The 141,234-nt window shown below is 43.9% G+C and overlaps 9 protein-coding genes across 18 annotated transcripts in view; 5 read left to right on the plus strand and 4 right to left on the minus strand.

The window, feature by feature from the left end:
• The first annotated feature begins 1,286 nt into the window (after positions 1 to 1,286).
• Positions 1,287 to 14,799, plus strand: LOC121586206 (tumor necrosis factor receptor superfamily member 14). Of its 3 annotated transcripts, none has more exons than XM_041902727.2 (8): positions 1,287 to 1,791; positions 2,260 to 2,385; positions 5,026 to 5,172; positions 5,624 to 5,717; positions 5,904 to 5,977; positions 6,226 to 6,357; positions 10,538 to 10,675; positions 14,399 to 14,799. In XM_041902727.2, the coding sequence occupies exons 1-8, from the start codon at positions 1,710 to 1,712 to the stop codon at positions 14,578 to 14,580; spliced, it is 975 nt and encodes a 324-aa protein (XP_041758661.1). In that variant the 5' UTR covers positions 1,287 to 1,709; the 3' UTR covers positions 14,581 to 14,799. The 3 variants fall into 3 exon arrangements, with proteins under 3 accessions (XP_041758661.1, XP_041758664.1, XP_041758663.1); XM_041902730.2 differs by having other exon boundaries at positions 10,538 to 10,648; XM_041902729.2 differs by having other exon boundaries at positions 6,244 to 6,357.
• A 659-nt stretch (positions 14,800 to 15,458) lies between these two features.
• Positions 15,459 to 18,635, minus strand: LOC121586207 (retinol-binding protein 1). Its single transcript, XM_041902731.2, has 4 exons — positions 18,143 to 18,635; positions 17,428 to 17,612; positions 16,888 to 16,989; positions 15,459 to 15,858 (listed from the first exon to the last, which is right to left on the minus strand). Exons 1-4 carry the CDS (start codon positions 18,216 to 18,218, stop codon positions 15,805 to 15,807), a joined length of 417 nt encoding a protein of 138 aa, XP_041758665.1. The 5' UTR covers positions 18,219 to 18,635; the 3' UTR covers positions 15,459 to 15,804.
• Positions 18,636 to 19,282: 647 nt separating this feature from the next.
• Positions 19,283 to 62,974, minus strand: LOC121586205 (tyrosine-protein phosphatase non-receptor type 6-like). 3 transcript variants are annotated; one of them, XM_041902725.2, is made up of 17 exons: positions 58,702 to 58,731; positions 58,161 to 58,289; positions 57,710 to 57,734; positions 53,495 to 53,617; positions 49,849 to 50,043; positions 47,657 to 47,846; positions 42,157 to 42,273; positions 41,866 to 41,991; positions 28,617 to 28,713; positions 28,338 to 28,417; positions 26,430 to 26,576; positions 26,164 to 26,295; positions 25,456 to 25,610; positions 22,913 to 22,980; positions 22,592 to 22,746; positions 22,095 to 22,159; positions 19,283 to 19,623 (listed from the first exon to the last, which is right to left on the minus strand). In XM_041902725.2, exons 3-17 carry the CDS (start codon positions 57,715 to 57,717, stop codon positions 19,521 to 19,523), a joined length of 1,761 nt encoding a protein of 586 aa, XP_041758659.1. In that variant the 5' UTR covers positions 57,718 to 57,734; positions 58,161 to 58,289; positions 58,702 to 58,731; the 3' UTR covers positions 19,283 to 19,520. The 3 variants fall into 3 exon arrangements, with proteins under 3 accessions (XP_041758659.1, XP_041758660.1, XP_041758658.1); XM_041902726.2 differs by having other exon boundaries at positions 57,710 to 57,731; positions 58,702 to 58,730; XM_041902724.2 differs by lacking the exons at positions 57,710 to 57,734; positions 58,161 to 58,289; positions 58,702 to 58,731 and adding an exon at positions 62,809 to 62,974.
• A 416-nt stretch (positions 62,975 to 63,390) lies between these two features.
• Positions 63,391 to 90,566, minus strand: LOC121586203 (chromodomain-helicase-DNA-binding protein 4-like). 4 transcript variants are annotated; one of them, XM_045209230.1, is made up of 41 exons: positions 90,495 to 90,566; positions 89,685 to 89,875; positions 89,031 to 89,152; positions 88,508 to 88,798; positions 88,229 to 88,347; positions 87,747 to 87,846; positions 87,286 to 87,499; positions 87,051 to 87,172; positions 86,804 to 86,930; positions 86,273 to 86,442; positions 85,670 to 85,921; positions 82,663 to 82,866; positions 80,625 to 80,836; positions 79,446 to 79,577; positions 79,149 to 79,248; positions 78,837 to 79,028; positions 78,144 to 78,344; positions 77,858 to 77,995; positions 76,864 to 76,985; positions 76,525 to 76,698; positions 76,097 to 76,238; positions 75,741 to 75,872; positions 75,534 to 75,651; positions 75,224 to 75,348; positions 75,034 to 75,126; positions 74,765 to 74,906; positions 72,561 to 72,736; positions 72,221 to 72,410; positions 71,549 to 71,635; positions 67,723 to 67,814; positions 67,376 to 67,509; positions 67,138 to 67,282; positions 66,894 to 67,050; positions 66,675 to 66,778; positions 66,335 to 66,587; positions 66,190 to 66,243; positions 65,930 to 66,103; positions 65,704 to 65,812; positions 65,347 to 65,479; positions 64,872 to 65,067; positions 63,391 to 64,705 (listed from the first exon to the last, which is right to left on the minus strand). In XM_045209230.1, the coding sequence occupies exons 2-41, from the start codon at positions 89,737 to 89,739 to the stop codon at positions 64,500 to 64,502; spliced, it is 6,009 nt and encodes a 2,002-aa protein (XP_045065165.1). In that variant the 5' UTR covers positions 89,740 to 89,875; positions 90,495 to 90,566; the 3' UTR covers positions 63,391 to 64,499. The 4 variants fall into 4 exon arrangements, with proteins under 4 accessions (XP_045065165.1, XP_045065167.1, XP_045065166.1 ...); XM_045209232.1 differs by lacking the exon at positions 90,495 to 90,566 and adding an exon at positions 90,211 to 90,403 and having other exon boundaries at positions 72,233 to 72,410; XM_045209231.1 differs by lacking the exon at positions 90,495 to 90,566 and adding an exon at positions 90,211 to 90,403 and having other exon boundaries at positions 71,549 to 71,638; positions 72,233 to 72,410.
• A 5,844-nt stretch (positions 90,567 to 96,410) lies between these two features.
• Positions 96,411 to 100,180, plus strand: LOC121586202 (protein Wnt-4-like). The gene is made up of 9 exons (XM_041902719.2): positions 96,411 to 96,952; positions 97,166 to 97,408; positions 97,784 to 97,937; positions 98,379 to 98,463; positions 98,640 to 98,771; positions 98,887 to 99,029; positions 99,157 to 99,297; positions 99,388 to 99,550; positions 99,675 to 100,180. The coding sequence occupies exons 2-9, from the start codon at positions 97,320 to 97,322 to the stop codon at positions 99,842 to 99,844; spliced, it is 1,077 nt and encodes a 358-aa protein (XP_041758653.1). The 5' UTR covers positions 96,411 to 96,952; positions 97,166 to 97,319; the 3' UTR covers positions 99,845 to 100,180.
• A 1,482-nt stretch (positions 100,181 to 101,662) lies between these two features.
• On the minus strand, positions 101,663 to 107,215 carry LOC121586201 (cell division control protein 42 homolog). The gene is made up of 6 exons (XM_045209233.1): positions 107,126 to 107,215; positions 104,398 to 104,502; positions 104,083 to 104,155; positions 103,760 to 103,869; positions 102,779 to 102,976; positions 101,663 to 102,617 (listed from the first exon to the last, which is right to left on the minus strand). Exons 2-6 carry the CDS (start codon positions 104,500 to 104,502, stop codon positions 102,528 to 102,530), a joined length of 576 nt encoding a protein of 191 aa, XP_045065168.1. The 5' UTR covers positions 107,126 to 107,215; the 3' UTR covers positions 101,663 to 102,527.
• An 11,064-nt stretch (positions 107,216 to 118,279) lies between these two features.
• LOC121542990 (myeloid leukemia factor 2) lies at positions 118,280 to 122,611 on the plus strand. 2 transcript variants are annotated; one of them, XM_041852660.2, is made up of 8 exons: positions 118,280 to 118,964; positions 119,910 to 120,021; positions 120,367 to 120,402; positions 120,535 to 120,588; positions 120,841 to 120,969; positions 121,110 to 121,269; positions 121,441 to 121,655; positions 122,143 to 122,611. In XM_041852660.2, the coding sequence occupies exons 1-7, from the start codon at positions 118,921 to 118,923 to the stop codon at positions 121,650 to 121,652; spliced, it is 747 nt and encodes a 248-aa protein (XP_041708594.1). In that variant the 5' UTR covers positions 118,280 to 118,920; the 3' UTR covers positions 121,653 to 121,655; positions 122,143 to 122,611. The 2 variants fall into 2 exon arrangements, with proteins under 2 accessions (XP_041708594.1, XP_041708593.1); XM_041852659.2 differs by having other exon boundaries at positions 121,441 to 121,648.
• Positions 122,612 to 125,623: 3,012 nt separating this feature from the next.
• On the plus strand, positions 125,624 to 133,288 carry LOC121542977 (gamma-enolase-like). 2 transcript variants are annotated; one of them, XM_041852646.1, is made up of 11 exons: positions 125,624 to 125,701; positions 126,748 to 126,833; positions 127,061 to 127,156; positions 127,499 to 127,557; positions 127,704 to 127,773; positions 127,924 to 128,057; positions 128,385 to 128,607; positions 130,837 to 131,034; positions 132,001 to 132,202; positions 132,798 to 132,965; positions 133,099 to 133,288. In XM_041852646.1, the coding sequence occupies exons 2-11, from the start codon at positions 126,749 to 126,751 to the stop codon at positions 133,166 to 133,168; spliced, it is 1,305 nt and encodes a 434-aa protein (XP_041708580.1). In that variant the 5' UTR covers positions 125,624 to 125,701; position 126,748; the 3' UTR covers positions 133,169 to 133,288. The 2 variants fall into 2 exon arrangements, with proteins under 2 accessions (XP_041708580.1, XP_041708579.1); XM_041852645.1 differs by lacking the exon at positions 125,624 to 125,701 and adding an exon at positions 125,737 to 125,839.
• Positions 133,289 to 134,826: 1,538 nt separating this feature from the next.
• Positions 134,827 to 141,234, plus strand: part of LOC123482189 (atrophin-1-like) — a 7,163-nt gene continuing 755 nt past the window's right edge. The window contains exons 1-5 of the mRNA XM_045208981.1: positions 134,827 to 135,681; positions 138,624 to 138,767; positions 139,473 to 139,577; positions 140,109 to 140,228; positions 140,337 to 141,234. The exon at positions 140,337 to 141,234 is cut by the window's right edge and continues 755 nt beyond it. Coding sequence (XP_045064916.1) covers positions 138,741 to 138,767; positions 139,473 to 139,577; positions 140,109 to 140,228; positions 140,337 to 141,234 — 1,150 coding nt within the window. The 5' untranslated portion in view covers positions 134,827 to 135,681; positions 138,624 to 138,740. The remainder of the gene's footprint in view (positions 135,682 to 138,623; positions 138,768 to 139,472; positions 139,578 to 140,108; positions 140,229 to 140,336) is intronic.

Below are 141,234 nucleotides of genomic sequence, written 5' to 3' on the forward strand. Positions count from 1 at the left end.
ACTAATTTGCACGAGTAGCATGGGATAGATCCCGGACGAGCCCCCACTTTATGTTACGAACCCCGTGGCTCTAAACATCTAGGGTGGATGGACATGAGACCCGTAACATAAATTCATGTAAATTATAAGTGTGGCATGGAATAGTGAGAACAAATAAGACACAACTACCATGAACTACCGTCAAACACAAAGTGTTTATTGCTAAACACACGGTAAAGGTTTGGGAAAAAGGGCTGAGCAGGACCCAAGAAATGAAACAATAGTGTAAAACCCCCTAAACTGATCTAGCCTGCCTAAAGAACCGCTAGGCTACTGCTACCATACAAAAATACAGTGGGTGGTCCGCTCAGGTCTATCTGGTGTTTATAGACAGATTTCTTCCTACGGGTAATGTACGCCCAAGGGCAACTAGCTTAAACTCCCCTTTTCCCAAAAACACACAAAGCTACTAAACAGGGTAATCAGCAATTTAGTGCGTACACAACACACAGGACACCACCGTGTCCATACTCACATATGGCAAAAAGTCTCTCTCTCTTGCAACACACACAAGTTTGGTTTTTATAAAATGGGATGTGTGATTGAACAAACGAGTAACAGGTGGTGCAATTCACAGGAATGTTCACTGATTGGTCCAATCGTCAGACACCTCAACGACCACCAATCAGGAACATACATGACACCTGTGATTAGGGCAGAAGGAGAGAAAAACACAGGACACAGGATACCTGTATCCGTAACACTGCCTCAGCAAATAAACAAATTCACTGTTTTTCTCTTTTCTTGCTTTCATTTTGACTCTCTCCCTCTAACCCCTCCCACTGGGCACAGACGTCAATTCAACGTCTATTCCACATTGAGAGAACGAGAACTTTACTGTTCATTTCTGATTGTTTATTTCACTTTTGTTTATTATCTTTTCCACTTGCTTTGGCAATGTAAACATGTTTCCCATGCCAAAAAAGCCCTTTGAATTGAATTGAGAGAGAAAGAGAGAGTGCAGAGAGAGAGAGAGAGCGAGAGAGAGAGAGAGAGAGAGAGAGAAAGAGAGAGCGAGAGAGAGACAGACAGACAGACGGAGAGAGAAAGAGAGAGCGAGAGAGCAAGGGAGGAAGGAAGAGAGAGTCGGGGGTATATATTTCTGTCTTCATCTACTCATCTCATCGTCTAAACACATCTCTCAGCAGCTCCAGATCAGCAGCATTACAACACTATCAGTACAAAGGTTCAGTAAATAAATAAATGGAGAGAGAGTGACGGGAAGGGGTGGAGTGGTCAGGGGAAGTATCTTATTGTGTTGGTGTGTATTGTGTGCCATATCTGGACACACTGATCTGGAGACAGTGCCAAAAGCAGCCTCTAGAATCCACCTCTCTAAAGCTAGTTTACACAGTCCAGAACAGTGCACCTCGTGCCAGAGAGGGAGGGCAGGAAGGAAAGGGGGGGGAGAGAGAGAGAGAAGACAAAGAGTGAGTGATACTTCAGCAGAAGAAAGAAGTAAAATGCAGAAATAGTGATAGAGAGAGAGAGCGAGAGAGAGAGCTAGAGACTGAGAGGCGGAGTGTGAAAGGATATACATTAAACTGAGACCAATGGATCAACAACATTGATGGTGAAGAATAATATTTTACTTTAATAGTAACGATTTTACAGAGGAGAATTACTGAAAAACACAAACTTTATGATAGAGTCGACATTTTAGACTAGAGATGGCTAGATTGGAATGCAAAACTAAGGAATACCTTCATGATGCTTCTGGGGTGGAAAGGTGCTGTGAGCGTTGTCATAAAGGTGAGTGACTAATGGTGTGTTTCTGTTGTTCAGATGGCTGTTGGAGCAAGATGTCTGAAAGACCAGTGTTATACATGTGCCACATATACACATTATATTATGTGTATTAACTGTAAATTGCTTTGTCTGCAACATGACCATATTATCAAATGATGAACTGCAGTATAAAGGGAAAAACATCAGCCCCTTTATCTCCACAACACTACATGAACATAAGTGGAGGCTGCTGAGGGGAGGACGGCTCATAATAATGGCTGGAACGGTGCGAATGGAATGGAAACCATGTATTTAATACCATTCCACTCATTCTGCTCGAGCCATTACCACGAGCCCGTCCTCCCCAATTAAGATGCCACCAACCTCCTGTGATGAACACATTACTATGGACAGTATAATACTGTGGCCTATATATGGGTGTATGGATGATCACATTTCTCTGTCATTCTCTCATTCCTAACCCTACTCCAGGACAGTATGTTCGCACCGACTGTGGCAAGTCTACAAAAACAGAGTGTGAAACCTGTCAACATGAATACTACACTGCTGAATTAAACTCCTTGAAAAAATGTCTACCCTGTAGGGTCTGCCATTCCAGTAAGTTCCCCCCTCCTGTCCCTTCCTCCTACTTATTCTGACACTCATTGTTCTCCTGTCTGAGTAAAATCATCTTCTTATGAAAAATCCCAAAACTGTCACTTCTTTTTGATCTGACTCATTCTCTCTCTCTCTCTCTCTCTCTCTGTCTCTCTCTCAACTCAATTTCAATTTAAGGGCTTTATTGGCATGGGAAACGTATGTTAACATTGCCAAAGCAAGTGAAGTAGATAGTAAACAAAAGTGAAATAAACAATAAATATTAACAGTAAACATTACACTCAGAAGTTCCAAAAGAATAAAGACATTAAAAATGTCATATTATGTCTATATACAGTGTTGTAACAATGTGTAAATAGTTAAAGTACAAATGGGAAAATAAATCAACATAAATATGGGTTGTATTTACGATGGTGTTTGTTCTTCACTGGTTGCCCTTTTCTTGTGGCAACATGTCACAAATATTGCTGCTGTGATGGCACACTGTGGTATTTCACCAAGTAGATATGGGAGTTTATCAAAATTGGGTTTGTTTTCAAATTCTTTGTGGATCTGTGTAATCTGAGGGAAATACAGTGGGGGGGGAAGTATTTAGTCAGCCACCAATTGTGCAAGTTCTCCCACTTAAAAAGATGAGAGAGGCCTGTAATTTTCATCTTAGGTACACGTCAACTATGACAGAGAAATTGAGAAAAATAAATCCTGAAAATCACATTGTAGGATTTTTAATGAATTTATTTGCAAATTATGGTGGAAAATAAGTATTTGGTCACCTACAAACAAGCAAGATTTCTGGCTCTCACAGACCTGTAACTTCTTCTTTAAGAGGCTCCTCTGTCCTCCACTCGTTACCTGTATTAATGGCACCTGTTTGAACTTGTTATCAGTATAAAAGACACCTGTCCACAACCTCAAACAGTCAAACTCCACTATGGCCAAGACCAAAGAGCTGTCAAAGGACACCAGAAACAAAATTGTATACCTGCACCAGGCTGGGAAGACTGAATCTGCAATAGGTAAGCAGCTTGGTTTGAAGAAATCAACTGTGGGAGCAATTATTAGGGAAATGGAAGACATACAAGACCACTGATAATCTCCCTCGATCTGGGGCTCCACGCAAGATCTCACCCCGTGGGGTCAAAATGATCACAAGAACGGTGAGCAAAAATCCCAGAACCACACGGGGGGACCTAGTGAATTACCTGCAGAGAGCTGGGACCAAAGTAACAAAGCCTACCATCAGTAACACACTACGCCGCCAGGGACTCAAATCCTGCAGTGCCAGACGTGTCCCCCTGCTTAAGCCAGTACATGTCCAGGCCCATCTGAAGTTTGCTAGAGTGCATTTGGATGATCCAGAAGAGGATTGGGAGAATGTCATATGGTCAGATGAAACCAAAATAGAACTTTTTGGTAAAAACTCAACTCGTCGTGTTTGGAGGACAAAGTATGCTGAGTTGCATCCAAAGAACACCATACCTACTGTGAAGCATGGGGGTGGAAACATCATGCTTTGGGGCTGTTTTTCTGCAAAGGGACCAGGACGACTGATCCGTGTAAAGGAAAGAATGAATGGGGCCATGTATCGTGAGATTTTGAGTGAAAACCTCCTTCCATCAGCAAGGGCATTGAAGATGAAACGTGGCTGGGTCTTTCAGCATGACAATGATCCCAAACACACCGCCCGGGCAACGAAGGAGTGGCTTCGTAAGAAGCATTTCAAGGTCCTGGAGTGGCCTAGCCAGTCTCCAGATCTCAACCCCATAGAAAATCTTTGGAGGGAGTTGAAAGTCCGTGTTGCCCAGCGACAGCCCCAAAACATCACTGCTCTAGAGGAGATCTGCATGGAGGAATGGGCCAAAATACCAGCAACAGTGTGTGAAAACCTTGTGAAGACTTACAGAAAACGTTTGACCTGTGTCATTGCCAACAAAGGGTATATAACAAAGTATTGAGAAACTTTTTGTTATTGACCAAATACTTATTTTCCACCATAATTTGCAAATAAATTCATTAAAAATCCTACAATGTGATTTTCTGGATTTTTTTTCTCATTTTGTCTGTCATAGTTGACGTGTACCTATGATGAAAATTACAGGCCTCTCTCATCTTTTTAAGTGGGAGAACTTGCACAATTGGTGGCTGACTAAATACTTTTTTTCCCCACTGTATGTGTTTCTAATATGGTCATACATTTGGCAGGAAGTTAGGAAGTGCAGCTCAGTTTCCACCTCATTTCGTGGGCAGTGTGCACATAGCCTGTCTTCTCTTGAGAGCCAGGTCTTCCTACGGCGGCCTTTCTCAATAGTAAGGCTATGCTCACTGAGTCTGTACATAGTCAAAGCTTTCTCTCTCTCTCTCTCCGCCCTCCTCGCTCTCTCATGCTCCTTCTCTCTCTCTCTCTCTCTCTCTCTCTCTCTCTCTCTCTCTCTCTCTCTCTCTCTCCCCCCCGCCCCTGCTCTCTCTCTCTCGCTCCCCCCTGCCCCCTCCTCTCTTTCTCGCTCTCTATCCCCTCTCTCTTTTCACCTCACTTCATCATTTTTTGCCTTTCCCGCTCAATACCTCATCTCTCCCTCTACCGTCCTCTCTCCCACTCTTTCTCTCCCTTCTCTTCTCTCCATCTCTCTCTCCCTCTCTCAGGTAATAACCAGAGGGTATGGAGTGAGTGTGAAGCCAGTAGGGACAGGCAATGTGTGTGTGTGACTGGTTTCTACTGTACGGACGATGGATGTGAACACTGCCTACCCGTGACCCTGTGCCCTCTGGGGTCAGGGGTCGTGAATGAAGGTGAGAACTGCCTCCTCACCACAGGAGGTTGGTGGCACCTTAATTGTGGAGGACAGGCTTGTGATAATGGCTGTAGTGGAATAAGTGGAAAGGTATCCAATACATCAAACACATGGTTCGATGCCATCCTATTTGCTTCGTTCCAGACATTATTATGAGCCGTCCTCCCCTCAGCAGCCTCCTCACCTCTACACCCTGTTCTAATATGACACACCATTGCCTCTGATGAGCTGATCATGAGTTGGAGATACTAAGGCTGTCATTGAAAAGACACCTGACAAGAAATCAGAGACTGTAGTCTAATAAGATGCACTCAGGGTCAATGTTTAAACCACTGTGGGCCTTTGGCAGTACAAAACATCTTATTACTCTGTGCTTGTATATTCTGCCGGGTGTGTGTACTTTACTTTGAGCAGCTGACATGTCTGACATCTGTTCCTAAACCCCCCAGCCACCCCCCACAATGACACAGTCTGTGCCCCGTGCCTACCTGGGACCTACAACAACATCTCCGATGCCATCACACGCTGCCAAACACACACCAGGTCAGAACCCTTCACACAAAGTGGCTCTGATTTTTATCAAACGTCAACTCAGTAGGTGCATTTGTTTGACACAAAACGTTTGACATTTTTATAAAGTTGTGGGACAGTGGGGTTAACTGTGGGGTTAAACTCCTTTCTCTGTTTCACAATCACTTTCTTTCCTCTCTCTCTCGCTCTCTCTCTCAGGTGTGGGGACCTAGGGAGGGAGGTGAAAAGTGCTGGGACTGAGACGACCGATGCTGTGTGTGATGTCATATCTCGTAGGTCGAATAGCATCTCTTTTATTGCACAGTAGGTGGAAGTATATAGAAAACTAGATGGTATACATGGCATTTTACCAATATTTCTTCCACCTCCCCTCTTTCTCTCTCAGTAAAATTGAATTGATTGAATGATTTATTGACATAAGTAATGTACATCTAATAGTGTAAACAAGATTAAAGCACATTACATTCTCCCTCAGAAATGGTTCAGATAGAGCCTCATATATAGATTGGCTGTTTGTTAGGTTGTCCCTCTCTCTCAGGGTGTCCCTGGATACTGCCTACCAGTCTGTGGGCGGGACTAGTGGTGACCTCACTCCTCATCATAATCTTGATCTGCATATATTGGAGGGCCAAGCGTCAATCTTACATGCCAGGTGCGTATGTCATCACTGCCAACGCCACACTGAATAAGTGTGTGTTTGTGCACTCCTCATCATGGATTTAAAAAGATTGGATTGATGTAAGCATTAGCTAGAGGGAGTTCCCACCATATTCCTTCATATTACAGGGACTCTCTCTTTGTACTGTAGAAAAATGTGTAGGTATTTACTAAGACATTACAATGAAAAATTGTAATAACATTGAAAAATAGGGTTGTTGGTCAGGACCGATGTAGGCGTGGCAGGGTAGACCACTTGGGCAGGCTCAGGTGAGACCCCTTGAATGGGTACCTGGTAGGCCACCTCTTGGACAGGCGTAGGATGGTCCCTTGGACGAGTGCAGGTTGGCCCTTGGACAGGCGCGGCATGGTCCCTAGGTTGAGCGCTGGGTAGGCCGCCCCTTGACGGGCGCAGGTTGGCCCCTCGGACGGGCGCGGGGTCATGTTGAAAACCTGTGACATGGATTAGCCAAGTCCCAGGGCGTCAGGAAAGGTGGACACTCTTTACAGCACAGCAGGGTGTGGCTCCAAGGGGGAGCGGAAGGAGATGCCATGGCAACAGCGTCGCTGAGGCTCCATTTGGGAAGCGTTTGACAACTCCAAGGCAACTGCTAGCTGATGCTTTGTGTCCAGTGCAGTTGGGAGTTAGGCGAGAGTCTTGGCTGGTCCGCAATGGTGACATTACAGGTTCAGTAGATATATGGGTAGCCCGGGGGAAGGGGTGGTGTTGTGCTGCCGGAGCACTGGAGCATCGCTTCGCCATTTCCCACAATGGTGCTTGTTTATGTTGGTAGCCCAAAGAGGTGATGAATGGAGACAAAGTCATGCTGTTAGAGCCCTGTCCTGTTAATGGGTGACCAACCACTCCGCCACTCCCTACAGTGACCAACCACACAGTCCTTCAGGTGAGAAGGAAACTGGAAATCTGCTACGGTACACCTGGTAAACATCATCCAGCTTGAAGGACCATGAAAAATAGGCTAAGGAACCTAGATAGGTAATTTGTTGGATAGATGTCACCAGGAGTACTCGCCGATGACAGAGACAGTGCCAAAGTTCACATATTTATTGAGGACTTGTGGTTAGACATGGTAAAGTTGGATTTGTGTGGTTCTGCAACAAAGGAGAGACATCATGAGCAAGTTGCATAACATAAAAGGTGATAAGGATAAACCTATTAAACCAATACATCTGAAATAATGAAAATAAGGACAGGAAACAAACCTACTCTTAACTTGGACGCACACAACTGGAAAAAAACTGAGAAATGGCTTGACAGGCTTTAAATACAAACGAAGTGTGAATGCGCCTATCAGGGCAGTCCTGATAATTACTGACAGGTGTGTGATTGCATGAGTGAGTCAACAGGTGAAATCAACTTGCTTGAGCAAGTCTATCTCAGCTGTACGCTACTCCACTCTGAGGGCTTTTGTACATACATAGTTATAACCTATTAACAACTTGTTTGTTTCTTTGGGATTCTTTTTTTTTAAGCACCACCCCATTTGATAGTTAGGCCTACCAATTGTTAAGTAAATGCTATTTTTGTCTCTCTGTGTGATTCCCCAGCCAGCAGACTTCAGATCAGGTACAGTATATATTATTTGGTGACAGACGCAGAGGCAGTGAGAATTCTTAGTGTTTCTATTCTCTCCTACACAGTGACAATATGCATCACATTGTACAAATATTAGGTGTCAAGGTGCTAGACGTAATTTGGATTGAATGAAAGGAAACAAGGTCATTTCTTTTCACCGTCAGACGTAAGAACTCGCCACTTCCTCTAGAGATGAATCAGATCAAAGACAATATGAGTTAAAGTGAAACTTGACTGCATTGCTCATGTTTATGCTCGATCAGGAGATGAGTGCACAGCACATCAACCAATGTGAGTCCGAGTGCAGCTAAATGTCACAGGAGCATAAGAGGAGACCCTATAGACACCACTGCGATTGGCTTCTGGTTATAACATTTATGTTTCAGCCTAATATCTCAAACAAACAGATGTTTGTTGAGAGAATGACTGAGCATAAAATGGGGAGTTGAGAGAACATCGTAGGCACATATCCTCTTTTTGAAAAATGTCGTTTCAATGATATATATACAGTATTTAATTCAAATCAAGCTAAATACAGGTTCCACAGAATAAATAACCGCAGTTAGACTACCCTGTGAAGGTAGAAATAAAAAAAATACCTCCAGATTCCATGTACAGTGAGGGAAAAAAGTATTTGATCCCCTGCTGATTTTGTACGTTTGCCCACTGACAAAGAAATGATCAGTCTATAATTTTAATGGTAGGTTTATTTGAACAGTGAAAGACAGAATAACAACAAAAAAATCCAGAAAAACGCATGTAAAAAATGTTATAAATTGATTTGCATTTTAATGAGGGAAATAAGTATTTGACCCCTCTGCAAAACATGACTTAGTACTTGGTGGCAAAACCCTTGTTGGCAATCACAGAGGTCAGACGTTTCTTGTAGTTGGCCACCAGGTTTGCACACATCTCAGGAGGGATTTGGTCCCACTCCTCTTTGCAGATCTTCTCCAAGTCATTAAGGTTTCGAGGCTGACGTTTGGCAACTCAAACCTTCAGCTCCCTCCACAGATTTTCTATGGGATTAAGGTCTGGAGACTGGCTAGGCCACTCCAGGACCTTAATGTGCTTCTTCTTGAGCCACTCCTTTGTTGCCTTGGCCGTGTGTTTTGGGTCATTGTCATGCTGGAATACCCATCCACGACCCATTTTCAATGCCCTGACTGATGGAAGGAGGTTCTCACCCAAGATTTGACGGAACATGGCCCCGTCCATCGTCCCTTTGTTGCGGTGAAGTTGTCCTGTCCCCTTAGCAGAAAAACACCCCCAAAGCATAATGTTTCCACCTCCATGTTTGACGGTGGGGATGGTGTTCTTGGGGTCATAGGCAGCATTCCTCCTCCTCCAAACACGGCGAGTTGAGTTGATGCCAAAGAGCTCCATTTTGGTCTCATCTGACCACAACACTTTCACCCAGTTCTCCTCTGAATCATTCAGATGTTCATTGGCAAACTTCAGACGGGCATGTATATGTGCTTTCTTGAGCAGGGGGACCTTGCAGGCGCTGCAGGATTTCAGTCCTTCACGGCGTAGTGTGTTACCAATTGTTTTCTTGGTGACTATGGTCCCAGCTGCCTTGAGATCATTGACAAGATCCTCCCGTGTAGTTCTGGGCTGATTCCTCACCGTTCTCATGATCATTGCAACTCCACGAGGTGAGATCTTGCATGGAGCCCCAGGCCGAGGGAGAATGACAGTTATTTTGTGTTTCTTCCATTTGCGAATAATCGCACCAACTGTTGTCACCTTCTCACCAAGCTGCTTGGCGATGGTCTTGTAGCCCATTCCAGCCTTGTGTAGGTCTACAATCTTGTCCCTGACATCCTTGGAGAGCTCTTTGGTCTTGGCCATGGTGGAGAGTTTGGAATCTGATTGATTGATTGCTTCTGTGGAGAGGTGTCTTTTATAAAGGTAACAAACTGAGATTAGGAGCACTCCCTTTAAGAGTGTGCTCCTAATCTCAGCTCGTTACCTGTATAAAAGACACCTGAGAGCCAGAAATCTTTCTGATTGAGAGGGGGTCAAATACTTATTTCCCTCATTAAAATGCAAATCAATTTATAAAAAATTTTACATGCGTTTTTCTGGATTTTTTTTAGTTATTCTGTCTCTCACTGTTCAAATAAACCTACCATTAAAATTATAGACTGATCATTTCTTTGTCAGTGGGCAAACGTACAAAATCAGCAGGGGATCAAATACTTTTTTCCCTCACGGTAGATCTACTCATCATCAGTTATGAAACTATAGTAGGCATGAAGCAAGCTCCTATTATAGCTTCTTGAGTGTGAGAGACAAAACCACATCCTGTTTTATGTTGAGCTTGACACGGTTATTGGAAAACCACATGACACATGTATCACAGCCAGTTAACTCATAGCAAGAAAGCTTTGGGTAAAGTACAGTGGCGTCACTGGCTGAAACATTTCGTGACTGTCCTTTATATCAATGCTTCATCAGTAGCGGTTGGACTTACCCACAATAACAGTAAGTCAGATAAGATGCAACAAATACATGAATGTTGATAGTGCTACTCAGTGATCTCATGTCTGTCTGTCTGCCTGTCTGTCTGTAGCCAACTCCAGTGGTCCTGGTATTCCTGTAGAGCCTGCAACTCCTTCCTTCGCTTCAGCTGAGCTCAAGTTCCCCACAGAGTGCAACAGCCATTGGAGCCTGGACCAGAAAGGTACTGAGCCACTCTTCATCAACACAGGTGAAAGTCCATCAGTGGTAGTTGGAATAGTTCACCACAATTACAAATGTACCTCCTCTAATGCCACCGGTCAACCACCGGTCAAAAGTTTTAGAACACCTACTCATTCAAGGGTTTTACTTTATTTGTAGTATTTTCTACATTGTAGAATAACAGTGAAGACATCAAAACTATGAAATAACACATATGGAATCATGTAGTAACCAAAAAAGTGTTAAACATATCAAAACATATTTTATATTTGAGATTCTTCAAATAGCCACCCTTTGCCTTGATGACAGCTTTGCACACTCTTGGCATTCTCTCAACCAGCTTCACCTGGAATGCTTTTCCAACAGTCTTGAAGGAGTTCCCACATATGCTTAGCACTTGTTGGCTGCTTTTCCTTCACTCTGCGGTCCGACTCATCCCAAACCATCTCAATTTGGTTGAGGTCGGGGGATTGTGGAGGCCAGGTCATCTGATGGAGCACTCCATCAGTCTCCTTCTTGGTACAATAGCCCTTACACAGCCTGGAGGTGTGTTGGGTCATTGTCCTGTTGAAAAACAAATGATAGTCCCACTAAGCCCAAACCAGATGGGATGGCGTATCGCTGCAGAATGCTGTGGTAGCCATGCTGGTTAAGTGTGCCTTGAATTCTAAATCAATCACAGACAGTGTCACCAGCAAAGCACCCCCAAACCATAACACCTCCTCCTCCATGCTTTATGGTGGGAAATACACATGCGAAAATCATCCGTTCACCCACACCGCGTCTCACAAAGACACGGCGGTTGGAACAAAAATTCTCCAATTTGGACTCCAGACCAAAGGACAAATTTCCACCATTGCTCGTGTTTCTTGGCCCAAGCAAGTCTCTTATTATTATTGGTGTCCTTTAGTAGTGGTTTCTTTGCAGCAATTCGACCATGAAGGCCTGATTCAAAGTCTCCTCTGAACAGTTGATGTTGAGATGTGTCTGTTACTTGAACTCTGTGAAGCATTTATTTGGGCTGCAATTTCTGAGGCTGGTAACTCTAATGAACTTATCCTCTGCAGCAGAGTTAACTCTGGGTCTTCCATTCCTGTGGCGGTCCTCATGAGAGCCAGTTTCATCAGAGCGCTTGATGGTTTTTGCGACTGCACTTGAAGAAACGTCCAAAGTTCTTGAAATGTTCCGTATTGACTGACCTTCATGTCTTAAAGTAATGATGGACTGTAATTTCTCTTTGCTTATTTGAGCTGTTCTTGCCATAATATGGACTTGGTCTTTTACCAAATAGGGCTATCTTCTGTATACCCCCCCCCTACCTTGTCACAATACAACTGATTGGTTCAAACGCATTAAGAAGGAAAGAAATTCCACAAATTAACTTTTAAGAAGGCACAGCTGTTAATTTAAATGCATTCCAGGTGACTACCTCATGAAGCTGGTTGAGAGAATGCCAAGAGTGTGCAAAGCTGTCATCAAGACAAAGGGTGGCTATTTGAAGAATCTCTTTTATGAAATATATTTTGATTTGTTGAACACTTTTTTGGTTACTACATGACTCCATATGTGTTATTTCATAGTTTTGATATCTTCACTATTATTCTACAATGTAGAAAATAGTAAAAATAAAGAAAAACCCTTGAATGAGTAGGTGTTCTAAAACCTTTGACCGGTAGTGTATACCGCATAGAAAGGAGGTATTCAGTGGACCCAGAGAGTAAGTTGGGTTTGTTTACTGAGCTACAGGTTAGCATTAGCATCGTAGAGTACAGAACAATATGAGTGATCGGACCCTGGTTAGCATGGTTTCAGGGCTCGATTCAATCCGTATCGCCAAAGTTCAGCGCTATATGATTGAAACTTAAAGGCCATGTTCCCCTTCGTTCACAGTGACTGCATTCACGGTAAACACTGTATACAGTGGGGAAAAAAAATTAGTAGCTACCACTGTGCAAGATCTCACCCCGTGGGTCAAAATGATCACAAGAACGGTGAGCAAAAAATCCCAGAACCACACAGGGGGACCTAGTGAATGACCTGCAGAGAGCTGGGACCAAAGTAACAAAGCCAACCATCAGTAACACACTACGCCGCCAGGGGACTCAAATCCTGCAGTGCGAGACGTGTCCCCCTGCTTAAGCCAGTACATGTCCAGGCCCGTCTGAAGTGCATTTGGATGATCCAGAAGAGGATTGGGAGAATGTCATATGGTCAGATGAAACCAAAATATAACTTTTTGGTAAAAACTCAACTCGTCATGTTTGGAGGACAAAGAATGCTGAGTTGCATCCAAAGAACACCATACCTACTGTGAAGCATGGGGTTGGAAACATCATGCTTTGGGGCTGTTTTTTCTGCAAAGGGACCAGGACGACTGATCCGTGTAAAGGAAAGAATGAATGGGGCCATGTATCGTGAGATTTTGAGTGAAACCCTCCTTCCATCAGCAAGGGCATTGAAGATGAAACGTGGCTGGGTCTTTCAGCATGACAATGATCCCAAACACACCGCCGGGCAACGAAGGAGTGGCTTCGTAAGAAGCATTTCAAGGTCCTGGAGTGGCCTAGCCAGTCTCCAGATCTCAACCCCATAGAAAATCTTTGGAGGGAGGTGAAAGTCTGTGTTGCCCAGCGACAGCCCCAAAACATCACTGCTCTAGAGGAGATCTGCATGGAGGAATGGGCCAAAATACCAGCAACAGTGTGTGAAAACCTTGTGAAGACTTACAGAAAACGTTTGACCTGTGTCATTGCCAACAAAGGGTTTATAACAAAGTATTGAGAAACTTTTGTTATTGACCAAATACTTATTTTCCACCATCATATGCCAATAAATTCATTAAAAATCCTACAATGTGATTTTCTGGATTTTTTTTCCTCATTTTGTCTGTCATAGTTGACGTGTACCTATGATGAAAATTACAGGCCCCTCTGTGTATGTCAGCTCAATCGGAAATGACCTTTAAATTTCAAGCACGCTATAGAGCTGAACTTCGGCAATATGGATTGAATCGAGTGCAAGGTATCCACAAGATGAGGTACGTTTGAAACTTTAAATCATCTCCTGACAAATCTCATCACCAAAAACACATACTTTCCATGTGGAGTAGCTATATGTTATAAACCTGTTCATTCGGCTATATTAAACCATATCCATCATTCACCTCCCGAGTGGCGCAGTGGTCTAAGGCACTGCATCGCAGTGCTAGTTGTGCCACTAGAGATCCTGGTTCGAAGCCAGGCTCTGTCTTAGCCGGCCGCGACCGGGAGACCCATGGGGCGGCGCACAATTGGCCCAGCGTTGTCCAGGGTAGGGGAGGGAATGTCCGGCAGGGATGTAGCTCAGTTGGTAGAGCATGGCGTTTGCAACGCCAGGGTTGTGGGTTCGATTCCCACGGGTATGTATGAAAATAATGTATGCACTAACTGTAAATTGCTCTGGATAAGAGATTACTAAAATGTAAATGTAGTTCTGCAGCTTCCCAATTATCGATAATGTGATGGCTCTCATTTAGAATGGATCAGATGTAATCTAAACTGAGGCTGCCAATATAATCGACCATCAGGATGAGTTATTTCTCCATTTGCAAGCGCCTAAAATGAAATCATTAAAATACAGATGTATTGATACCTTGAGATGGGGCTTGTGTAGGCTTCATGAAGGATAAATACAGTACTTCTGTTTTCTTATTACGTGACGTTGGAGGAGGGTTATTGTTGTGTGCTCATAATATTTCCATTGTGCATCCCAGCTGTTATTCAGGTTAACGGCTGTACGTCAGACTGTGAAGTTGAGTCCAATAGCGCCACCATAACAATGACAGCGTCAGAGCGATTCAGCCAATCGGATCACAGTAATGGAATGAGAGGAAATTACATTAGACCCTCCCGCTACCTATCAGAGCCACAGGAAGATGAGTGGCCAGGGACATAATTCTGATTTTCAACAAAATCTTTTTTTGTATTACTTTTTACAACGAACAAGACCTACATGGAAGTTCTTGGATACAATACCTTTTTTGAAAGTCACTTATCTCTGCAATGTAAATATACTGAACTATAAACATTCTATTAACATTATTTGATTCTTAGGTCATTGAAAAAACTGTTGGGGAGGTTTTAAATAAAGTGTAACCACTGAGGTCAAATGTCATCATAGCTTCTCTATTTTAAGTTTTTCCAAGGAACTTTCAAAGCCCCGGGCGGCTGCACTTTCCCTAACGAAGACGTGTTGTCGTCTGTAGCATGAATTGAACATCACTGTGGTGGAAAACAGATTGATGAAGTAGATGTATATAGATAGATACAGCGTAGCTAGATAGATAAGATATTCATTTTAACATCATCACAGCATCTGTTCAATGTTGTTTTAACCACAGCATTGGAAATTCTATCAAAACAGTTGAAGATTTAGCAAAGTCCAGAATCTGGCAACACGAGTGGACACTGATTAATTAAGTGTTTGTCGCCCCCTGTAGGATAGGAGTAGCAGCGGCTACCATACTTCAAACTGCTTTACCCTGCCTTCTAGTGATATCATGTAGCATTTACAGCTAAATGCAGGCCAACTGAAATCAGTTGTGGGTAAAAGTTGCAGGCTGCATTCACACAGGCAGCCCAATTCTGATATTTTTTTCAACTAATTGGACTTTTGACCAATCATATCAGATCTTTCCACATCAGATCTTTTTCGGTGCTGATCTGATTGTTCAAAAGACCAATTAGTTTTAAAAAAGATCAGAATTGGGCTGCCTGTGTAAACACATCCCTTTAGGCACAGACCAAGGGTAAGCAATCAATTCCTAACCAATCGGAGGTAAAAGGTGGTATATTTGAACACAGAACAGCCACATACATCACAAAAGGGAACATTCAATGGCATTGTGAACTATCGTAGTGGGGAAACACATTGGGAATGTTTACACAGTTCACCCTGCACTGTACCATGACAACATTCAAAATAGACCATTGACAATCTTTCCCACAGTGAAATAGCACACTAATTAAATAATATCTTCAATTTTGTCCATTAAGTAATGGTTTTAAAACAATGATGATCATATTAAAAAAACTATGGCACTTATATACCAAGTCCTAGACTGTTTTCTAATGAGAATCATGAACGTTGAGTTGATGAACAAGATCCTTCCCAGTGGTTTCAGTCGGCCTTCTTGAAGAGTTGCCTGGCGACTACATCTCCAACTCTCATCTCCTAAAGAGGGCGAAAAAAGGACGGGTTGAGAAGAGGGTGGAGAAAGTGAGAGGAGTTTGGGTGGGTGAGTGAGTGTGGGAGTGTGTGTGTGAGAGTGAGTGCGTGTGTGGGGAAAGATAATCCATGGACTCAGTCATAAAATAAATGCTGTGCTCTTTTCTCTCCGGACTCCGTAATCCTATCTCCCCAACCCCCACCCCTCCTTTTTCACCATCTCATCTCCATCCCCCTACCTCCACCCCCCACACATGTACTTCCCTGCTCTCAATCCCACTCCCCCCCCGCGACCTCCCTCCCCCTCTTCTTGTGTTACTCACCAAATCCACCCTTTACTGCCTGATCCCCAGTGGCATTTATTTCCAAACTTCTCTTTCGGATTTGAACAAAATATCAATGAGGTATTGTTTTCTATTAGAAGCATTTGGGAGCTGTTTAATAAAACAATGCTTATTGTTTGAAATTGTATTCAGCATTTACATGTAATCACAAGCAAAGACAGATTGCCCAAATAAAGTCCATTTCAAGCGCAGGCTAAAACAGATACTGTGATTCTCTTCTCAATCCCTTCACTATGAGAGTCTTGTTGAAGTCTGTATTTAGCTCATTAAAATGGTAACAAACAATAACCTTTCCTTATTCTTCCTGTTCCTGCCCATTCCTTCACTCTGAAGACTCTTAACAGTGTTTTCCTCCGTTTCTTTCTCCTCCTTCTTCGGGCCCCACACATTTCTTTCCCATGTACAGGCAACAAATAAGGAGGATTGAGGGCCATACACCCCCTCTTTTTTAGAAGGATCTCATTTGTTCTCACACAAACACACGCACGGACACGTGCACCCATACAACTTCCATGACCAAATCTGATTTGCATATCCCCCACTTTCGAAATGGTATATCAATTCCAGCATCTCCTTTCCTCCCAAATCTTTCCTGCTCTCCTCCCTTTCTCTGGCCTTGAGTTCAGCTCTATTCCTATTCCCTCCCAGTCTTTATCCCTGTCTGTTAATCCATCCCTCCCTCCATTCTCACCAGGTGTAGCTTGTCTCCCTCCAGCCAGTGTGTCCATCCTCTTCCCTCTTTTTCTCCTCTCTGAACACACACCAGCTTATCACCCTCCCAGTCCACTGTGGTCTAAAAACAGAGAAAAACAGGATTAACACACACTGTGGTCTGCAAAAAACATCAAAGCGCACACAACCACACACAATCAGTGCCTTGTACCACTCTCAGTTTGGCCAGGTCTGAAAACAAGCAACAGGGGGTGTTTATGACAGAAAAACAACAGGAGGTACTCTCTCACAGACGGGCCAAAATAGCCACACACACAGCTGGCAAAAAGTATATTTTCACCCAAATAAAGCAAAGTAGTATGACAAGTACACCTATATGAAGCCAATTAGAGAGAATTTGTACACGTCTGAACAAGCCATTAAACAGACAAACATAATGGGGAAGACACCACCAGCTAACAAAAATACATTTAGCCACTGTCTCTACAAACAGCACATGATGAAGAACACACAGAGATCACCCACCCACCCATACATGTATAACTGTAAACACACACACCTGACAGACTCGTCCATCCACAGGTCCCAGGTCCTCAGTGAAGACCTGACCCAGTTTGAAATCCATATCAAAGTTCTTAAAGGTGGTGAGTGTGCGGATCTTCATACTGCCTGTGGCCGGGTCGTGGACTATCTGTTTACTGGGCTTCAACATACACACTATCTTCCGCAGGGCAAAATTAATATCTAATGGAGAGAGAGAGCGAGAGAGAATTAATCAACCAAACATAACACCTTGCCATTCTAGTAATGAGGTAGTGTATCTGGGGCAACATCTCTGACCTACAGCTGTGTCTGTCCTTTTACATCTCCTGTTAATGTCTCCAGATATCACACAGAGACACACATGCAGACACACACACACACCCCTGTCTGTGTCCAGGGTCATTTACAGGCTAAGGCGCCATGATGATCTATCACACTTGGCTCTGGGAATGGGGATGGCAAGCCTTTGGATGAGTCACTACCCCTAAAATGAATCTCAAAGCAGTAGGCAGAGGAAAACAAATATTTTAAAGTTCAGTAAAATAGAATGAATGAATCGTGTTAAATTAAAATGAAAGGAGGCAAGTTGCCGAGGTACAGTAAGCTCTTAACACGTGTCATATTACATGTATAAAAAAAAACTACACGTATTGGACACTTTTTAACAATGACGCATTTGTAGCTAGTATATGTGGTAACAGACAAAGACATTACGATTCCTATAATCTTACCCAGAGCTGCGAGGTAGTTTTCGAAGTTATCTTGAGACACCATGTGAAAGGTTCCTGTGTAATTTGGTTTAGACATCTTTAAGCCTTTAGTTTTGCAGAGGAACCCAACAAAGAAAACTGTAACCTACAGTATTGCCTCTTCTCTACAGATATTATCTTTCTTTGTTATTTTCACTGCTTTCACCACTACCGCATTGTTTGATATTAATAAGACGTATGCAACATGTGAGCTAACCCCCTGTCTGCTAGTGTCATTCAGAAGACGCAAAACTAACACGCGATAATGGAACGATTGAGCTGCTGGAATGTTTTTAACAGAACCACGGCAGTATCCACAATGACTGTCCCCTCCGCTCTCTTTACTCCTTCAATTCCCGGCTATCGATTCCCTGATGCAAACGTTGCACAACCCTTTTAAGTTCCCTATTCGCCCCCTGTCCTCTCCCACGGAAAGCGTAAATTATGTTAACTCCTCCCTACGGAGTGGGAACTGGATAGGTCTGTGGCCTTTCCGCGTTAATTAAACTGCATTTTTCTCTCTGGATAGGTCTGTGGCTCTCTCTCTCTCTCTCTCTCTCTCTCTCTCTCTCTCTCTCTCTCTCTCTCTCTCTCTCTCTCTCTCTCTCTCTCTTCAACTCAAATGTGCTTTATTGGCATTGGAAACATATGTTTACATTGCCAAAACATGTGAAAAAAATAAACAAAAGTGAAATAAGCAATCAGAAATTAACAGTAAACCTTACACACACAAACGTTTTCAAAGTTTCTCTCTCTAGCTCCTTCATTATCGCTGGAGGTTGGAGAACAAATTTGTTCTGTACCACATGCGGAGAAGAGGGAGAGGGAGGCGGGGGCAAAGTTCATAAATCTCACTCAATGTTTTCCTCTCGCTTAGGGCAGTCACTGGGGGTCGTCGGCGACTCTGGGGAGGCCAGTGATGTTGCCAATGTTATTCTATAAACATAATAGCTCATTATAGAGATATATCTTATCTAAAACTTTAATTGGAATGACAGAGTGACAGTGTGTCCCCGCTGTGCTAGATCCCGTGGTCATGGCATTTTATTATATTCATTGTAGAATATTCAGTAGGCTTTGCACCAATGGATACAATAAAATCGTGATGAAGAAAGAAATGAATGCATATTACTCTGAGCCTTTATTCTCAGCAAAAATTTCAATCCATTACCATTTGCATGGGTGCAGGGGGCCCAGGGCCCAAATCTAGTAGTACTTTGCTTTATAATCTTAGTTCTATCACAGGCATCAACTTTATCGCTTGATATAAAAAAACACTCTTTAAATCTTTAAAAATAAAAAGTTCATATCAAATTCTATATTAAATGATCAGGACACAGCTCTCTCATCCTCTCTTCCTTTATCTTTTTCTCACTGAGCCACTCTTCTTCTCCTCTGATTTCTGCTTCTTCACGTCTTTCCTTCCTTTGGCTTGGTTTTCATACAATTCCTGTTCCTTGTTTCTAAAAGAGAGACAATACAAGCGAGAGGACATAATGTTAGAAACCCGCAGGTTCAAATAGCTGAGAGATAATAATGTAGGCTTCTTTGTGTGTAAGGGAAGGAGCACTCTTTGGATCTTCAGTTAGTAGCAGCCCACCAAACAGTACCCTGACAGGTTAACAACACAAGGATAGTGCACAAACTTAATATTAAAACAGGTATTGCCTAGCTTAGGAAATAAACACTCAGAAGTAGCGACAGTGACACGTTTCCCTTCATACTGTACATAGCCAGCTCAGAGCTCTCCAGTGAACTATGGATTGTGAGCTTACCCACAAGTTTGAGTAGCTGTAGCCTTGGCCAGGCGGGCACCAGAGGCCCGCGGGGACCACAGTATACTGTGCAGGAATTAGATAAATGGATGAACCAATCAACAGCTTTCCTAACTTCATCAACAGCTTTCCTAACCAATCAACAGCTTTCCTAACACAACTCAGGGCGCTGAGCCACCTGTGTCAGGCCAGTGCCAGATTCACACTGTGGTGTATTATCCTGTACTAGAGACAGGGGTTACACTGTGGTGTATTATACTGTACTAGAGACAGGGGTTACACTGTGGTGTATTATACTGTACTAGAGACAGGGGTTACACTGTGGTGTATTATCCTGTACTAGAGACAGGGGTTACACTGTGGTGTATTATACTGTACTAGAGACAGGGTTTCCACTGGGGTGTATTATCCTGTACTAGAGACAGGGGTTACACTGGGGTGTATTATCCTGTACTAGAAACAGGGGTTACACTGGGGTGTATTATCCTGTACTAGAAACAGGGGTTACACTGTGGTGTATTATCCTGTACTAGAGACAGGGGTTACACTGTGGTGTATTATACTGTACTAGTAACGCCAAGGTAGTGGGTTCGATCCCCGGGACCACCCATACACAAAAATGTATGCACGCATGACTGTAAGTCGCTTTGGATAAAAGCGTCTGCTAAATGGCATATTTTTTTATTTATTTTAGAGACAGGGGTTACACTGTGGTGTATTATACTGTACTAGAGACAGAGGTTACACTGTGGTGTATTATACTGTACTAGAGATAGGGGTTACACTGTGGTGTATTATACTGTACTAGAGATAGGGGTTACACTGTGGTGTATTATACTGTACTAGAGATAGGGGTTACACTGTGGTGTATTATACTGTACTAGAGACAGGGGTTACACTGCGGTGTATTATACTGTACTAGAGACAGGGGTTACACTGTGGTGTATTATAATGTACTAGAGACAGGGGTTACACTGTGGTGTATTATCCTGTACTAGAGACAGGGGTTACACTGTGGTGTATTATCCTGTACTAGAGACAGGGAGTACACTGCAGTGTATTATCCTGTACTAGAGACAGCGGTTACACTGCGGTGTATTGTAGCTCAGCTGGTAGAGCACGGCGCTTGTAACGCCAAGGTAGTGGGTTCGATCCCCGGGACCACCCATACACAAAAAAAAATGTAGCACGCATGACTGTAAGTCGCTTTGGATAAAAGTGTCTGCTAAATGGCATATTAATTAATAATTAATTAATACAGTACTAGAGACAGGGGTTACACTGCGGTGTATTATCCTGTACTAGAGACAGGGGTTACACTGTGGTGTATTATCCTGTACTAGAGACAGAGGTTACACTGCGGTGTATTATCCTGTACTAGAGACAGGGGTTACACTGCAGTGTATTATCCTGTACTAGAGACAGGGGTTACACTGTTATCCTGTACTAGAGACAGGGGTTACACTGTGGTGTATTATACTGTACTAGAGACAGGGGTTACACTGTGGTGTATTATACTGTACTAGAGACAGGGGTTACACTGTGGTGTATTATCCTGTACTAGAGACAGGGGTTACACTGTGGTGTATTATACTGTACTAGAGATAGGGGTTACACTGTGGTGTATTATACTGTACTAGAGATAGGGGTTACACTGTGGTGTATTATACTGTACTAGAGATGGGGGTTACACTGTGGTGTATTATACTGTACTAGAGATAGGGGTTGGATTATACATGACGTGGGTGCCTCGGGGGCTCTTTCATTACTAGGGCCCAGAGACTTTCCTGACCAGGAAGAACTCTGATCCCTATAGCCAGCCGTATAACCAGGGTGATCCCTATAACCTGATTATACAGTCCAAAGTGTTTCCTGATCAAGAAGAACCCGTGTCCCTACATTCTCATATCAGTATCGCCTCCAAAGGTTACACAAATGTGCCCAATCAGCTAAATTGGACAACAGAAAGATGGAGAAACACCGGGGACGACGATGATAAACAATGGTCCCATTTTCAATATGGCTTATAGGAACTAAGTGTGTGGCGTGCGCCAGATAACTTTCACCCAATGTGGCATTGGAGTGTGGTTTTGAGGAGAGATGGGAATATGTACGGGACTCCAATGGCATGTGCACAGACACACACTGTACAAACTCACTTGGAGACCTTGCGGCTGGCAGGCTTGTGTTTGAACTGCAAATTCCCATACTCTGTCTCAGCTCCCTACAAAAGGGAGAACAGGAAAGCGAGTGTTAGACATGATGGGTGGTATAGGGTAAGTCAATGTGCAGAGTTAAGTCATAGTCTTCTTAACAATTTCCCAGAACATTAGCAATTTCCGTTAACAATTTCAACCTCTCTCTGTCAATGTTCATCTTTTACAATGCAGTCTCTGATAAGATATCTGTCTGGAGGACAAAAGAACATGCACAACAACAGTGATAAGTATGTATTGACACAGATCCTGCTGTGTTAGCTGATATCTGAGTCTCTCTCTGCTGTCTTGTTGGTGTTATTTTAGATATATATATACAGTAGCCAGGGCACTTGGGAGAGGAGAACAATATATGTTTGATTTCATATTACCCATATTCCTCTCTTCCTTCTATTGCTACCTCCCCCCCTCTCCCTTCCTCCTTCCTCCGTCTCCCTGACCTTGTTGTAGGCCATCATGGAGACCTTGGAGGCCTCTATGTACTGAGAGACGGCCAGGTAGATGAACTTGTACTGGGCTTCAGTCTGCACCATGCCTGACCGCTGGTCTCGCACCATCTGGATGCTCTTCTGGATGTCTATGTCACAGTCCTGACCTATGGACAACAAGGAAGTTAAAATCACAATCAGTAAAAACGTTGTAATTCTACAATATTGACAGGCATTACAAGGATCATGGGACGAAGGAACCATAATAAGAGACAGTATAATATCATGAAGATCTGAAGAAATTCGGGAACTTTGGTAATGAAAGAGACTCACCTTTAGTGTTGATGGTCTCGATGATCATGTCGATCACCACAATGGTGCCAGTTCGGCCTATTCCAGCACTACACAGAAACACAACACAAACAGGGTGGTTGTATGGAAAACTGTCAGTACAGTATGATGTGATTGGACTCAATGCAATTCACTGAAATGAATGAACTGTATTGAAACAGAATTTCTAGAGCAGTATTGATAATCTACGCAGTTCTGTGATCGGAGATGTAAAGTGATCATGGACAAATGGAGAGGGATTTGTCAAGTTGTCACACTAACAGATGTCTCAGCCAGGGGATGACCACTTTACACACACATGTGACTGTGACAGTTTGGTTACATTACAAAAACCAGTGTATTCAATAAGAACTTTGTCCCTATTGAAGTCTGTCAGTGTAAAGAAGCAAAGGAAATAGCTTTTGTCATTAAACTGTACTGCAACAGCCATGTAAACACTGTGTACTCTAGTATACTGTACTTATGACTGGGTACTGTACATAACAAATAGTAACGGGACCAACTACGTCCAAGAGTACAAGTACTCTCCCTATTCTTGATGTCACAAGGGGAAAATTCCTATAGAATAAACTGTCAGTTGACATAAAACGCTGAGAACGGCAACTAATCTTAACAACTAATCATGAGAACGGCAACTAATCTTAACAACTGTCACGCCCTGGCTCTGGGGACTCTAGTATGTTGAGCCAGGGTGTGAGTTTTCATGTGTGTTGGTTCTAGTTGTTGTATATCTATGTTGGCCAGGGTGGCTCCCAATCAGAGACGGCTGTAGCTCGTTGTCTCTGATTGGGAGTCATACTTAGGTAGCCGTTAGGCATTCATTCATTGTGGTTTCTTGTTCCGTGTTGGTTTGTGTATGTAACCAGGGACGTCACGTTTTCGTTTTTGTTCGTGTGATCATTATCTAAATAAATATGTTCGCATTCAACGCTGCGCCTTGGTCCTCCTCTCTTAACGACGATCGTGACAGAAGAAACCACCAAGACTGGACCAAGCAGCGTGTCCAGGAGCCATCGCCAGGGAGATCTCTAGCAGATCTCCTTCGCCTCCTCGACTGGGTCAAGCCGGGTGAGGAAGAGAAGGGCTTGACATGGAAGCAGAAGGGCGAAAGGCTGGCGAGGGACATGGAGACCTGGTCCACGGGTAGGAGAGACGCCCAGAAATTTTTTAGGGGGGGCTAACGCCGTGGACGACGGGCCAGCAGGAGACCGCGGCAGAGCGGCCCAGCGGGTTGGCAGAGGAGGCCGCCAGGTTACGGGGGCCACTGGTCGAAGAGGGGATGGAAGGTGTAGAGGCACGGCGAGAGGTACTGGGGTGTGTTACCAGTCCGGTCCGGCCCATTCCAGATCCCTGCGTAGGACCAGTGGTGTGTGTCCCCAGTACGGTCCGGCCTGTTCCTGCTCCCCGCACCAGGCCAATGGTGCGCGTCGTCAGCCCGGCTCGGCCCGTTCCTGCTCCCCGCACCAAGTCAGTGGTGCGCTTCGTCAGCCCGGCTCGGCCCGTTCCTGCTCCCCGCACCAAGTCAGTGGTGCGCTTCGTCAGCCCGGCTCGGCCCGTTCCTGCTCCCCCACACCAAGTCAGTGGTGCGCCCGTCAGCCCGGCTCGGCCCGTTCCTGCTCCCCGCACCAAGTCAGTGGTGCGCTTCGTCAGCCCGGCTCGGCCCGTTCCTGCTCCCCGCACCAAGTCAGTGGTGCGTTTCGTCAGCCCGGTTCGGCCCGCTCCTGCTCCCCGCACCAAGTCAGGGGTGCGTTTCGTCAGCCCGGCTCGGGCCGTTCCTGCTCCCCACACCAAGCCAGTGGTGTGCGTCGTCAGTCCGGCACAGCCCGTGCCTGTTCCACTGGTGCCTGGTTCAGCACGGGTCAGCTGCTTCACGCCGGAGCTAGAGCAATCCGCTCCACCAGTGTGCAGTCCAGCTCCGGTCAGCAGGGCCAGACCGGACCAGGGGTACCTTGGGGGGTTAGAGAGCGAGTGGGGATCATGCCCGAGCCGGATCCGCCGCCAAGGCGGAGTGCCCACCCGGTCCCTCCCCTGTGGTATTTGGTTGGCGCGGTCGGAGTCCGCGCCTTTAGGGGGGTACTGTCACGCCCTGGCTCTGGGGACTCTAGTATGTTGAGCCAGGGTGTGAGTTTTCATGTGTGTTGGTTCTAGTTGTTGTATATCTATGTTGGCCAGGGTGGCTCCCAATCAGAGACGGCTGTAGCTCGTTGTCTCTGATTGGGAGTCATACTTAGGTAGCCGTTAGGCATTCATTCATTGTGGTTTCTTGTTCCGTGTTGGTTTGTGTATGTAACCAGGGACGTCACGTTTTCGTTTTTGTTCGTGTGATCATTATCTAAATAAATATGTTCGCATTCAACGCTGCGCCTTGGTCCTCCTCTCTTAACGACGATCGTGACAACAACTAATCTTAATCCTGAAAAAAAACAATCTGACTGTATTCTAGACTACAGAGAATGGATAGAACTGACACTTATCTTCCTGAATACAGCTGGAATATAGCAAGAAGGATGATAGATAGAATATACCTGCAGTGGATGATCATAGGCCCGGCGTCGGGGAACTCTTCCTGTTTTGCGTTGACCTGAGTGAGGAAGCTGAGCACCCCTCCTGGCTCCTCGGGAACTCCATGGTCAGGCCAGCTCAGGTACTGGTAGTGCCAGATAGTACGGACCGAGTCCGACTGGGACAGACGAGGAGGAGAGGAAGAGAGAGGAAAGAGACAAAGAGGAGAGACATGAGTAATACTGTAAACTCAGCTAATCTGTGACTGCAGTGATGACCGAGATAACAGTGATGACAGTGATGATAACGGTAACAGTGATGACAGAGGTAACAGGGATGACAGAGACAACAGTGATGATAACGGTAACAGTGATGACAGAGGTAACAGGGACGACAGAGACGACAGTGATGATAACGGTAACAGTGATGCAGTGGTGACAATGGTAACAGTGGTGACAGTGATGATAAGGGTAACAGTGATACGCTGATGGTGATGATAGCGATAACAGTGTTAACAGTGAAACAGTATTAGAGATGACAGAGATAACATTGTTAACAGTTATGACAGTGATGGTAGTGATGAATAGTGTTGACAGAGGTAACAGTGTTAACAGCGATGACAGAGATGACAGAGGTAACAGTGATGACAGAGTTAACAGTGATGACAGTAGTGACAGTGATGACAGAGGTAAGAGTTGTGATGATGGGTGGAGCCAGCCGGTGGTACCTACCTGGTCCAGAGGGGAGATCTCCATTATCCTGATCTTGTAGTCAGTGGCATCTCTCTCAGACACATTGGTGACCACATACGGCCCCACGTCTTTGAAGTCCTGCATTTCTGGCCAGTATGGCACACATTTATTCTGCATCGAAAAACATGGAGAAATGGTTTGAGGAAAATTAGATGGGAAGTTTATACTATTTGTTATAATATTGAAATCATACAATGTAAAAGAAAATGCTTTTGAATTTTCAGAAACATTCTTAAGTCACTAACCCGTCCCTTCTCGACCTCCCTGGTTGTCATGACAATGACCCTTGTGTTCTCCTGCCACACCATCTGCCAGAAATCGTTGACAGTTGTTGCAAGGCAGCCCTGACAGGCAATGTACACCTTCTGGTCACAAGGCTCCTGCAGCTTATTCTACAAAGAGATGGAGAAAATTAGTAAAATATGTCAAATATTGTCTACAGTCGTGGTCAAAAGTTTTGAGAATGACACAAATATTAATTTTCACAAAGTCTGCTGCCTCAGTTGTTATGATGGCAATTTGCATATACTCCAGAATGTTATGAAGAGTGATCAGATTAATTGCAATTAATTGCAAAGTCCCTCTTTTCCATGAAAATGAACTTAATCCCCCAAAAACATTTCCACTGCATTTCAGCCCTGCCACAAAAGGACCAGCTGACATCATGTCAGTGATTCTCTCGTTAGCACAGGTGAGAGTGTTGACGAGAACAAGGCTGGAGATCACTCTGTCATGCTGATTGAGTTAGAACAACAGACTGGAAGCTTTAAAAGGAGGGTGATGCTTGAAATCATTGTTCTTCCTCTGTTAACCATGGTTACCTGCAAGGAAACACGTGCTGTCATCATTGCTTTGCACAAAAAGGGCTTCACAGGCAAGGATATTGCTGCTAGTAAGATTGCACCTAAATCAACCATTTATCGGATCAACAAGAACTTAAAGGAGAGAGGTTCAATTGTTGTGAAGAAGGCTTCAGGGCGCCCAAGAAAGTCCAGCAATCGCCAGGACCGTCTCCTAAAGTTGATTCAGCTGCGGGATCGGGGCACCACCAGTGCAGAGCTTGCTCAGGAATGGCAGCAGGCAGGTGTGAGTGCATCTGCACGCACAGTGAGGCGAAGACTTTTGGAGGATGGCCTGGTGTCAAGAAGGGCAGCAAAGAAGACACTTCTCTCCAGGAAAAATATCAGGGACAGACTGATATTCTGCAAAAGGTACAGGGATTGGACTGCTGAGGACTGGGGTAAAGTCATTTTCTCTGATCAATCCCCTTTCCGATTGTTTGGGGCATCTGGAAAACACCTTGTCCGGAGAAGACAAGGTGAGCGCTACCATCAGTCCTGTGTCATGCCAACAGTAAAGCATCCTGAGACCATTCATGTGTGGGGTTGCTTCTCAGCCAAGGGAGTGGGCTCACTCACAATTTTGCCTAAGAACACAGCCATGAATAAAGAATGGTACCAACACATCCTCAGAGAGCAACTTCTCCCAACCACCCAAGAACAGTTTGGTGACGAACAATGCCTTTTCCAGCATGATGGAGCACCTTGCCATAAGGCAAAAGTGATAACTAAGTGGCTCGGGGAACAAAACATTGACATTTTTGGTCCATGGCCAGGAAACTCCCCAGACCCTAATACCATTGAGAACTTGTGGTCAATCCTCAAGAGGCGGGTGGACAAACAAAACCCCACAAATTCTGAGAAACTCCAAGCATTGATTATCCAAGAATGGGCTGCCATCAGTCAGGATGTGGCCCAGAAGTTAATTGACAGCATGCCAGGGCGGATTGCAGAGGTCTTGAAAAAGAAGGGTCAACACTGCAAATATGGACTCTTTGCATAAACTTAATGTAATTGTCCATAAAAGCCTTTGACACTTTTGGAATGCTTGTAATTATACTTCAGTATACCATAGTAACATCTGACAAAAATATCTAAAAACACTGAAGCAGCAAACTTTGTGAAGACCAATACTTGTGTCATTCTCAAGACTTTTGACCACGACTGTACATGGATACAAAGCCCATTGCAATTATAGTCTTTGATCATATTAATTCAAACATATTCATGTTTAGACTTGTTATGGATTCATAACAATTGTTTATCATTTGGAGTGTGATGTTGAGACTACACGGTGACATAACATGTACTTACTGTCAGATAATTGCCATTGATGTAATCTGAGCCAATGATATTGGGGTCTCTAGATGACAGAATGACCCTGGTCTCATCAACTGGGAGGAGAATAGGATGAGTGTAGAGATGGAAGGATGAGAGAGAGAGAGAGAGAGAGAGAGAGAGAGAGAGAGAGAGAGAGAGAGAGATGGGGGGGGATATATCAGACAGAGAGAATATAAATGGTAGAGAAAATTGAAAGAAAATGGGTAAAAAGATAACGATATATCATTGCACTTTAGAAGGAGATGATCTTACAGGGAAGGATATTCTTATATCGGTTTTTGCTTTTGTTTTCTGGTCTCATCCCTTCTTCTCTGCTCTTCTTCACCTTCGTCTCCTGCTTTTGAAGGGCCTGGAGAGAACAAGAAAGAGAGAGAAGGAGAGAGAGAAGGAGAGAGAGAGAAAGATAGACACTGTAAGCTCAATGCAATTTTTAAAACATCAACAGCATTCAATAACTTAACCAACAGTATAGAGGGGCCTTTAAATGGGCCACTTCTTGAAAAGAAAAATACCCTCAATCAAACAGCCATTTCTCAACCATTTTTAAGGGACACCTTAAAGCTAATCTCTAATGACAAATGTTTCCCTTGTTCCACAGTACTGCCACAGACTAGAGCAGGGTTCCCAAACGTTTTCACTCTGGGCCTTCCAGCATTGGGGAACATCCCAGGCCCCCCCTCTGCGCGCACACCACGTCTATTTCTATGGGCACAAGCACTGTTCATGACACAAACTGTTCAAACCTATCTTGTTGGTGGAGATAATTTTGCAGGTTTAAAGCTTATTTCCTGCAATTCTACACATTTTGTCATGTGGTGCAAAGAAAATGTAGCAGTTTTAAAGCACATTTTCTTGCAATTCTATACATTTTGCCATGTCTACTGTGTATTTATGTGATATTTGAGTGACAAAAAAATTACAACAATATCTATGGGCTAAAAAACCTAAATAAAAAAAACATTAGCTGACATGGGCTAGTTGATCTGGACATTTCTGACAAGTTATAAATAGCTATCTAAGGTATGCAATGACTAACACGACAAGAGGAACTGTTGATGCGCTACTCAATTTCGAAATTGCAACTTGTACATTCTACTACTACAACTTTCAAGAGTACGTTTAAAGCCGGTCTGAGTTCCTTTAAAAAAAAAACTATGCCGAACCCACAGTTTGGGAAACACTGGACTAGAGGAAATCGTTTTTCCCCATGGAGCTCTTGAAACTACAGGGAATAAAGTCGGTAGAGCTCCCTCTGGTGGAGTACTAGAGGGTGTCTAATGCGGCTGAAATAATTCCATATAGACATCTGGGGACAGGGGCTATACAGTTTAGTGGATAAGCCCCATCTTGATCGGCGTGACTCTCAGGTGTTTTCACCTTGAGCCATTTCAGGTCATCAAAGTGAGAGTGATGAGCACAGGATGGGAGTTTGAGAATAATCCTGACTACAGGATAGGAGCTTGAGAGAAATCCTGACTACAGAATGGGAGCTTGAGAGTTATCCTGACTACATGATGGGAGCTTGGGTGTGATCCTAACTACAGGATAGGAGCTTGAGAGTAATCCTGACTACAGGATAGGAGCTTGAGAGTAATCCTGACTACAGAATGGGAGCTTGAGAGTAATCCTGACTACAGGATGGGAACTTGAAGTAATCCTGACTGATTATGAGAGGTCTAATTCTTGATGCCCTAGGGAGAACTACCAAACCAAGAGGTGATGTATATTCTTTAATAAATTAAAAGATTGAACTGGGTTAATCACGAACATTGAGTTAGAATTGTTTGTTACTGGGCTAGGAATTTTATTGGGGCATTTCACTGTGTGTGTGGGGGAGTAGAGAGAAACTGCCCTAGGGTCAAGGTGCTTGCTCTTACTTGAATCCATGGCTGCCTTTTGTCTCTCTTCAAACACAGTGAAGGGAGCGGCACCAGGGTTGAATAGAGTTTGGGCTAGACCTTTGTCTCCTTGGTATCTTCTTGATTGATTACAGCTTGAGGGGGTGAGGTACAGGGGAGCGGATGATTGGTTGGAGTAATAGTTCAGCCGTCCTCAGTGACAAAGGAAGTGGGCGGAGCAATAAAAGAGCGGGAAAACAGAAGAGGACTATATAAGATGAAGAGGGATCTTAAGAAGGGTGTGCCCCTCTGCAGATGGGTATCGGCTTTGTTGAGAACTTTAATAAAGTCATTTCTTGATGCAACAAAAACTCTGTAAGACCTTATTTGTAATAAAGTATGGTGGTTATTTTCCACAACATAATTGGTGACCCTGACGTGATTGGTTATAGAGATCCTTGAGTGCTTTGCCATCGGAGGAGGTTTTGAACGACTCACACAGACTCAGTGGCCGCTGTTTAAAAGGTACGCTATTTTCTTACTTAAACTGTGTGTTTCGATCAGGCTGAATCTGAGGGTGGGGTACACAGAAGGGTTCTCTCCAAAATAAGGACCAAATTTAGCATAAGTACATAGTTTTTGGTTGGAATGAGAAATAAGCATGCATGCAATGTGATTATAGATAAGGTAAATAAGACAAGCAGGCTAGTAGACAAGGTGTGTGTCCTGATTAAAAGGAAATCAGAAGGAGTGTGTGTGTCCTGATTAAAAGGAAATCAGAAGGTGTGTGTGTGTGTGTGTGTGTGTCTTTTCTCGGAGGGGTAGGACAAATCCAGTTGGAGGAACAGGTTATGTGTACGGGTGTCTAGGTTGTTAAAGTGATGTTCCGCTGGGACTGAATTAGGGGAAATTAACATGTGGCGATAAAGAATCATTAGAAATACGAATGCGGTGGATATTAATAATATTGACATATGATGTATGTTATGTGTGGGTAATTGATTAATGGAGAGTGGATAAAAGTGGAATAATATATAAGTGCTGGCTTGAGCGCCCAAACACGTAGACGTATGTGGGGGGTGAGAGACAGTGCATAGAGCGTGTGGGAGAAAAGGTTTGAAGCATTATAATAGTTATCTATCATTCCAGAAGCAGAGGTGATATAGTCAAGGAATGTTTGTATATTAGGGGGGAAATATAATTAATTTGGTTAAGTCGTTAGATCTGTTTTCAAATCAGTAAATGTGGGTTTGACTCGTTTGCTGCTAAGGTATTTACGTTGAGCGTGTGAGATCTGTGTCCTTCAAAGCTATTTTGTGATAAATGTGGTATGTGCAAGATACTACAAATACAGACCATTTAGAATTGGAATAACGGAGGATTTACTTGTCATTCAGATAAAGCATAGATTCTGCATTAGATTTTCAAATTACGTTTATGGGTTGCTTAGATTGATAGAACAGTCAATGTTCATTTTGTGTTATAAGACTGAACGATTTAGCAGCTGGCTGATTTCAAATTGAACGACTCCGGTACTCAACCGGAATAGGAGACGGATAACAAAGGAGAATAATTTATGGCTCTGGTTCGAGGGTAAAATAGAGACAGTCCAGCGAATTGGATTGAGCTGTAAGATTTCAAGTAGAGGTCTAAATACTTGACTGGAAGACAGTTCTTTGACAAATAAATTCTAATTGTTATTACTTTATTCGATAGGTTGCTTAACACAAGTGATGTATGCAAATAGTTGGTGAATTCTAGAACAATAATTTATTTTCGTTACGGGGACCAGGGGATGCAAGTAGCTTTGGCTAATGTGCTGAGGGAATAGCACCAACTTATAGTGGGTTGTAGATTTGTTAAATAAACAAACATATATTTTAAACTAAAGTAATGCAATAGGCTACAATTATAACATTATCAGAAAAAGGCACAATTTAATGCGAAATAGTTATTACAAGTGTCATTGATCCAGTAATGATAGAAGGATAGTAAAGGAAAGGCAACAGGACTGATTTACCTTACACCCTAATATAGACACTGAACCACACAATAAGTAGAGATGGTAGGAACACCAGTAGCAATCATGAAGAGAAGGTTCCCAAAAAATAGTAATATTGGTAATATCTCTGACAAATGGGAAAAAAGGACCAGGAAAATAGTAACTAAATGGCCAAAGGAGGGAACATTTTGGTGTAAGAATGGATAAGATAAGGGAACAAAGAATAACAAGAAAATTAGAAGAGAGAGAGAGGGAGTGAACCAAAAAAGGCTGTCTTAACTACACCACCACCATACACAGAAGGGGGGCAGTATTCACAGGCTACAGGTGTAGTCTCAATAACAGGGAATATAGAGATAGAAGAGGAAGAAAAGGGGAAACAACAGGTTTCCACGCCTAAAAGAGGAGATAAATCACATTTAGATATAGACTGCTATGGAGGACTGAGGGACATGTTAACAGAGCTAGAAAATTATGGGATAGATGAACAAGAGTATGATGGGCAAAGAGATGGGGGGAATACAAATGATGAGGAAGGTGAAGAACTTAGACAGTATGCTGACTCTGATCAAGAACAGAGTGAGACATAGGGACGACTATCAGAGCAAGGAGCCACGGGAGGCAAACCTAAAAAAATGTCAAAAATGTCTATAGTAACAGAATTAGGTAAGGCACTATACGCTCATCTGGAAAAAGCAAATTTAAGAAACAGAAGGACAATAAAAAAGCCAGAAAAATATGGAGCTCAATGTCCCATTTTGGTAAAGGGGACACAGGTTCATTATGTGCCTTGGGGAACGCAGGACCTGGAAGGTCTGGTGACTAGACTGCCTAACCTGCACGAAGGAGCAGGAAAATGGATTAGAACATTTGAAGAACAAACGATGGGGAAGCTACTGGCGGTGGGAGACTTGAAAGCATTGCTGGCCAGGGTGGTGGGAGTGGCCAAAATGGAGAACTTGATGCAGGCGGATGGCCTCATACTGGTGGTGCGGAGAACGATACTGGATAGAGTGGCCTTTGAAAATTATAGGCCAGGACTGTGGCACACTCTGAGAATTGAGTATCCAGCCAAAATAGACCCTAAAGCACTAAGAGGGGAGCCATTGAGGGATAAAGAAAACCCGGCAGGTTATCTGGAGGACCAGCTCAAGAGGTGGCGACAAGAAACAGAAAGGGATCCGGAGGGGGATCCACTGATGACAACACTGTTTAGGACATCACTGATGGAGGCAATGCCAACGCCTGTCAGAAGCAGACTAGGAGATGTGGTGGGACTAACGTCAAAGTCACACAAAGAGTTCTGCGACCATGTTATTCACGCAGTGGAGAAATACAGGAAGGACGAACATAAACTGACAGATCAAGGGAGAGACATTCAAAGAAAACTGACACAGATGCAGCTGGAAGAGCTGACAAGAAAGGACAAAAAGAGAACACAAGCTCCAATGATTACTCTGGTCCCGACGGAGGAGGGTGGCATGGCACCTGTCATCCAGGGAGGTCAAGAACCACTGCCTCAGCAGCAAGGCCAAAGAGCTCCTGCCTTACCAGTAGTGAATGTGTATACACACCAATCCCCTGGGCAGTGGCAAAACAAGAATAATGAAAATAGACCCAAGAATCAATGGTACCAACCACAGCATCAAACACACCAGAGTGGTGGACCAAGAAGACCAGGTGTCTGCTGGAGGTACAATCAATTAGGACATGTGAGAAGGGATTGTCCTACCAACCCATGGCTGCCTAGGCAACCACAACAGGAAAATTGGCAAAGAAATGGAACCAGCTAAGATGAATGGCAGCAGTCTTAGAACTCATGGGGAGGACCACAACAGGGTAGCTAGAGAAGCATTTATTTTGGACTAGGGGACAGGACTAACTTTTTGTAGGTTCTGGATTGATTACACAACAATTTATATTTATACTAAAATCAAGGCAGCAGATTGAAATGATTAGAATACTGGAAAGTGGTTATGGGTTTGTTATGATATAGGTGTATTCCACTTAATGAAACATTAAAATGTCTGAGGTGTCTTGATTGGGAGTCTTTTTTCACGGATTGATGGAAATCCCCTACAGTATGAATGATGAGGGAGATGTAGGAGACCACGTCTCAAACAACATTTTAATAGATACTTGGGATCAAATATCACTGATTCCTTACACTGAGGAATTGACTGTATTTGTGAGAAGGAGAAGTATTACATTCAGTGGGGTTAAAGAATCCTTCCGAGGGTCAAAGATAATGGATTCTGAAAGGTGAAATGTAAATTGACAGTATGTATGGGTGACAGCGCGAATGAGGGTTACAAATAGTCAAATGGTGTATCATGCTGCATTTAAACAATCACTAGAGGGGTTGAATTTGTGTGTTATGGATTGTAGTAAAGTGTTATGGGTGTCGAATGACGATGACGCTAATGGGAGAAACCATCATCACATTAGTAAATTATTTTATAAGAGGGGGGCCACAGGGCATGTGGGAAAGTGCAACCAACGAGGCAAGAGATAGCATATTTGAGTTTTCGACGTCACAAAGCATGTTGGGGGTGATTGAGTAGTAGCAGTGCGGCTAGGGAAAAGCCTAGGGGTTTAAATCTTATGGGATTTTATTTTGTTTTATGTGCGCTGGATTGTGGAATTCACCGGAGGAGGGAGCAGTCACAAGTGATGTTCTTGAGGGTTGTCTGAAAGGAGGGATCAGGAGATGTGGCAAGAGAGTGAGAATTTCGAATTTAGATTGTGTGGACTGATTAAGAGGTATCAAAATGGAAACTAACTAAATGTTTACTCCCCAGTGATTCTCTTTTCTTTGAAATATTTGCTGAGATTATAAATAAGGCCTGGCCATTTTTTGTTTGTTTATTGTTTTACTATATGGTGTTCAAATTACCACAAATAAACCACTTAGTATGAAATGTTAGCTGTATAGGATTTTTTATTTGGGTTTTGGGTTTTTTCACAGGATGGAAGTGAAATATCTTAAAGGGGCAAACACATGTAATTTGGGCTTTAATTTACTGACGGATAAGTAAATACGTGTGATTTATTTTGAAAAGAGCTGTACTAAAGACATACTGTACACTTGGGATACAACATTTATGAAATGTTTTGACGGTTGTTAATGAGTAGTATACTATTTGATGGAACAATTAATTGAATGATTTCAATGACCTCTGCAATCTATCCTGGCTTTATAGTGTGATCTGATCATCCACACTATAAATCTTGGAGGCATGCTTAATTAGGGGTTCATTAGAATAAGACATTGTAAAGAAGTATATCATTTGGCATTAATCCTATATATCATCCCAAACAGGACAAATATGAAGTGGGAGAGTTAGTCTTGAAGGAGAGATATCCTTGAATAACGAATGCAATTGGGTTAAGATATCATCAAGGGTTGTCATTTTAAGTTCAGTTATTATTTTTGGTTTAACAAGCAATGTTGTTGTTTTGTTTTTTGAACACATGAATCACGATGTGATGCATGTGTCCAAAGGGGGGAAGGTGTTAACGATTTTGATTTTGGGTTTACAGGGGTTTTAAAGGTGTTTTAATGATTTTTGGGCTTACAGGAGTTTTAATGGTTTTTAATGGTTTTAATATTTTTAATGTTTTTGTGGTAAGATATGCAAATTGTATTAAGGATATGAGCAGTAGTAATAATGTGTTATGGGTTAGGTTAAATATTTTTTGTTTTTGTGATAGGAGGCAGGGTGTAGAGGTCTGTCTATGAATTGAGGGGACTACAACGAGCTGGAAGGAGGTGCGCTTCATAATCTCAAGGCTTCTCCTGACGGTTGAGAGGACGTAAGTAGAATACTGTGTCTCATCTAACCCAACAATGTTCTTAAGATTTTTTTCCCATGGGTGAAGGGAACTCTGCCCTACAGAGTAGGAGAATCTGAGTGTTTTCTGCGCCCTGGAGACTATGTGATGGTAAAAGACTACGGAAGAAAGAGTTTGAAAGACCCTATGTGGAGGGGCCTGTACCAGGTGTTGTTGGCTACCTCAATGATGGTAAAAGTGGCGGAGACAGATACTTAGGTCCATGTTTCCCACTATAGGAGTGTTCCAACCCCAGCCATTGGGTAGCATTGTTGTCTTTTGTGTGTGTCTGTGCTTGTGTGTCCTTGCAGCAGTAACTCAGAGCTTCCTTATGGGTAGGCTGGTAGAAGGACACTCTTCGCAGACCGATGTCGATAGATTGAGAGGGACTCTGGCTTATCCGGAGACCCTAGTGACGGGAGAAGGTTAACAGCTAAAGTGACCATACATCATCGTCCCGGTTACACCAACGGCGGTACGGAAAGAGGGGAGCGCGATCGGGTATCATCTAAACCATTGTACCAGAGTGAGGGAACTGATGACTAAGAGACCGCTGAGAGATTCCAGACCTCCAAGAGATTCCAGACCTCCAAGACATTCCAGACCGCCGAGAGATTCCAGACCTCCAAGACATTCCAGACCGCCGAGAGATTCCAGACCTCCAAGACCTTCGAGACCACCGAGAGATTCCAGAACTCCAAGATGAACCAGATATCCCCATCATTGATTTCTCTGCCCTTGACTAATTTCCCTGAGGATGAGGGGAATGGCATACTGACAATAGTAAAGAGCAAAATAATAAGGCAGAGAAGGGAAGCAGATAAGATTCAAATGCATATTCCTGCACAGGCAGGAAGCATAACTAAAATACAGAAACATTGTAAAGTGGTTATCCCACTGGCTATAAGGTGAATGCACCTATTTGTAAGTCGCTCTGGATAAGAGCGTCTGCTAAATGATGTAAATGTAATTTAAATGGCTGGGCCACTCAAGGACATTCAGAGTCCCGAAGCCACTCAGGCGTTGTCTTGGCTGTGTGCTTAGGGTCATTGTCCTGTTGGAAGGTGAACCTTCGCCCCAGTCTGAGGTCCTGAGTGCTCTGGAGCAGGTTTTCATCAAAGATCTCTCTGTTTTTTGCTCTGTTCATCTTTCCCTCGATCCTGACTAGTCTCCCAGTCTCTGCCACTGAAAAACATCCCCACAGCATGATGCTGCCACCACCATGCTTCACCGTATGGATGGTGCCAGGTTTCCTCCAGACGTGACGCTTAGCATTCAGGCCAAAGAGTTCAATCTTGTTTTCATCAGACTAGAGAATCTTGTTTCTCATGGTCTGAGAGTCTTTAGGTGCCTTTTGGCAAACTTCAAGCGGGCTGTCATGTGCATTTTACTGAGGAGTGGCTTCCGTCTGGCCACTCTACCATAAAGGCCTGATTGGTGGAGTGCTGCAGAGATGGTTGTCCTTCTGGAAGGTTCTCATATCTCCACAGAGGAACTCTGGAGCTCTGTCAGTGTGACCATCGGGTTCTTGGTCACCTCCCTGACCAAGGCCCTTCACCCCCGATTGTTCAATTTGGCCAGGCGACCAGTTCTAAGAAGAGTCTTGGTGGTTCCAAACTACATCTATTTAAGAATGATGGAGGCCACTGTGTTCTTGGGGACCTTCAATGCTGCAGACATTTTTTGGTACCCTTCCCCAGATCTGTGCCTCGACACAATCCTGTCTCGGAGCTCTATGGACAATTACTTCAACCTCATGGCTTGATTTTTGCTTTGACATGCACTGTCAACTGTGGGACCTTATATAGACAGGTGTGTGCATTTCCAAATCATGTCCAATCAATTTAATTTACCACAGGTGGACTCCAATGAAGTTGTAGAAACATCTCAAGGATGATCAATGGAAACAGGATGCACCTTGAGCTCAATTTCGAGTCTCATAGCAAAGGCCTCCCACTCCTCTTTCTATTCTGGTTAGAGCCAGTTTGCGCTGTTCTGTTAAGGGAGTAGTACACAGCGTTGTATGAGACCTTCAGTTTCTTGGCAATTTCTCGCATGGAATAGCCTTCATTTCTCAGAACAAGAATAGACTGACGAGTTTCAGAAGAAAGTCATTTGTTTCTGGCCATTTTGATCCTGTAATCGAACCCACAATTGCTGATGCTCCAGATACTGTACTCAACTAGTCTCAAAAGGCCAGTTTTATTGCTTCTTTAATTAGCACAACAGTTTTCAGCTGTGCTAACATAATTGCAAAAGGGTTTTCTAATTATCAATTAGCCTTTTAAAACGATAAACTTGGATTAGCAAACACAACGTGCCATTGGAACACAGGACTGACGGTTGCTGATAATGGGCCTCTGTACGCCTTTGTAGATATTCCATTAAAAATCAGCTGTTTCCAGCCATTTACAACATTAACAATGTCTACACTGTATTTCTGATCAATTTGATGTTATTTTAATGGGAAAAAATATATATTTTCTTTCAAAACAAGGACATTTCTAAGTGACCCCAAACTTTTGAACGGTAGTTTATGTAAATAACGTATTTCTGTTATTTTATTTTTAATAAATTAGCAAACATTTCTAAAAACCTGTTTCGCTTTGTTGAGGAAAAAAATGAATTTAATCCATTTTAGAATAAGGCTGTAACGTAACAAAATGTGGAAAAAGTCAAGGGGTCTGAATACTTTTCGAATGCACTGTATATCTTGTGTTCATCTCAATGTACACATTAGGGGATAGACGTACTGCTTATAGCTAGTCCAGCTATACTGTAGCGCCTTACAACCTGTCCTGACCCCTGGTGGGAGCTGCTGCTAGTGCTAATCCAGTCCCCTGGTTATGAGGGGACTTTCAGTGAGGTTCCTAATCAGCAGCATCAGCCCCTCTCATCCTGCCTGTTAGCCTGTGTCAGCTCAGGTGAACTCTAATTGGTCTACAGGATTGGGGTTACACATACATCCAGTGTTTACTATTTCACTGGACTAGAACAAAGCCTGCATGTGCACACCAGGACCAGTGTAACCTAACCCCTGGCCTAACCTCACAGACTTGAGGGAAGGGGTTGACTGTAAAAATCCCAAACATAAAGACACTCAACCCAGCTGTGACAACTCAAACTCTTTTCAGCAATACCTTCAGGAGAATGAGTTAATGTTTAAAGACATGGAAACCCCCATTCCCAGTATTTGTGGAATACCGACATACTACATTACTATGAATACATTCATGAATGCTCTATAAATATGTCATGTTTATTATATGATCATGGATGTGTTATGTATGCTTAATGAACATACAGTTAGTGTAAAGTCGTTACCCATATTTGTTTTACCATTTGAAAAGTTATTTTTAATGTACTGTTAAAGCAGTTTGGAATTAGTGTTAGACAATATCTAATCTCTCGTGACCAGACTATGTGGCATCTGACGCAATTACGTAAAGTTATAGTTGTGGGTTTCTGAGATTAGAGAATAGGCACAAAGGCCTCATATAGCCGTACCACATGCTACCACATGGTGGTAGTAAAAAAGTAGTCTATGGTTGTTGCAGTCTACTTCCTATGGCTGTAGTAGTGAGACGTTTAACCATTTGATTATAGTTTTTCCTTGCAACACTCTCGCTTTGACTTGTCCAACGGAACATGTTTCAAAATATTTCACCATATTGCACAAGAGTAAAGGCACATTACATACACAGTTTATATGACCAATGTCGTAGTAAATATAAACTGTTATAGATTGATCTGAATATATGTTGTGTAAAATGTTGTGCAAAGACCCATTTGTATCAGGAGCTTGTTTTCAATAAATGCTGTTCCTATGCAAGAACAATGGACAGAGGACCATATCTTGTCACCAGGTGGCCAAGGACAACACCCACGCCACAGGCCACAATCACTTGTTGCTCCCCACGAGTTTCCCTTGAGACACACACACACACACACACACACATCTCACTGTGGACGCACACTCATTCTCAACTCCCCTTCTACTGGTCGGGTGCCAAGGGCAGAGGACTCTGCCGTGCACCAATGGGGCTTCTACTCTGGACAGAGCAGACCCGCCTCCTACGCCTCGGGAACCAATCAAGGGACTAGAAGAAGGACCCCTTCCTTTATGTTACATTGTATAAGTAATGCTGTAAACTCTGTTTATTCATCCTTTCTCAACTGTCTCCTTAAGAGGCAATTGGTTGGGTCCATGCATGTAGCTTGAGCAGTACCAGCTATCTCTGTTTTAATAAACTGCCTTTTTGCTTAAGCAAATTCCTCTCTGTCTAGCGTCGTTGGTTTTGTACTTCCTCTCCTAATTATGGTTTCACCAACACCAACTAAAGCATCAAACACAGACACACTTGTTGACTACACCCGGCGCGCGCGTGCACCATCGCACGCATGTTGATTTTTTCTGAGGCCTAATTTCTAACTTGCTACCCAGACCGCACGCGCATTTATTTTGCAACGCTCGCGCATGTAACGCCAGCGGAGACCACACCTTACGCGTCTTGTGCGCGATCGTGGCAAAATAAATGTACACATACATGCTATTCAATCATTGCACCCACACTGCTCGCGCGCGTCAACGAGCGTCTGCGTGGCCAGGCGCTAACATAGAACTCGGATCTATTCGTGATACTCAACGTGCTGCAAATCCTGCCTCTCCCATCTCCTCATTGGTTCTTAGGAGCATCTACCCACATTGGTGATTGAAAGATGAACTGAGGTCCACTCTCCAGTCCAGTTGGTTGTGGTAATGCACCATAAAGTTGGTTGACAACCGCCATATAAAGTCCAAAGAAGAAGAAGAAGCCTGAAGGAGGAGAGATTACTAGAAAACAAACGTTTACCGGTTTATCTGTGTATTCATTGTCGGAGTAGAGGACCTTGTGCATTTCAGGTAAAATAACAACCCAATGTTTATATCCCAGGACAAATTAGCTAGCAACCGCAAGCTAGCTAGCTAAATTCCCATAAATGTTGAATGCTTTTTGACCTGTCCCGAAATTAATATAATTGGTTAAGAGTTTGTTTTGATATTTCAACCTGCGTGTCCCTGATCATGTCTGGTGTGGGAGGACAAAATCAACTTGTGCAATCGCTAGTGCAGTCCGGGGAGCACATTAGAAATTAGGCCTCAGAAAACCTACAGTAGAGAAAAGCGGCCGGGTCTCATAGACTAGAGGTAACATAGTAAACAAATCCGGAACACTGCAATTAGAATGATATGTTACGTTTGGTATGGTTACATAAGATAGATGGTTACTTAAGCCAAAACGAAAGTAGGGTGGTTGGTCGGGGTGGATGCGTGGATGTATAACCCGAACGTCTAGCAACCCAAAGGTTACAAGTTTGAATCTCATCAAGAGCAACTTTAGCATTTTAGCAACTTTTCAACTACTTACTACTTTTTAGCTACTTTGCAACTACTTAGCATGTTAGCGAACCCTTCCCCTAACCTTAACCCTTTTAGCTAACCCTTAACCCTGACCCCTAGCTTAGCTAAAATTAGCTAGCTAGCTATTGTTAGACACCTAGCTAGAATTTGTACTTTTTGAAAATTCGTAACATATTGTACGTTTTTTGAAAATTCGTAACATATAATAAGAATTGTAATTCATAACATATCATATAAAATGGGTGATGGACATCCACAAATTAATACATACCATAAGAAACGTAACATATACACTAAATGAAGTGTCTCAAATTGACATACATAATAACATGAAATGCTCTGAGACCAGGTTGAGTAAAGAGAGGAAGAGGTGAAGGGTTGTTCAAACATCACATCTTCCCTCCATCATAAACTTAATCGACTTACATCAAACTCCTCCCAGAATCCTGCTTTGCTCTTCTTGTCTCCCTCGTTCTCTCTCTCCGCCGTCTGGTCCAGCAGCCTCACTCTGCTGTCAATGTCTGCTGCATTCACTCTGGTGGAGAAGTAGGGCTGAAGGAGAGAAGGATGGAGTGGACAGGAAAGAGAGGAGAAGTCAAGATTTGTTCAGATATGGCTCTATCTTGTCATTCAGGTGATCTTTAACCCATTATAAGATACAGTATCTCCAACCTGTGTAAGGTTGTAACTTGACTGTATGGCGTCCTAAGTCGTTACCTGTTTGAGGTGCACCCAGGTTCCAGACATCTCCTCGATGCCTTTGTGTTTGTAGTGCTCCACCAGGTCTGCCAGGGTGTCAAACATCTCCTTCCCTCCCACCGTGTACCGGTCATTCTATTTATATAAATATATGACGACATGGGTCCCTTTATGCCTGGCGAAAACCAAACCCTGCATTCCACAGTAAGAACCTTATACCAACGGTCAAGCATGGTGGTGCTAGTGTGATGGTTTGGGGATGTTTTGCTGCCTTAGGACCTGGACGACTTGCCTTAATAGAAGGAACCATAAATTCTGCTCTGTATCTGATAATTCTACTGGAGAATGTCAGGCCATCCGTCTGTGAGCTGAAGCTGAAGCGCAGCTGGGTCATGCAGCAAGACAATGATCCAAAACAAACAATCAAGTCATGAAAATGGCTAAAAAGCAACACATTTTGAAGTTTTGGAATGGCCTAGTCAAAGTCCAGACCTAATCTCAATTGGGATGTTGTGGCAGTTCCTGCTTGAAAACCCACAAATGTTGTTGAGTTAAAGTAGTTCTGCAAGCAAGAGTGGGCCAAAATTCCTCCACAGCGACGAGAGAGACTAATCAACTACTACAGGTAGCATTTGGTTGCTGTCATTGCAGCTAACGGTGGCACAACCAGTTAGTGTAAGGGGGCAATTACATTTTTACACAGAAGAATTGGGTGTTGCATAACTTTGTCAATTAAATAAATACAGTAAGTATCAATTTGTTTTGTTATTTGTAAACTATCTAATATTAGGTTTTGGTTGAATATCTGATAGCATTCAGTATCAAAAATATGTAAAAATAGAGAAAATCTGAAAGTGGGCAAATACATTTTCACGGCACTGTGTATATATATATACAGTGCCTTCGGAAAGTATTCAGACCCCTTGACTTTTTCCACAAACATTCTCAGCAATCTACACACAATACCCCATAATGACAAAGCGAAAACAGTTTTTTTGAAAAAAACAAAAACAGAAATACCTTATTTACATAATTATTCAGACCCTTTGCTATGAGACTCGAAATTGAGCTCAGGTGCATCTTGTTTCCATTGATCATCCTTGATATGTTTATACAACTTGATTGGAGTCCACCTTTGGTAAATTCAATTGATAGGACATGATTTGGAAAGGCACACACCTGTCTATATAAGGTCCCACAGTTGACAGTGCATGTCAGAGCAAAAACCAAGACATGAGGTCGAAGGAATTGTCTGTAGAGCTCCGAGACAGGATTGTGTCGAGGCACAGATCTGGGGAAGGGTACCAAAAAATGTCTGCAGCATTGAAGGTCCCCAAGAACAAAGTGGCCTCCATCGTTCTTAAATGGAAGAAGTTTGGAACCACCAAGACTCTTCCTAGAACTGGCCGAACTGGCCGCCTGGCCAAACTGAGCAATCAGTGGAGAAAGGCCTTGGTCAGGGAGGTGACCAAGAACTCTTTGGTCACTCTGACAGAGCTCTAGAGTTCCTCTGTGGAGATGTGAGAACCTTCCAGAAGGACAACCATCTCTGCAGCACTCCACCAATCAGGCCTTTATGGTAGAGTGGCCAGACGGAAGCCACTCCTCGGTAAAAGCCACATGACAGCCCGCTTGGAGTTTGCCAAAAGGCACCTAAAGACTCTCAGACCATGACAAGCAAGATTCTCTGGTCTGATGAAACCAAGAATGAACTCTTTGGCCTGAATGCCAAGCGTCACGTCTGGAGGAAACCTGGCACCATCCCTACGGTGAAGCATGGGGGTGGCAGCATCATGCTGTGGGTATGTTTTTCAGTGGCAGGGACTGGGAGACTAGTCAGGATCGAGGGAAAGATGAACGGAGCAAAGTACAGAGAGATCCTTGATGAAAACCTGCTCCAGAGCGCTCAGGACCTCAGACTGGGGCGAAGGTTCACCTTCCAACAGGACAACCACCCTAAGCACACAGCCAAGACAACGCAGGAGTGGCTTCAGGACAAGTCTCTGAATGTCCTTGAGTGGCCCAGCTAGAGCCTGGACTTGAACCCGATCAAACATCTCTGGAGACACCTGAAAATAGCTGTGCAGTAACGCTCCCCATCCAACCTGACAGAGCTTGAGAGGATCTGCAGAGAAGAATGGGAGAAACTCCCCAAATACAGTTGTGCCAAGCTTGTAGCGTCATACCCAAGAAGACTCAAGGCTGTAATCGCTGCCAAAGGTGCTTCAACAAAGTACTGAGTAAAGGGTCTGAATACTTAATTAAATGTGATATTTCTGTTTTATTTTATTTTTATAAATTAGCTACAATTTCTAAAAAACTGTTTTTGCTTTGTCATTATGGGGTATTGTGTGTAGATTGATTAGGGGGAAAAAAACGATTTAATGCATTTTAGAATAAGGCTGTAACGTAACAAAATGTGGAAAAAGTCAACGGGTCTGAATACTTTCCGAATGCACTGTGTGTGTGTATATGTATATATATATTAGTACCAGTCAAAGGTTTGGACACACCTACTCATTCCAGGGTTTTTCTTTATTTTTACTATGTTCTACATTGTAGAATAATAGTGAAGACATCAAAACTATGAAATAACACATATGGAATCATGTAGTAACCAAAAAAGTGTTAAACAAATCAAAATATATTTATATTTGAGATTCTTCAAATAGCCATCATTTGCCTTGATGACAGATTTGCCCACTCTTGGCATTCTCTCAACCAGCTTCACCTGGAATGCTTTTCCAACAGTCTTGAAGGAGTTCCCACATATGCTGAGCACTTGTTGGCTGCTTTTCCTTCACTCTGCGGTCCGACTCATCCCAAACCATCTCAATTTGGTTGAGGTCAGGGGATTGTGGAGGCCAGGTCATCTGATGCAGCACTCCATCACTCTCCTTCTTGGTAAAATAGTCCTTACACAGCCTGGAGGTGTGTTGGGTCATTGTCCTGTTAAAAAACAAATGATAGTCCCACTAAGCCCAAACCAGATGGGATGGTGTATCGCTGCAGAATACTGTGGTAGCCATGCTGGTTAAGTGTGCCTTGAATTCTAAATAAATCACAGACAGTGTCTACAGCAAAGCACCCCCACAACATAACACCTCCTCCTCCATGCTTTATGGTGGGAAATACACAGATGGAGATTATCCGTTCACCTACACCGCGTCTCACAAAGACACAGCGGTTGGAACCAAAAATCTCAAATTTGGACTCCAGACCAAAGGACACATTTCTACTGATCTAATGTCCGTTGCTCGTGTTTCTTGGCCCAAGCAAGTCTCTTCTTCTTATTGGTGTCCTTTAGTAGTGGTTTCTTTGCAGCAATTCGACCACGAAGGCCTGATTCACACAGTCCCCTCAGAACAGTTGATGTTGAGATGTGTCTGTTACTTGAACTCTGTGAAGCATTTATATGGGCTGCAATTTCTGAGGCTGGTAACTCTAATGAACTTATCCTCTGCAGCAGAGGTAACTCTGGGTCTTCCATTCCTGAGAGCCAGTTTCATCAGGTCGCTTGATGGTTTTTGCGACTGCACTTGAAGAAACGTTCAAAGTTCTTGAAATTTTCCGTATTGACTGACCTTCATATCTTAAGGTAATGATGGACTGTCATTTCTCTTTGCTTATTTGATCTGATCTTCCCATAATATGGACTTGGTCTTTTACCAAATAAGGCTATCTTCTGTATACCACCCCTACCTTGTAACAACACAACTGATTGGCTCAAACGCATTAAGAAGGAAAGAAATTCCACAAATGAACTTTTAAGAAGGCACACCTGTTAATTGAAATGCATTCCAGGTGACTGTCTCATGAAGCTGTTTGAGAGAATGCCAAGAGTGTGCAAACCTGTCATCAAGGCAAAGGGTGGCTATTTGAAGAATTTCAAATATAAAATATATTTTGATTTGTTTAACACCTTTTTTGTTACTACATGATTCCATATGTGTTATTTCATAGTTTTGATGTCTTCACTATTATTCTACAATGTAGAAAATAGTAAAAATAAAGAAAAACCCTTGAATGAGTAGGTGTGTCCAAACTTTTGACTGGTACTGTGTAAATATACACACACACACGGAACGATATAGAATATAGAAACGGTCAATAATACACATTAATAATGTTATTTTGGTAACTGTGGTTTTGGGTCTTTCGTTATGTGTAGCACATTTGGCCCCTTTTCAGTAAGCTGTATGCTGATGAAGCTGTGAAAACAAATTTCCACATGAGGGAAATAAATGTTATCTAATCTGATCTAATCATGCAGCTGGATGGCCGACTCACCAGACTTCATTTAGAAATGACAGCCAGTTTACTTCAGGTACTTGAAGGCATGCGTCGGTACTTTGGCCACTAGTAAGTATTTTTTAAACCTCCCGCTTTGGGCTGAATGTGTCAATCTGTAGTTCATACATGCATAATCTATGAGCAAAATTGCAGTTTTACCTCAGCTGTGCTGTGCCATTTTCCCTACATTTACCCCCACGTAGGCAAGCCCCCTAGCAATTCGAGTTTCAGTCCATGAGCTTCAGCCCCTCGCCATTTGAGTGACAGCTAGCAAGACGCACACACAGTAGAGAGAGAGAGAGAGAGAGCAATGACATGGTGCACATATCTGCCCATTTGTGACATAGTACGCAATTTTCGGGGACCACTTTTGGCTAAAAAGTATACAAAAGTACCATAAAATATCTTTAATGTACTTCCTATTAGGAAATGCACCTGATGCTTGCTCCTGGTAGGGCCTGTGCCAGGACTCAATGACCTCCGTGATAATCTTCTGACTCTGAATTCTCCAGACTCCAGCCCTACAATGCCTCTCATTCAAATCTGCCTCATGTCTGCAATGAGATGAACCACAGCTAAAAAAAAACTAACCCTGATGGTGCTGCTGACAACGTTTCATCTATGAAAATGAGGTTTGGGGATGAATGCAGTAAGTTAGTCTAGCTCTGAACTCTGAAATTACTATGCTATTTTTATTTCTAGTGGTAGTTACTGTACACACATTAATATATGTGAATACCAATTCTCATGTGTTTTATTGGAATCATATATGAATTTTCACACATCACCTAAGGGTCCAAATGAAATATGTAACTAACTAATTAAAACATAACCGCTTGGCAAAAGTAAACGTTTTGTAACCAGGATGTCGTCAGTGACATCTATCAACCTCAAACCTCCATGTTCATGTTGACTTGACTTTGCATAACTGTTTCTGTGCTGAGACAGTAGTGGTGGTGTGTTTGATGTTTGTCAGGTTTTCTCATAGATGTTGGAAGCAGGAAGGTCACTCATTGCATAAGAATGAACATTTTGGAGAAACTGAAAATTGGTCTGGTTTCATAAGATGTACTCAGATATGGGAAAAACTATAGCAAAGATTGCAATGTGAATTATAATAGTGAATGTGAGTTAGAGAGAGAAAAACACACAAACATTCTCACACGCTCGCACACACTCATGCACGCACGCACACACACACATACAAACACACATACACACACACCTGACACATGATCTTGATGTGTGAGACCCTCCTCCCTCTGTTGGATGCCTTGCTCTTCTCCTCAGTCAGAACAGACAGAACAAAGTCTCCAGGTTTGGACAGAGACTCACGCATCAGGAAGGTGCCCGGCTCATCCCGTTCCCATAGCAACTTCTCTGCGTTGGGGCCTGACATGTGTCCGTGATACCACCTGTATGGTGTATGATAGAGAAGGGGTCAATGAAGCTCTAATGGAGACATCACTATGCCCTACACCAGGGTTGGACAACCCTCCTCCTGGAGAACTGCTGTGTGTACAGGCTTTTGCTCCAGCCCTGCTCTAACACATGATTCAGCTAATCATAGTTATGATAAGCAGCACATAAAGCAGAAGCCGGTGTGTTAGAACAGGTCTGTATAGTACTATACTGTAAAAGTACGGTGTGCAGCCTGTTCAGTGCTACCGGACAGACGGTGAAAGCGAGCGTTAATGTACTGTAACTGTGTTGCAAAGTGGTAGAGGACTTTAATAAATGGTTGTGGACATTTTGGTTACTAATGTGTATTTACGGCCTGTACAGATGCACTGTATGTGGGTTTATGCAAGTATTTCTGTCCTGTGAGTATAGTGTGTGTGAATGTGTGTTTGCATGCATGTAACTGTGTCTGGGAGAGTTTACACTGTTAGTATGGAGATCGTCTCTGAGTGCTGCCTGCTGTTTAAATTTAGGCACAGTTCTCGATTTCTTCATCTGAACTTCCTGCTTTGCAGTCGGAAAATTCTGATGACAAGATTTCGTTGCTCAAGACAACAGGATATTTATAGCCTGAGCCTCACACAACCCCCCCTCTCCCTCCTCTTTATAACACTATGTTCTGTCATGTTCTTGGCCCTGGATGAATCTGTTTACCAGACAATTTATCACAGTATGAATAACTGTACATTCACAAAGTTATCTATCTCTGTAGAATGTACTAAAACTCTAACCCAGATAAGAATACTGCTATGTTGGGGGTGTCCTCCACTTGCATGAAATAATACTTCAGTTATCCTCCTTTCTAGGAATAGAGATAGACACAGTAGCGTGGATGCATCTGCCAAATTCGATATACAGTGAGGTCAAAGTATTTGGACAGCGACACTATATTTATTGATTTGCTCTGTACTCCAGCACTTTGGATTTGAAGTGATACAATGACTATGAGGTTAAAGTGCAGAATTTGAAGGTATTTTCATCCATATCGGGTGAACCGTTTAGAAATTGCAGCACTTTTTGTACATAGTCCCCCCTAATTCACTTATGTGTATTAAAGTAGTTAAGTTTAGGCCCCATATTCCTAGCATGCAATGACTACATCAAGCTTGTGACTACTTATTTGTTGGATGCATTTGCAGTTTGTTTTGGTTGTGTTTCAGATTATTTTGTGAACAATAGAAATTAATGGTAAATCATGTATTTTGTCTTTTTGGAGTCACTTTTATTGTAAATAAGAATATAATATGTTTCTAAACACTTCTACATTAATGTGGATGCTACCATGATTACGGATAATCATGAATGAATTGTGAATAATGATGAGTGAGAAAGTTACAGAGGCATAATTATCATAGCCTGACACATCTGCATTAACATTGAACTATAAAGCATACCATCACAGCAGAACCTGTGATATGGGTATCGAGAAAGAGATCAGAAAGACTAAAACAGAGCAAGACTGAGATGGAGGTTAGGAGAGGAAGGTAAGGTGGTTCTGGTCACTGTTTTCAAATGTGTCAAAACCTAAAGTTTCCAACCGCAGCAAGAAAGGGAAGTCAAACTGACAGAGGGAGAGAGAGAAAAGAGAGCGGCGAAAGGAGGGGCAGTGAGGGCAGAACATGTGGGATTTACACACGCACGCACGCATACGCCTCAAAGTAAAGGCCAAAGAATTACCTTTCCTTCTGAAAGCCTTATGATCCTCAACATAAACATTTAGCAAATTATTAATTGCAAAATGCCTGGATGTTAAATGTCTCAGGAGCATTTGATATGATCTGCTTCAGTTTGATAGACATGCAGTTTGAAAGAAGAGCACAGGCCTCTGAATGGTAAAGTTATGGGTTAGCGGTTTGAGGCAAGAGTACACAGACTTGACTGACTGACTCTGACTGACTCTGGTGGTATTAGGGGTAAAGGGTAAAGGGTAAAGGTTAGAGATGAGAGTGCACTGACCTCTCAGTGGTGGGGTCGGAGCAGTTGAGGGGGTATTTGAGCTCGATGATGGTGCCATCTTTGTCCTGCAGGATCCCGTTCTCTGCAGTGTAGTACTCCACCAGCTCGGACAACGTGGCAAACTTCTCCCCTCCATACAGGTCGTAGAAGTCCCCTGTGTTTTGGATACGGATGTGGGTCACCAGCTCACCCACCCTGGGGTCAAAGATCAGAGGACATTCATGGGCCAGTCAGTGACAGTAGACAATTCTTCCTAAGCTAGTTTTAAGTAAAAAAATATTTTTTAAAAAAAAGGAGAGAACGAGAGATGCAGTGTATCTGTACCTGACGGAGGGCAAGATAAGGAGAGAGGAAAGGACGAGTGAGTAGAGATGATATACTGTAAATCAAATTTGATCAAATCAATTTTTATTGGTCACATATTTAGCAGATGTTATTGCGGGTGTAGCGAAACGCTTTGGGTTAACATACAGTGCCTTCAGAAAGTATTCACACCCCTTGACTTTTTCCACATTTAGTTGTTAGATCCTGAAATTCAAATGTATTACATTTTATTAAATGTCGATTTTTTTTGGTCACTGGAATACACACAATACCCCATAATATCAAAGTGGAATTATGTTTTTCAAATGTTTGACAAATTATTTACAAATAAAAAGCTGAAATGTCTTGAGTCAATAAGTATTCAACCCCTTTGTTATGGCAAGCCTTAATAAGTTCAGGAGTAAAAATGTGCTTACCAAGTCACATAAGTTGCATGGACTTACTGTGTGCAATAATAGTGTTTAACATGATTTTTGAATGACTACCTCATTTCTGTACCCCACACATACAATTATCTGTATGGTCCCTCAGTAGAGCAGTGAATTTCAAACACAGATTCAACCACAAAGACCAGGGAGGTTTTCCAATGCCTCACAAAGAAGGGCACCTATTGGTAGATGGGTAAAAATGAAAAAAGCAGACGTTTAATATTCCTTTGAGCATGGTGAAGTTATTAATGACACTTTGGATGGTGTATCAATACACCCAGTAGCTACAAAGATACAAGCGTACTTCCTAACTCAGTTGCTGGAGAGGAAGGAAACCGCTCAGGGATTTCACCATGAGGCCAATGGTGACTTTAAAACAGTTACAGAGTTTAATGGCTGTGATACAGTGGGGAAAAAAAGTATTTAGTCAGCCACCAATTGTGCAAGTTCTCCCACTTAAAAAGATGAGAGGCCTGTAATTTTCATCATATGTACACGTCAACTATGACAGACAAAATGAGAAAAAAAAATCCAGAAAATCACATTGTAGGATTTTTAATTAATTTATTTGCAAATTATGGTGGAAAATAAGTATTTGGTCAATAACAAAAGTTTCTCAATACTTTGTTATATACCCTTTGTTGGCAATGACACAGTTCAAACGTTTTCTGTAAGTCTTCACACGGTTTTCACACACTGTTGCTGGTATTTTGGCCCATTCCTCCATGCAGATCTCCTCTAGAGCAGTGATGTTTTGGGGCTGTCGCTGGGCAACACAGACTTTCAACTCCCCTCCAAAGATTTTCTATGGGGTTGAGATCTGGAGACTGGCTAGGCCACTCCAGGACCTTGAAATGCTTCTTACGAAGCCACTCCTTCGTTGCCCGGGCGGTGTGTTTGGGATCATTGTCATGCTGAAAGACCCAGCCACGTTTCATCTTCAATGCCCTTGCTGATGGAAGGAGGTTTTCACTCAAAATCTCACGATACATGGCCCCATTCATTCTTTCCTTTACACGGATCAGTCGTCCTGGTCCCTTTGCAGAAAAAACAGCCCCAAAGCATGATGTTTCCACCCCCATGCTTCACAGTAGGTATGGTGTTCTTTGGATGCAACTCAGCATTCTTTGTCCTCCAAACACGACGAGTTGAGTTTTTACCAAAAAGTTATATTTTGGTTTCATCTGACCATATGACATTCTCCCAATCCTCTTCTGGATCATCCAAATGCACTCTAGCAATCTTCAGACAGGCCTGGACATGTACTGGCTTAAGCAGGGGGACACGTCTGGCACTGCAGGATTTGAGTCCCTGGCGGCGTAGTATGTTACTGATGGTAGGCTTTGTTACTTTGGTCCCAGCTCTCTGCAGGTCATTCACTATGTCCCCCCGTGTGGTTCTGGGATTTTTGCTCACCGTTCTTGTGATCATTTTGACCCCACGGGGTGAGATCTTGCGTGGAGCCCCAGATCGAGGGAGATTATCAGTGGTCTTGTATGTCTTCCATTTCCTAATAATTGCTCCCACAGTTGATTTCTTCAAACCAAGCTGCTTACCTATTGCAGATTCAGTCTTCCCAGCCTGGTGCAGGTCTACAATTTTGTTTCTGGTGTCCTTTGACAGCTCTTTGGTCTTGGCCATAGTGGAGTTTGGAGTGTGACTGTTTGAGGTTGTGGACAGGTGTCTTTTATACTGATAACAAGTTCAAACAGGTGCCATTAATACAGGTAACGAGTGGAGGACAGAGGAGCCTCTTAAAGAAGAAGTTACAGGTCTGTGAGAGCCAGAAATCTTGCTTGTTTGTAGGTGACCAAATACTTATTTTCCACCATAATTTGCAAATAAATTCATAAAAAATCCTACAATGTGATTTTCTGGATATTTTTTTCTCAATTTGTCTGTCATAGTTGACGTGTACCTATGATGAAAATTACAGGCCTCTCTCATCTTTTTAAGTGGGAGAACTTGCACAATTGGTGGCTGACTAAATACTTTTTTTCCCCACTGTATGAGAAAACGGAGGATGGATCAACAACATTGCAGTTACTCCACAATACTAAACTAATTGACAGAGTGAAAAGAAGGAAGCCTGTAAAGGAAAAAAAGTATTCCAAAACATGCATCTTGTTTGCAACAAGGTAATGTTATGTTTGGGGCAAATCCAATACAACACATTACTGAGTACCACTCTCCACATTTTCAAGCATAGTGGTGGCTGCATCATGTTATATGTATGCTTGTAATCGTTAAAGACTGGGGAGTTTTTCAGGATAAAAAAGAAAAGGAATGGAGCTAAGCACAAGCAAATTCCTAGAGGAATGCTTGGTTCAGTCTGCTTTCTACCAGACACTGAGAGAGGAATTTAGCTTTCAGAAGTACAATAACCTAAAATACAAGACCAAATCTTCACTGGAGTTGCTTACCAAAAGGACAGTGAATGTTCCTGAGTGGCCTAGTTACCGTTTTGACTTAAATCTGCTTGATAATCTATGGCAAGACCTGAAAATGGTTGTCTAGCAATGATTACATAAAATAACAATTAAATCTATTTGAATCCCTCTTTGTAACACAACAAAATGTGGAAAAAGTCTATGTGGAAAAGTTCAAGGGGTTTGAATACTTTCCGAAGACACTGTAGGTTGAGAGAAGGAGAGACAAAGAAGGAGAAAAAGAGATGGAGTGTACCTCTACCTGACAGAGAGAAAGGAGGAGAAAGAGAGAGATGGAGGATGTCCTAGCTAACGGAGAGAGAGAGAAGAAGAAAGAGAGAGATAGAAAGTGTTCCTATCCTACCTGACGGAGAGAGAAGGAGAAAGAGAGAGAGAGGATATCCTAGCTGACAGACAGAGAGAGAGAGAGATAAGGACAAAGAAAGATATGGAGTGTATTCCTACCTGACAGAGAGAGAGAAGTCTCCCTGGTTCTTCCTGCTGGGTCGGGCCAGGAAGCTGCCATGGACGCCTCGGGTCTTCAAAACAGACTCAGCCTCCACGCCAGAGATATCCCTGTGGAACCACCTGGATACACAGAGAGAAACACATTACACACATATACATACAGTCGTGGTCAAAAGTTTTGAGAATGACACACATACTAATTTTCACAAAGTCTGTTGCCTCAGTTTTGATGATGGCAATTTGCATATACTCCAGAATGTTATGAAGAGTGATTTGCCATGAAAATGAACTTAATCCCCAAAAAACATTTCCACTGCATTTCAGCCCTGCCACAAAAGGACCAGCTGCCATCATGTCAGTGATTCTCTCGTTAACACAGGTGAGAGTGTTGACGAGGACAAGGCTGGAGATCACTCTGTCATGCTGATTGAGTTAGAATAACAGACTGGAAGCTTTAAAAGGAGGGTGGTGCTTGAAATCATTGTTCTTCCTCTGTTAACCATGGTTACCTGCAAGGAAACACGTGCCGTCGTCATTGCTTTGCACAAAAAGGGCTTCACAGGCAAGGATATTGCTGCTAGTAAGATTCGACCTAAATCAACCATTTATCGGATCATCAAGAACTTCAAAGAGAGAGGTTCAAATGTTGTGAAGGAGGAGTCAGGGCGCCCAAGAAAGTCCAGCAAGCACCAGGACCCTCCTAAAGTTTATTCAGCTGTGGGATCGGGGCACCACTAGTGCAGAGCTTGCTCAGGAATGGCAGCAGGCAGGTGTGAGTGCATCTGCACGCACAGTGCGGCGAAGACTTTTGGAGGATGGCCTGGTGTCAAGAAGGGCAGCAAAGAAGACACTTCTCTCCAGGAAAAATATCAGGGACAGACTGATATTCTGCAAAAGGTACAGGGATTGGACTGCTGAGGACTGGGGTAAAGTCATTTTCTCTGATGAATCCCCTTTCCGATTGTTTGGGGCATCCGGAAAACACCTTGTCCGGAGAAGACAAGGTGAGCGCTACCATCAGTCCTGTGTCATGCCAACAGTAAAGCATCCTGAGACCATTCATGTGTGGGGTTGCTTCTCAGCCAAGGGAGTGGGCTCACTCACAATTTTGCCTAAGAACACAGCCATGAATAAAGAATGGTACCAACACATCCTTCGAGAGCAACTTCTCCCAACCATCCAAGAACAGTTTGGTGACGACCAATGCCTTTTCCAGCATGATGGAGCACCTTGCCATAAGGCAAAAGTGATAACTAAGTGGCTTGTGGAACAAAACATTGACATTTTGAGTCCATGGCCAGGAAACTCCCCAGACCATAATCCTATTGAAAACTTGTGGTCGATCCTCAAGAGGCGAGTGGACAAACAAAATCCCACAAATTCTGAGAAACTCCAAGCATTGATTATGCAAGAATGGGCTGCCATCAGTCAGGATGTGGCCCATAAGTTAATTGACAGCATGCCAGGGCGGATTGCAGAGGTCTTGAAAAAGAAGGGTCAACACTGCAAATATTGACTCTTTGCATAAACTTAATGTAATTGTCAATAAAAGCCTTTGACACTTATGGAATGCTTGTAATTATAATTCAGTATACCATAGTAACATCTGACAAAAATATCTCATAACACTGAAGCAGCGAACTTTGTGAAGACCAATACTTGTGTCATTCTCAAAATTTTTGACCATGACTGTACAGTATATACAAACCACACACACACCTGTCCACTGAGCCACATCATCTCTTTGATACTCAGTTTCTTCCCTCAGTGGGAAATTATATGAGACGTGGTAATAAAGATTAGTTAAATCACAGTGTGTCTGTTTAATCCCATTTCAAAACCCTGCATACCATTATCAGGTCATAGATTAACATAGTACTAGGTAGAGAGTAGTCTTCACAGCATTATTGCAACCTTTTTGAAGTTCACAAGTATACAATATTGTTTCAAGGCAAAGAACTAGCATAACATTTGAATGGTAAAGCCTGCATAAGGCCTAAGAGATGACAGACAGACCACCTACTTACAAACCCACAGAACACACCTCACCACAACGCACCAGCTTTTCATTCAGTGGCTACTATACTAGCTTATTCTACAGAACGACCTGTTACTAAGTACAGTGAGGGAAAAAAGTATTTGGTCCCATGCTGATTTTGTACGTTTGCCCACTGACAAAGAAATGATCAGTCTATAATTTTAATGGTAGGTTTATTTGAACAATGAGAGACAGAATAACAACAAAAAAATCCAGAAAAACACATGTCAAAAATGTTATAAATTGATTTCCATTTTAATTAGGTAAATAAGTATTTGACCCCTCTGCAAAACATGACTTAGTACTTGGTGGCAAAACCCTTGTTGGCAATCACAGAGGTCAGACGTTTCTTGTAGTTGGCCACCAGGTTTGCACACATCTCAGGAGGGATTTTGTCCCACTCCTTTTTGCAGATCTTCTCCAAGTCATTAAGGTTTCGAGGCTGACGTTTGGCAACTCGAACCTTCAGCTCCCTCCACAGATTTTCTATGGGATTAAGGTCTGGAGACTGGCTAGGCCACTCCAGGACCTTAATGTGCTTCTTCTTGAGCCACTCCTTTGTTGCCTTGGCCGTGTGTTTTGGGTCATTGTCATGCGGGAATACCCATCCACAACCCATTTTCAATGCCCTGGCTGAGGGAAGGAGGTTCTCACCCAAGATTTGACGGTACATGGCCCTGTCCATCGTCCCTTTCATGCGGTGAAGTTGTCCTGTCCCCTTAGCAGAAAAACACCCCCAAAGCATAATCTTTCCACCTCCATGTTTGACGGTGGGGATGGTGTTCTTGGGGTCATAGGCAGCATTCCTCCTCCTCCAAACACAGCGAGTTGAGTTGATGCCAAAGAGCTCCATTTTGGTCTCATCTGACCACAACACTTTCACCCAGTTCTCCTCTGAATCATTCAGATGTTCATTGGCAAACTTCAGACGGGCCTGTATATGTGCTTTCTTGAGCAGGGGGACCTTGCGGGCGCTGCAGGATTTCAGTCCTTCACGGCGTAGTGTGTTACCAATTGTTTTCTTGGTGACTATGGTCCCAGCTGCCTTGAGATCATTGACAAGATCCTCCCGTGTAGTTCTGGGCTGATTCCTCACCGTTCTCATGATCATTGCAACTCCACGAGGTGAGATCTTGCATGGAGCCCCAGGCCGAGGGAGATTGAAAGTTATTTTGTGTTTTTTCCATTTGCGAATAATCGCACCAACTGTTGTCACCTTCTCACCAAGCTGCTTGGCGATGGTCTTGTAGCCCATTCCAGCCTTGTGTAGGTCTACAATCTTGTCCCTGACATCCTTGGAGAGATCTTTGGTCTTGGCCATGGTGGAGAGTTTGGAATCTGATTGATTGATTGCTTCTGTGGACAGGTGTCTTTTATACAGGTAACAAACTGAGATTAGGAGCACTCCCTTTAAGAGTGTGCTTCTAATCTCAGCTCGTTACCTGTATAAAAGACACCTGGGAGCCAGAAATCTTTCTGATTGAGAGGGGGTCAAATACTTATTTCCCTCATTAAAATGCAAATCAATTTATAACATTTTTGACATGCGTTTTTCTGGATTTTGTTGTTGTTATTCTGTCTCTCACTGTTCAAATAAACCTACCATTAAAATGATAGACTGATCAATTCTTTGTCAGTGGACAAACGTACAAAATCAGCAGGGGATCAAATACTTTTATCCCTCACTGTATAGTATCACACGTCTGAGACGTAGGACTGATAATGCTTTCTAAATTAAAGGGAATGATTGATGATTGTAAATGTACAATCTATTATCTTTCTTTCGACAACCTCTCACTCGCAAGTGGACCATCACATTGATATCTGTTGCCAGGTTTCAGTGTAGATGTAGCTAGCAACACAAGACATGGTCAAGTTATTGATAGACTAACAGTAGGATGCAAATGTAGAATCAGTCAGAATTGGGCAACATTTCAAGAATTTGAAAAACTACTGCAAAATAGCTGGGAATTCTTAGAGTTTAAAAACAAAACGTTACGCATGAACACACAAGACAGCAGAAAAGACTAAAGGACAAAGTACTGATGGTAAAGGAACGGAGAGAACAAGGAAAAGAAAGAGAGAAGTTGACATCACGCGTTAGGCAAAGGCAGATCAAGACCAGGGTTGAGCAACTGAGTGTAAGAGTCTTGAGAGGGGGGAGTTCAACTCACCGAACCATTTTCACCTTCACTTCTTCTGGGCCCAAAGAGAAGGAGACAGGATAATGAGGGTACACTTACAGGTACAACCTCAAGGCTAGCAAATTGTAATGCATGGTCATGTAACAAATACTGTACATTGTAACTGAGACATCTTCATGCCCTTTCTAAATTTGCAACATCTTGCCAGTTATTAAGTAAATGCAAATGTACTCCTAAACAATCTTGTTTTACTTCCATTATCATCCCTTTCTCTCTCTCTAACTGCCTTCCTCCACACATTAGTTTGCTGTATTTCTCCCTTTATTTCTCTCATTCAACATCACATACGCAAAGACCACCCCTCCGATCAACCTGTCTTCCCTTCCTCTTTTACTCCCACACTCATCTGTTCATCAAACCTTTCCTCTCTTTCTCCTTCTCTATATATCTCACGTTAGGTAGAAAAGTAAACACATCTTACTGTTCTCAGCTCCTTCTGAAAACAAGCAACACTCTTGCTGACAGGTTCATATATGTCCCTCCCCTCTTTTCTCGTTTTCTCTCTCTGTCGTTCTGAGACACTCGCGCTCCTTCCTTCCTTTTTGTGGCTCTTTTCATAAAACAGTGAAAGCAAGAGACAGACAGGAACAATAATTGCTGACAGGCCGGAATCTCTTACAGATAGAGATACTTTATAAATGTTAACGCAATAAAAATACTTAGTATTCATCTTTTAAAATTGTACTATAACTCTCCTTGCCTCAATCTAATGTCACATCTCTATCCCCCCAGAATGATCATAGCAACACTAGTGTTTACTCTGAATATGTCATACCATACACTGTTCCTCAATTAGATAATGAACTAGAGAGAGAGAGAGCACCTTTAAAAGGTAAACTAAGGGTCTGCACACCACCACTAACAGGAATGAAAAACACACTAGCCCCTCAAGCATATACTGGTTAAACTATTCATAGATTTTTCTCTGTTCTTCTCATTCTCTCTCTTTCCTTCTAACCCACCTGTCCTCCACTCCTCCCCTCTTCTGTCTGTGTGTGTCTGTTCTCTTCTTCCCGCTGTGTGTGTGTGTATGTGTGCGCGCGTGTGTGTCTAACCATTTGTGTTTGATGCACAAAGGTCATGTTCGCATTACACTTCCTTATTTTCAGTAACAACTAGCAGCACACACACATAACTAGAGTCAGGATAGCAACTACACAACACTGTTAATGTGACAAGCAATACAACACGTGACCATGTTACAAAAAGAGGTTGGCTACATCTATACTAAAGTCTTGTCCACAGAAGTCTGTTAGAGCTTGAAACTGAAACTACTCTTCCCACAATGCAACAGCCAGCTCGTGTGGCTACGGAAGCAGCATAGCAACAAAGCAGGGCTGTATAACTTTACAGCTTGAACACGACTGCCTGTTCAAGTTAGTGTTACAAATTACAATATGACTAACATGCAAAGCAGCAGAGAGTAGCCGAGGGGTGGGATTTAAAGCTCCTGATCTGTAGTGGCTGGGGCCGAGAGCACCGTGTATCCTGCATGTCTGAATGCCTTTTTGTGTTTGGTGTGAGTTATATATAATATGTCAAATATTACCACATAAATGTTAAATACATTTGTTTTTTATACAGAGCCCCACCAAGGTGAGAAGACCGGAAGGAAGTGAGAGACAGAGACAGACCCACTTTTCTAATTAGGAGCTGAGAGAGGAACATCAGAACCCCATTGTGTTTTTCACACGGTAAAATCTACGATCTGAACACTAGAGGGGGAGGCTGATGAACCTGTGAAGTTTGTTACACGGGAAGACAGCCGTGAAATTCTCCATCTTTCTCTCTGCTTTTCAGGCTCTGGTGATACATGTACAGAGCTGAGAGCTGGTGGTGATAATGTATTTTCCCTGTTGAGTCATGTTGCTGTTGTATATCATTTCTAACACCCAAAAGTAATGACCACTTGCCACACAGATTCACACACACTGACTAATACACACATACCAAGTGATGACATACCTTCATCCAGTCACTCCTTCAGCATATGTACACACACTCACACACACTGACTAATACACATACATACACGTGTATTTCTCTCACCTAAAGTCCAAGTGATGATGACCTGCCTTCAATGAAAGGACACACACTCTCACACTGACTAGTAGTGATGGGGGAAAACATCGATACAGTTACATATTGGGCTATTATTTTTGACGATATATTGTATCACATCATTTTGACAATATCACAATATTATTTTTGCTTTAGTTGGCTGTACCTGCATCAAAACTCCAGTATTTTGTCCTTCATAGCTTTTTCTCCATCTTTTTTAAAATATGAAGTCAATATGGTTTCAGCACATTTATTTCCATGACTGATCAAAACTTGGGGAGCAATATGTTTGGAAAATCGAATCGCAATAAAATCCCAGTATCGAATCACAATACATATAGAATGGTGAGAATCGCAATACATATCGTATTGGCACCTAAGTATCATGATAATATCGTATCGTGAGGCCCCTGGCAATTCCCAGCCCTACAGGATAATACATACACCTTCCTAATATTGAGTTGCACCCCCTTTTGCCCTCAGAACAGCTTCAAATTCGTCGGGGCATGGACTCTACAAGGTGTCAAAAGCGTTCCACAGGGATGCTGGCTCATGTTGACTCCAATGCTTTCCACAGTTGTGTCAAGTTGGCTGGATGTCCTTTGGGAGGTGGACCATTCTTGATATACACGGGAAACTGTTGAGCGTGAAAAACCCAGCAGCGTTGCAGTTCTTGACACACTCAAACCGGTGCGCTTGGCACCTACTACCATCTCCCGTTCAAAGGCACTTCAATCTTTTTTCTTGCCCATTCACCCCTTGAATGGCACACATACACAATCCATGTCTCAATTGTCTCAAGGCTTAACAAATATTATTTAACCTGTCTCCTTCCCTTCATCTACACTGATTTGAAGTGGACATCAATAAGGGATCATAGCTTTCACCTGGATTCACCTTTTTGTCATGTAATACTGTGTGGAAAATTGGCATGTATGTAGAAAAAGATATGTTTAAAAAAAAGTGTCTAAAACAAGACTGCTTTTGTCCTCTGAAGGGAAGGGTGGGACACAGGAGGTTGGGTCACCTTAATTGGGGAGGACGGGCTTGTGGTAATGGCTGGAGCAGAATGGGTGAAATGGTATCAAATACATCAAACCCCCTTTTTTTATTTAACCTTTATTTAACTAGGCAAGTCAGTTAAGAACAAATTCTTATTTACAATGATGGCCTACCAAAAGGCAAAAGGCCTCCTGCGGGGACGGGGGCTGGGATTAAAAATCTAAAATCAAATAAAAATATCCTGTAGGTTCATGCTCTACAACATTCGGAGAGTACGACCCTGCCTTACACAGGAAGCGGCACAGGTCCTAATCCAGGCACTTGTCATCTCCCGTCTGGATTACTGCAACTCGCTGTTGGCTGGGCTCCCTGCCTGTGCCATTAAACCCCTACAACTCATCCAGAATGCCGCAGCCCGTCTGGTGTTCAACCTTCCCAAGTTCTCTCACGTCACCCCGCTCCTCCGCACACTCCACTGGCTTCCAGTTGAAGCTCGCATCCGCTACAAGTCCATGGTGCTTGCCTACGGAGCAGTGAGGGGAACGGCACCTCCGTACCTTCAGGCTCTGATCAGTCCCTACACCCAAACGAGGGCACTGCGTTCATCCACCTCTGGCCTGCTGGCTCCCCTACCTCTGCGGAAGCATAGTTCCCGCTCAGCCCAGTCAAAACTGTTCGCTGCTCTGGCACCCCAATGGTGGAACAAGCTCCCCCACCTCTTTAAGGAATACCTGGGATAGGATAAAGTAATCCTTCTACCCCCCCCTCCAAAAAAAAAACATTGTAAAGTGGTTATCCCACTGGCTATAAGGTGAATGCACCTATTTGTAAGTCGCTCTGGATAAGAGCGTCTGCTAAATGACGTAAATGTAAATGTAAATGTAAAACACACATGGTTTCCATGTGTTTGATGCCATTGCATTTACTCCGTTCCAGCCATTATTATGAGCCGTCCTCCCCTCAGCAGCCTCCACTGGTGAGGGATGGGTTTGAAATAAATAACAATCATTCTGTTTTATGTACAGTATGTGTGGAAATGGTCAAATGAAAAAAGAACAAAGAAAAAGACCCCAAGGTGAGAGCCATGTCTGACAGTAACTATTGTCAAAACAAAACTCTTCCAGGGCTATCACTTTGACTTGCAAATCATATTTCTCTTGCATGGACCTTTAACAGTGAGATTTAAATATATGTAAATACACTGAGTATACAAAATATTCTGTGACATAGACTGACCAGGTGAATCCAGGTGAAAGCTATGATCCCTTATTGATGTTACCTGTTAAATCCACTTCAATCAGTGTAGATGAAGGGGAGGAGACAGGATAAAGAAGGGGTTTTAAGCCTGGAGACATGGATTGAGCAAGTGTGCCATTCAGAGGGTGAATGGCAAGACAAAAGATTGAAGTGCCTTTGAACGCAGTATGGTCGTAGGTGTCAGGCGCACCGGTTTGTGTCAAGAACTGCAACGCTGCTGGGTTTTTCACATTCAACAGTTTCCTGTGTGTATCAAAAATGGTCCACCACCCAAAAGAAAATCCATCCAACTTGATACAACTGTGGGAAGCATTGAAGTCAACATGGGCCAGCATCCCTGTGGAATGCTTTTGACACCTTGTAGAGTGCAGGAGTCCAATTGAGGCTTTTCTGAGGACAAAAGCGGGTGCAACTCAATAATAGGAAGGTGTACACTCAGAATGATCAGCCAATGAGAACATAATGATTAGTACTCCCACATATTATTTGTAATATCTTTAAAATACATACATTACAGAAGGCTAGAGTATACATACACAAGCATGCGAGCGAGAACGCACGCGCACACACATGCAGACTAACAGACGTTTGTACTGCAGGTGTTAGAACAGTGGTTAACACCAGGAATTGCAGACACACAAACATACAGGTTATTGAAACAAAACACCTGCAGCAGTTTGAGTTGGGCTCTCTTCCCCTTTCACACCTGTGAGCTTCACATGCTAACTGTGTCTATAGATAGTACTTACCCACAAGACATTGAATGGACGTTTGCTCAGGTGTTCTAGACAGCAGTCCAGTCTCACCCTACTGAACCAGGGGAATAGATCCAGTCTCTACAACAGAGTGGAGATGAGCTAGTCTTCTGTCCCCCTCTACCTCTTCTTTCTCACTCATTTCCTCCCCGTCTCGCCCTGTTGTTCCCTCTCTCTGCATTTCCTTCTTGCTCTCTACAATTCCTCTGATTGCCCTCTCCCTCTTTCCCTCTCTCTCTCCCTCCCTCTCTCTCTCTATTCCTCCCTCTCTCTCTCTATCCTGATAAGTTATCAGCAGGCTCTATCACATCGCAGTCTTTTCTCCCGCCCTGTAATTTCCCCCAATTTTCTTAATTGCACCTCTGTCTGTCTGGGAAAACAAGTCTGTTCCTGTCTCCCTCTTCTTCTCTCACTCTCTCTCTCCGTCTTACTGTCCACCCGACTCTTTTATTCTCCTTCCCTCTCCTGCAAATCCACAGACCTTGTAGGTCAAATTATGACACGTACCATTGGTCATTACAATGTAATGTGCCCAGGTAATAATTCCCTCACATAATAAAGGACAAGGAAACAAGCTTCACAAACTGTTACCCTTTTTATTGTAGTTCTCAAAAGAAACTGTAACGATAAAAACAACAAGGTGGTAACCATAATAATATTCCAGAATGTAAAAGAAAACGTTAGACTAAGACATTTAATTAATTTAGAGATTGCCATCATTCTCAATGCCGTCCCGTGTGTCTAAACTTGTGGAGCTATTGCATGTCCTTATTTGGGCAAAAACGGGGCGAGGCCTTCGGGAACATGTGTGATGCAATTGTTCAAGAAGCCAATCAGGAATGTAGAGCTGCAGGATGGGGCGTGGCCGAGGAGAGGGGAGAGCCAATAACAGGCTAGTGTTATGGACCACCTGAGTGTACAGGTGAGGGGAGCAGTGAAGAGGGGGAAGGCGCAGTAACACAGAACCAATATTATTCTACTAAAGCATCCTCATCAGTTGATAGTTATTTACAGTCTCTCTGTGGGAAAGTATAGAGCTGTGTCAGGAGCAGTGTGCCCAGCTACACACACACACACACACACACACTCAGAAGAGGTACACACTCAGAAATGGAATGGGCAGAACAGACATAGTTCTAAATTCCACATGATTTCACATTTACCCACTGATGCACAATTGAATTGTACATGTTGATATCGAATTGAATTCTGCATACCCATAGAACCACGAGTCCACATATTATAGAATCTTTACTTGGAGTGGAAATGTTCAGTCTACCCATTCTAATTCTATGGGACAGAGCCAGGTACACAGCTGTCTATTTTAGAGACAGGGTTGGGGAAAGATACAGTGAAAACAACCTCTGTGTGAAGGTTAGACACATAACAGACAGACACAGAGACAGTGCTTCAGTTCATTAGGTTGATACTGTAGAGAAGGTGTGTGTTCCCAGTGGAGAATAGAGACTGTGTTCCTCCAGGTGTCTTTGGGTGAAGAGGAAGCAGTTGTAGTCTGCTGTGTGTCCAGAGAAGAGGTGTTGGGGGGTACAGACCTTACTCTACTGTCCAGAGTGTGAGTTTTGGTTTGGGAACAGGAGAGGTGCAGAGTGGAGGTGAGATGAGGGTCACTCTCTGATTCCTTAACACGGGAGGGAGGACGCCTAGGGGAGGACTGGCGGAATTGGTCAGCGTGGCACCTGCATCTGCTGCTGTGTGGTCTGTGATTGGCTCTGGCCAGTGACCTCTGACCCCCGGCTGGCCAATCGGCTGAGGATGTTCCTCTCCGACATCTGTAGCCTCACGGCGACGGGTGGTATCCGGGCGATGGTTGCCGGGAGACGGGTGACGTCAGCCTTCATGTCGCTGAGAAGCTCCTCAAGCTGTTTGAGAACTGAAGGAGAGAGGAAGAGTTACCACCACCACCACAGTCAAATAACCAAAGGGATGGAGAGAGGGAGAGAAATAAGAAAAAGAGAAAGATGATGAAATGGGTCAGAAAAGCAGAGACAGAAAAGTGAAAATGAGAAAGAAAGAGAGTGAGTCTGTGTGTAGCCTACCTTTGTGCAGTACTGCGTTGGCAGGCTTGTTCCCTGACATGGACTCCTTGCTGAGGTGTTGGTGGGACTCGGCCAGACACTCCACCTCACTGAAGCGGGTGTTGAGGGCCATGGAGGGGTGGGCTGGGTCCTCAGACATGTTCAGGTAGGCTGCCCTGCGAAGCTGCTCCTCAATCACCAACGCCTGCTCCAACAACTAGAGACGGAGAGAGAGATAGAGAGGGGTAAGAGGAGGAGAGAGAGAGACAGAGAGAGAAGTAAGGGATATGACAGGAGGAGAGAAGGAGAGGGAAGAGGTAGACAGAGCGATTAACAGAAAGGAAGAGAGAGTAGGAGAGAGGGATGGCTGAACAGACACTCAGAGAGAGAGAGAGAGAGAGAGAGAGAGAGAGAGAGAGAGCGAGAGAGATTAAAGAAGACAGAGAGTGGATCAATAGACAGAAGCAGCCATAAACATCAAGCCATCCCAGCGCACCTTAAACCTCCTAGCCAGGAACTTGTTCTTGATCTCCAGGAAGTTCCCTCGGCTCATCTCCCCCTTGAAGGGCTCGTTGAGGATAGCATACTTCACGTCGCTCTGCACGTCCTGCCAGCGAGCGTAACCGTGTCTGAGAGGCGCCACGTCAAAGGTCAATACATCACAATGATTCAGTCCTCCCACCAAACCTCTGACCTGCTGAGTAGTGCAGTGGTCTCCAGCCCTGGTCCTGGAGAGATACAGGAGTCTATAGGTTTTAGTTCCAGCCCAGCACTAACATACCTGATCCAATTAATAACATTCTCCTCGACACTTTGATTAGCAGAGTGATGTTGGTACAGAGTGAAAGGATACTGTATGATGCCAGCCAGCAGCCAGTAGTCATGGCGACGGTGCCAGATCTCAAATGTCTTTTTGGTGACGGTCGCTGCCCTCTCCTCGTTCTGCCACAGAGAGTGGAGCTCTGGGAGAGAGAGAGAGATTGAAAATGAACAAAGGTCAGTTTTGCATCCCCCTGCCCCCCAATGGTTAAAGTTAGGGAGTTGGGGAGGGTTAGCTGATCCTAGATATGTGTGTGCACCTGTGAATCCTCCGTCTGCAATGTTGAACATGAACCTCTGCTTGGTAGCCTTCTTCTTCTCCTCACTCACATTCACCGCCACCGCTGCTGCTGCCACTGATTCTTTAGCGTTCTCTCCATTCTGCAGCTTGCCAGACTCCTCCGTCTTCACACCATCTTTCTCCTCTTTTTGCTCTGAAGGGAGGAAGAATACTGGGTAAGCACCATATGTTTGTTTGTGTGTGTGCGCGTACATGTGTGTATGGAACGGAAGACCCTACCTTTCTTGTTCTCTGCAGGAGGACTGGTGTCCATCTCCTCTTTGCTCTCCTCCACTATAACCGATTGAACACAGGTCAGAGGTCACAACCACAGGAGACATGACCTTCATACAGTATCTGTATCACCCTGACTGTCCCGACTGACCTTTAGGTTTGGCCTCCTCTGACACTGCTGTGGCCTCTGACCCTTCACCCGTGACCTCTGTAGGGGAATCCTTCTCCTTCTCCTCCTCTGCCGTCTCTTTTGGGGTTTCCTTGGTTTCCTTTTCTTCAGTCTCTTTCTTCTTCTCCTCTTCTGTGTCTTTGTCCTTTTCTTTCTCGTTCTTTGTCGTGGAGGACTCTCCCTCCGCCTCTTTCCTTTCCGAGAGTTTTTCTGTCTCGTCTGGGATTTCAATAATCTGCGAGGAGGAAAAAGGGGTTAGGATTAGGGTTGTGATGGGATGACACTGATGATGGTGCAGTATAATCTAATAAAGACTGCTCACCTCTGGGTCTTCTGTCTTGCTGTGCGCCCTGCCGTCCTTTTCTGCCTCTCCCTCCTTCTTTACCTCCGTCTCCTTGCCAGTGTCTTCAGACTTAGTGAGGTCCTCTGTTAGCGACAGAGAGAAAGGCAGAGAAAAAGAGAGTGAGTGAGAGAATGATTGAGCATATTTTCATTTTACTGTGTGTTGGGCTGGTGTGTGTGTGTATGTGTATGTGTGTACCTGGGGCGGGGGTGTTGGGCTGTGTGTCAGCGGGGGTTCCAGTAGAAGGTGTTTTGACGTCCTCTCCAGCAGCGATGGCTGCCAGCCTCTTGTTCTCCTCCAGCTCCATCATCCAGGGCATGGACCACTGGCCGTTCACATGCTCAAACTCCTGCACCTGGACATCAATACAATCAATACATACATAAATTAAAACAAAACAATACCAAATGCTGTAAACAAACAAAGAAACGACATTGCTTACTTTCTTCCTGATCAATGACATCACACCGATGCGAGTAAGGACATGTTGCCGTGACAACCCCTCCCGTGGAACCCCATCAGCGAAAGTCTCCGCTCCGTCAGCCCCCGGCTCACAGAGATGACGCATGAAGAGAGAGACATACGCCCTGAGAGGGAAAGATGAAGGGAGAGAGAGAATACTGTTATACGGACCCCTGGGAACACACACACATACTTAGACTGCACACACACAGACTCACTTGAACTCTTTCTCAGACTTCCCCCTGAGGTCTCTGACCAGCCACTGGGTAGTGAAGGCATCCTGGGGAGGCATCCCATAGCGCATCACTGCATTCAGGAAGGCCTTCCTCTGGCGCGCATTGAAGCCCAACACCTGAGAGAGAGGGGGGGGGGGGGGGTTAGAGCAACATACACACTGAAAGAGTCAAAAGACAAGTGGTAAAGAGAGAGAGGGAAAATGTGCAGGCAGAAATGGACATGGAGAAAGAAAATACTGCTTGTAGAGGGAGATATGAAGAGAACAATGTGTCGATTTTTATTTTAAGAGTGACAGATGGAGGGAGACTGATAGAAGCTGCAGTCTGACCTCGATGTTGCCTCCCACTCTGGCCAACAGGGGGGGCAGTGGTTTGTCCCTTTCGTTCCTCAACCCCTTGCGGCTTGGCCTGCGGGAGTTGGCTGGTTGGAGGGAGAAACACAGGTCATGGTAGTCTCACACAGAAAATACACACATATAAATGTGTACTGACACACACACACAATTTGTCCTGCAATAGAGTTGGGGTAAACCCGCTACGTCACTATATGAGATTTTGATTTAATGATCCCTCAAAACAGCATGGAATTGTGTGCTATTTTACTCCTCTACCGGATGTTGTTTTAGCAAAGCCTTTGCAATTTATACAACCAATTGCAGATAAAAGTTGCAGACAGACCTATTTGAAATAGTGTACCATAAAATGTGACATGATAAGGGATTCAAACCCTGTATTGTCAGAAAGACATACATTGATACATTGTTGCTACATCATCAGTGAACTTGCTGGAAAAATTCAGAGCAAGGTGGCAAAGGTGTGTATCATTAGTTCACACCTTAGCAAACAGTCTCAAACAGTTGCGAACGGAAAACGGTTTGCTACGTAGCCTAAACAAGAGTTTCTATTGAAAAAATTCAGGAAGGTCCCTCTCCGTTTTGTTCCTAGTGAATACATCCCTGATATTAGCGAAGGTTAGCTGATAGCTAACTTTAACTATTTGCACATCGTTACAACACAGTATATAGCCATAATATGACATTTGAAATGTCTCTATTCCTTTGGAACTTTTGTGAGTGTAATGTTTACTGTTCATTTTGTATTGTTTATTTCACGTTTGTTTATTATCTATTTAACTTGCTTTGGCAATGTAAACATGGTTCCCATGCCAATAAAGCCCTTTGAATTGAATTAGTAGCTAGCATATTCACAGACGATGCTGCAACTCCTCGCTATGTCCGGTCTTGAAAGAGCACTCACTCACTGACCGTAGCTATCGAAACGGGCAGATGATCGAAAGGAACACCTCAAGAAAGAAAAATGTAACCGCCAGTAACTACTGTATCTGTCGCGCTGTAATAAAATCCGTTCTGAATGTTCTGTGCCGCGAACGTCAACTGAGACATCAGATTAAATTTCTGTCAACGCGTTTACTGTTTAGCATGGAAATATGTACGATTATGACAGGATTAAGAGTCGCTGATTCAGGCAGAAATCTGAGATCACTTATTTTATTTTATTTACTATGGTGGCGCAATCGGTAACTCATCTGCCGTTCAATTAATGGTTCAAACCCAGACCACATTTCTGACTAACATCGTATTAATTATTGTTTTGCAACCAAATCGCTTCTTTATATCGAATATATATTGTCTTTCTTACAGAATACATACACACATAAATGTCCTGGATTTGTGTGTGAATTTCATCAATGGAAATGTTGTTCCAACAATGTAAATAAAAAGGTATTCTACACCAGAATTTTTACCTGCAATCCTTCCATTTCAAAACACTTGTAGTTTAACCAAATGTCATGTTGACCACAATCACATATTAACTTAACAATTATTGGATATCCATAAACTCAATGAATGGATGTAATCATACGTGCATTCAACAGTTTCATCTAATTATATGTATGAGCGCTACACTATAAACTTCAAAATAACTACAAAAAGTGAAGAATTTTAACAGATCCTCAAAAAGAACATGGATGATTCACTGTACAGAATTGATACATTGTGTACATTTAGCTGCCCTCTCCTACTAGTCGATGCAGGAGTTAGTCTGTTTCTGTATAATATGTAGGTGCAGTTTGAAATACGTTAGCATGGGACATAGCTTCGTAACACTCCAGATAGAAACGTACCTTAACCACAGATCTATATTCGGATTATTCTATCCTCCAATCCTAAATTAACCATTAGGGGGATTAACAAATATCTAACCCTGTATCAGTAGTTGGGGTTTACCGCCCTTTCTAAAAGCCTTCGGCCATAAAGGATTGGGTTTGTGCTTCTGCTTACTTAGACTTGTTGTGTGGAATAGTCTCGTACTATTATTATAACTGAATTGGCCTGTTACAACTGCTTGACAGAATCAGTCGCTCTCTCTCGCGCTCATTCTCACACACAAATGCACACACTCTTTCACTTTCTGTCATTTGCACGAAAACACACAAGCAAGGACTAATCCGAACTGGCACACACACAGATTCATTTATTCGCACGGACACGGACACATACAGCCATTCAGAAAGTATTCAGACCCTTCACTTTTTCCAAATTGTGTTACATTTTCAGCTTTGTTCTAAATTTTATGAAATAGTTTTTTCCCCCTCATCAATCTACACACAATACCCCATAATGACAAAGCAAAAACAGGTTTTTAGAAAATGTTGCTAATTTATTAAATATAAAAAACGGAAATATCACATTTATGTAAGTATTCAGACCCTTTACTCAGTACTTTGTTGAAGCACCTTTGGCAGTGATTACAGCCTCGAGTTTTCTTGACGCTACAAGCTTGGCACACCTGTATTTGGAGCATTTCTCCCATGGTGAACCTTTGCCCCAGTCTGTGTTCCTGAGTGCATGTTAAAGCAAAAACCAAGACATGAGGTCGAAGGAATTGTCCGTAGAGCTCCGAGAAAGGATTGTGTCGAGGCACAGATCTGGGGAAGGGTAACTAAATATTTCTGCAGCATTGAAGGTCCCCAAGAACACAGTGGCCTCCATCATTCTTAAATGGAAGAAGTTTTGAACCACCAAGACTCTTCCTAGTGCTGGCCGCCTGGCCAAACTGAGCAATCGGGGGAGGAGGGCCTTGGTCAGGGAGGTGACCAAGAACCCGATGGTCTCTCTGACAGAGCTCCAGAGTTCCTCTGTGGAGATAGGAGAACCTTCCAGAAACACAACCATCACTGCAGCACTCCACCAATCAAGCCTTTATGGTAGAGTGGCCAGACGGAAGCCACTCCTCAGTAAAAGGCACATGACAGCCCGCTTGGAGTTTGCCAAAAGGCACCTAAAGGACTCTCAGACCATGAGAAACAAGATTCTCTGATCTGATGAAACCAAGATTGAACTCTTTGGCCTGATGCCAAGCATCACGTCTGGAGGAAACCAGGCACCGCTCATCACCTGGCCAATACCATCCCTACGGTGATGCATGGTGGTGGCAACATCATGCTGTGGGGATGTTTTTCAGCGGCAGGGACTGGGGGACTAGTCAGGATCGAGGGAAAGATGAACAGAGCAAAGTACAGAGAGATCCTTGATGAAAACCTGCTCCAGAGCGTTCAGGACCACAGACTGGGGCAAAGGTTCACCTTCCAACAGGACAACGACCCTAAGCACACAGCCAAGACAACGCAGGAGTGGCTTCGGGACAAGTCTCTGAATGTCTTTGAGTGGCCCAGCCAGAGCCCGGACTTTAACCCGATCGAACATCTCTAGAGAGACCTGAAAATAGCTGTGCAGCGATGCTCCCCATCCAACGTGACAGAGCTTGAGAGGATCTACAGAGAAGAATGGGAGAAACTCCCCAAATACAGGTTTGCCAAGCTTGTAGCGTCATACCCAAGAAGACTCAAGGCTGTAATCGCTGCCAAAGGTGCTTCAACAAAGTACTGAGTCTGAATACTTATGTAAATATAACATTTCAGATGTTTATTTTTAATAAATTTGCTAACATTTCTAAAAACCAGTTTTTGCTTTCTCATTATGGGGTATTGTGTGTAGATTGATGAGGGGGGGGGGAAACTATTTAATCCATTTTAGAATAAGGCTGTAACAAAATGTGGAAAAGGGGAAGGGGTCTGAATACATTCAGAATGCACTGTAATCAATATGAATTCATGACAATAGTGTTTGTTACCTTCTGATCGCTCATCAAAGTCCTCATCTCCCTCCTCGGAGGCCACAGAGTAATCTGAGTTGTTGTCAGACTGATCCTCCTGCCAATCTGCTTATAGAATGGAGAGAGAGGGGCGGGGAAGAGACAGGATTAGCCAATCAGAGAGTTTTAGGACACAGACCGCTCTGTTTTCAGGGGAGAAGGAAGAGAGAGTGAAGAATAGATACAATCACAGAAATTCACTTCAACCAACTTCACAAGAAAACTAAACTAGTCAATACCAAAGTCATTAACAGGGTTGGGGTCACATTCTTGTCAGTGGGCAATTTTCAAACATAAATTTAATTTTAATTCACTTCCTGAATTGAAACTGGAATTGACCCCAATCTTGTTAGAGACAGATAGGAGAGAGTACTGAGACAGCAGGAAGGAAACATCATGCCCACGCTTAATCCTAGAATACTACTAGAAACACCTAAAAAACACAGAGGACAGATGGGACATGGACAAACATGTAATACGAACACAAACCATTAACACACACACACAAAACACACTCACATGCTCCAATATAACACCAAAGATACACACTCCTATCCCACACACCTTACCTACCACACACATAAACACATGTCCACATCCACACACACAGAGTAGGTAAAAAAGGTTGCATTCTGCAGCGTTGTTCTGTACCCCGTCTACTACCTCGTTCCTCCTGAGAGCCGTCGTTGTAGTTGACAGGCTTGCGGGTCCTCTTGCCCTTCCCCAGGTTACGGGCCAGGTCCTCCTGCTGCTGCTCATAGTGGTGTCTCAGCAGCTTCTCCCAGTAGTCTGGGTCTACGGACTCCTCCTGTTTAATCACCTCACGCTGCACCTCCTCCTCCTGGACACACACACACAGGTTAGCAAGGATGGAAGAACTCGGTTTACAAACAAACACACAAATAAGAAGTGTAATAACACACACTCTCAGAAGTATGGGTCATCTCTCCTGTTCATCACCTTCCACAGTATCTCTCACACACACACACACCTCCTCCTCCTCATCCTTGACGACGTATTGGGCCACTTTGAAGGAACTGAGGTACTCGTTCATGCTCTGGATCTCTGTGTCCTCGGTTGACTCTGACTCCTGGTTCCTGTCCAGCAGTCTGTCTATGGCCTTGTCATCATAGTGGATGACCTGGCTGTCATCCTCCTTGTTGTCCCCTGAGACAGAGAGGGACAAGGAAAGAGAGAGGGACAAGGAAAGAGAGAGGGACAAGGAAAGAGAGAGGGACAAGGAAAGAGAGAGGGACAAGGAAAGAGAGAGGGACAAGGAAAGAGAGAGGGACAAGGAAAGAGAGAGGGACAAGGAAAGAGAGAGGGACAAGGAAAGAGAGAGGGACAAGGAAAGAGAGAGGGACAAGGAAAGAGAGAGGGACAAGGAAAGAGAGAGGGACAAGGAAAGAGAGAGGGACAAGGAAAGAGTGTGTAAGAAAGAAAGACTGGAGAGGCCACACCTAGTTTCCCAGGTCTAAATCAGTCGTTAGTTTGAAGGAAAAGCAGCAGATACAGTGGGGAAAAAAAGTATTTAGTCAGCCACCAATTGTGCAAGTTCTCCCATTTAAAAAGATGAGAGAGGCCTGTAATTTTCATCATAGGTACAAGTCAACTATGACAGACAAAATGAGAAAAAAAATTTCCAGAAAATCACATTGTAGGATTTTTTATGAATTTATTTGCAAATTATGGTGGAAAATAAGTATTTGGTCAATAACAAAAGTTTCTCAATACTTTGTTATATACCCTTTGTTGGCAATGACACAGGTCAAACGTTTTCTGTAAGTCTTCACAAGGTTTTCACACACTGTTGCTGGTATTTTGGCCCATTCCTCCATGCAGATCTCCTCTAGAGCAGTGATGTTTTGGGGCTGTAGCTGGGCAACACGGACTTTCAACTCCCTCCAAAGATTTTCTATGGGGTTGAGATCTGGAGACTGGCTAGGCCACTCCAGGACCTTGAAATGCTTCTTACGAAGCCACTCCTTCGTTGCCCGGGCGGTGTGTTTGGGATCATTGTCATGCTGAAAGACCCAGCCACGTTTCATCTTCAATGCCCTTGCTGATGGAAGGAGGTTTTCACTCAAAATCGCACGATACTTGGCCCCATTCATTCTTTCCTTTACACGGATCAGTCGTCCTGGTCCCTTTGCAGAAAAACAGCCCCAAAGCATGATGTTTCCACCCCCATGCTTCACAGTAGGTATGGTGTTCTTTGGATGCAACTCAGCATTCTTTGTCCTCCAAACACGACGAGTTGAGTTTTTACCAAAAAGTTCTATTTTGGTTTCATCTGACCATATGACATTCTCCCAATCCTCTTCTGGATCATCCAAATGCACTCTAGCAAACTTCAGACGGGCCTGGACATGTACTGGCTTAAGCAGGGGACACGTCTTGCACTGCAGGATTTGAGTCCCTGGCGGCGTAGTGTGTTACTGATGGTAGGCTTTGTTACTTTGGTCCCGGCTCTCTGCAGGTCATTCACTAGGTCCCCCCGTGTGGTTCTGGGATTTTTGCTCACCATTCTTGTGATCATTTTTACCCCACGGGGTGAGATCTTGCGTGGAGCCTCAGATCGAGGGAGATTATCAGTGGTCTTGTATGTCTTCCATTTCCTAATAATTGCTCCCACAGTTGATTTCTTCAAACCAAGCTGCTTACCTATTGCAGATTCAGTCTTCCCAGCCTGGTGCAGGTCTACAATTTTGTTTCTGGTGTCCTTTGACAGCTCTTTGGTCTTGGCCATAGTGGCGTTTGGAGTGTGACTGTTTGAGGTTGTGGACAGGTGTCTTTTATACTGATGACAAGATCAAACAGGTGCCATTAATACAGGTAACGAGTGGAGGACAGAGGAGCCTCTTAAAGAAGAAGTTACAGGTCTGTGAGAGCCAGAAATCTTGCTTGTTTGTAGGTGACCAAATACTTATTTTCCACCATAATTTGCAAATAAATTCATTAAAAATCCTACAATGTGATTTTCTGGATTTTTTTTTTCTCAATTTGTCTGTCATAGTTGACGTGTACCTATGATGAAAATTACAGGCCTCTCTCATCTTTTTAAGTGGGAGAACTTGCACAATTGGTGGCTGACTAAATACTTTTTTTCCCCACTGTACTACGGCCTCCGACAACAGGAATGGCTACCTGTTTGGAGTGGACTGATCTGGTTATGGTTAGTAGTTAGTGACTCACCCTCTCCCAGCTCGTACTTGAACAGCTCCTCTGTTCCAAACTTGAGGATGTCATCCAGCTCCTGTTTAGACATGGAGCCTGTCTTACTGCCCAGCCCAGGACGTACCACCAGGTGGGTCAACATCATCTTCTTCTTAGCCACCTGGAGGAGAGGAGGATGAGAGGGGAGGATGAGGAGAGGAGGAGAGGAGGAGGAGAGAAGAGGAGTTAGTGTGTCTTTTACCTACCACTATGTATGAGTCTGGTAGGCTTTGGTATACTGTGTTTACCTGAGTGATCCTCTCTTCCACAGACGCCTTGGTAACGAAGCGATAGATCATAACCTTCTTATTCTGACCAATCCTGTGAGCTCTGCTGAATGCCTGAGAGAGAGAGATGGGAAGAGATTGGAAGAGGAGAAGTGAGCAGGAGGAGAGCGTCAAGTGTGTGTGTGTGTGTGTGTGTGGTGTGTGTGTGTACCTGGATGTCGTTGTGGGGGTTCCAGTCAGAGTCGTAGATGACGACGGTGTCGGCGGTTGCCAGATTGATGCCCAAACCTCCCGCTCTGGTAGAGAGCAGGAAGGCAAACTGAGGGGCGCCAGGAGCTGAGGAGAGAGAGATAGAGGGAAGGGAGAGAGAGGGGAAGGGAGAGAAAGAGGGAGGGATACAAAGAGGGAGGGAGGAGACAAAAGACAAATAGTTACTTCCATTTCATATTTTCACAGTTAAAGTTAGTGTTCCAATTGTGCTGTCGTTAGTGTATCCATGAACCCATGTGTGTGTGTCTCACCATTGAAGCGGTCGATGGCCTCCTGTCTCATGCCCCCCGTTACACCTCCATCAATCCTCTCGTACTTATAACCCTCGTTCTCCAGGAAGTCCTCCAGCAGGTCCAACATCTTAGTCATCTACCAAGAGACAGAGACAGTTAGTGTGTGTGTGTGTGTGTGTGTGTGTGTGTGTGTGTGTGTGTGTATGTGTGTGTGTGTATGTGTACCTGAGAGAAAACGAGCACTCTATGTCCTCCCTCCTTGAGTTTAACCATCATCTTTTGCAGCAGAGTCAGTTTCCCAGAAGCCCTTGTGAGGGCACTGCCCTCGTACATTCCGTTTGGAATCTTTGGCGCCTCCTGCAGGAGATCAATCAATTAAACATCAGTCAATTAATGAATTAAAACTCATCAAGTAGACTGCATGCTGATCAAAGCCTCTTAACACATAATATAACCAACAAAATCATAAACATTCAAGACAACATTTACTCGTGTACAAACACACACACAAATTGATGCCCTCCATCAAGCATCAAATCAATGGTATGGCCCATGTCTCAGATAATGGGTTTGGATCGTACCATTGCAGCTCCGGGGAAGAGGTAGGGGTGGTTGCAACACTTCTTGAGGTCCATGACCACGTTGAGCAGGGACACTTGGTTTCCTCCTCCGCGGGTGTTCAGGGCGTCAAAGTTACGCGTCAAGATGAACTTGTAGTACTTCCTGCATCACACAATTAAATTAATACCAGAAAACAAGAAATAGAAGCCAACATGAGACTTCTGCAACACTACACTACTGACATTCAAACCTCTCTTATTTTCTATACTTCTCCACTCATTAGCATGTGCTAGCACTGATTGTACTGCACTGTTGAGGAAGCTATCAAGTAAGCATTTCACTGCACCTTTTATACCTGCTGTAAACTGTGTATGTGATGAATCCAATTTGATTTGATTCCTACAACCATCCTCCCCTCCACCCTCCCCTCTTCCTCCTCATCACTCACTTCTGCATGGGGCTAAGCTCCACTCGTACGATGAGCTCAGTCTTGGAGGGCATGTGTTTGAAGACGTCAGCCTTCAGTCTCCTGAGCATGTGTGGTCCCAGCATGTCATGCAACTTCTTGATCTGGTCTTCTTTGGCGATGTCAGCAAACTCCTCCAGGAACCCCTCTAGGTTACTGCAGAGCAGAGGGAGAGAAGCGGGGTCAGTTTGTACCTCATAGGGGTGACTTTTGTTATTGTTTCGGTTACTGGATTTGTTCAAAAAGAAACATCAGGACCACAAAACACTAAGCAATAGCAGCACTCACCCCCCACACACACAGTAGTGTAGGCATACTGACTTGAACCTCACTGGGGTGAGGAAGTTGAGCAGGTGGAAGAGTTCCTCCAGGTTGTTCTGTAGAGGTGTACCAGTCAGCAGCAGCTTGTGCTGGAGAGGGTAGTTATTCAGAATCCTAAAGAACTACACAGAGAGAGACAGACTTTTATACTTCAGCTGCCCTCTTCACAAAATGGGGTGATCTCTCATCTTTGAGTGGTTATAACCATAGCTATACTAATAACGCTGTGTTCAGTATGCAACGATATGTCATACTATAATGGTTATGGTACTGGTTATGACTATAATGGTTATGGTACTGGTTATGACTATAATGGTTATGGTACTGGTTATGACTATAATGGTTATGGTATTGGTTATGACTATAATGGTTATGGTACTGGTTATGACTATAATGGTTATGGTACTGGTTATGACTATAATGGTTATGGTACTGGTTATGGCTATAATGGTTATGGTACTGGTTATGACTATAATGGTTATGGTACTGGTTATGACTATAATGATTATGGTACTGGTTATGACTATAATGGTTATGGTACTGGTTATGACTATAATGGTTATGGTACTGGTTATGGCTATAATGGTTATGGTACTGGTTATGGCTATAATGGTTATGACTATAATGGTTATGGTACTGGTTATGGCTATAATGGTTATGGTACTGGTTATGGCTATAATGGTTATGACTATAATGGTTATGGTACTGGTTATGGCTATAATGGTTATGACTATAATGGTTATGGTACTGGTTATGGCTATAATGGTTATGACTATAATGGTTATGGTACTGGTTATGACTATAATGGTTATGGTACTGGTTATGGCTATAATGGTTATGGTACTGGTTATGGCTATAATGGTTATGGTACTGGTTATGGCTATAATGGTTATGGTACTGGTTATGGCTATAATGGTTATGGTACTGGTTATGGCTATAATGGTTATGGTACTGGTTATGGCTATAATGGTTATGGTACTGGTGTGTGTCTGACCTTTGACTGGTTGTTCTTCAGCCTGTGGGCCTCATCCACCACCAGACAGGCCCAGTCTATGGAGCCCAGCACAGCCTGGTCTATAGTGATCAGCTCATAGGACGTCAGCAGGACATGGAACTTCACCGATGAGTCTTTCTGCAGGGGGCAGACAGAGAGGGAGGGGGCAGAGGATTAGGGGGTAAAAATAAAGATAGAATGAGGGAGATAGAAAAAAATCAACAACAGAAAACATGACTGTACATTATCAGTCTTTCCCCATCCTCCCATCCCATTCGTCACTCACCTTCATCTTAGAGGCCTTCTTGCCCCCCCGGATGGCATTGCCCTCGAAGGAGAACTCGTTCTCTCTGATGACGGCTCTGCTGTCCTTATCTCCTACGTAGGTCACCACGTACATGTCCGGGGCCCACAACTCAAACTCTCTCTCCCAGTTAATGATGGTGGACAGGGGGGCGCTCACCAGGAACGGGCCCTTGGAGTGACCCTTGAGGGGTGGAAGGTCAGGGATTAATAGGCGAGTGAGTAAAACACTTCAGTTGAATCAGAAAAGGGAATTGCTTAAGTCCGATTGACATGTCCGGCCCTTATCCCCTAACACTCAACTGATAATTCACGTAGCTAGGTATTTAGCAGTAGGGTAATAACTCAACCTATCCTTCTGATAAGACTAGGTGGAGTTTTCCTTGTATTTGTCCCGCCCTGCCTTTAGGACAGAGTCCCTCTTTTTGGACTAGTCCCCTTTGATGGGCGGTTTTATTGTTCGTCCAGGGTTTGCCACTACCCCCACTGAATGAAATTATTGACAGGGGCAGGCAGACTGGACAAGAGACACAAACTTACATACACACAGGATCTCTCTCTCTCTCACATACACACTCAGAAACACATCGCTGTGGAATCAGATGACTACATCCTTTTGCCTATCCAGCACACACAGACCCCAACACAGACCCCAACACAGACCCTACCAACACACCTCTTTGTAGAGTGAGTAGAGGAAGACAGCGGTCTGGACAGTCTTGCCTAGACCCATCTCATCAGCCAGTATAGTGTCAGTGGCCTGAGCCCAGGAGAAGCGCAGCCAGTTGAGGCCCTCCAGCTGGTAGGGGTGCAGCGTTCCCCTTGTAGTGTCCAGGTAGTCTGGCTGATAGTCAAACTTGATGGTGGGCTGGAGGGGAAGTGGAAGATAAACATCTTAATTTACATCATAGAGCAGAATCATGAATCAATGTCAATGGGAGATTTGGAAGATTCACATGAAAAGGAACAAGGAAGTACCCGTACTTACATCCACCACAGGGTTAGCAGGGGGTTTCTCACTCTTCTTCACTTTAGCTATCTTCTTCAGCTTCTTAGCGGGCCTGCCCTCATCTCCCAACATCAACTCTCTGAAGGAGAGAGAGAGAGAGAGAGAGAGAAAGAGAGAGATGGAAGAGGGGGTAGGTAGAGAAAGATGCAAGACAGGAAGAGGATTAGATTACTGCTATAGGTTACTATTGGTTGCTATAGGCAGAGATGTCGGCGTTTGTGTGTGCATGCATGGGTGAGTGTGTGCATGTTCGTGTGTGTGTGTGTGTGTGTGTACCTGTGGTTCCAGTAGGTCTGCTTGTATTGGTCGTACTCTGGGATGTCCATCTCCTCACTCTCCCAGGAGGCCTGGTCATAGGCCAGATCCCTCCACTTGATCAGGTAGTGCATGTTGTTCTTCTTATCCACACTGGAGAGAGGAGGAGAGGGGAAGTAGAGAATTATGATATTATGGTGATGCACATTTTATCATTTACATCTGTAATGATACAAATAGGATACAGAGGTTTTTAAAAAAAACATTTGCTATTTTTACAACAAAAAAACTGCCTTTCCTTTACAGAACTGACTTTGACACGCCTGTGTTAGGAGGTAGTATGTTACCTATACTGTGGTGTGTTAGCGTGTGAATCCCAGGTGTGTGTGTTAGCGTGTGTATCCCAGGTGTGTGTGTTAGCGTGTGTATCCCAGGTGTGTGTGTTAGCGTGTGTATCCCAGGTGTGTGTGTGTTAGCGTGTGTATCCCAGGTGTGTGTGTATCCCAGGTGTGTGTGTGTGTGTTAGCGTGTGTATCCCAGGTGTGTGTGTGTGTTAGCATGTGTATCCCAGGTGTGTGTGTGTGTGTTTTTGTGTGTGTGTGTTAGCGTGTGTATCCCAGGTGTGTGTGTGTGTTAGCATGTGTATCCCAGGTGTGTGTGTGTGTGTGTGTGTGTGTGTGTGTTAGCGTGTGTATCCCAGGTGTGTGTGTGTGTGTGTGTGTTAGCATGTGTATCCCAGGTGTGTGTGTGTGTGTGCGTGTGTGTGTGTGTGTGTTAGCATGTGTATCCCAGGTGTGTGTGTGTGTGTGTGTGTGTTAGTGTATGTATCCCAGGTGTGTGTGTGTGTGTGTGTTAGCATGTGTATCCCAGGTGTGTGTGTGTGTGTGTGTGCGTGTGTGTTAGCATGTGTATCCCAGGTGTGTGTGTGTGTGTGTGTGTGTGTGTGTGTGTTAGTGTATGTATCCCAGGTGTGTGTGTGTGTGTGTGTGTTAGCATGTGTATCCCAGGTGTGTGTGTGTGTTAGCATGTGTATCCCAGGTGTGTGTGTGTTAGCATGTGTATCCCAGGTGTGTGTGTGTGTATCCCAGGTGTGTGTGTGTGTTAGTGTGTGTATCCCAGGTGTGTGTGTGTGTTATTGTGTGTATCCCAGGTGTGTGTGTGTGTGTGTTAGTGTGTGTATCCCAGGTGTGTGTGCTCTACCTGTGGTTGAGGATGCGGTGGATCATGAGCCACTCCATCTTGACTCCGTAGCGGTAGAACTCCTCCTCCATGTGGACGTACAGGGGGTCCTTGTTCTTCCTCTTAGTGCTCTTGTCATCGTCCCCCTCCCCTCCGAAGTCCACCAGCGGGGGCTCGTCCATGTCCGTCTTCCTCTGGTAGTTACGGAACATCACCTGGCAGTTCAGCTCCAACTGGAGGAAGGGAAAATAGTGAGAAGGGAAAAAGATGAGTCTACTCTCTATCTAGTACATAAGGCTGTTGTGGTGACCGTATTACCGCCACACCAGCAGTCTTGACCGCAGTAAAATTCCACGTGACCGTTGAGTCACGGTAATCTCCTTTTATGCACTCTGGACATGCTTTGGTAGTACCCAACTTGATAACTACCATCAGGTCCTAATGATCTGGTACTCAGGGCTCTATTGTCCCTCTACCCACTCTGACATCAATGCAAATGCATTCGAAAATCACATCAAACACTTATCATCAAAACAGTAAGCCTATCATACATTTAAAACTCACCTCACTGTGATGGTCAATTTGAAGAAAGAAGTTCAACAGCAGGTTGAAACAGTGTAAAACATGGTTGTTGTGGATGTTGTTTGAAATGGACAGCGCTTTCTCAGGTGATAATTTTTTCAAAACCCCATTCGCATATTAGAGTTTATGCATATGCATAGGCTTATGAGCCCAAGCTCGACAAAAAACCTGAATTAAAATGATGATGTACATAGCCAACCGCATATTACACATGGCAGAAAAACATAAAACTGATTTAAGATGTCTTTGGTACATAATTGGTCTAGCCTATAGTCCAAAATTAAACAAATTCGATTGTGCCTTTGAGTGTGGGCTGTATTATTATGCGTGGAGTGAAATAAGTGTTCTTGTATTTCTTTCTCAGCTGCTCATATTAAGCACATGCTCTGCTATAAAATCGAAGCAGTCTGATTTCTAAGATATTCTACGGTTTTATCATTCACAACTAAAGTTGCCAAATAACTATTGAATCTAGCATATAGCACCATTTTCAAGTAATCACTTTTACGCTCAACATATCCACTTCATATGCGCACTCGCTCCGTAATGAGAAAAATATTATTTCTATTTTATTCAGCTAATTTCAATGATATTCTTCTTACTATAAAATCATATAAAATAAAATAATGGCATGTCAAACCTACTGTCAAACCTACTCCTGTTCCCTCCCACCGGTGCTCGATGTCGCCGGTCTACTAACCACCGCCCCTGGCTCCTCTACTACGCACACCGGCTCATCATTTACTCCGTGATTAGTCCCCCTTTATTTAGCCCTCAGTTGTCATCAGTCATTAGGTGGTATTGTTTTCTCTCAGGTTCAGTACGCTTCTCATGTTTGTTATTTTGTATCTTTTCATTATTAAACTCACCTTCTGCACCTGTTTCCTGACTCCTGGCATATACGTTACACATATCTTGTCAGCTAAATGAACAAGCCTACACTCATAGAAAAAAGGGTTCCAAAAGTGTTCTTTGGCTGTCCCCATAGGGTAACCCTTTTTGGTTCCAGGTAGAACCCTTTTGGGTTCCAAGTAGAATCCTCTGTGGAAAGGATTTTACATGGAACCCAAAAGTGTTCTACCTGGAACCAAAAAGGGTTCTTCAAAGGGTACTACTATGTATGGCATGGAGCATAGACAGATAACATAGGCCTACAGTAGGCCAACTCATATTATGTTCACCTGAAATACATTTTCTTCATATCATAATGTTTCTTTAGACCTGACTAAAATAAATAATGGATTTATTGTGATGGTGTACATTAAATTGGTTTAGTATACTTTTTTTAATGTAGATGTTCCAAAGGTGCACATCAGCGGCTGTATGCGTGGAGGCCTGGAGATGCTAAATGTGTTTGTTAATTAACAGTCAATTACCGTGAGACCGCCAGTCTTTTGCATGACAATAACTGACTGACAAAATGTAATGGCCGCCACAGCCCTAATTGAGCCTGCATATTGCTGGTTGTGTGTGTCACCTGTAGCTCCTGGACCCAGGAGCAGTGCCAGTAAGACATGTTGCACCACTTGACAAAGAACTGCCTCTCTGGTCGGCCGGCCAATGGGACGGGGTCTGGGGCCTCGGCCGGGAGGTCCAGGGGGCGGGGCACAGGTGTAGGGGGTGGGGGTTCACCCCACTTCCAGGTCAGAACCTTCTGGACTTTACCCTTCATGCCCGGGCACTGAGGAGGGAAATTCAGGAACAATCAGATACACATTCACAAAGAAATACACTGCTCAAAAAAATAAATGGAACACAAAATAACACATCCTAGATCTGAATGAATGAAATAATCTTATTAAATACTTTTTTCTTTACATTTACATTTACATTTTAGTCATTTAGCAGACGCTCTTATCCAGAGCGACTTACAGTTAGTGAATACATACATATATATATTTTTTATTTAATTTTTTTATACTGGCCCCCCGTGGGAATCGAACCCACAACCCTGGCGTTGCTCTATCAACTGAGCTACATCCCTGCCAGCCATTCCCTCCCCTACCCTGGACGACGCTGGGCCAATTGTGCGCCGCCCATGAGTCTCCCGGTCGCGGCCGGCTGCGACAGAGCCTGGATTCGAACCAGGATCTCTAGTGGCACAGTTAGCACTGCGATGCAGTGCCTTAGACCACTGCGCCACTCAGGAGTGTATTTGCATATTTCCGTTAGGGAACGCCTACTCTGAAATAACCCAATGCACCCTTTCACTCCTTCTAAACAACGCACTTTTTGGAAACTTTGGCAAAGGGTAGCGTCTACAATACGCTGTCCACTCTGTTACCGATTCTAGTTTTGGAAAAAAGAAAACTGTATGGAGATCAAATGTTTTTCATAGATTAGAAAATTAGCAAAATGTCAGCCAACATTTTTTGAATTAGAGCAATTTGATGCTGAAGAGTGGCCCAAACTTCCACTAGAAGTTGCAGCAAGCTCATTGATGGCTACAATAATAATTTGTCTGCCGTTATTTTGGCCAAAGGCTGTTCAACCAAGTACTAGTGCAGTGGTGGCAAAAATAAAATTGGTTCTGAAATGTTGAAAATCCTAAAACTAAATTTTTTTTCCATTCAACTTATTTTAGAAGAAATAGGGAATTATCTGAGAAACGTGCAACAGTGCCAATTTATCTGTCCAGAACTGTACGGGACATATCACTCTCACTCTTTACATAGTTGAATGTGCTGACAACAAAATCACACAAATATTATCAATGGAAATCAAATTTATCAACCCATGGAGGTCTGGATTTGGAGTCACCCTCAAAATTAAAGTGGAAAACCACACTACAGGCTGATCCAACTTTGATGTAATGTCCTTAAAACAAGTCAAAATGAGGCTCAGTAGTGTGTGTGGCCTCCACGTGCCTGTATGACCTCCCTACAACGCCTGGGCATGCTCCTGATGAGGTGGCGGATGGTCTCCTGAGGGATCTCCTCCCAGACCTGGACTAAAGCATCCGCCAACTCCTGGACAGTCTGTGGTGCAACGTGGCGTTGGTGGATGGAGCGAGACATGATGTCCCAGATGTGCTCAATTGGATTCAGGTCTGGGGAACGGGCGGGCCAGTCCATAGCATCAGTGCCTTCCTCTTGCAGTAACTGCTGACACACTCCAGCCACATGAGGTTTAGCATTGTCTTGCATTAGTAGGAACCCAGGGCCAACCGCACCAGCATATGGTCTCACAAGGGGTCTGAGGATCTCATCTCGGTACCTAATGGCAGTCAGGCTACCTCTGGCGAGCACATGGAGGGCTGTGCGGCCCCCCAAAGAAATGCCACCCCACACCATGACTGACCCACCGCCAAACCGGTCATGCTGGAGGATGTTGTAGGCAGCAGAACGTTCTCCACGGCGTCTCCAGACTCTGTCACGTCTGTCACGTTCTCAGTGTGAACCTGCTTTCATCTGTGAAGAGCACAGGGCGCCAGTGGCGAATTTGCCAATCTTGGTGTTCTCTGGCAAATGCCAAACGTCCTGCACGGTGTTGGGCTGTAAGCACAACCCCCACCTGTGGACGTCGGGCCCTCATACCACCCTCATGGAGTCTGTTTCTGACTGTTTGAGCAGACACATGCACATTTGTGGCCTGCTGGATATCATTTTGCAGGGCTCTGGCAGTGCTCCTCCTGCTCCTCCTTGCACAAAGGCGGAGGTAGCAGTCCTGCTGCTGGGTTGTTGCCCTCCTACGGCCTCCTCCACGTCTCCTGATGTACTGGCCTGTCTCCTGGTAGCGCCTCCATGCTCTGGACACTACGCTGACAGACACAGCAAACCTTCTTGCCACAGCTCGCATTGATGTGCCATCCTGGATGAGCTGCACTACCTGAGCCACTTGTGTGGGTTGTAGACTCCGTCTCATGCTACCACTAGAGTGAAAGCACCGCCAGCATTCAAAAGTAACCAAAACATCAGCCAGGAAGCATAGGAACTGAGAAGTGGTCTGTGGTCACCACCTGCAAAACCAGTCCTTTATTGGGGGTGTCTTGCTAATTTCCACCTGTTGTCTATTCCATTTGCACAACAGCATGTGAAATTTATTGTCAATCAGTGTTGCTTCCTAAGTGGACAGTTTGATTTCACAGAAGTGTGAATGACTTGGAGTTACATTGTGTTGTTTAAGTGTTCCCTTTATTTTTTTTAGCAGTGTATATTGTGTAGAAAATACCTTCTTTGTCAATCGTGTCAACACTACATATTGCATTTCTATTTCTATCTGCAATCTTCCGTCATTATACATTTAAAAAACAATGGCAGCATTAAAGAGATCGGAAATTAGAGTTAAATGCCAGTTGTATAGCTGACTCAACTCAAATCAATAATTCCATATGATGTAGGTGTATCCACCCACACACATATGACAGAACATGTTCTCTTTAATAATAATGTACATCCAACACCCATACGTTGAGATTCTCTCTCTCTCTCTCTCTCGGTCTGTCTGTCTGTCTGTCTGTGTGTGTGTGTGGCAGCAGGGCTCACCATGCAGCGTGGGCAGATCCATTCCCCGTTGGGTATCTCAGGGAGGGGGGGGTTGAGACAGTGGATGTGGTAGGAGGAGGTACAGGTGTCACAGCACAGCAGCTCTCCTCCATCCTTACACACCCTGCAGAACTCTATGTGATGGTCATCCTCCTCCTCCTCCACCCATCCCTCATCCCTCCCCACCTCCTCGTCCTCCCCTTCTCCCTCAGACAGCTCCTCTCTGGCCTCCCACTGGATCCCCTCTTTCTCCTGCAGGGAGGGACAGAGGAACAAAAAGAGAGTGGGAGGGGAGAGCAGGAGGGTGAGGGGGGGACAAGAATGTGGGAGGGGTGTGGTGGAGGGGGTAGTGAGAGTGGGGGGGGTGTTGAGAAGAAATGGGAAGAGAGGGGAGTGGAACGATGAAGGGGAAGCGAGAGTGGAACCGGGGGAGTGAAAGATAGGAGGAGAGAAAAAGGTCAACATCAAAAATAGGATATCACACCCATCTTTAATCATTAAAGAGAAAATACATAGAGTATATACAAGCAATATGGTGTCAACTCTACCTAGCCATGGGTTGGACTATGGGCTGACTTCAGACTGGGTACATTGTGTACTTACACAGTGGGGGCAGCTCCACTTGCCCTCGGGGGCCTTCTCCATGTCAGGGTCCAGACAGACCATGTGGTAGGCCCTGGGACAGGTGTCACACAGGATGATCTCCCCTCCCTGCTGGCACACCTCACAGTAGTCCTGGTGGTCTGTCTCATAGCCGTCACCATCCTCCTCAACTGGAATGGGAAGAGGGGAAGTTAGGAGGGAGGGGGATGGTACATGATGATGGTCCTGTTAAAAACATCTAATATTATCAGATGATTGACTGAGAGCCAGATCCTTGGTTTCAGCCCAGAGCAACTACATCTGATTCCTCTAATCACACGATCATCAACAACATAATTAGTTGAACCAAGTGTACTAGTGCTAGACTGGAACAAAAGCCTGCACCCCCTATAGCTCTCCTGAACTAAGGTATGTAACTGACCACTGGTCTAAATGCTATAGCCCCAAGCACAGTAAAAGACACAGGTGTTCTAACACCTCCACTACATGGAATGAGAGGTCAAGAGATGACAGTTGCGTTTCCATGCCAACCTTTCTTCTTCTTCTTGGCGGACTTGGCCTTCTTCTTGGAGCGGCTGCTATGGCTGTTGGAGCCGTCCGACACTTCAAAGGTCCCGTCGTCAAAGTCACTCTCCACGTCAAGCTCATCCTCCTCGCTCTGCAACAACACAGGGAGAGAGAGAAACAGACACAAAGATACAATGATAGAATTGTGGGACAGAAGTATGGCAAGGCTTACTGCATATCAGTTGATTCTCAGACAAGTTAGTGTTCTTACTGAGGATCTCTTCCTCTTGCTGTTGAAGCCTCCCAGTTTGATCTTGAGCGGAGCCACCTTCTTGGCTTTGGGCTTGGGGGCAGGCTTAGGGTTGGGCTTGGACCTCCTGCGAGCATTGGGGCCTGCAGAGGGAGACGGACAGAGTTAAATGATCCCCTTATTCTACAACAACGAACCACCAACAATAATATTATACATGCTCCCTCCATCAGCATTCCTCTAACTTGTTCCTCACCTTTGCCCTCTTTGGTCTTGGCCTTGCGGAGTGGGGGTGCGGGCGGAGCGGGCACAGCTACAGGTATGGAAGCGGGTGCAGCTGGAGAGGAGTCTTTAGCGGCACTACCCCCCGCCCCAGTATCCCCTCCTGCCTCTGCCCCTGCCACCACCATGCTTTCCACGGCCGCAGCCACGTTGGCAGCTGCCAGGGCTGCGTTGGCACTGGCACAGCCCTACAGAGGGTTAGACAAGGCAGGATGGAAATCAGGACCGTTGCTATAAAGAACATGCAATCATAGTCAAAATAAATGTGTAATGTATTGTAATAGCAATGTAATGTCATGTAATAGCAATGTAATGTCATGTTATAGCAATGTAATGTCATGTAATAGCAATGTAATGTCATGTAATAGCAATGTAATGTAATGTTATAGCAATGTAATGTCATGTAATAGCAATGTCTTGTATTGGGTGTGTTACCTTCAGAGGGTTGTTGGTGCTGAACTCCCTCCACTTGGCCATCATCAGAGTCATCATCCTGGACACAGCGATCTTGGGGTTCTTGGCTGCGATGAGGGGTCTGGGGAAGTAAGGCCAGAGGAGAGACAGAGGTTAAGTTTGGGGCACTCTATGGGGGGGCCGGCAGAAAGCCGATGTTTGCGGTTTTCAAGGATACAGTATTTTCAACCTAACTTCCATTTCCTCTGAAAAAACGGATGTGGGGACTCTGCTCAAGTGTCTTTTTACGCCTGCTACGTTAGTTTAAGTTTGGGGTAGAAGTAGGGGCAGTTTCAGACTGGTCGTAGCTAGCTCAGTCACACAGATATGAAGTAACTTTCTCCCCCGATCCACAAATGCTGCGCTATCCAGATGAAGTGGTACTGAAACCTGCTGCAGTGGAAACAGAAGGAGAATAGCAAAAAGCAAGTAGAAAACATGAGACGTGAGAGAGGTGTGTTAACCTGACAAACTGGCTGAAGGCCTTGTAGTTGGTGATGGTGGTGTAGTCCTTCTGAGTGAAGACATGGTCTATGTCCTTCATGCCCCAGTCCTCCAGCAGCTGAGTCGAGCTCTTGGGCTCCTGGAGAGTGGGAGGAGTTAGGATATCATTACATTCAGGGTCACTTAGAAACTTAAGTGCATTGCAGGGGCTGCTTCAAAGTCTAAACAGGGAACAGCTCCAACGTCTCCCTTGTACAACCCACCCACACCACCTACATCCTCTTAGCCTTCATCCTCACCTGGCTATCTTCTTCTTCTTCATCTTCATCATCATCATCTTTCTCTAGTTCTGGTTCTTTGCGTTTACTCTTGGAGCTGGATGAGCCTCCTCCTCCTTTCTCCTTTTCTCCACTTGTCCCTCCTCCCTTCTTCTTGTCTTTGGAGGAGCTGGAGCGCTTCTTCTTCTTCCCCCTCGGGGCGTAATCACTTCCCTCGCTTTCTGACCTGGCCCTACCTCCTCCACCCTCTTCCTCCTCCCTCGCTACTTGCTCTACTGCTAAGAGGGGTTCTGGTGAGCTGACTGGCACCTCCTGAGATAGGAAACAAAATGAGTCAATTTAGATGCAAATACGAAGAAAAATAAATCTCACAAATGCTGAAAATTGATACTAAGGTCAGGTCAAAAGGTAAGGGTCAAAGGCTAGGGGCTATCCATATTATTATTATACTTCAAAATGCATTTTCCCTCCCAACTTCCTTGGAGCAATCCCTGATATCTGTGACTAGGCTACTTCATGTAAGGGAGGATCATGCCCATCCTACCTCTCTGACAGGTCTTGGTCTCTTGCTGATCCTGCTCTCACGGCTCTTCTTGGCTTTCTTCTTCTTCTTTGACTTGGTGGGGACCTCGATGTCAGACGCAGCCTCTTCTGGTTCCTCCTCATCTGCCGTTGGAAATGGTACAGGAATTGATTGAATAGAATGCATAATTGATTGAGATAATTATGAGATAATTCTATTCATTAAAAAAAATATTCATAGATTACCGAGGGATTTGTATAACATTTTGAAACTGTCAACTCCAGACAAGCTTTATTGACAGCGTTTTGGATACATTTTGATGGAAAGATATGCAGTGCACGCCAGTTGCCAGTACAGTACCGAACAGAGGCATGACTCGTGTGACTTTGCCAGCAAATGGTCGTGGACGCAACTTCTAACAACAACAAGCATGCATTGACAGCGCAAATCCTTACGCACTCTCTATAGGTAGCTAGCTAGCTTGCTATCAAGTTTGCCAGCTAGTGTAGAAGCAAAACATTCGGCTAGCTAGCAAACTGGGCTGCCTAACGTAAATTGTCACTACTAGTACAAGACTAGAGTAGCTAGCAAATTAGATAGCTAACTAGCTAACGTAACGTTAACTAACGTTACCAACCTGCATGCTTGTTCTGAAAAAATTGATCGCTGTCTTACCATGTGCAAGTGCCGTAGGTCCCAAGTCTTCCCTCTCGTCCTCGCTTCCCGACATATTTCAATAATAATTAATTTCAATTAAAAGCGAGCTAATCCCTCCGCCGAACCTTGCCCGATCTTGTGAGGGAGGAGGGCAAATGACGTGTGGGTGGTGGAGAATGGAACGGGGGTGTCCTGAGGAGGGGGGAGCGCTGTAAGAAGAAAACATTTTTTTGCTTGAATGAGCAATCCTATTGGTATTTTTCGCTTAATAATAAGTATTTATTATATTGACAGGTCAAGGGGTGACATGTTAACTATCTAATTACATCGAAAAACATTTGTTTTCAATTGGCATGCCTATGTCCACACCGCACAGGAAGCTGTAGCAATGGACACCCGTCAATCATCGTGTATTGAATAGATATATATATATTATAGCACTTCTCTGGAATACTGCCCCACTCGCGATACAAACTCAATTTAGGCTAATTTACAGTTACAGTCAGGGTTCAAGTGAAACCCCTAAGACTTGTGAGAAACTTACTGTAGTCCCTGTTAGAGATGGGTTTCCTTCGTGTAATAATTGTCTCTCAGAAATTGTATTAGTCTTTAATATAAATTAATGAGCAACAATATCCAGCGTAATACAATGTGTCGTTAATGACCCCGTAAAACACGTTGCACACTCTCGGTCCCCCTTCTCTCCCCCAGCCTCAGTGGCTAGCAGAGCTTAGCTAACATCTTCACAAACACACAAAGGGGGCAGACATCCCAGAATAATCCCCCCCTCCTCCGTTCTGTAACACTCACACAACTCTGCATAGTTACCTCGCAACGGCCAGACCATAATACTCATCCTGCACACACCTCCCCCCTCTACACACACACACACACACACACACACACACACACACACATGCTCATGCACGTACACTTCTACTGCACACACACCCTTCCCCTTCAGTCCCAGCCCCTTAGCAACCCCGTTGTCATGGTGACACTCCTCCTCCCGCCCGCTCTCTGACAGACCATAATACTCCAGCCACCAATATCCCATAATAAACACAACTCCTAAAAAGAGAGAAGAAAAAATACCAGTCACATGGTCTCCAGGGAAACTCCAGGCCACTGGTGACAGACCATCATATTCACAGACTGTCCACCTGGCATGTGTACCACTGCACCCAGAAGACCTATGGAAGCCCACACATAGGCTAGGCTACCACTGTGCCTATGCACTTACAGACTGCACTCACAGTATAGGACTGCTTTATAACACTTGTATGGGAATAACTATAGGCCCACTGTACTGAAGTACATGGTACACATGGCTTAGTCTTAAATACACACATCAACATAACACAACAGGTTTGCCACACACATGTGATTGTTCAGGACACACAGGGAAACCAGCAACATTTGCTGCTTGTGTCAATGATGGACTGCTGTGTCACATGTTAGGCACCTGTCTCTGGACTCAACAGAACAATTTATGAGATGGCACAGTACAGTTGGGGTCTATTGTCCCCATAGCCCTCACAGCCTACCTTATGCATGCAGTGCTGTGGACAGGTAGAGGAAACTAGAATGTGAAACAGGGTCAACATTGCATTGACCCCCACAGATAATTCAACCATATAGAAGAGCATCTAAAGCAGTGGTTCCCAACCAGGGGTACTAGGACCCCTGGGGGTACTTGGCCTATCCACAGGGGGTACTTAAGACTGAAGATTCATCAGACCATAGGCCTACTGGTAAAATGCACAAGAGGGGGTTACTTCAGGGGTACTCCGGGCAGAGCAAAATTCAGTTGGTGGTACAGTAGCTGAAACAGGTTAGGAACCACTGATCTAAAGTATACACAGATGCATTCAGTCTTGAATTGGGCAACAGATGGTCAATAGATTGCGTTGACCAGGGATGTTAATGTTTTGATGCCGTATGCAAACACTACCTGACAGCATCGGTATGTTCACGCAGACAGAAACATTTAAAACACCTTGTGACAACTGCTGATATAAAAAGGGCTTTATCAAATACATTTGATCGATTGATTAATTGACTTATACCCTAATCTGTTATGACTGAATCAGGGATAAGAATCAAGTCAGTATGATCTGCTAATTAGAGCATAACGAGGTAGTGGGTTCGATCCCGGCCATATGTAAAAATGTATGCACACAAAGTGGGTAATGTGCATTCATCTATCATTGTAAATACACATTGGTCACACACTGTCATGCATCACTCTGAATGGCTGGATTCTGTCCTTATTGGGTGGCATTTTCTAGATGACAGACAATAGAATGGTATCATGTTGTAGTGTGTGTGTGAATTTCTTACCTCCCTCTCTCACCATCACCATTAGGTCTCTGCAAGGTATTTCTTCCTGGCCCAGGGTTCCTGAAACCAAACACTGTTCATTTTGTAACTTTGTTACTGTATCGCTGATATTGATTTATCAATAGTACATTATGGGCATATCAACCAGGCTTTTGCACCAGTGTAAAGTTTACATCCTGCTTTTTTTAGAGCAGACAAAGAAAATAGAAGTGTAAATAGCAACAATTGTATCTTCTTGTTCTACCTTTTTTTATTCCCCTGATAATAACAGGTCAAAATGCTTAATAAATCAGTTCCTAAAAGCTACTGACACACACACACACAGGGACAGGTAAGCATTCAGACAGTCAGACAAGCAAACAGACAGACAGGCAGACACAGACAGACAGATCCTTATAAACGTAGAACAAACACCTGTCCAGCAGATATGTCTTCTTGTGCTTTGTACTAAATAGCCTGGGAGCCTACTCCCTCTACAGGTCAAGTGCACTGACTGTGCCCTGGATGCAAGAGGCCCTACACCAGAATAATCTCTGCCTTGGTGGTGTTTAATTAGCTTATGTTTCTACTGGGGTAATGGTCAATTGAAATTCAGATTGTTTTTATTGTTGAGCTGTAAAGTGTATGTCTTCCAGGTATGACTGTTATTGAATTCAAATGGAGTTGACACACCAACCCTGGAGGGAACTCAATGTCTCTCTACAGCTGTCTGCCAGTGTGTTCAGCCCAGGTGTAGTCAGCCATTACTCTCTCTGCCTTTCTGACTGCACACCTCATAACATTTCCCCTCGCCATGACCCCAAGCCCCCAATGTCAGACCATTGTCTGTTGTCTGCGATTGGATGCTCTGTTACCCCCCAACCCCATACAACCCACTTCCATTTCATAACACCTGAATCCCATAGTATTCATAGCACCCTACACACACACGCACGCGCACACACACATTCCACTCATATCCCCCCCATACCCGCACAACCCACACACTCTCCCCTAGCTTCCCCCTCTCAGGCCCCTGCCTGACAACCTCTCTATCCCATAATACTCACAATCCCCCTCCCTTCCTCTCACAGCCACCCCCCACCCACCGCCTAACAACGCATCTATCCCATAATATTCAGAGCCTCACACACTGCCCCCACACATCTGCTGCTCACCCCCCCACCCCTCTAACACATCCATCCCATAATATTCACAGCTCCCTCCACCACCGCCCATACACACAAACACACTATGAGTGCAAGCACATTTTCATACGGCAGTGCATTCAGCAGTACTAATTTACTATCCAGCGCCTGTCCTTACAATGGAAATGGGTAGCTTGAGAAGAAATCTCTCTCTCCGGTGGGTGTGCCTTCACAGTATATGGTAACGTCTAAGTCAGATATGACTGCTTTGTTCATACTCAGGCTGAGAACGCAGCTAGCATTTCCCCCTGGGAGAGAGAGAGAGACCACCAGAGAGAGAAAGAGAGAGAGAGAGAGAGAGAGACATGGAGAGAGAGTTACCACCAGAGAGGGTTGAAAATAGGAGGGATCAAATTTCCATCCCATAATAACCTAAGAGAAGGCTTTGCGATAGAGTTCATGGTTACCAAGGGCGATCACAGGAGAATGAGGTCAGCTGGCCATCCAGTAATAATCAGCACACTATGAGATAGCAGTACAGTAGAGATATCTGGATGGAGTCACAGTGCAGCCCTACCTGTTATACTAGCTACATCATCATACTGCTATAGGGTTTAATTTATATAGCACTTTTTCAATGCTCAAAGCACTGGAACTCAAGCCACTATTCACCACCAATATGTATTCGTGCCCCCTCAGTTGTATTTATTTGTAGGATAAATGTATCCAAGATATCGTTTTTTATACACAGAATTAATTCAAAGATATTGAATTTGGCCACCACTGCCGCTTTGAGGTTCACCGTCCATGACACCTCTGACTGCACCACCCACCTGGATGTTAGGAAAACTCTAAGAAATTACACAAACTACTATATAGGCACAGGTGTTGGGGTAGCTAGTTCACACCTGCAACGTGACTATAGACAATCAGAGCGTAAGTGAGGCCATCTACAGATGATAAAAAGGACTCCAACAGGGGGAAAGACAGATAAAAAAAGAGGGTATGTTATTTACGAGAGAGGGGTGAAGGGACGGAGGGATGAGCACAACGGAGGCGCCGGACGTGACAGTGGCGAGCCCATCGCCATGGCGTTGCTGGGGGATACAGCGGAAGACGTCACTGAGAGAAACGGACGGACACAAAGGAGGAATACGACATGGAGGAGAGTTAAAAAAGGAGGGAGGAGGGAAACAGAGAGAGGGACTGTTCAAATGGAGAGAGAGAGAGAGAGGTTTGGGGAGGTGGGAGGGGGGGGCAGTGGAGCCAACCCAGAATTAGGTTATTTATTTGCTTGTTTAGAGAGGGCCTCGTGTCACTGGGTTCAGGTAGACTATGGTACGCCATGCCATAAGATAGTGATATCATTATAGATTGTAGAGCAGGGGTCGGCTGGGCAACAAGGGTCTCATACACCTCTTTCAACTAATCAACCAAACACTGTTCAGCACGATTAGATAGGCCTATAAGAGATGGGCATACAGTAGGTCACCAATCCCAGCCCTGGACAGCCAAAGTGTGCAGGTTTTTGTTCCTACCTAGCGCTAAAACACCTAAATCAACTATTGGAGATCTAACACAAGTAGTAAATTAGTTCAGTCAGGCTTTCCAGCGCTGGGCTAGAACAAAATCCTGCACCTTATGGCTCTCCAGGACAAGGATTGGTTACTTTGGGACCTTAACATCTCCTTTCCTTGTGATCGTATCCTAACTAGTGGACACAACAGAAGTTCGAGGAAATGTATATGCATAGTAACCTAGTAACTACTCAATAAATACCTACTGTCATCCTACACGTTTCTGAGAAATCTGGTTCTGAGAAACCTGACGTATCTGTAGTAATGTTACATCACTGGGAGCTGGATCAACTCAGAGAACTAGAGACAAAGGACAGAAAACGTTTAGAGCTTTGGGATCATGAGAAGACAATTACTGTGCCACCGCGTCTGAGTTTACCTTTACCCCATACACACCCCAACAGCAGGGGTATCCCTAAGCACACACAAGCATACACACACATATACACACACACACACAGTCTTGTACAGCTAACCTTGTGGGGAAACACAATTCAGTCCCATTCAAAATCCTAACTTCCCTAGCCCCTAACCCTAACCCGTACTCTTACCCTAACCCTAATTCCTAACCCTAACTCTAAAACTAACCCTAGCTCCTAACCCTAAACCTAATTCTAACCCTAACACTAATTCTAACCTTAACCCTAAACCCCCTAGAAATAGCATTTGACCCTGTGGGGACAAAAAAAAATTCCCCAGTTGGTTACATTTTTGTTCGTTTACTATTCTTGTGGGGACTTCTGGTCCCCACAAGAATAGTTAAACACATCCACACACACACACACACATACACACAGTGGTCTACAGGAACCATAAGGGAGCACCAACCCCCCTCCCTGAACTCTAATATCAGTCTTTCCCTCTACTGTACATCCCTGAATGTTCCTTTCTGCCCCCTTTTCCCCTTAACCTCAGTTTAACACCCCAGCAGTTTCTCTCTCCATCCCCCCCTCCATCCCTCCCTCCCCTCCACTTTCGTGATTTATTTGCCTCAGTTCCAATATTTGTCGCCAGTGTGTTTTCTTCCCCTTGTCTAAATGTCACCCCTTCTTCTAAGACAATATATATAGAGAGAGAAGGAGAGAAGGAGAGGGCGAATGCGGGGGAGATAGAGGAGGGGAGGTGGGAACTCGTAAAAAGAGCAACAAAGTTTGGGAAGATTAAACATTAGGTAAGACACTTTCTCACATACCTATATACACAAAAAAGCTTAGTGACGAGGGTTGTGTACGGTCACGTCTATTTCATCTTCTGCTGGGTATTTCATACACGCCACTGTAACCGCTGCACGTTTCAGTCAAACACACAATGTGGCCTGAGAGAGAACCTGTAGCTAGGGCCACTGAATGAACAGGGACATATTCTGACAGACGCTCTTAAAGTTCTTGGAAACTGGTGAGTACGAACACACAACACACACACACACACACACACACACACACACAAACACTAAATGGGTCTCTAAATGAACCATTCAGCAGAATTCTGTTTAGCTCTCCCTATCTCCAGTGCGGGTCACACATTATGTCTTGTCCTTAACATGCACAATGGAGCCCATGCCATTCCTCCTGTTAATGGACTGTAGTGTAACCATTACACTGTGTCCCCTCCCTCTGACTGCCCCCCTACATCTCTTCTCTCTCTCCCTCCCTCACTCTCTCTCTCTCCCTCCTTTATAACCCATCACTCCCATCTCACCATTCTCACTCTTTCTTTCGGTCTTTTACGGGACTGGACACACATTCGTTTTCTTAACGAGGGGAAGCAACCAAGGGACAAACAGCAGAGAGGAAAAATGCTTTTTTACATATTCACCTACCGTAATTTTAGGGGATCTTTTGGATGTTAATTTTTGATGTTTCCACAACTGTCTCGCTCTCAAAAACATTTCTAGAGAGAGAGAGATAGAGAGATAGAGAGAAGGGAAACAGACAAATAAAAAGTGTCATCATTTTGATCACTGTCTGCAAAATCATTCTAAAAAGTAATTTTATTTGGTCAAAGAAACATCGGATACTATTTGGATATTTTAAAAAAATCTAATCTTGTTTCTTTTTACGTGTACCTGGATAACTTTACATGACAATAGCTTCCTATAGGCATGTTTCTGCTATCACAGAGGTGGAAATTGTTCAACTATAAGATTGATACCGTTCACTGAGAAATTGGATTTAATTTTAAATCTGGTCAGACACAATTCCAAAGAGAAAAACTACTGGACAGTGCTGGACATGAACTGGTAAGAAACCAAGTTTATTACTAAGCTGTACTCATCCAGAGAACTTGTTATGTATATACATAGTATTTTTCATAGAAAATGAAATAGCACCCTCATCTACAGTCTTGATCACAGACCTGATGGTTGTGAATAAGTTGTAAGAGGGAGAGATGAGCTTCTCCAACAGAAGGACACATTACTTAACTAACCAGGTGGACCTTCTCCTATCTGCAGATATGAGGGGATCATCCCCAAGCTCGGAACCAGAAACATAGACCCCATAATAGAACAAACTGACAGACTGACGGACAACACGGCATAACCGTGGAAACGGGCAGACTGCCGCCCAAGGACACTCACTGACGCACGAAGACGGACAGACAGTCTGATGCCAACTGTCTCCGCTGTCAATCTCACGGCACAACTCCTCCTGCTGTTGCTATGGGCAACCCACCCGACCATGGCAACCAACTGGCTGTAAGTCTGGCGTTCCAGGAGGGAGAGAAAGAGAGAGTTTGTTTGTCATACTATCACTTTTAAAAGATGGTGACGTGCCTCTAAATCTCTCTGTCTCTCCCTTGCTGACCTTTTCTCCCTTTCTCTCGCCCTCCTTCCCTCTCTCCCTCCCTTCACTGTGTCTCCTCTATCCCTTTTGTATGCTGGTCTTTCTCCTTTCCTCTCTTTCTCCGTCCTTCTCTTCCTCTCCCTCTATCCTTACCCTCTATCTCACCCCTTCTCTCCCTTTACCCTCTCAATCCCCATCTCCCCCACTTTCCCCTTCCTCTATCTCACCCTCTGCCCCTCCCCTCACTCCCCTGCATCTTCCCCTCTCCCTCTCTTTCTCTCTCTCAGCTCCCTGGCGAGAATGCCGCGCTCGCGGCCCGTGTCGGGTGCTGCCCCCTGTGGGCGGCTGAGGGGACTGTCCGTGGGGCAGGTGGGGGTGTGCAGGGCGCGGGGGGAGGTCATGGAGTCCGTGCGCAAGGCAGCCGAGATGGTCATAGAGGAGGTATGAGCCTGGGGCAGAAGTGTCATCGGTTGTGTCACAAAAGTAGTGAAATACATGGGGAAGAGTTTTTTTTCAGCTCATTCATTGTCTTTCTCAAGATCATCTTCAATCAGCATCTTCAGCGCTGTTGTTATAGTCATCTTCACCAAAATCATCTTCATCAACCGATATCCATATCAATCAGTGTGGAGGAGCGTCATCATTAACCTCCTCAATCATCTTCTTCTGCCTCTTTAACCAGCATCATTAACATCCCCTCATCTGTACTCAGTCAGTAAAGTACTAGACAATTGCACCAGTTTTACCAAAGTTCACTCCCCTCAGCACCTACGTAAAATGTGTGTCTTTATCTGTCCACCCGTATTAATGTCCGTCTGTCTGTCCGTCTATCTGCCTGCCTATAACCCTCGGTTCCATTGGCTTGGCTGTTGGTCTGATCAGTGCCAGCACCAGTTTCGTAATCGCCGTTGGAACTGCTCCACCACCCCGCGTGGAGTCAACGTGTTCGGTAGAGTTATGAGCCAAGGTGAGGACAGCAGGGCCACTCTAGTTACCACTGGAGATCTGTGGTTGTACCACAGTCATTAACAGGCTGGTAACAGAAAAGCCGTTGATTCCACATGGCTGAAATCAGAAGGACTAGGGACATGTGATGACATGGTAAATGACTCAATGGCTGTCTTGATCTCTTCTAAAAACCAGGCACGCGTGAGGCGGCCTTTGTGCATGCCCTGTCCTCAGCGGCGGTGGCGGTTGCAGTGACGCGAGGCTGCAGCCGAGGAGAGCTAGAGCGGTGTGGCTGCGACAGGAAGGTCAGAGGGGTCAGTCCCGAGGGTGAGTCTGGGGTGTGTCTATATGTCTGTCTCTCTTGCTGTCTGTCAGGTAAATTTTGAAAAACATAGTTGAAAAATGTGCAGATGCTATCAATGTCTTTCTGTCTATCCTGCAGGTTTCCAGTGGTCTGGGTGCAGTGATAACCTATCCTATGGAGTGGCCTTCTCCCAGACCTTTGTAGATGAGACGGAGCGTGCCAAGGGGATGTCAGCAGGGCGACCACTCATGAATGTCCATAACAACGAGGCTGGACGGAAGGTTGGTGGTGGTGGGGCACTCTGATGACATCATCAATTATTCTAACATGCCAATCTTCACTTCTATCATCTTTCTTCCTCGTTTCATTTGACCTCCTGATCGTTCTTTTACATTCCTTCATCCCCAGGCCATCCTCCATAACATGCAGGTAGAGTGTAAGTGTCATGGCGTCTCGGGATCCTGTGAGCTGAGGACCTGCTGGAAAGTCATGCCTCCATTTCGGCGCGTCGGCGCTGTGCTGAAGGAACGCTTTGATGGAGCCACAGAGGTACAGCCATATATTTGGAAATTAGTGATTTATGCTGCTTCCAGTCTTTTCACAATCTCTAACAATCAACAAATACCCCCACTCACCCAGGTGCGTCTGTCCCGTATCGGCTCCAGGACAGCCCTGCTGCCCCGGGACCCCCAGGTCAAACCCCCCGCCGCCAGGGACCTGGTGTACCTCGCTGCCTCGCCAGACTTCTGTCGTCTCGACCCCGACAATGGGATCCCCGGGACCGCCGGCCGACGCTGTAACGGTGAGATTCAGTCACATCACCAGCACTGGGATAAAGAATTTAAGTTTTATTAGGTGATCAGGCTGTTTTGGATGTTCACATCCTTATTTCCTTTCCTCTACCTGTCTCCATCCTCCCCTCCCAGGCACCTCCCGGCTGGCCCCAGATGGCTGCGAGCTGGTGTGTTGTGGGCCAGGGTACCGGGCGGGCCGGGCTGAGGTGGTGCAGCGCTGCTCCTGTAAGTTCTCATGGTGCTGCTCGGTCCGCTGCCAGCAGTGCAAGAACACAGTGATGATCCACACCTGCCGAGTGTGAACCCAGTCTATGCAGAACCCAGAGCAGACACGCAAGAACCTTACACCTGTCCAGACACTCCAGGACACAGCCCAGACACTCTAGAACACTACAACAACTAGACACTCTAGAACACTACAAAGACACAACACTGTCCAGACATTCTAGACTACTAAACAGACACTCTAGAACACAACACTGTCCTTTCCAGACATTCTAGAATATTACCCAGACACTCTAGAACACAACACTACTCAGACATTCTGGAACACTACAACGACCAGACCAGTGGAGGCTGCTGAGGGGAGGACGGCTCATAATAATGGCTGGAACGGAGTAAATGGAGGCCATGTGTTTGATGTATTTGATACCATTCCACTGATTCCGCTCCAGCCATTACCACGAGCCCGTCCTCCCCAATTAAGGTGCCACCAACCTCCTGTGGACCAGACACTCTAGAACCAGGGTTCCCAACCTAGGGGGCGGCAACATTGGACCTTCCTTGACTTCAGGGCTAAAACATTTTTTGATTATTTATACCTATATAAAACAACGCATAAATATGTGATGCTTTAGGCTAGAAAGAAGCGGTAAAATGCCAGAGGAAGGCGCAACTCTGGGAATATCTTTGGTTTGTCTCGATGACATTCAGAATCTGAGCTACGACCTAAGTCAAGGACTCAAAGAAATTGGACTTTGCTTGGGAAGTAATCTTATACAATGTGTGACTCTGTCGCTATCAATTGATCTATTCACTTTCTGTAAAAGATCATATGTATAATTAAATTGAGTTTCATATAAATTACAATAAAACATATTTGGTAGCGAAATAACATTTTGGGAAATCGGGTTTAGACTTTATTTTCCTTATCCATTATTATTATCAGCCTATAAGTTGTCATGAGTCATAGAATTGCAGGAAAATTCTAGGTCCTTGAAATTAAACAAAGTTTCATTTTTCAAATTTGAAAAGTGGGGCCCTGGGGGAAAAGGTTGGGAACCCCTGCTGTAGAACACTGTCCAGACATTGTAGAACGGCACTGATGACATATTCTACAAAACTGACCTGACATATACTTTAACACTCTGGTCAGAACTGTGTGGATAGTATAAACCAGTGCATTGCGAGAGTGAGGACCTATGCATGACAGAAACCTCTGCCAGGGAAAGCAGAAAGGGTGAAATGACCTCTCCCATGACCTCTAATGCCAGAAAATAGAGATATACTAACACGCATGGAGACAGGAAAGGATACTCACTGCATAGAGCAATATTAACTCTCCCATGGAACACATTACACTCATGATGATGTACTCTTTCAACCTAAAGGAACGTCAGCATCCTAAAGTGTAGGAAATACACAGTATACTTGTATATAGGTGATTGTCTAGTTCACAATGACACACAACTTACAGCACACACACAATTAACTTAAACTGACAAAGCTTTTAAAGCCAACATTAACCACAACTAACAGGGAAATTATGACAGCCCTTTTCTTAAATGCATTTGATTTCAGTGTAGTATGTAGTTGCAGTCTTTATACATTTACTGTATTTATGAGTCTTTTATTTATTTGTACATCAATCATCCTGTGGCCCCTCCTCCTACCCCTCAGATTCCACCAGTGAGAATACCTGTCCTCTCCCCCCAGTCCGTGTCTGCATCCATGTTGCTTTAGTCCAACGCTCTGTTGTGAAACAATTGTGATGCATGTTGCTAATGTTCTGCACAGTTGACTTGGTCAAATAAACTTGTTTTGACTACAGTTTCTTCTATGATGTGTGCTGTATACCGTCACATGAAACATATATAGAAAAATAAGAATTACACACCAACTCAAGGACCATTTTATTACAAACATTCTGTGATTATAAACATCCAGAAGTTGACTAGGAAAAGGTTATAATCTCACCATTATTGTTATTATCAAGATTAAGATCAGCTATTCAAAATACTACAGCTTAATTTGTTATACTATCAACCAATCACAATCAAGTTGGTAGTCAAACAAAAAATAAATCAAATGATTATTTTGTATTTTTTTAATTAAAAATAATAATAACCGCTAAGAATATCATAAAATTAATACATCATACATGAAACAAAAAGAGAGAAAAATAATATAAATTCAGTTCTTGGTGTCGCCTGCAGAAGGCAGTAAAATCTGAGGCGAAAATGCACTTGGTGTGTCCCAAAAGGAAAAGTGACCGTTCTAGCATGCTAGCCTGGTCGGGAGTGGAAATAAATCTTGTGTTCTCTCCCTCCCTCCTCAAAGTAGCAACAAAAGAAAACAATGTAAATTAACTGTTTCCCCAAGGTATATATTTCATTTAATCTAGGCACAAAGGCAACGTGACGGGCAGGTAGGAGAGCCCGCCCCACCAAAGTAATGTTAGGGGAAACACTGCAGATGTCTAAAGTGTATATGGAGAAGGAGACTAGATGAAAGTTCTGTTGATTCCTTCCCCTCTTGTATTCTTTACTTGAAAGACCAAAATCGCTTTCGCTCTCCTCTCCTTTTTTCAATACATATTAAGGCGGCACAGTGCATGAATGTATCGGATTCTTGATGCCATTTCATCTCCTTCCTTTTCACTCTTTTGTCCTTTTTCAAGCTGTTGATCTGCTTCTCTTATTTGTAACCAACTCGCCCATTCTTAACCCTGCCCCTCTACCGCTCTCTCGCTCTCCCCTCCTCCCTTTATAGCAGGACACAGCGTTTCTTGGGTTTAGTCTCAGGAGGTTCCAAAGCTGCCAGGATGGCCTCGTCAAACACGTTCTTCAGCCCCCTCTGAGAGAGAGAGAAGAGAGAGTTTGCATTGACTTTTCATGGTTTATAAAGGTATTCTAACCTATTTTGTGAAGCATAGCAATGTTTCAGCCGCCAGGGTTCCTCAACAGCCCTTTTTCCCCCCTAACCATGTAACATCATCATAATCCTTGGCCCCTTACCTGCGTGAGGGCGGAGCACTCCACATATTTGACGGCCCTAAGGTCCCGGGCCAGCTTGTCTCCGCTCTCAGGGGACAGGGGGCGCTGTTTGTTCTTGGCCAGCTTCTCCACAGTGTTGCTGTCGTCCCTCAGGTCCACTTGGGTGCCCACCAACAGGAAGGGTGTACGAGGACAGTGATGGGAGATCTCTGGAACCCACTACAGGGGTCGAAGGATACACAGAGGTCAGACTGTGTGTTAGGAACTCATTCGGAGTCTGAACTTACTGTTGAGAGTTAGAATAGTAGAATACAATGTGCAATTTTGAAATGTGGTTGTGCATCAGCAGTTTATCTTGTTAGTCACTGACAGTCACTGAATTAGCCATGTCAACTAAGAATTTTTAGATTGGTAAGTTAGTCTAGCCAGCCATCTAAACTTGTAGTAATCATGGTCGAATTACTGACCGGGGGGCCCCCATTAACTTTGCTAGTCACGCTGACTCAGATATCATATAAAAAACTGCAAACATTTCTCTCCACCCTACGGCAAAGTGTGTAGAATTGAAGAAATCTTCTCTCCGCCCCATGGCAAAATGTATAGAATTGCAGCAAAATTACTTTAAAACTGAAACATTTTCTCTATGCTCCATGGCAAAATGTGTAGAATTGCAGGAAATTAACTCTAAAACTTCACTGTTTTGCTCGCAAGAAAACTTAGGGCCCCTGAAAGGCTAAGGCCGGTTCTGACTGCATGTGTGGGAATGGATGTGGGTACACAGACCCGTGTGCCACTGCGGCCCCATCAAAGTTGCCCATCCCTGATGTAAGCAATATGAGGATGTCTTCACATAGCCTTCCAATGGGCTTTGAGGGATCTTCTGCAATAACAGAAGGTGAAGTGGCTAAGGAAAGGGTTCAGACCTATCATCTACAAGTTTCTCTATGGGTAATAATACAAGGGAAAAAGTTGAGGTGTGGCGACTCAGAGACCAACACTGACCTTCTCTCTGACGTTCTCAAAGGATGAGGGCGAGACACAGGAGAAACAGATGAGGAAGACGTCCGTCTGCGGGTAGCTGAGAGGTCGCAGCCTATCGTAATCCTCCTGACCTGAGACGACCAATCAGAGGGAGAGAATGCTGTGACACAATGAAACGAATGTGACATTGAATGATTCAACTGGTTGAGTTGCATTTACAAGACATATGTTCTCAAGAAAGAACAAAGGCAGACTAGGACTGAGTTGTAGCATAGCAACCACTTAACAAAAGGATGTACAGACATAAAAGCATAAATTGACACAGACAGACAGAGACAGATTACCTGCTGTGTCGAAAAGCCCAAGTGTGTAGGGTTCCCCTCCGATCATCACAGTCACTGCATAATTATCAAACACCTGCACACATGAGACACAAAAGAATGAGTAAAAAAGGTAAAGGGATGTTACCCATCTAAAATAAGATAAACGTTTTAAAAAAGGCTCATATCAAACATTACCCCAACTGGCAGGCTGGTTATGGTGTTACAGCCCATTCTCCCTTCCTACTCAGCTCTCTGGACATCACCCCATTGACCTCCACAGTGTTTAGGATGTGACTCATCTGCCCCTACTTACACCCTCCCCTGCCCACCTCTTACCGTAGGCACGTATTCTGAGGGGAACTTGTTGGTTGTGTAGGAGATCAGTAGACAGGTCTTTCCTACAGCTCCGTCCCCCACCACTACACACTTTATAGTCTGCATCTACACACAGAGAGAGACAGACAGACACAGACAGAGGACACACATACACCAGTCATAACATAGTAGAGTTACTATCTCACGAAGGACACATTTGAGACCTTGCTTGTGACTCCACAAATTAACAGTAACTGGGAAACCAAAAACAACAGAACCAGACAGAGTGGAGATGACAACAGCACCGCGATTAGCAATAACACAGTCTGCCTGGCCTGTAGTCTATTGATGTACAGACAGGTAATGTTCATTGTGTGTTTGGCTAATGTTCAAAACAAGGATCATCAAACCACAAACGATGCTTGACCGCATTTGAAACATGCTGATTGTCACAAATCGATCCTTTATGGGGAAAGGGGGGGGGGACTTCTAATAGTCAAAAGTATGACTGTAAGTCGCTTTGGATAAAAGCGTCTGCTAAATGGCATATTATTATAATAAAAGGAAGGAAGCCTGGACTTCCCCAAAAATATGTCTCCGTGACAAACTTGGTGCTATGTAATACAAAGTTACTTCCAGTTACAGCTACACTTGAATGTTGCGGACAACGTTAACTTCCGCATACTTGCATAGCAAAGACATGACAGGGAAAGGGAAGCGACATGATTTACAGTCATGACTACTTGTTGCGTTTTGCCTGATTTAAGATTCTAATGTCAAATCGTTACTTCTGCTGAATAAGTAGAAAGGGTAGTCTATGCCTAGCTGCTTTTAGCAACGCTAGTATTTCCACACTAGTGTTGCTCGGAATTACCATGAGAAAAAAAACGCGATAGTCCGCCGGAAGTCAGAGGTTAAATAAATGTATAGTTAGATTTACTCTGCCGATTGTCCTTAGGGTTAGTCCTTATGCAAGGGGAAATTGAGAAAAAAACCCAGGTCATATTACATACATTAAACAGACTTTCCAAACGTGGACCTCTGGGGTAGACCCACTTCCTCTCCGCTTTCTTCATGTCAAAATAAAAGTCATGCACGTGTGCCATACATGCACAAAAAAAAGCAAGAACCTCTGAGGGATTTTTATTTTTGACATGATGCAGAGAGGAACTGACCTCGCTGAGGAACTGCATGGGTCTACAACAGACCCACGTTTGGAAATTCTGTTTAATTATACGTTCCACTAGATGTGTTTTTTTTTTTTTACACAAATTCCCCCCTGCATAAGGACCAAGCCTACAGACAATCAACAGAGTAAATTGAAATTAAATGTTATTTAACTTCTGGCGGACTAGTCGGGATTTTTGCAAGCAAATTCCCAGCAACGCTAGTGTGTAAATTGTTGCGTTTCTAAAAGCAGCTAGTCTATACCTAAACACGTGAAAGGAAATGACATTTCTTATGAATAAACAATTGGCTCTACAGTTTTGCCTTAAGAGCGACTTATTTTTCTTTGGCAGACGCTCTTATCCAGCAAGCATGTTCTTAGTGGAGGGAAATCAGGCGTTGAACGCCACATAACTGAGACCTGCCGTTATTCTCTCTCCAGTGGAATTGGTGTTTTGATCAATCAGGGTGATCAGTGTACTCTGAGCACAACTAACTAACTTTGGCAGCCAGCAAATGTAGTGGACGGGCCCAATTCTGACCTTATTTTCTCTCCAGTAATTGGTGATTTGACCAATCAAACGACCAATTAGTGGAGAGAAAAAAACGTGTCTAAATCCACCAATATTTCCCAGGAAAATGCAGGGACAGCAAGCCGGCCATGACATAGCTACACAAGATAATGTGTTTTACCCAAAGATTTTGGCGATCTATTTCTGGGGGTTACAGGTTAGGTAGTGTTTGGTGTAACACAGAGAATTTTCGACCAACCTTAATTTGGCAACACTAAGCTGGCGCCGTACACATTGCTTGATTACTTCATGGAGCAAAACATTGATTTATTTTAATAACAGCATTTTCTAAATTCAAACGCACCACCTGCAACTGGACACATACATTTTAGAATCTACATGTTTCGCCGAATTGACAACGAAGACTATCATTAAGGTTGGTCAAATTCTGTGCTTACAGTACCTAACCTGTAACTCCCAGTAATGGATACCAAAAATATTTGGTTTCACACATTATCTGGTGTAACAATCTGTAACTAGCCATTAGCGCCTCAGTCAGTCTAAAAATGAATGTGAAAGCTAAACCTTACTTTGTATAGAGTAGAGCAAATTGTGTCAGGCAAAATTGAGCAATACTTTCATACCAAACGCGTTAGCAAGTACCGGCTATTCGGGAGACACTAACGTTAAACATATAGCTAGCCAGATCATTTTGGGTAAAGTTAGCTGACTAGCTAAGTTACTCACGGCAAAGTTAGATTGTCATAAAACATTGCTGATAGTTGGTTATTTTGTACAGTCCAAAACATTCGAGACTAGCCGCATATCATGCAAGTTTTCAAAGTTACGACAATTTGGGTTGGCTGGCAAGCACCGCTCCTCACTCAGTTAGCCTGTGATTGCTAACTAGCTACTTTCCTAAAAAGTCGCTTATGTTAGTTAACGACAATTCAACATTTCTTACGTATAGTAGGCACTAATATATAACTATGGACGAATCTACACTGACTGTCTTCACATTTATTCAACTAAAACAAATTAATTTCCCTCGTTGTCAGAAAAGTACTCACCGTTTTTCTCCGGCAATTAGGCGTTGGTTACATCCGGGTTTGACTAGACCACTTATGCGCAACTGCGAGCGAGGATTTGTTTTCTTATGCTTTTTTTCCACGTCCTTTTTATGTCAGTACTGCCACCTACCGACACACTAGAGTAATAAATAAAATAAAACGTTATTGGTCGCGTACACATATTTAGCAGATGTTATTGCGGGTGTAGCGAAATGCTTGTGTTCATAGCTCCAACAGTGCATTAGTATCTGACAATTAACAACAAGACACACGATCTAAAAGTAAAATAATGGAATTATATAAATATTAGGACAAGCAATCTCGGAGTGGCATTGACTAGAATACAGTATATACATATGAAATGAGTAAAACAGTATGTAAACATTATTAAAGTGACCAGTGATTCCATGTCTATGTACATAGGGCAGCAGCCTCTAAATTGCAGGATTGAGTGACTGGGTGGTAGCCGGCATCTAGCCAGTAGTATGTATGACAGTGACTTGTAAACATAATATCAACAACAAATAAATCAACTTCATAAACGTGACTTAATCCAACGGGTAGAATGGACTGGAGTGAAAACTGAACAACACGAGGATAGTGGAAATGGAAATGCATCTACAATCCTAATTCAACCACTGACCAAATCCTCAGAAAGTACTATACCTGCACCACAGAGCATCTTGACTGGCTGCATCACTGCTTGGTATGGCAGATTTGATTTGATTTGATTTGAACAGCACAACCCTAGATCGCATGGCGCTACAGGGGATGGTGCGGACAGCCCAGTACATCACTGGGGCCGAGCTTCCTGCCATACAGGACCTCTATATCAGGTGGTGTGAAAGGAAGGCCCGGGCAATCGTTAGACTCAAGCCATAGACTTTTCTCTCTGCTTCCGCACGGCAATCGGTACCAGTGCATCACGTCTGACACCAACAGGCTCCTGACCAGCTTCTATCTCCAAGCCATAAGACTGCTAAATAGCTAACAGAATGGCTACACGGACTATCTGAGTTGACCCTTGTATTTTTTATTTATTTTTTGCACAGTCTCTATGCACAGTCACAGTATTCTACAAACTCACTGACACTCCAACACACATAACATGCACACACATTTATACTGACTTTACACAGTCTTGATGCCTAGTCACAGTGTATTTGGAAAGTATTCAGACCCCTTCACTTTTTCCACATTTTGTTACGTTACAACCTTATTCTAAATTTGATTAAATAAATAAAAATCCTACACACTACCTCATTGACAAAGCGAAAACCGGTTTAGAGACATTTTTGCAAATGTATAAAAAAATAAAAAAACATAAGCCTTATTTACATAAGTATTCAGACCCTTTGCTATGAGACTCAAAATTGAGCTCAGGTGCATCCTGTTTCCATTGATCATCTTTGATATGTTTCTACAACTTTTTTGGAGTCCACCTGTGGTAAATTCAGTTGATTGGACATGATTTGGAAAGGCACACACCTGTCTATATAAGGTCCCACAGTTGACAGTGCATGTCAGAGCAAAAACTAGCCATGAGGTCGAAGGAATTGTCTGTAGAGCTCTAAGACAGGATTGTGTCGAGGCACAGATGTGGGGAACGGTACCAAAACATTTCTGCAGCATTGAAGATCTCCAAGAACACAGTGGACTTCATCATTCTTAAATGGAAGAAGTTTGGAACCACCAAGACTCTTCCTAGAGCTGGCTGCCCGGCCAAACTGAGCAATCGGGGCGAAGGGCCTTGGGCAGGGAGGTGACCAAGAACCCGATGGTCACTCTGACAGAGCTCCAGAATTCCTATGTGGAGATGGGAGAACCTTCCAGAAGGACAACCATCTCTACATCACTCCACCAATCAGGCCTTTATGGTAGAGTGGCACATGACAGCCTGCTTGGAGTTTGCCAAAAGGCACGTAAAGGACTGTCAGACCATGAGAAACAAGATTCTCTGGTCTGATGAAACCAAGATTTAACTCTTTGGCCTGAATGCCAAGCGTCACGTCTGGAGGAAACCTGGCACCATCCCTACGGTGAAGCATGGGGGTGGCAGCATCATGCTGTGGGGATGTTTTTCAGCGGCAGAGACTGGGAGACTAGTCAGGATTGAGGGAAAAATGAACGGAGCAAAGTACAGAGATCCTTGATGAAAACCTGCTCCAGAGCGCTCCGGACCTCAGACTGGGGCGAAGGTTCACCTTCCAACAGGACAATGACCCAAAGCACACAGCCAAGACAACACAGGAGTGGCTTCAGGACAAGTCTCTGAATGTCCTTGAGTGACCCAGCCAGAGCCTGGACTTTAACCCGATCGAACATCTCTGGAGAGAACTGAAAATAGCTGTGCAGCAACGCTCCCCATCCAACCTGACAGATTTTAAGAGGATCTGCAGAGAAGAATGGGAGAAAGTCCCAGAGATCTGGTTGAATCAGGCTCTGTGTAACGGTACAGGGAGACCCATGGCGGCGCACAATTGGCCCAAAGGGCCCAGGGTAAGGGAATGGCGGTAGGGGTGTAGCTCAGTGTAGAGCATGGCTTGGCAACGCCAGTGTGGTTTACTCTAACGGGCCAGTATAAAAATAATGTATGCACCACTAACTGTAAGTGCTTCTGGATAAGAGCGTTACAAATGATAAAATGTAAAATGTAAATACAGGTGTGCCAAGCTTGTAGTGTCATACCCAAGAAGACTCAAGGCTGTAATCACTGCCAAAGGTGGTTAAACAAAGTACTGAGTAAAGGGTCTGAATACTGATATCAGTTTATTAGGAATTTTTAATTCTTTAAAACCTTTATGCTTGAGTATTACCAGAGGTTGTAAGGCTCTAGTTTTAACTAATAAATGATCCAAAGTCCACAACCCACAAGTCTTATCTGTATTTTTATTCATGGAGAGAGCTCTCCCACCAATGAGACACAAACAGACGGTGGGAGCAATTTTTGACTCCTCCCACCTTTAGGTGACATTTTCTAAACAGTTTCCGCCTTCCCCCTTGAATGGTTAAATTACTCTGTTAGTGGGTTGACACTACATGATAATTCTAACATTTATACTGTGTTTGGGGGTGAAACCTTTAGTATTATTCTTAAAATCCAAATTAATCTTAACAATCCAACCCTTTGACTAAATATTCCCACATCGTATTAAAGCATGATTAATCTCAGAGATCACATCAGAACTAATAAACATTTCATCCAATTGCGGTTTTCAGGGTCAAAGCCATCCACCAAGCCTGGAGGAACGTTTTTCACATTTCCCTGGTCAGAGTCCGGAGTCAGTCCATTCCCTAATCATTGTTTAGATACTGCATTTCACTAACGTGACTCACTCAATCCTGGGACAGGGGAACAAGACAACAAACTACATAATACAAGAATACAATAAACAGACGCTCCAAGTGTGGCTGCTAGGATTTCCATTTACCAAATATTTCATCAAACCATCTATCCACAATGTAATTAACTTCTGAGTTAAGTTCATCCTTCACTTAGTGCAGTTAATTGTGAGCTTGAGACTGTCCTATCCAGGGTGGTACATAGGGATAAATATGCACAATGGCTTATCTTTCTATAGACACCGGCCCTTTCTGCCTGATCTAGAACCAACCCTACTATGCTATGAGCGGATGGCGGATAATGCTCAGAGATACCCTTTACTGCATCTCTAGTCTGGTAATAAATCGTTGTTGGCTGTAATGGATACATTTACAAAAACCTGTTTTTGTTTATTGTCACCCACCAGAAAAAAAAAAAATGTTGTGGTAAAACTCTCTCTACATTTGGATTCATGGGCTTTGTATTCGTCTGGAACACCCCTGGGGATGCCTATACCATCTATCCAAATTGGGCTATTTTCTTCCTATTATATTTTTTTCCAATTATTCTTCCTTAAGTCACTGGTTTTTTTGATGGATTCACCCTACAGGCTGGACCAACAATATTGGTGTATTACTACCCACCTATCCCTCTTGGTAATGTCTGTCGAATGCCTCCCTTTGTTAGTGCATGCCTACACAAATCAGTCAGAGGGATGGTTAGGCTCCTAAATTTTTTTCCTTTCCTATCTAAATCAGTACATTCTCATCTCCTTACAGCCATCAAAATCACCCAAGTTACGGGGTGCCATTTCTATGTCTGTAATACTGGTATCTGCCAGGAGTTAAAGTGAATCTAGGTGCAATTTGGCTCTTTGATTGGACCCCAGGTTAAGATAGGGGAAACATTACTTGGTCATATGGGGCGGTCAACATTGTGGTGCCCAATGAGCATGCATAACAATTGGTCTCCCCTAAGGCCCTAATGGTGTATTTAATCCATTTTAACCAGAGATTCTCATCAGGGAACCCTCCACTTCCCCATTGTTCCATTCGTGGAGGAGAAAATCTTTCATAGTGGATGGGTTAGTCAAATTGACTGCGTATCCCTGGACTGATTTTACTCGGTCTATTGCCATTAATGGATTAATGACAGTACCTGCTCCCTCTATATCTTTTGACTCCATTAAATGTGATCTTAGACATGTATCCTGTCTCGTATATCAGCCCGCGCAAGCCCAGTAAGTTATTTTCATGTCCTCTTTAGTGACTTTTACTATCGCTACTACCATTCTCGTGATGTCGCTATACCTTTCTTATCCTCCATCTGGACGCCCAGACCCCCTTCATCTCCGTCCCCCAGTATGCTCTAAATACCTGAGCCCAGGAACAATCTGCCGAGGGAGCTGAACATAAATAACGGGATCTTATAATCCCATGTTGCTTGCTTATCCGCTCTGATAAGATCCCTAATCCTAATTTTGAATCTTACTCCCCACCCCTCCTGACTCCTATTTCATAGGATCACTCGCCCCTATTGACGGTCCAGTATGTCGCGGGTCGCTTCCCTTTTATTTCAATAATGGTAAGGCCTAAGCGTAGATTGATGGGAGGGGGTGGTGGATCTTGCATACCACGACTATTAGCGAGACTACTGATGCAGCTCCAGGGTCACCCATATTCCAAACCAACCTCTCCCTGTCTTGAGTCCTTCCTGTCCAGTACCACCCCATACTCACACCCTATGGAACACACTACAGTGATGATAGGTCTGGGTAGGAGATCTTCGTTGACAGAGGTGACCCCGGACCCTGTGGCCCCAGTCTCGACAACTCTCGCGTGTGCTAAGCTGTGTGTGCTTGTATGTGGTCTTACCTTCTTGCAGTGGGTAACATGGACCCAGGTTCCTCTCTCTCTGCTATTCTAATGGCCAAGGTGGTTACCAACATAACCTGATAGGGCCCTTCCCAACAGGCCTGCTTCCAGTTTTCCTTCCTAGTGACTGGATGCTCACCAGTCACCTGGTTAGATAGTGATCACCTTCTCCTTTAGTTCACCTGTGGGGCACAAAACCTCTGACATTGGGGTGTGGTTAACAAACTATCTTCACACATGTTCAGATTTAATGTAATAATTTCTGATGCATTGTCTTTTTTAGACTATCTAAAAAAAACCTGTTTGTTTTTTTTAAAAGTATTTTGTCACTCTCCTTCGTATATTATTTAATCTCTGTTCAATTAGTCTCTTCCCCCCTCTTGACACATAGTTCTGCTTATGTGTCAAATTTTTTCCACCTTCCTGAAACATTCTTAGGCAATTTATCAACCAATTCCATGCCTTTCATTTTGAGATTGTCTTTTTTTGCTTCTTTATTGCTCCCTCCACTTCCTTTGTCTTTATGGCGGCTAAATTCGACTTTCATTGAGTTCAGAATCAATTAGTAATCCAATCAAACAATCTCTTATCTTGTAAAAACACTTATGTTTAATTCAACCTCTGTTCTACCTGGCTCTCCCGAATGGCTTGCCGAAGACGAGTTGTTGGACACCCAGACAAGTCCATATTTAGGTCACCTAAGTGTTCTGCCTAGCAACAAAAGAATAAAAACCTCTATGTTCGTGATTAACTCAGTTATCTCTAATAGTTCAAAAAAACCCTCATCTTTAAATCACGACCAATGTCATATCCCTCCATCTACCATTTTAAAATACCCTGATATATGTATGAAAAAGCTAAGACTGTTTTGGGAAGAGAGCAACAACACATGACACAATTTGTTCCTCCTCAGAGATTCCAAATGATTTTATCATGGGCTGCCATTGCCTTCCATAGATAAGATCACTTTAATTTTACCTGTATGCAGGTACATAATGGAGTACCCAAGCTTTACAGCAGTCTATCCTTACCAAAAAGCTCATCATTCTTCATCTAATTTTTTTTTCTTTCCTAGTCCATCTACCTGATCCTATTGCTAAATCAATGATCTAGGCAATAGTTGTTCTGCCTTCTTAGATTGTACATTCCTTCCGATTACTGCAGCTTATTTCATTAATTTAGTTTCAAATATCACCCAATAAACCGTTCCATCCCACAGCATAGTAAACCCCACCTATGAACTGTTGAAAAAATTCCCTAAATTCAAATAACAACCCTTTATAAACATCATGCTGGGTGTGTTTTTTATTTATTTGAAAACCCAATTGAAAAATAACAATCAAAGAGAGTTAGGCTCAACTTAATTTGTTGTCCCTCTTATGACCTAAATACTGCCCTAACTTCACTACATCCTTGCTCCTGAGCAATATTCCAATGGTGAGGTAAGCTAATCTCTTTCTCCTGGTTATACATTTTGTTAACCTTCAATTACCATCCGTAATCTAAAGATGGTAGTACACACAAAACATGATACAGATATCCCCAGTCCTAACCCACTGAATAATGATTGTATCACAATTCCTTATAACTAATCCATAAAGTCCCTTAAAATTCCTCGAGTATACAATGATTATTTAATTGATTACCCTAAATCTGCTACATGTGATCTCATTTCAAATGATCCATTATCAATTATTTGATCCACCCCCTAAGAAAATCTCTCCCTTCATTTTGGGAGTTCTACCTCTACCAGCTATTTCCCCTAGTGGCCATTAAATACTCAGCTCCCGTATGTTATTTTTCTTACTCTATCCTGTCTACATATTCCGCTCATGATGGATTGCATATCTCTTGACCTCGGCTAACGAAGTAGTTCCCCATCCCACTAAAGTCCCTCCTTAAATATTCCAGCTTATTTCTGGTCTCATTCCACTAAGGGAATGCTATTTTAGCTAAGATGATATTTAGTATCATTTCCCTGTATCCTGGGGAGGCTCGGTATTTCACTCTGACTGATGGTCTCACTGTTTTCCTGTTTACATTCATGTACTTTGGAGAAGTCAGCATGTCGATGGTAAGGTGCCCTTAAATTATTACACAACTCCAGTTATTTTTCCCAACATTTTATCCAGCCTTGTTGGATTGCTCCATTGGCATCCCCTGAAACCCACTACCCCCCAACAGCTGCCCAATCTTTCCCAACTAGGGTTCTGACTGTCTCAATTTCCCCTGTGTGTTTGCTTAAAGCTTGCTGCTAAACTCTCCAAATCCCTCCTGAACCCCTCTGTTCTGTGTTAGGTGCACTACACCTCTATAGCCTCTTACTACCTCTTTCTCTATCTAATTCTACCCTAAACCTGCCTCCCTGGCTTATTAGTTTTCTAATCTTCTCTAACTCCCTGTTTTTAAACTCTCTGTGTTTACTCTCTCTAGCTTTTCCTGCCTCTTCCCTCTCTATCCTCCCTATCATTACTGAATCAATGATAATACATTTACATCTAGTCACCCAGCAGACGCTCTCTCTACCAGAGCTTTGACCTACAGTCAGTGAATACATGTATTTATTTATTTTATTTTTATTTTTCTTATGGGTGGGAATCGAACCCACAACCCTGAGCGTTGCAAACACCATGCTCTATCAACTGAGCTACATCCCTGCCGGCCATACCCCCTTCCCTGGATGACGCCACAAGTGTCGCCGCCCATGAGTTCTCCCGGTCACTGCCGGCTGAAGGCGACAGAGCCTGGATCCGAACCCAGGATCTCTAGTGGCACAAAGTTAGCCCTGCGATGCAGTGCCTTAGACCACCCTGCGCCACTCAGGATAAATGTGCGCAACTGCAACTATCAATAATAATTATAACTTAATCTTTTGAATTATTGTCTTTTTCTGATGTTATAATTGTAGTCTATTCCATCACTTTAGTTTAAAATATAAAGTTATTTATAACAAATCCAGAACCCACCACAGGCTGGTGCTATTCCCAGCACAACAGCCAATGCCACTTTGCTTCCCTGCTTAGAAAATAAATTATACAGTTTTAAAATGTTCCAACTATTTGTATTTTCCCCGCTTAATCCATTTCAGTTCGCTATTCAATATCTTTAACAGTTCTCTCTGAATTCGGCCCCAATCAATAAAACAAATGCTTGATATCGTTTGATCAGCATACATGACATTCCTACCATCTCTGAACTTATTTAATGTCTCTCCCCCTCTCCTGCTCCTTCCTACATTATGGGGGAGCGCGCGGGGAACTTCCCCACAATCTTCCTTATTAGGAAATAATGTCCTTCGGACTTGTAACATATTTTTTCCTTAGACCTACTATCTAAGCAACTTTTAATACACGTAAAAAAAACTCTCTCCCTTTATTAATCCCATTCCCCCATTGAGTAAGTACGTCTTCCTAGTTACCCCATAACCACGCCTTCAAATCTTTATTCAGCATCTAACCAACCAAATACTGAAGTAAGTATCCGGTTATCATTCATACCCGCGAATGAATTCCCTCATACACACATATTTCACCTTATGCCATTCAAATGCCCAACACAACAGAATAGTTTCCCTTCAAACCTCTATTGGCTCTTCAAGTCGCTCCTTCCGACCCAGAGCGTCTGCTAAAATGACCAAAAATGCAAATGTATTGTTCTCTTACTTTCTCACTCATTCACTTCACGTCCACGTTTGAGTATGAGTCATACATATGCATCGGACTTTATAGCTACCTCTCAAATAATCGCTTTGTGGTGTTTTTAGCCAATTCTTAATTGACACGAATCATTTTTTCAAATATTTTTCTTTGTTACTGTTGAAGCACTTTCGCAAAAAACACTTCACTGTCTAGCCCCCTCCTTTCGCTTTTTTTTTTCAAAAATTCATTTGATATGCATCTGCCTAATAACTTTTTTTTCTTCGAGATGTATAATTCATACCTCTTCCTCACAAATGGATCCATAAACCATATTTCTTCGATCTCACCGAAGTTTTATTTCCCATGGCGGAAAAATAAAAATCCCCCCTTTAGTAATAATTCCCAGAATTATTGTTATAGGAGCTATTATTTTAGTAGCGTCTTTTGAGCCAATGATTTGCTTTTGCAATTTAACCATTTAAAATTATTTAACTTTCTTGGAACCCAGAGCTTTTATTTAAAAACTACGGTTTCCTTGAAGAAAGGGGTCGTATAACCATTTTTTTCTCACCATTTTTTTAGCTCCTTCCTAGAAATAATTATCACGATACTGATGGATCTTCTTAAGTCTCCTACACGTACACAACATTATACAATCATTTGCTAAACCTATTTTGAAACCTTATAGAGGTCGTAACTGCTCTAGTTTCATGAAACACACAGAGTTCATGCAATCTCACAGTCGTATACGCGACTTTTGACCACGTTTATCCATAGCACACGTACTGGAAATCATCCCCTGTTTTATTCGTAAAACTGTACCCAGTACAGTCTCAATAAAAAAACTAGTTTACATTGTGGTGATGGCCTTAAATTCCCTTGTCATTTCGACTAGATTATTCTGGTAATAGGCTATTTACCTAGGGTCAATTCATGGACCCTCCCTGTTTCAGGGAATAAGTTATTACTTCCTTTGACTTTGGTAACTATTCTCTGCCCTCATACAAGAATCACTTATTCTCAAAGTTCAAAATCATTTTTACCAAAATCCATGAATAAAAATTACCCCAAACGTGACCTCTTGCGCAGTCTGAAAAGCGTTTTTTCAAACTTGTTAACGTTCTTTATCGTTCATAAAGAGTATTAATCACCGGCCTGTTTATAACCTTAACGTCGAAGGCCAGGACTCTTTTTACGGATGCTATCACCCGCCCGTGCAACGCGGTTCGGTGTCTTTAGAACGATAAAGATGTATTAAGCTCCGCTGAGAAGGACCAATCTGTCATGTGAATTTATATCTCTAATTCAACCTAAGCTTGAATCATTACCAGAGGTTGTAAGGCTCTGGTTTTAATCATCAATGATTCAAAGTCCACAACCCACAAGTCTTATCTGTATTTTTATTCATGGAGAGAGCTCTCCACCAATGACACAAACAGACGATTTTATACCTCTTGGACTTGACTCCTCCCACCTTTAGGTGACTTTTCCTAAACAGTTTCGCCTTCCCCCTTGAATGGTTAGTACCGCCCCCTCTGTTAGTGGGTTGACACTACATGATAATTCTAACATTTATACTGTGTTTGGGGTGAAATCCTTTAGTCATTATTCTTAAAATCCAAATTAATCGAACAGTTTATTATTTTTAATCCATTTCTAGAATACTTGTAAACGTAACAATGTGGAAAAAGTCAAGAGGTCTGAATACTTTCTGAATGCACAAGAAAGCTTCTTACTTTCTTGTGTTCTTCTTATTTGTATGTGTTTTTGTTCTAGCTTATGTTATTTGTAGTGCTATATTGATGACTGAATTGTTGGGTTTGGAGATTGCAAGAAGGCATTTCACTGTACTTGTGCACGTGACATTAAGTTGAAACTTCAAAAACATGTTTGACAGTTGCCACAACTTTTGAGCATGCATGCAACAGTAGTTTGATCCTCAAAAGCAAGGCCTGTAGAGCGCAATGTTCTCACATTTCTGTAACTTTTGGCAATATTTTGATTCCTAAAGTTGTTTTTGAGCCTTGTTTTAAAATGTTATGTTTTTACAGTCAGATCAAGACTATGCTTTAGAAAAAAAAGATAGTTGATGATGATTTGAAGCTCTAGATCACTTATGTCAACCAGTGACATAATGACACCCCTGTCACCTGCTCTTTTTAGTGACATTCAATACAAATACAATAAAATAAAAAAATCTAAATAGATGCCAAAGAAGTGACATTCGTTGACAGATATTACACATTAGCAAGGGCAAGGCATGTTGCCCTTCTTGCATTCTATCCTCATTGTCGACTAGGCTGCGTCATTTCCGGATGTTGCCTCCCCCCTTTTTTTTTTATTGACATTTCGCTTAATTCTAGCTTGCGGGCTACTGGCGTTTTGCAGGGTCATTTGTTTTTTATTCGGTGACATTTAGCGTCACGGCTTCTGAACGGATAGGTGCATGTTTTGCACAAAAGAGAGGCGTTTGTAACGGTCAGGTTGTTGAAAAATTGTGGAGACAACATCTTTCTTCCTTTGGATTCCTGACGTTTTGGCTTCCTTTGTCAGCTTGACTTCCGTTTTCATGTGCAATCAACAGTGGAAAAATAGCTAGCTAGCTATCTCTTGCTAGGAAAAACCTAGCCAATGTTTTAAGTTGTACTTAGGCGTGAGCAATATAAGACTTTCTATCGGCAAATAAGTCTGCTTTAAGGGGCTCATTTCCAACGTTTGATTTGTAAGCTAGTTTTCAGGCTAGTTTCCTAACACGAATGCTAGGTGGCTAGCTAGCTTGCTAACAATACTGCTGCACATTTCTCACTATTGTCCGTCGGTACGCAGTGCTAGAGAAGTGTCGAAATATCTGAATGAGAGGTCGAACATTTACTGTCCTCTTACATTATTTTTTGTACTGAGGCCCGAAGAAACGACGTTTTTAGCTAGCCCCAGCTAGCTTAATTAGCAAACCAAAACACCATGTTTCGATATTTAAATGACGTGGATGACAACCCTTACATGATGTGAGTATCGTATTGTCTTTTATCCAAGCGAACTGCATGTCTTGGTTTTATACTCACTTTAATGATTCAAGTTATTGTCGTTGTTTGTTCTGAGATTTAAAGGCCTAATCTCCTGCCACCATGTGTAGCCAGGCAGCCAGAATATATTAGGTAACTACATACATCATATAGCTAAATAAATAATATGCATGCCTGTCTCTCTTGGCTAAGAGTTGAGGAGAGACTGATTGCATCACTTCTTTTTATAAGAAACATGAATGTGTTGAAAATTCCAAATTGTTTGCATAGTCAACTTAAACACAGCTCTGACACACACACTTACCCCACCAGACATGCCACCAGGGATCTTTTCACAGTCCCCAAATTCAAGAAAGCATACAGTATTATATAGAGCCATTATTGCATGGAACTCCGTTCCATCTCATATTGCTCAAATAAACAGCAAACCTGGTTTCAAAAAACAGATAAAGCAACACCTCACGGCACAACGCCTCTCCCCTATTTGACCTAGATAGTTTGTGTGTATGTATTGATATGTAGGCTACGTGTGCCTTTAAAAAAAAAAAAAGTATTTAGTTCTGTCCTTGAGCTGTTCTTGTCTATTAATGTAATGTATTATGTCATGTTTTGTGTGGACCCCAGGAAGAATAGCTGCTGCTTTTGCATCAGCTAATGGGGATCCGAAAATACCAATTACCAAACTATATCACGGCTTGGATCATGGTTATGTCTAGCTTATTATTTTTTACATAAGTACATGTGTTTACCCCTTATATTCTCATTTTATGATGAGTAATCATGGTCAAAAATACACCTGGAAACCAGTGGATTTCTCACCTGAGTGTTCACGATAATGTCAGCAACCCCTTTCCTTATTCACTACTGTGTGTGTGTGTGTGTTTTCATGGTCTGTACCCTCAGTGAGAAGTTGTTTCTGTTTTATAGGGATCCATTCGCAGCCCACAGGCAACAGATGAGGAGTCTGTTTGGGTCGTTTGGCTACGAACCTTTCCCCCTCAGCCCGCAGATTCAGCCTCCCCGTGCACCCCACCTTCAGGTGTGTGTGCATGTGAGAGAGAGAGCGAGTCAGTCACTATTCTGTGTGTATCTCTAGTAAGTGTGTGATGTTGGGGTCAATTCCATTTCAAATTCAGGAAGTACACTACAATTCAAATGTTCTTCAATGAGTAAACATTAGAATTTGAATTGGAGTTAGGTTTACTTTTTGAATTGAATGGAATTAAAATGGAATTGACCCAACCCTGGTAGGTATAAAACACACCATAGCTATTTCCCCTTTGATTATATATAGTGTAGACTAATTTTATAGTACTTCATGCCACACTGCGTTGTTACTGCATATTTGTTGGCTGCTGTTAAATAACCTCCTACTGCTTTTCAGGCTGGAGCCCTGCAGCCGTTTGGAATGATGGGAATGGTGAGTCCTTGTCCCTGCGTGTCAAGATGTTCTCTCTGCTTCTTAGCACCCAAGGCCCTGTTCCAATATGTTTAAAACTAATTCTCAATTTCAGAATCAGATAACTGACTTCCTCATGTGTTCCTTCCCCAGGGAGGAGGCTTCATGGACATGTTTGGGATGATGGGAGGAATGATGGAGAACATGGTGAGTATGTCCAGAAAGACTCCTGGTATTCCCTCACCTTGCTGCTTTCCCAGATCCAGATCAAACCTGTGCCTGGGCTTAAAAACACCCTCAATGGAGATTCTCTGCATCCACAAAAAAAAACATTTTATAGTTAATGTTTTGTGACCCAGCAACAACTCAGCCTAAAGCAAAGACCCAACAGGAGTTCACAGTGGTTGAAACTTAACACATCTTGTCTAGCTGGATTATGTTTATCTTCTTTCCCTTTAGGACAGAATGTCGGGTTCGCCAAACTGTCAGACGTTCTCTTCCTCCACAGTCATCTCTTACTCCTCCTCAGACATGGGAGCCCCTAAAGTCTACCAGCAGACCAGCGAACTAAGGACTGCACCTGGAGGGGTAAGAGAGAGTGGGCCAAATTGCATCTACTGCTGTGATTGCATGTACATTTTTCATTAGGGGTTTACAACCCCAGTCCTCCAGAGCTACTGTCCTCTACTACCAGCTCCCTGCTGAACACTACTTCCTCCTCCCCTCAGATTCGCGAGACGCGCCAATCAATGCGTGACAGCGAGAGCGGCTTGGAGCGCCTGGCCATCGGCCACCACATCTGGGACCGCGGTCACGTGATGGAACGCTCCCGAAACCGCCACACGGGCGACCGCGAAGAACGGCAGGACTTCATCAACCTGGAGGAGAGTAAGTCATGGAGCTACCTGTGCTACTCACTACGGTTCCTTTGGTGAAAAAATGCACATGGAGGCTTAGTGGCTGTATTTACAACTGTTTGTTTCCATTGCTAGACTTGCCTGGTTAGAGGTACGTCTGGCCAGGTTTCTGACCCCCCCCCCTCCCCTGTCCCTCTCTCAGGTGAGGCTGCTGCCTTCAATGAAGAGTGGAGGAGCACGGCCGGAAGGTACCCTCCCCCAAACGCGCGGGGGATAGACTACGGCCGGGACAGGAGGGCAGGGGGGCAACAGCTGGCCCTCGCCGCCCCACCCAGCTCCTCGTCTCCGCCCACCCCTCGCCACGAGTCCCCCAGACACCCCCCACCTGCAACTCGCCCCCGCTACGACTGGTGAGAGGTAGGAGGAGCATGACCTGTGTGTGCATGTCTGTCTTTGTGTGTGTTTTGTAAAAGTGTGTGTGTACGGTGGACAGCACAGTCCCAAATCAATTCCTGTACCCTTTGTTGATCTAAAAGTAGTGGATAGGCATCAACTTGATATATGGTCTTTGCTTATGGCAATCCCGATCCAGTCCTTTCAAATAATCCACTAGGGGAGTCAATAAAGTCCAGGGAACAGATGAGATCAGTCTGGAACTGATCCTGTCCCAGTTGTTAGCCTGTCTGGGGTCAATGGGTGTATCTCAATAGTATACAGTGGTTTATGTTACACCACTCCTCCATCTGCTCTGACTTTAAACAACTGGACAGGCAAAAGCTCATTCCCAGTAAGAATCCTCCATACATCTTGCTTTTGTGGTCTGATGGACATAGCCAGTGTTTTCAGATCAGTGGAGGAGACGAGTGACAAGAAGCCACTGATGTCATGTGTTCTCTCCTGCCAGGGGTCAGGGGTGAAAGGTGAGCAGAAGGATGGAGAGGAGACCGAGGGGGATCTGCCTGATGCTGTGAACGAAGAAGGGAGAAGAGGGTCACGACTGACCGTCAAGATGTTTGATATGATGGGACTGTCTATATAAAAACTATACATTTAACACACACACACACACATCAGAACCCAACACACTCAATACCTGTAATTATGGTTCAACCTCTGCTGTTACCGTTCACATACACATGCACACACATGATTACTCACACTCAAGTTGTATATAGAGCCACCCTCCAACTTTACATGCGTTAATTGCCCACCTCACTATATAAATATATATACATTGCCACACTACATACTACACACGTGCTGTACAGTCCATATATGTTTGTGTAGACACTAGTGTGTCTGTGAATTGAATTGTATACTGTTGACTAAACTAATTAATGAAAACAAACATTAAACATTGTTAGATAATTGCACACTGTGTTGTGGTTTGTCATGGAATAGTGAGTGGATGGGTTATGTTTTTAGAACAGGTTTTGACCTGGCGAAGACTGATATTACTAAAGGTGGTATTGGAGCAGTGGAGTTTGCTGCTGTTTTTCTAGCTTTATACAGTCTCTTGTCTGAAATTCCATTTCGAGGTAGGAAGTAAACTGACATTCCAATACACATTTTCGTTGTTGAAAAGCCATGGGAATTGGAATTTCAGTTTACTTCCTGAATTGGTAGAATTGAAGTGGAGTTGATCCCAACCCTGGTGCATATGAAAATGTTACTTTGTTGTATTTTTCTTTTGCTGTTGAATCTGTTCATTATTCAGCATGCCTTTCCATCCGGACAGTTTGTTTCTATTATAAATGCCACAGTAAATCGTATTAGTCTTATGGCACAGTCCATCCCTTCATACATACTCGCATCCCCACACACTCACTCTCTTGCGTGTGTAAACTCGTGCTCTCACTACCTAGTGTCAGAATAGCTGCAGATGGTCATATGACATCCAGATGGAACGCACCAGAGAAGAAGCCAATCAAAATCTTCCCTGCCCTCCGCCCATTCCTTTGGCACATTCCCTCTGGATATCTACCCCCCCCCCCTCTCTTCCATAATTGTCACCTCCATCCCTGAGGTCCTGTATCCCGCTGCCTTGTGTGATTTATTGTTTGTTCTCCATCTTTCATCTCTGTATCCTGTTAAGTGACATCACTAGATAGCTGGCCCTGGTCCTCTATTTCCTGCCTTCATTCACATACAGTGCCTTGCAAAATTATTCAGACCTCTTGGATTGCTTCACATTTTATTGTTACAAAGTGGGTTTAAAATTGATTGATTTAATTGTCTTTTTTTGTCAATCTACTCAAAATACTCTGTAATGTCAAAGTGGAAGATTTTTTTTTTTTTTAAGATGAATAAAGATGTGATAACTAAAATATGTTCGTTGCGTAAGTATTCAACCCATTTGTTTAGGCAACTGTAAATTAGTTCAGGAGTAACATTTTGCTTAATAAATCACATAAGTTACAAGGACTCACTGTGTGAAATAATAGGGGTTGACATGATTTTTTAATGACTAACCCTTCCTCTGTCCCCCATGCATACAACAACTGTAAGGTCCCTCAGTCAAATATTGAATTACAAGCACAGATTCAACTACAAAGACCAGGGATCTTTTTGAAAGCCTCAAAGAAGGGTAGGGATTGGTTGATGGGTAACAATAACAAATCAGACATTAAATATCTCTTTAAGCATAGTCAAGTTAATAATTATGCTGTGGATTATGTATTAAACCACCCAGACACATCAAAGATAGTCATCCTTCTGAACTGAGCTGCAGGACAGGAATGAAACTGCTCAGGGATGTTACCATGAGGCCATTGGTGATTTTAAAACAGTTCAATAGATGTGATGGGAGAAAACTGAGGATGGATCAACAACATTGTAGTGACTCCACAATAATTACTTTAAATGACAGAGTGAAAAGAAGAATACAAATATACAGAATGAAAATATTCCTAAACATCCAAATTACATTTTAGCAGACGCTCTTATCCAGAGCGACTTATAGTTAGTGAGTGCATACATTTTCATACTGGCCCCCTGTAGGAATCGAACCCACAACCTTGGCGTTGCAAGCGCCATGCTCTACCAACTGAGCTACACGGGGCCTACATATTGTACGCAACAAGGCACTAAAGTAATACACTTTTTGGCCTAAATGCAGAGCCAACACAACACATCACTGAGTAACTGCCTCCTTATTTTCAAGCATGGTGGTGGCTGCATCATGGTATGGGTATGCTTGACATCGGCAAATACTGTGGAGTTTTTCAGGATAAAAAGAAACAGGATGGAGCTAAGCACAGGCAAAATCCTAGAGGAAAACTTGCTTTAGTCTGCTTTACACCAGACACTGAGAGAGGAATTCACCTTTCAGCAGGACAATAACCTACAACACAAGGCCAAATCTACACTGGAGTTGCTTACCAATAAGACAGTGAATGTTTCTGAGTGGCCAAGTTACAGTTTTGACTTAAATATGCATGAAAATGTATGGCAAAACTTGAAAATTGCTGTCTAGCCATGACCCCCAACATCTTGACAGAGCTTGAAGAATTATGAAAAGAATAATAGGCTAATATTGCACAATCCAGGTGTGCAAAGCTCTTAGACTTACCCAAGAAGGCTCACAGCTATAATCACTGCCAAATGTGTTTCTTTTGCAAGGCACTGTATCTATTTCATATGGCCATCTATCCTGGACTACAGGGAGTTCAATGTCTCCCCTCCTATACTGTGCATGCTAAGGCTAATCCAAATACAACCTACAGTTTGGTCACTACAGTCTATTCAAGGCCAATCCACATATCTATACAAAGCTGATAGCCATACTAACAGATTTCTGCAGCCTGCAGCATGTCTTGGAAGATGAATGCTAATGCTAACTAAGTGAATGCATCCTCCAGTATGTTCTTGCTAGCAGATACACACAGCAAGCTAAGCCCATGCATCCCACAGTATGTCCCAACATGCACTCCTGCCAACCCTGCCGTCTGTTTCTGCCTGTTCTCTGTGTATGTGAGCTTATCAGGGCTTACATCACTGCTGACTAGTACTCATGACATCTGCGGAAAATATTGTTCCAGCAAATGTATGCATAAATGAATGTGTAATTTTTGTGTTTGCCAATATACTGAGCATCAGTGCCTAGGGCTGTAGCTGTGTTGCTGTGGTGCAGTGTGTTGACTGTGTCATAACGGGATGGGACAGGGGGGTTGTGGGGGATTGTGTTTTGTATCACATGCCAAAAACATAACACACACAACCCCTCTTTTTCGGTGCCTACTGCTGCTATGCTGAATCCTTCTCTCCTCTCCTCTTTTTGTCTCCTTGATCCAGTCTCACTCCCTCCCCTTTCCTCTGCATCTTCCAATAACTTGCGCGTTCCCCCTCCCCCGTCTGTCGCACGTTCTCACCCCCCTCCCCTTTCCTACCTCCTCCCTGCGCCCCTTCTCTCTCATTCGCTCACATTCTCTCACTTTCCCTACCAGGCTTCACACAGACTGCAGGTAATGGAAAACAAGATACATTTATTCCTTCCTTCCTCTCCATCCTTCTCAGTCTCTTCTCCTCTGTCTCTCTGCTCTCTTCATTTCATCCCTCCACCGGCCCATATCCTCTGATTAGTCCTTGCCTACACAGCACAGGTACCATTCTAAATTGCATCAGCTTATGTGTGTGAACTCACTGACCGTGTGTGTGTGTGTGTCAAGGAATGACGGGGCATTGTGTGTGTGTCCTACTAGTCCATGGTTCGGTGTTGAATGTGTTTGATAGTTGGCCTGTCAATTGCGGTGTGGTGTGTGTCACTGTATATGCTTAGAGTGCATCTGTTTCACAACATTTACTTCCTGACTATGCGTCAGTGTGTGCCAGTTGGGTGTGTGTGTGTGTGTGTGTGTGTGAGAGAGAGAGAGAGAGAGAGAGAGAGAGAGAGAGCGAGAGTAAAAGTCTTCTCTATATTGTCTATTTAAGCCTGTCCTCATGTTTATGTCTCCGGCAAATACATTTTAGAGGTCATTTTAATCTCTCATTCTGTCTGTGTCTTCCTCTGTCTGTCCCACTCTCTATTCCCCATCTCAGAATATTCATCATTCTGGCCAAAGGGGGGTTTAATAATTTAATCATCTCTACCACCGTTCCCTTGCTCCTCTCATCTTTCTCCCCCTTATTCTCAAGCTTGTTTTGGTAATGCAGAAATCCCTCTGCTGTGTTAGAACAAGGCCGTGTTAGAACAAGGCCGTGTTAGAACATGGCTGTGTTAGAACAAGGCTGTGTTAGAACATGGCTGTGTTAGAACAAGGCTGTGTTAGAACATGGCTGTGTTAGAACATGGCTGTGTTAGAACATGGCTGGAGGGGTGGTGCGTGTACTGTATGTGCTACAAGAGAGGATGAAAGGTGCTGTGTGTGTGTGTGTGTGTGTGTACGTGTGTGTGTGTACGTGTGTGCGTGTCTGTTAGAGGTGAGAATGAATTGTATGTGTATTATATTTGCCTCTGACTGTGTGTGTGTGTGTGTGTGTGTGTGTGTGTCTGTGTGTGTGTTCCCCACAGGATGTCGATAGTGAACATTGTTGCCAGGGAGATCCTGGACTCCAGGGGGAACCCCACAGTGGAAGTGGACCTGCACACTGACAAAGGTGAGACACTGGCAATTTTCATTATCGCTACATGGTGTGATTATTTGTGATATTCCATTATCAACTGGCTAATGTGTTTTTTCCTCACCTCTCTATCCTTCACCCCTCCATTCCCTCGTTTCCTCATCCCTTCCATTCCCTCCCCCCTCTGTCTTCCCCTCCCTCACCCTCCATTCGCTCGTTCCCTCACCCCTCCATTCCCTCAAATCTCTCCCTCCTCCTTCTAGGTGTCTTCAGGGCAGCTGTGCCTAGCGGAGCGTCTACTGGCATCTATGAAGCCCTGGAGCTGAGAGATGGAGACAAGAGCCGCTACAAGGGCAAAGGTGAGGGCTGAGGAAGCTGTGTGTGTGGTGTGTGTGTGTGTGTGTGTGTGTATGTTGTGTGTGTGTGTGTGTGTGTGTGTGTGTGTGTGTGAGTGAGGGGAGGGGGGGTAGATAAATGTGCTAGGAGATGGATGGGCACTAGGAGAGGTATGGGCAGTAAGCCATATTGACTTATGAGAGCACAGTGAGGAGGAAAATGAACATGACTAGACTGAGTGACATGCAGAATGAGCTACTTTTCTGTGGCCTTTTCTTCATTCTAATGTCCTGTCTCTGTATCCTCCTCCTCCTCCTCTTCATCCTGTTTCTTCTCATCCTTCACTATATCCCTCCTTCTCCTAGGTGTGCTCAAGGCTGTTGGTCACATCAATGACACCATTGGTCCTTCCCTCATCCAGTCGGTGAGTACGGTAGTGAGCGTGTGTGTGTGCCCGCGCGTGTGTGTGGGTTGTGTCCTGTGTTGCAGTGTGTTTGTTTGGGCGTATTTGTAACTGAGAGAAAGAGAGAAAGATGTCTCATCAGCTCTCTAAGATGTGTTGTGTTGCAGGGGGTCAGTGTGGTGGAACAGGAGAAACTGGACAAGATCATGATAGAGATGGACGGCACTGAGAACAAGTGTAAGTAACAACCTGTATGAACCACGTATGAGACACCAGCTTAGACCAGTCCTGGTCTCAAGAGCTGGCGTGTGAATGTTTTATTCTAACCAGTGCTTTTTCAATTTGAGCTTTCCCTTAATTCATACCTATTCGTTCTGCTCCCTTCAGCTCAGTTCGGGGCCAATGCTATTCTGGGTGTGTCCTTGGCCATATGCAAAGCTGGTGCCGCAGAGAAAGGTGTCCCACTGTACCGTCACATTGCTGACCTGGCAGGAAACACAGAGCTAGTGCTTCCAGTTCCTGTGAGTTCATTACCGTTACATTTTCACTTGTATTCAGTTGACTGTCATAGAATACATTTGACCAAAAACCATAGCCTACTCTGTAAAAAAGATAAGATGAAGGCTTCAGACAGTTGTCTCTGTCATTGAATGAATGAATAAAGGAATGAAGAAACAACTCGATGAAGGAATGATTGGATAAAGGAATGATGGAACGACTGGATAAAGGAATGAAGGAACAACTGGATAAAGGAATGAAGGAACAACTGGATAAAGGAATAAATGCTGTAAATGGACAAATACTGATGTCTCCCTCTCCTCTCCTCCCCTGGTCCCCCTCTCCCTCAGGCCTTTAACGTCATCAACGGGGGCTCTCATGCGGGCAACAAGCTGGCCATGCAGGAGTTCATGGTACTTCCTGTAGGGGCGGAGTCTTTCAGGGACGCTGTGCGTGTGGGGGCGGAGCTGTACCAGACACTGCGGGAAGTGATCAAGGAGAAGTATGGCCAGGACGCCACCAACGTGGGGGACGAGGGGGGATTCGCCCCAAACATACTGGAGAACACTGAAGGTGAGATAGACAGGAGGAAAGACATATCAAAGACACTACTGCATGGTCCGAAAACAACCTTTGTAGACCCTCAGCTTTCAGTGTTTTCAGATGGGAAGGAAACAGCCTTCCAATTGGCTTACAGTGCCTTCAAAAAGTATTCACACCCCTTGACTTTTTCCACATTTTATTGTGTTACAGCCTTTGGCCTATACACAAATTTACCCCAAATGTCAAAATGTTAACATGTCTTGAGTCAATAAGTATTCAACCCCTTTGTTATGGCAAGTCGAAATGAGTTCAGGTGTAAAAATTTGCTTAACAAGTCACATAATAAGCTGCATGGACTCTGTGTGCAATAATAGTGTTTAACATGATTTTTGAATGACTACCTCGTCTCTGTACCCCACACATACAATTATCTGTAAGTTCCCTCAGTCGAGCAGTGCATTTCAAACACAGATTCAACCACAAAGACCAGGGAGGTTTTCCAATGCCTCGCAAAGAAGGGCACCTATTGGTAGATGGGTACAAATATAAAAAGCAGACATTGAATATCACTTTGAGCATGGTGGAGTTATTAATTACACTTTGGATGGTGTATCAATACACCCAGTCACTACAAAGATACAGGCATCCTTCCTAACTCAGTTACTGGAGAGGAAGGAAACTTTAAAACAGTTACAGAGTTTAATGGCTGTGATAGGAGAAAACTGAGGATGGATCAACAACATTGTAGTTACTCCACAATACTAACCTAAATGACAGAGTGAAAAGAAGGAAGCCTGTACAGAATACAAATATTCCAAAACATGCATCCTGTTTGCAATAAGGCACTTAAGTAAAATGGCAAAAAATGTGGCAAAGAAATTAACTTAATGTCCTGAATACAAAGCGTTATGTTTGGGGCAAATCCAACACAACACATCACTGAGTATCACTCTTCATATTTTCAAGCATGGTGGTGGCTGCATCATGTTATGGTTATGATTGTTGTCTTCAAGGTCTAGGGAGTTTTTTTTATATAAAAAGAAACTAAATAGAGCTATGCACAGGCAAAATCCTAGAGGAAAACCTGGTTCAGTCTGCTTTCAGACCTTCCAGCAGGACAATAACCTAAAACACAAGGCCAAATATACACTGGAGTTGCTTACCAAGACGACATTGAAGTTACAGTTTTGACTTAAATCGTCTTGAAAATCTATGGCAAGACTTGAAAATGGCTGTCTAGCAATGATCAACAACCAACTTGATAGAGCTTGAAGAATTGTAAAAAGAATAATGTGCAAATATTGTACAATCCAGCTGTGCAAAGCTCTTAAAGACTGACCCAGAAAGACTCACAGCTGTAATCGCTGCCAAAGGTGATTCTAACACGTATTGACTCAGGGGTGTGAATACTTATGTAAATTAGATATTTCTGTATTTCATTTTCAACAAATTTGCAAAAATGTCTAAAAACATGTTTTCACTTTGTCGTTATGGGGTATTATGTGTAGATGGGTGTGAATAAAAATCTATTTAATCCATTTTGAATTCAGGCTGTAATATAACAAAATGTGGAATAAGTCAAGGGGTATGAATACTTTCTGAATGCACTGTAGGCAAGATTTCCAACATTACTGGAAATACTGAAGGGGTGGGAGCCAGTGGTTGTTTTCGAACTGGTAGACACAGCACATTGTCTTTCCGAGACAGAGCAAGACAAGCACAGTACCCCAGCATTGGATTTATCACTCACTGTTTTATAACAACCCCCTCTCCCTGCTCACCTTTCTTTTCACACTCCCTTTCCCTGTCTCTCTGTCCTGTCCCTGTGTCCTGTCCCTCTGTCCTGTCCCTGTGTCCTGTCCCTCTGTCCTGTCCCTCTGTCCTGTCCCTTGGTCCCGTCCCTTTGTCCTGTCCCTTTGTCCTGTCCCTCTGTCCCGTCCCTTTGTCATGTCCCTCTGTCCTGTCCCTCTGTCCTGTCCTGTCCCTCTGTCATGTCCCTCTGTCCTGTCCCTCTGTCCTGTCCCTTTGTCCTGTCCCTCTGTCCTGTCCCTCTGTCCTGTCCCTTTGTCCTGTCCCTCTGTCCTGTCCCTCTGTCCTGTCCCTCTGTCCTGTCCCTTTGTCCTGTCCCTCTGTCCTGTCCCTTTGTCCTGTCCCTCTGTCCTGTCCCTTTGTCCTGTCCCTCTGTCCTGTCCCTGTGTCCTGTCCCTCTGTCCTGTCCCTCTGTCCTGTCCCTCTGTCCTGTCCCTGTGTCCTGTGCAGCCCTGGAGCTGATCAAGACAGCCATTGAGAAGGCAGGCTTCACAGACAAGGTGGTGATCGGGATGGATGTGGCAGCCTCTGAGTTCTACAAAGAGGGCAAGTACGACCTGGACTTCAAGTCTCCGCCCAACGCAGACCGCCACATTAGCGCCCAGGAGCTCTGCGACATGTACCAGGGCTTCGTCAATGACTACCCAGGTGTGTGTGTGTGTGTACCTGTCACCCTAACATGGTTAATTGTTCCATGCTATGTTTGACTAGGCTACTCCCCTCCCGATGATAACCCTGATGTCTTGTACTGAAGCTCTCTCTCTCTCTCACACACACACACACACAGCCATAGAGACATGGATAAGCACCAGTGATGGGGGACAGGGCTACATCAGTGCAGCTCCCACCTTGCCAAATGTGCACTGTAGCACATAATTAAAACCTCCTTAACTGTTGTCGGGAAACGAGGGGAGGCCGTCCAATCTCTCTCTCTCTCTCTCTCTCTCTCTCTCTCTCTCTCTCTCTCTCTCTCTCTCTCTCTCTCTCTCTCTCTCTCTCTCTCTCTCTCTCTCTTCTCTCTCTCTCTCTCTCTCTCTCTCTCTCTCTCTCTCTCTCTCTCTCTCTCTCTCTCTCTCTCTCTCTCTCTCTCTCTCTCTCTCTCTCTCTCTCTCTCTCTCTCTCTCTCTCTGAGGAGTGTAGAGTGTAATGGCAGATATGGGAGATGATAGTATAGCGTGTCCAGTCAGAGGCAGTAATTGAAATCCCCATTAAGACTGACACACTGTACCTCTGAGCCCATCCACCATGGGCCATGAGTGGGTCTTAAGCTAATCAACCAACTCCCATCATTCACCCCTTAATAAGCTAGAATAGACACAGACACAGACACAAACACACACATACACACTCCTTAACATGGTAGAGTAAGTTCCTTCACTCTAGGTAGATCTTTCCTTTAGGGACAGATCTAGGAAAATCTACTGCTCAGAAATTGTAACATTAACCATTAGGGGTTGAAAAGCAAAACTGTCCTTAGATCAGTGTCTAGAGGCAAGGCCCCAGGTCACCCTCATTCTCCCCCTGTCCTTACCCTTATTCTCCATCAAGACCTGCGTTTTGGTTGCAGCACACACAAACACTCACTAACATTCCTCCTCACCCTCTCTCCTCCAGTGGTGTCCATTGAGGACCCATTTGACCAGGATGACTGGCCGGCCTGGTCCCAGATGACAGCCTCCGTGGGGATCCAGGTGGTGGGGGACGACCTGACCGTCACCAACCCCAAGAGGATAGAGCGTGCCCTGGAGGAGAGGGCCTGCAACTGCCTGCTGCTCAAAGTAAACCAGATCGGCTCTGTCACCGAAGCCATCCAGGCGTGAGTCAGGGAGGGGAGTGTGGACCAGATTCGCTTTTTAGAGTGTATCCAAAATGGCACCCTTTTCTTGATCTAGTGCTATATGGGCCCTGGACAAAAGTAGTGCACTATATAGGGAATACATACTGTAGGTTGCCATTTGGGACGCAGATTGTGTATTGATTTTAGAGCAGGTTTTATGTTATTGTAAACCCTATATACATACCTTTATATAATGATTTTCAATGCGTTTTACAGTGTAAAGGTGAGAACTCACCTCATCCACCACGCTCCCCCTCTCTCCCTCTCTCTCTGTCTCTCCCTCTCTCTCCGTCTCTGTATCTGTCGCTGTCTCTCTCTCTCTCCTCTCTGTCTGTCTCTCTGTGTCTCTCCCTCTCTCTCCATCTCTGTATCTGTCTCTCTCTCTCTCCCTCTCTGTCTCTCTGTGTATCTCTCCCTCTTTCTCCATCTCTGTATCTTTCTCTCTCTCTCTCCCTCCCTCTCTGTCTATCTGTGTATATCTCCCTCTCCCTCTCTCTCCATCTCTGTATCTGTCTCTCTCTCCCTCTCCCTCTCTGTCTGTCTCTCTGTGTATCTCTCTCTGTCTGTCCTCCAGGTGTAAGCTGGCTCAGGAGAATGGCTGGGGGGTGATGGTGAGCCACCGCTCAGGTGAGACAGAGGACACCTTCATCGCTGATCTGGTGGTGGGCCTCTGCACGGGACAGATCAAGACTGGAGCTCCCTGTCGATCAGAGCGGCTGGCCAAATACAATCAACTCATGAGGTTGGTGTCCTACTTACTGTGTGTGGTTGTTGTTGTATGAGTCTGTATAACTGTCTGTCTGTCTGTTCCTCTCTGAACACTTTGTCTTTCTCCTGGTCTCCATCTTCCTCTTTTCATCTTTATCCTCTCTTAGGATTGAGGAGGAGTTAGGGGACCAGGCTCGCTTCGCAGGGCACAACTTCCGGAACCCCGCTGCCCTCTAAGGCTCCTCTGGGTTGACGGACACTGACACAGAATCACAGACACACATCACATCACTGCTGGGCACAGACAGACTAACACAGATGGACAGACACAGGTGTACACAGACAGATATACATAAATACATACAATGAATCCATCAGACAGACAGACAGACAGACAGACAGACAGATAGATAGAAGGTCAGACAGACATATGGTCGGATGGACAGAGAGACAGACAGACTGAATAAGACAGACAGACAGAGAGAGAGCAGACCGATAATCAACCCTTACCCCCTTAAAAAGTAAAGCAGAGACAGACAGACACAGAGAGAGAGAGAGAGAGAGAGAGAGAGAGAGAGAGAGAGAGAGAGAGAGAGAGAGAGAGAGAGAGAGAGAGATGCACTGAAAAACACATTCATATGAATTAGCCTTTAAATCACTTAGAACGCACTGATGTATTGGAGGCTACATGTTTGATAAGATGATGAGTTGGAGACTAGTGCAGAATGCAGCCGGGCTGATTGGTTTTAAACAAGACATAAGTGTGGTGCACAAAGCAGTATTTCCCTCTCTCTCAAAACATACACGCACATTCCTCTACCTGTTCCCTTGTTCTTTTCCATCCCTCTCTTTTCTCCTTCCCTTTACCTGAAAGAGTTTTCCCATCTCAATTTCCTCAATTGCCTGATTTTCCCTTTTTCCTCCCCTCCTTCCCTCTTAGGCAACATTTCAGTTACCACTTACATCTAAAAGCCTGCCACATAATTGTCTGTTACCACTTACATCTAAAAGCTTACTACAGAAACCATCCAATCAATAAAGATATGAACACTTATGATGTAAACATCAGCCACAATTGTGTCTGCGTGTTTTGTATGTGATATGTTTTATTTTATATTATTATTGGAGATAATTAAAATGAAAGCTCTACTTTAGGCTGGCTATACGCTATATTGTGCCCCGTGTAGCTCAGTTGGTAGAGCATGGCGCTTGCAACGCCAGGGTTGTGGGTTCGTTTCCCACGGGGGGCCAGTATGAAAAATGTATGCACTCACTAACTGTAAGTCGCTCTGAATAAGAGCGTCTGCTAAATGACTAAAATGTAAAATGTAAATATTGGCTACTGCATCTCATCTGTGCCACTACATTCACATGGGGCACATTCAATTGGGTAGAAATGCATTGGGCTGCCGCATTTACCCATTCTTAATTAAATAGATACTTTTGTTCGTTCTACATACACTAATAAATGTATATCTGAAAGCCCTGTAAAGTTACATCCTCCTAAATAAGCCCCTGGTGTGGCTGACACGTGTAATGCGCACTGTACGCAGTGACAAGCTGCATCATATTAACAATGTATCAACTGTAGCTACATTGTTATATAAATTGTTGCAGGTATATCAATTGCATGTTCTAAATGCAGCAGCAGAGGGAGCGCGAGACATGGCCTTGTGTGTGAAGGTAAAAGGCGCGCAAGCGCAGTAGGTCGCTCCTCCATATGGTTACTATGGTTACTACACAATAGGAGACGGGACAGGGGGCTGTGTGAAGGGGGGAATAAAAAACGACAGACGAGAGTAGGGAGGTGGTTTGCAGAACCGCTTGACTGGACACACCGTAGCTACCTCCCCCGACACTGTGCAGAGTAAAGAGAGAGAGGTAGACCGAGAGAGGGTGAGGGAGGGAGAGGTGGAAGCAGAAGGAACGGGGTAGGCCTAGGTTTTAGGGGAAAGGGTTATGCACTCAAAGAAGAACCCCGTTCTAGGCATGAATAGAATGGACACTGAAACTTTAAGAATGCACTATAATGGCATGATGCAGTTCGATGCTGTTTGACTACACATTGGACTGCATGCTATAGCCATATGCCTATCAATACAATGGTGGGGTGAAGTTATAGAACAAAGGGAGAGAACGTAAGATTCTATAATTTGAGAGTTATTATGTGTATACAGGATCCATGCAAAGTAGCCTATAGTAGACGAATGCACTGTTAAGGTGATCCTACATTGGAGTGGGGGAAGAGAAAACTGAAGAAAGGGACTTCTCTCCTTCCCTCCCCTCCCTCTTCTGAGTGTTGGCTCTCTCTGCGCCTCTTCCTTCTCGCTCCCCCATTCCTTAAGAATATGCAAATCACGCCCTCCTCTCCCTCTCTTTCTCTCTCCCTCGAAGTGCATCCTTTGCTAGCCCTCAGTTGATTTTGTTACCGTACCGACGGCAAAAAGTGCAAGTCGTCTTGACGGAGGAAGAGGGAGAAAGAAAAGGGGGAGAGGGGGGTGGGGAAGAGGCAAACGTACGCATCAATTCGTACAGTCTTCAGCGGCACCCCGTTTTTTCCTGCAACGACTTGTGAAGGAGAGAGAACATTCTGCATTATTTGCGGAACCCCGTTGCAATATGATCCAGCAGCCTATGTTTATAGGTGCGCGTGCTGCTCCTATGTGTGTGTGTCAACGTACAGTATAAACCGAGAGAGACAGCTAAAGAAAGAGAGAGTGAAAGGAGACACGCATCGCTGGATATCATAGGTAAGGAGAAGGGAAAATGGATGCTTATATTTTTTTGCTATTCTTGTTGGCCACGTTTGTGTCTTCCCTCCCCTTTCTTTGTGTCCTTTCTTTAATGATCATGCGTTATGTGTAATTCATGGCCCGGTAAAATGTGTGTTAGATTACAACGCACAACAGACGCACTCACATTCCAACGAGAAAAGGCGTCTCGGTGAGTCGGTGAAGAATGCCATTCGCCATTCTATTCCGAATAATTTTTCTAGACATGTAGAAAAAAAACTGTACCCTATGGGAGAAACACAACAGGCATAGGCGTAGGACCACTTCTATTCTGCATTATCAGTGTTAGCCAATATATGCTATTGCACATGCCGTCTACATCGTCGATGTAGTCTATTCCGATGTAGCTCGCTTGTTGTACAGAATAGCAGAGCCGGTCGCATCTGCATGTGTATCAATAACACTAGCGGGAGAAGAAAGAAGAAAGAGGACGGTTGCGGTGCCTGCTGTCGGTGATGTGAGCTGTGTAACTGCATACTTACACGGGCTAAAGGCATACTACGATGCATCACATATTTCATTTTAATGCATTCATGTGTGTGAGAGCGAGAAACAGGTAATGTGCACATAGGTGTGTGTGTGTGTGTGTGTGTGTGTGTGTTTGACCATTGCTGTACATTATGTGATTATTGTAAGCTATGGTAAATGCTGTGTTTTCTTTTAGTGTTGATGGACCACAGCCAGGGACCAGCAAATGAACTCATAAATAATAGCAGCCAGCCACCTGTGACTAAGATATACACTGACTGTATACAGTATCTATGTGTCATTGGGATCCATAGCCTCCCTCCTCTGCTTTACATTAGGCCCATAGGCCTACACGTATTGATTCAATAGCACAAGTGATGGCACAATGGTTATCATTGAGTGTGTGAATTCTATAGCTACTGCAATATAGTAAACAACAAGTATATGGAGAAGGTCAATGTACCGCTATGCACATTGCACGTGTAAAGGAGGTGGTTCTGTGAACCAAGATAGCTTGATGACTGACGAGTAGCCTTGTCTGAAACGTGAACTTGTGTTAGCTCCCCGGGCTAATGCCTAGGCTTTAGCTCAGCAGGATAACACAGTCTTGTGGCACTTAGTCCAGGTTCAAAGCCAGTCGGTCACACATGTTGAATTCATGCCAAGTAACTATACACTGTGTGTTTCTGTGTGTGAATCTGTAACTAACTGCTGTAACTGTTAATATACAGTGTGTGAGTGTATGAACATATGCAGTATGCACTAATAATTAATATATGCAGTAGTGGCGCCACCATCGGATTTACTGTACCTGCAATGATTCAAACACACACACACACACACTTTGAATCTTTGTGTGTTTACTGCTCGCTGGGTTGAACACAAGTGCCTCCATTCGCAGTGCTTACTACCCGGCTAAATATATCCGTTCATTTCGCCCAGTGTGTAACTGTTCTATTTATATCCTCATTCAGTATAGATGAGCTTGACTTTTTTTCTCGCCATAGTGAAACATGAATGGGTGAATGAGTTGGACATGTAAAACCTGTGTCATATTTCATAGTCTAAAACCCTAATGAATGAATGGGTGAATTATTTGGGCATATATGTTAAATGTCATGGTCAATTACCTGTATCTATTAGTGATGGGGGAAAATCTGTTACATATCGGGATATTATTTTTGACAATATATCATATTGTTTTGACAATATTGCAATAGTATTTTTCCATGACTGATCAAAACACGTTTTCTCATGCTCTCTTGTCTCTCTGCAGCAGAGATATAGTGAGCAATATGTTTGGAACATCGAATCGCAATAAAATCACAGTATCGAATCGCAAAACATATAGAATTGTGAGAATCGCAATACATATCATATCGGCACCTAAGTATCATGATAATATCGTTTTGTGAGGTCCCTGGCAATTCCCAGCCCTAGAATCTATGAATGAATGAATGATCAGACTGTTCATCCCATGCAGGTTTGGGCCTGGGGCTGGGCTCCTGTAGGGTGGGTAAGGGGCTAATGTGGCTCTGGTATAGCCCAGCTGGTTACCTGAGGCTCAGTATCTTATGGAGATGGCTATATTCTGACCCAGGCTTAAACAACACCTTAGTGGATTCTGATGAGATGAAAAAGACTACAACACAAACACGCATCCGATTGCTTTGGGAAGGTGCTGTACAGTATCCAAGTACGAATGTTCATCAGCATAAGGGAATAATCTGTGCACACAATATTTTCTTCCAAATGTGTTTATTGTCATACACAACAGTACAGATTCCATGTCCTTAAAGGAAAACTACCCAAAAACGATCGTTTGGTATTTTTTTCATTAGTCCATTGTTGACATAGCCGGTATGAATCAAAATGCATCATACCGGCTGTATTTCTGTATTTTGAAAGTTATATATTGAAAACTTGATTGCTGACACGCAAAACATTTTGAACAATGACCTAAATTAAACAAATACCAAAAGTTCGTTTTTGGGTGAAGTTTTCCTTTAACCATGATTCTTCTGAATGAACTGAACTGCGGTGTATTACTCAACTATGCATCCATTCAGTATTGAAGTGTGATATGAGTCAGATATTGGTTTTCCTGTAGCATCGCTGTGTTGAGGATCCTTGACTTGTACATGCACTCAAAGCCTAGTTAATCAGTCCACCATTGCAATGAATTCCCTATAACTGTAGTTGTAATGTTGATGTTATTGTTCAATATTGATTGTTCAATATTTATCGTTCAATATGTGTACAGCATTTGTTATTATGATTGATGATGCATTGTAACGTATCCTGTAAAATAATGTGTTGTTTTATGGTTGTTGTATCATTGTATTTTATTTGTTGAGGTTTTCTGATGTTACCTAATTCAATGGGACTGGCCTGGTTAGGTAGAGAATTCATAATTGTGGTGTTTTTTCCAGGTTGTAGAAGCTCAGATGGTGGTGAGGTGATTTTCAGTCCTACAGAGAAAGACAAGGACACCACTTCATTCACTGCTATGGCCTGTGGGGTGGGATGGACATCATAAAGGTGCAACGATGAAAACTCGAACTCACAAAGAATCGGTATGAACTGTTTCAATGTCTTCCTTCATTTGAACCTTGTTCACCTTTGTAGCTGAGTGTGCATGTGTGGGTCAGATTGCATATGTGTTTATTGTTAATAGTTGTATGATATTGCACGGAGATGGACTGTAATGGTATATTTGACATCATTTAAGATTAATAAGACTTTTGAAGTTAAGATATTCTGTGTGTAGATTCTGTGTGTAGATTCTGTGTATATATTTTGTGTGTATATTCTGTGTGGACGTTGATGCCAAAATTATTCCTCTCTGTTCTCTTCTCTCCTCGTTCTTGCCGCCTTCTACCCTCCCATTTCCCTCTTCATGCTCTTTACCCCTCTCTACCCTTCCCTGATCCTCTCTCCTTTCTCCCTCGTTCCTACCCCCTTGATATCTCATCATCCTTCGTTCCCCTCTCCCCTCCTTTCTGCCCCCTCTATCCCTCACTTTTTTTCTTTCCCCTTGCTCCCCTCCTCGGTTTTGTCCTCCTCTACTGTTCTCTATACTTATTGTTTTGACCCCTTTACCTCCCTCTACCCCCCTTTACCCACCTCTACCTCCCTTTACCCACCTCTACCTCCCTTTACCCCCTCTACCTCCCTTAACCCCCCCTCTCATACCCCATTTCCCATTCTCTCTCTTCATTTGTTCCTCCTCTCTCCTTTTCTTCTCCTCCGTCGTGCCCCCTCCACCTCTGGCGGTTCAGATGCCCATGCGCAGTGGGCGGAGGCGTGGGGGAAGCAACGAGGAGAGGAGGGGTAGACGTCCGCATCCCAGCCCTTCTCGTGCAGAACGAAACGACAGGCAGACGGTGAGAGCCTATCATGTTTTCTGTCTGTTCTTTCCCTTGTTCTCCCTAAGTAACTCTCTGTCTTGTTATGTTGTCCCTCTCCGTCTCTTTCTCCTTATGGCTTTGTTTGTCATCTAGTCTTTTCATCTATATTTGTCTATCTCTCTCCAACCCACCCCTCTCTTTGTAAATAATAAAGTGTGTGTGTGTGTGTTTGTGTGTGTGTGTGTGAGAGAAGAAGAGGCTGTCAGTCATTAGATATTGATCTACATGTAAGCCGTAATGAAGCTGTGTGCGTGCCTGTATGAGTCATCACCACCATGATTGCCTTAGATGTACTATAGACATACGAATTATAGTGCCAATGTGGCGTGTGTGTGTGGACGTGTTTAACTATTCTTGTGGGGACTTGGTCCCACAAGGTTAGCTGTACAAGACTATGTGTGTGTGTGCGTGTGTGTTTCATATTGCTTTAGTGTCATCTCTCTGTGAGTTTGTCTTTTGTCTTTCTTACTTTTAAAAATGATATGCATGGCATATTCTGTATCTTAGCAAAGAGCTGCTGGCGAGGAATTGGCTGTCAGTCGCTTCAATCACAGATCGCAAGGCCATGATTCATCAGAGAGTGAAGGGGAGGAACTTGTGCCTCCACCAAAGAGGCAGAAAGTTCAGGTTAGTGTAACTTGATGTTGTACAGCACCACTAGGTTGAATTACGATGTTTTAATGTCAAAATGTTTTTTTTCTCCAATCTTTCCTGATATTCACCTTATGTCATCAGGATTCTTCCTCTGCCACCAACCCGCCGACTTCAACTCATTCAACTGACAGTACTCCCCCCACTATACCGCCCCCACCCTCGGCTCCCAGACAGTCACGTGACAGTGACAACGAGGATGGCCAATCCCAGGGCAGCCGGAGCTCAGTTGTAGGGAGCTTGGCCAATAGTCTGAGCAGTAGCCTGAGCAGTGGGCGGGACATCGACCAGGACAATCGATCTTCCTCGCCGAGTCTCTCTGCCTCCCCTCCAGCCAGTTTAGACTCTGACTCAGATGGTCCAGACTCCCCAAAGCAAGGAGAGGGGGAACGGGAGAAAAGGAAAGAGGGAGGAGTGGGGAAGACAGGAGGAGAGGAAAGGAGAGCAGCCAGAGAGGGGAGAGGGGAGGAGTCTTGCGGAGATGGAGAAAGGAAGGATGGAGGAATGGAGGACAGCCCTTCTCTGAAGCTGCCATCCTCCTCCAGCTCTTCCTGTGCTCCTGTTCCCTCTCTCCGCGGAGCAGGGGATTCAGCCAATGACAGCAATAGTGGCAGGAAGTCCTATTTCTCACAGGACTCCAAGCTGGTGAGTAAGATGGAGTATGGACCGGCCAGCGCTGACACTGTGCACGGTGGCAATCGAATGAACTCCAAAGCTAAAGTGCAGTGCGTGACCAAGACAACTGTTGCCGGGGGAGACTATCCCCACGGCAACCCCAACATTCCACACCCCCCTCCACCACCCCTTCCTCCTCCACCTGCGCTGAAACCCTTAGAACTAGGGGGGCAGAACCTGCCCTCAGAAGTCAAGGTAGAGAGAGAGAAATTGGAGAAAGGTGAGAAACTGATGGACAACAAGACGGCTCCTCCCTCTCTGTTACCCCAAACCAGCCCCTTACCCCCCTCCCAGCCCCCGCCCCACC

The sequence above is a fragment of the Coregonus clupeaformis genome, chromosome 29 (genome assembly GCF_020615455.1).
Source record: "Coregonus clupeaformis isolate EN_2021a chromosome 29, ASM2061545v1, whole genome shotgun sequence".
NCBI lineage: Eukaryota > Metazoa > Chordata > Actinopteri > Salmoniformes > Salmonidae > Coregonus > Coregonus clupeaformis.

Coding starts and splice junctions, on each gene's coding strand:
- LOC121586207 (XM_041902731.2), bottom strand. CDS start 18,218: ATGTCTAAACCAAATTACACAGGAACCTTTCACATGGTGTCTCAAGAT. Junction 17,613..18,142: donor AAACTACCTCGCAGCTCTGG/GTAAGATTATAG, acceptor TCTCTCCATTAG/ATATTAATTTTGCCCTGCGG. Junction 15,859..16,887: donor AGGGAGACAAGCTACACCTG/GTGAGAATGGAG, acceptor CGCCCTCTTTAG/GAGATGAGAGTTGGAGATGT.
- LOC121586206 (XM_041902727.2), top strand. CDS start 1,710: ATGGCTAGATTGGAATGCAAAACTAAGGAATACCTTCATGATGCTTCT. Junction 2,386..5,025: donor CTGTAGGGTCTGCCATTCCA/GTAAGTTCCCCC, acceptor TCCCTCTCTCAG/GTAATAACCAGAGGGTATGG. Junction 5,718..5,903: donor CGCTGCCAAACACACACCAG/GTCAGAACCCTT, acceptor TCTCTCTCTCAG/GTGTGGGGACCTAGGGAGGG.
- LOC121586203 (XM_045209230.1), bottom strand. CDS start 89,739: ATGTCGGGAAGCGAGGACGAGAGGGAAGACTTGGGACCTACGGCACTT. Junction 67,815..71,548: donor CTTTGATGAGCGATCAGAAG/GTAACAAACACT, acceptor CCCTCCAACCAG/CCAACTCCCGCAGGCCAAGC. Junction 66,104..66,189: donor TCCTGCAGAGAACAAGAAAG/GTAGGGTCTTCC, acceptor TCCTCCCTTCAG/AGCAAAAAGAGGAGAAAGAT.
- LOC121586202 (XM_041902719.2), top strand. CDS start 97,320: ATGCCAACTGTCTCCGCTGTCAATCTCACGGCACAACTCCTCCTGCTG. Junction 98,772..98,886: donor CAGAGGGGTCAGTCCCGAGG/GTGAGTCTGGGG, acceptor TCTATCCTGCAG/GTTTCCAGTGGTCTGGGTGC. Junction 99,030..99,156: donor ACAACGAGGCTGGACGGAAG/GTTGGTGGTGGT, acceptor CTTCATCCCCAG/GCCATCCTCCATAACATGCA.
- LOC121586205 (XM_041902724.2), bottom strand. Junction 41,992..42,156: donor CCTGGGTGCACCTCAAACAG/GTAACGACTTAG, acceptor TCTCTCCTTCAG/CCCTACTTCTCCACCAGAGT. Junction 22,747..22,912: donor CGAGACCATCAACACTAAAG/GTGAGTCTCTTT, acceptor TGTTGTCCATAG/GTCAGGACTGTGACATAGAC.
- LOC121586201 (XM_045209233.1), bottom strand. CDS start 104,502: ATGCAGACTATAAAGTGTGTAGTGGTGGGGGACGGAGCTGTAGGAAAG. Junction 102,977..103,759: donor TTGAGAACGTCAGAGAGAAG/GTCAGTGTTGGT, acceptor CGACCCCTGTAG/TGGGTTCCAGAGATCTCCCA. Junction 102,618..102,778: donor AGTGCTCCGCCCTCACGCAG/GTAAGGGGCCAA, acceptor TCTCTCTCTCAG/AGGGGGCTGAAGAACGTGTT.
- LOC121542990 (XM_041852659.2), top strand. CDS start 118,921: ATGTTTCGATATTTAAATGACGTGGATGACAACCCTTACATGAT. Junction 118,965..119,909: donor GATGACAACCCTTACATGAT/GTGAGTATCGTA, acceptor TCTGTTTTATAG/GGATCCATTCGCAGCCCACA. Junction 120,022..120,366: donor CCCGTGCACCCCACCTTCAG/GTGTGTGTGCAT, acceptor ACTGCTTTTCAG/GCTGGAGCCCTGCAGCCGTT.
- LOC121542977 (XM_041852646.1), top strand. CDS start 126,749: ATGTCGATAGTGAACATTGTTGCCAGGGAGATCCTGGACTCCAGGGGG. Junction 128,058..128,384: donor AGCTAGTGCTTCCAGTTCCT/GTGAGTTCATTA, acceptor CCTCTCCCTCAG/GCCTTTAACGTCATCAACGG. Junction 131,035..132,000: donor CTTCGTCAATGACTACCCAG/GTGTGTGTGTGT, acceptor TCTCTCCTCCAG/TGGTGTCCATTGAGGACCCA.